General features: G+C 45.7%; 3 protein-coding genes across 5 annotated transcripts; all 3 read left to right on the top strand.

Moving 5' to 3' along the window:
* The first annotated feature begins 1,807 nt into the window (after nucleotides 1-1,807).
* On the top strand, nucleotides 1,808-8,361 carry LOC100493666. Of its 3 annotated transcripts, none has more exons than XM_002937971.5 (6): nucleotides 1,808-1,946; nucleotides 2,662-2,799; nucleotides 3,350-3,500; nucleotides 5,211-5,448; nucleotides 6,262-6,364; nucleotides 7,482-8,361. In XM_002937971.5, exons 3-6 carry the CDS (start codon nucleotides 3,352-3,354, stop codon nucleotides 7,733-7,735), a joined length of 744 nt encoding a protein of 247 aa, XP_002938017.3. In that variant the 5' UTR covers nucleotides 1,808-1,946; nucleotides 2,662-2,799; nucleotides 3,350-3,351; the 3' UTR covers nucleotides 7,736-8,361. The 3 variants fall into 3 exon arrangements, with proteins under 3 accessions (XP_002938017.3, XP_004915114.2, XP_004915115.2); XM_004915057.4 differs by having other exon boundaries at nucleotides 1,946-2,024; XM_004915058.4 differs by lacking the exon at nucleotides 1,808-1,946 and adding an exon at nucleotides 2,405-2,483.
* Nucleotides 8,362-26,293: 17,932 nt separating this feature from the next.
* On the top strand, nucleotides 26,294-27,685 carry LOC116411753. The gene is made up of 2 exons (XM_031904606.1): nucleotides 26,294-26,843; nucleotides 27,408-27,685. Exons 1-2 carry the CDS (start codon nucleotides 26,498-26,500, stop codon nucleotides 27,683-27,685), a joined length of 624 nt encoding a protein of 207 aa, XP_031760466.1. The 5' UTR covers nucleotides 26,294-26,497.
* sntb1 (syntrophin, beta 1 (dystrophin-associated protein A1, 59kDa, basic component 1)) lies at nucleotides 27,477-143,621 on the top strand. The gene is made up of 7 exons (XM_012965176.3): nucleotides 27,477-28,236; nucleotides 81,637-81,853; nucleotides 115,312-115,519; nucleotides 135,589-135,728; nucleotides 137,819-138,015; nucleotides 140,242-140,432; nucleotides 142,584-143,621. Exons 1-7 carry the CDS (start codon nucleotides 27,753-27,755, stop codon nucleotides 142,674-142,676), a joined length of 1,530 nt encoding a protein of 509 aa, XP_012820630.1. The 5' UTR covers nucleotides 27,477-27,752; the 3' UTR covers nucleotides 142,677-143,621.
* Nucleotides 143,622-144,179: the final 558 nt, after the last annotated feature.

The following is a 144,179-nucleotide window of genomic DNA, read 5'->3' as shown; positions in this document are numbered from 1 at the left end:
CAAGAATAAAATGTTAAACGGTACAGTAAATTATTTGCTATGTAAACAGTGTAATTTAGAAATAAAAAGTACCCCATAAAAATCATGACAGAATCCCTATAACAATTAGTCCAAACCAAATCTGAACCCTGTTTTGGATATGAAAATTAGCAAAGGCCTAAGCATGCAAAAACATTTGTACCTTCCATTGTCACATGGTAATGGATGTGGTCAACCCAGGCAAAAGGCTTCATCTGAATCCCAAACCGAATCTGGAATTTGGTGCGTCCCTTCTTAAAGGGGTTGCTCACCTTTACATGAACTTTAAGTATGATGGGGGAAAAAATGCTATTCTGAGACAATTTGCAATTGGTCTTCATTTGCAGTTTTTTAATTATTGAGGTTTTTTGTTCAGCAGCTCTCTAGCTTGAAATTTTATGGGCTATATGGTTGCAAGAGAGACAGGGACATGAATAGAGGAGGGCCTAAATAGAAAGATAAGTAATAAAAAGGCCATTCTGAAGGTGATCCACCCCTTTAATACTGATTCTCTACAAATTCACTTTACCTAAATTATCTTTTCCTTTTGCTTCTGTTTTATCATTTACTTTTTATTCACCTTCTCACCAGAGTTTTCCCTTTCTGCTTTATATCTATAAAGTGCTTGTACACTTCTTTTGGAACTCACCACACTCAGGGAGCACCAGGTCTATTTGCCAGCTGAGGTGGCAGAGATCACCCAAACCTCTTACCTACATTGCTATACCAGCTGAAGCTGAACCATCCACCAAAGGAGAAGGAAAGATGCCCCCAGTGATTATAATCGCTTTTCTGAGACCCCAGTGTGGTGCTCCTGTTGGCTGAAAACTTCATTGACCCAGGGTTGTACTTTAGGAGCGCCACACTGCCATCTTATTCTTCCCCCTGGATCCCCCTGGACAAAAAGCCAGTTTTTCACAGTACTTTGCTTATGCACCGGGCCCAGGGCCACAGTGGCCATACTGTGAATGGGTCGGGGGTACACCTGAATCTCAGTACTTGTATTGAAGCTGCGAGCACACAAGGGCATAGAGCAAGCATGGATGGAAATCAGCTGGTTTGTAGGACTGGGGGGGCAAATTATCCCTTACTTTCCCAGCACTTCACTTGGGGTCCTGTAGGGCCAGTTTGACTTGTATGGGACACAGGTAGGGTTGCCAACTTTTCTGAGAAAAAATACCAGCCTTCCTATATTTTTATAATTATTCCCTATTAATAACATTGGCATCAGGCATCATGTTAACCGACCAGACCTGTAAAATACCGGCCAGGTGACAACCCTAGACACAGATTTACACACAGCTTTGTCCATTATGGATCCAATTCCCCATGCTAAGGGTCACTATGACTTTTTCACTGTGATTCAGTAGATCACAGAGAGGACCAGTCTAATCACAATTTGTTCTTTTGGGGTTATGGGTAAGGTTAATGCACATGTAACCCAGGTCCAGGTTGCAGCAGATTACATACACTTCCCTTCACGTACACCTTTATATTCCTACGGGGTAGTTAATAACCACTGACCCACAAACCCCATGAAGCTTGAACAGACTAATTTCTCATTATAGTTTGTGTGAGAGAACGCAGCAGCAAACTGTTTTCCCCTGTATTTCTACCCATTAATGATTCACACACACAGAGAGCCAGGCTGCACTCCTGCCTACTGAAGCTCATCTGTGTAAATCAGCAGGCCCAGCCCCTCCCACTCCTTGTTACTCTGGTAACAAGAAGCCTGAGTCAGGTGGTCTGCCCCAGCCTTACATTAACTTGTGTCAGATTCTTCCAATTCCCACCCACTCTAGGCCCTCTACTATTGGCTGATATTGGCAAGCTAGTTCATTCTGATTGGACTATACCAGCCTCACAGAAAGTCAGTCAAGCTGGAAGAGCCGAAGTGATTGTGCCATGAGTGTTGCCCAGGGGAGAAGGTGAGTTCAGCATAGGATTCTGTGACACTTACAGGCAAGGACTGGGCAGGACTGGGCCACTGTCTCCCTAGTGACATGGTATGAGCAGACATCTCTGTGTGTAGTAACCAATTAGGAAGCAGCTTGGACAGGCTATGGTGAACAGGAGATATATTAAAGGGGATATCCACCCCAAAACAGCTTTATTGAGAATATGTAATTCTATGCAGCTTCCCGATAAACATTCATTACACATTTTCAGTGGCTGGAAAGTTATTGGTTAATGTAGTTGTTACGGAAACCCCAATCTGTTATCTGTACTCTTGGTTCTGACTCCTGAAACAGTGCAGCAGAAATCAGCTGCTTAACAGACCTGTGGGGAGAACTGACTTCTGCTACTTTGTTTCAGGAGTCAGGAACAGAGAATGGAAAACAGAAAACCTCAGTGCACAGCTGTATAGCTAATTAACAGTTAATTTGGATTCCTGCTGCAAGCTGCACTACTTTCCATGCAGCCCTGCTGAATGCTAAATCTGCTTCAACTTAGCCATGCAAAAAGTAGATATTATATGTGTTTGGTTTTAAAGAATACAGTTGGCACCCCCTTCTGATAAAATAACTGTTTTATTTCTTATAAGTTATGGGGTGGGTTAAATATAAAAAGAACATAACTTCATATAGTATAAAGTTAACCAGTAATAGTGTGTGTTTTGTTAATGGTATGGCTTTTTTTCAGGCAAAGGGAATCCCTGTGCAGCCTTGCATGATAGGTAACTGTGAGCACTGATGCAGTGACACGGACTAATAGAATGGGGATCTGCTGCCGTCCTTTTAACAGTAGGACAGATGTAACAATTGCCTCTCATCCTTTCCGGTGAGTAAAAATATGAATATGAACCACTATACTCCTACCTTCACCCTTCGGTGTGACTGTTTTGTTAGCAGAAGTCCATTATACAGGTGGTGTTAACTGTGCAATGGGAAGTTAATTACATACCTCAGCCCCCAGGGGAAGCTTCAGTCTCTCTCTTTGTCCTGCTAAGCTCCAGAAACAGCAAAAAACATAGATTTTTTGTTATTTAGGGTGAAGACACACTGAGCTACTAGTAGCAGCTACTTGTCACAGCTACAGAAACAGACAATGCTGATCATTAACTGTCACTGTGTGTGTTTTAGCAGAGGCAATTCTGAGGATTGTCTATGGCAGGGTATTTTCTGGCCATGACAGGTACTAAGCAGCTCTGTGTATCTTCACCCTAAAGCAACAAGCAGGGTATGTTGATTGCATTCATGTTGGACAAGGGGTCCACAAACAAAGAAATTGTGTGTTCATCTGGAGAAAGTCCCGCCAAGGTGAGATATCATTAGGGTATAATTTCCTTTGTAGAAAGCTGGAGTTTTCACACTTTTCTTTGTTCTTGCAGGAATGTCAAAGAGAGGAAGTGACACAACGCTACGATGCACTTTCCCCACCACCATAGGGCAACTCCTGAAGTGCTACAGCCCCCAGAAACCAGCCCAGAGTAGGAAGGCCAGTTGTAACAACCATGACACTGGGAAGAATCGCATACAAAGGTATCACAGATATTCCCTGCTGACCTTATTGTTATTTGTATCATCCTTTAGAGATATATATAGCATTGACTCTAAGGGCCCCCTTGGCCGGCAAACATGCCATGCACATACTCCTACCTTCCAGGCTCCATCTAGTATATGCGGTGTCCCTGGAAGCCCTCTGGGGAAGGTGAACCTACAACCCCCCCCCCCCTACTACCCCCCAGAACCTCTATACAGGTAACGGACCCCTTATCCGGAAACCCGTTATCCAGAAAGCTCCGAATTACGGGATGCCCGTCTCCCATAGACTCCATTTTAATCAAATAATTCAAAATTTTAAAACTGATTTCCTTTTTCTCTGTAGAAATAAAACAGAACCTTTTAAATGATCCCAACTAAGATATAATTAATCCTTATTGGATGCAAAACAATCCTATTGGGTTTAATTAATGTTTTATTGATTTTTTAGTAGACTTAAGGTACGGAGATCCAAATTACGGAAAGACCCCTTATCCGGAATACCCTTGGTCCCGAGCATTCTGGATAATGGGTCCCATACCTGTAGTAATAATGATATAGGTCTTTAGAATTGTTACAGGGGCTCCCCATCTTAGATTCTGTTAGAACTGTCACATGCTCTGAGCGGCTCTTGAGAAGCTAAAACAAAAGGGGTCGTTGCTAATTATTAAGCAGAAAATGAGTTTTGACATATAAACTGGTTCTACAGGTCTGATTACTAAATTCTGATGCTAATTGCACTGGTTTCAGATCTGCCATGCAATGTAAATCTGAATAGATTACTAATCTGCCCTATATTGTGACATTTATATTCTATATATACAGTATATTGTGACATTTATATTCGATATATACAGTATATTGTGACATTTATATTCTATATATACAGTATATTGTGACATTTATATTCTATATATACAGTATATTGTGACATTTATATTCTATATATACAGTATATTGTGACTGTTATATTCTATATATACAGTATAGTGTGACTGTTATATTCTATATATACAGTATAGTGTGACATTTATATTCTATATATACAGTATAGTGTGACATTTATATTCTATATATACAGTATAGTGTGACATTTATATTCTATATATACAGTATAGTGTGACTGTTATATTCTATATATACAGTATAGTGTGACTGTTATATTCTATATATACAGTATAGTGTGACTGTTATATTCTATATATACAGTATAGTGTGACTGTTATATTCTATATATACAGTATAGTGTGACTGTTATATTCTATATATACAGTATAGTGTGACATGTATATTCTATATATACAGTATATTGTGAGTGGGTCCCTAAGCTCAGGTAAGTGACAGCAGCACAGAGTATGGGCAGGGAATCAGCAGAAAAGAAGATGGGGGGGCTACTGGGGAATCTTTGGGGGCACAAATCTTCCCTGCTAAAAGGCTAGGGGTGCCTTGGGCTTGTACGGAACCTAATGTACTACCCTGCCATCTTTAGTTCTCCTTTAAGATCAGTCCCTGCCCCAGTGTAGGGTCCCTATAACATTGACACACACTAGGGCCAGGTTTATCAGGTCAGGAGCCAATTACCCTGCCTCTATGTTTTTGGAGTGTTGTAGAAAACCAATCAGGCACAGGAGAACATACAAGCTACTTGCAGCTGGATTTAAATCTATGATGATATCAGACTTATATTTCTGTAACATCTATATCTTACAGCAGCCCCATGACCCCCCATTGCCCTTCTGTATCAAGGCACTCAGAGCAGCGGCTGAGACCCCGCACTTGCACAGCGTGTCGAGCCTGCTTGAGTTTAGGCCAGAGAACCTCCATTCCTAGTGCTGCTACTAGCTCATCACTGCTACCACTGGATAGGCTCAGCCACTTGCCGTACTGTTCCAGCAAAGCCAAGAAGGGCCGACATACAGAGAAACGCAATGACAGAGCAATAGCGAAGGTAAGTGAGATCCACAACTGCTGCCTGGAATGAGCTGAAGCGGCAGTGGAGAGTATTCAGTTGTTTATAGTGAGTGGCACTTATTGTACTCCTGTGCATAGGCTTCTGTGCTCAGATTGAAAACTTTGGGAGACTTCAGTTTATGGAATAGTAATATTAATGGGTTTCTTGCTATGGTCAATAGGTTACATTTAAATTACCGGTAATTACATAGTAGCTGAAGTTGAGAAACATCAAGTTCACCCTTCTACCAACTCGACCTCCAGAGCTCCATAGTTGAAAGTGGCCCAGGGCCTGTGTCAGAACTGCCCCAATCCCCCTCGCTTCCCTTCCCCTGTATAACCCCAAACCCTGGCTACTCATGACTCTGCCCCTTCTCAGACATGCTCCCACCCCGCACGTCATCAGCCAGTAAGGGCCGGAAGAAAAGGTGGCAACCCTTATTTAATGTGAGGTCTCACTTGTGGCCTGTAAAGAGTCAGTACAACTTACATTTTTGCAACTGGCCAGTTGGACACCTGCCTCCGAACCTCTCCAAAGTCCTCTCTCTCCCTGCTAACCAGCTATTCTGAAGCGTAGCAGTCCCTGCCTGGCCCAGTGGCCCCAAAACATCACAACTCCACCCCTCTCTGCCCCAACATTATTAACCAACAAGGCCTGAAGAATAAGGTGGCAGCCCTATTCCCACCCTTAGTATTACACTCAATGGAGACAAGTGTTGGGGGGGAGGAAATTTACAAACAGATATACAAAATTGACAGGCTTATTGTGGAGAAAGGAAGTTTTTTGTGATTCTATACATTTTTATTTTAGTCTCCAGATTCTGGGAAACTGATATCTTGCAGCCTTCATAGAGATTTCCACATACAAGACTTTACAGGAAAATGCAATGCCAGTTTGTGCCCCAGGCGCCCAGGTATAATGCTGGTTACAGTATATCCATGCCTCATTGTATTAGATTGTTCTGATAACATAACATTATCTGTTTGCCCTGTTTGTAGGGGAATGAATTGTCCTTTATGAATAAAGTAACTGTAGCATGCTTTATGGTACTGCTGGAAGGGCACATCTGCCAATTTCTGCTGTGGGATAGCAGGTATAGTAGGGAGAGATGGTGCCTATAGTAGCAGTGGGGGGATAATAGCCTCTGGGAAGAGACTGGGGCTGTGGGATAGCAGGTATAGTAGGGAGAGATGGTGCCTATAGTAGCAGTGGGATAATAGTCTCTGGGAAGGGACTGGGGCTGTGGGATAGCAGGTATAGTAGGGAGAGATGGTGCCTATAGTAGCAGTGGGGGAATAATAGCTTCTGGGAAGGGACTGGGGCTGTGGGATAGCAGGTATAGTAGGGAGAGATGGTGCCTATTGTAGCAGTGGGATAATAGCCTCTGGGAAGGGACTGTGGCTGTGGGATAGCAGGTATAGTAGGGAGAGATGGTACCTATAGTAGCAGTGGGGGGATAATAGCCTCTGGGAAGGGACTGGGGCTGTGGGATAGCAGGTATAGTAGGGAGAGATGGTGCCTATAGTAGCAGTGGGGGGATAATAGCCTCTGGGAAGGGACTGTGGCTGTGGGATAGCAGGTATAGTAGGGAGAGATGGTGCCTATAGTAGCAGTGGGATAATAGCCTCTGGGAAGGGACTGGGGCTGTGGGATAGCAGGTATAGTAGGGAGAGATGGTACCTATAGTAGCAGTGGAGGGATAATAGCCTCTGGGAAGGGACTGTGGCTGTGGGATAGCAGGTATAGTAGGGAGAGATGGTGCCTATAGTAGCAGTGGGGGGATAATAGCCTCTGGGAAGGGACTAGGGAGAGATGGTGCCTATAGTAGCAGTGGGATAATAGCCTCTGGGAAGGGACTGTGGCTGTGGGATAGCAGGTATAGTAGGGAGAGATGGTGCCTATAGTAGCAGTGGGATAATAGACACTGGGTCCAGTTGTTCTTTGAATCATGTGAGTGCACCCCTAGCTGAAATGATTTCAATTGATATCGAATGTTAAACCTGAGGATTATTTTATTTATCTCCATTTAGGTTCCCTGGACTCACAAATACAAATCCTCCCAAGTCTCCCAGTAAAGAGGGGTAAGGATCTCCCAGTGAGGACCCAGTCAGACATCTGCCTGCCCCAAAGCTCACACTTCTCTGACACAGAGCTAAGGAAGTGGATCGTACATTTTGGAGGGGATGAGCAGGCAGCCTTTATGGCTAGAGGACTGCAGAGATTACACTTGGCGTATGAAGAAGGCAAAGCTGAAATAGGCAGACAAGCTAAACATAAAGGGTGACGTCTCATCATCATTTATTTATATAACGCCAGTAAGCAATGCATTGTGGGTCAAGAGCAAAAGTGAATCAGTGTCTTTTATATTAGTGATTTTACATTCTTTCATAATTTAGGCCTAAAATATCTATGAATGGACCAAGTTTTAATTATTATTAATGTGGAACGTGGACTTGACCTAATATATATTTAAGGGACCCGCTACAGTACACAGACCATATTTTTAAGGTGGGTCAGTTTCCCAGCCTTATTCACTAACTCAGGTACAGTCAGCCCGTAGCCCTTCGGATCTGACAGGGGCTGCTGGGAACTGTAATTCACAACATATAGCAATCATGATTCATAATAATTCATATTTATTATTCAGGAAAGTGATTTGTATTTTTGTGATGATTTTGTGTATTTAAATATAAATCTAAAACGTGCCATTTTCATGTGAGCGTAGAACTATTTGTGTCTGCTGGCCCTGGTTTCTATGAAGGCATTACTGGCTCAGCTTGCAGTTTCAGTTTTCCTTAAGCTGCCATTGTATCTGGTCAGATGAGCACTAGTCATAAACCCAGAATGGTGCAATTGATTGGAGTCTAATTAAAGATCACCTAAGTGGTGCACTTTACTTTGTTGCATATACTTACCTGTTACCATTCCTCTCATATATTTTTTGCTATTTAATCACATGCTGCAGACTGTACTCATTTCTGTGCAGCCAAGCAGAACATGTCTATATACATTGTTAATCATAATTTCTCAGAGTATGACTTTTACATGGGTTTAAAAGTCTGAGGGATGGGAACTATATCTATATGCCCTAATTCCAGTGGGCATGGGGTAAGAAAAGTGTGGGGGGGGGGGCAGAGAAGCTCAGAATTTTTTTTTTCCTATAACAGAAAAGGGCAGATACAGTAAATAATATGCTGTTGCACTACAACTAACAGAAACTACTTGTGAGCCTTCCACTATAATAGTATGATAGGAGCTGTAGTCGAACAATAGGCGGAGGGGCTGTATGCTGGACATTCCTGGATTATATGCTCAAAATTTCTAACAACTTTTACAAAATATAATATGTGACTTGTGCTTTTATCTGTATTTTGGGCCAAAGTGACCCATGTAATGCTTGGGGCCCAGTGTAAATATCCTCTCTCACATTGTCCTACTGTTTTGACGATTTGGGAAGCTGATGGGAATAGGGTCCCAGAGCTAAAGAGAAGCAAGGCAGAAAGAAAATCATAGGGATGGCAAGGAACAGAAAGGGCACATACAGACTGGAAACTCAGGGCAAGGCATTGGTTGCCTAATACTGTAGATATGAGATTTATACAGTTACTTTGTATTGCCACCTGAGGGCGCAAGTCTCTAACTAAAATGCACAGAAACCTGAGCAATGTGCTCTTAAACGTCAGGGCTAAAACTTAAAAGTCTAGAAAACTAGAAGGTTTTCAGTGAAATCAGTTGAAGTTCCGCAACTTTTTTTTTTTTTTTTTAACTTATTTACAAACCGTCAGATGTTTATTTTAGGAAATATTATCAATATTGTGCCACTTGATTTCTGTACTTTTACTATGAGTGCACTACTTTGCCTAAATGACTTTTTCATCCCTCCAACTTCACTGGAAAGTTTGAAACCAAATGAATAGGCAATAGCTTGTTTATATATATATATATATATATATATATATATATATATATATATCCAGCAGACACAAGGGCACCCACTCCGTTTAGAAGAAGGGATTTAAATATTCGGAAAAGATTTGTTACAGTGAGAGCTGTGAGCTTGTGGAATTCCCTCCCCGAATCAGTCGTACTGGCTGATACATTAGATAGGTACAAGAAGGGGTTGGGTGGGTATTTAGCAAGTGAGGGAATACAGGGGTATGGGAGATAGCTCTCAGTACAAGTGAGGGAATACAGGGGTATGGGAGATAGCTCTCGGTACAAGTGAGGGAATACAGGGGTAGGGGAGATAGCTCTCAGTACAAGTGAAGGAATACAGGGGTATGGGAGATAGCTCTCAGTACAAGTGAAGGAATACAGGGTTATGGGGGGATAGCTCTTAGTACAAGTGAGGGAATACAGGGGTAGGGGAGATAGCTCTCAGTACAAGTGAAGGAATACAGGGTTATGGGGGGATAGCTCTCAGTACAAGTGAGGGAATACAGGGGTAGGGGAGATAGCTCTCAGTACAAGTGAGGGAATACAGGGGTAGGGGAGATAGCTCTCAGTACAAGTGAGGGAATACAGGGGTAGGGGAGATAGCTCTCAGTACAAGTGAGGGAATACAGGGGTAGGGGGGATAGCTCTCAGTACAAGTGAAGGAATACAGGGTTATGGGAGATAGCTCTTAGTACAAGTTGATCCAGGGACTGGTCCGATTGCCATCTTGGAGTCAGGAAGGAATATGTTCCCCCTAAGCGGCAAATTGGAGAGGCTTCTTCTTCTGTTAGGCAGGTTTAAAATAGACATAAAAGTTTGAACTTCATGGATTTGTGTCTTTTTTTTAACCTAACTTACTATGTCACAAAGTAGCTACACTGATAGCCATCAAGTTCATCTATGCAGCGCGCTAGGGGCCTAAAACATCCCTTGGTGGGCCACATCTGCTCATTGAATAGTATTTGATGTAAATCATTAATTGTAGTTCCTACTTTAGACAGTAGGTGGCCAAGGTTGGATCTTGGATAGGTCTCTCCCCTAGAGGGAAAAGAGACGCTGTGTTGAAGCCACAGTAGAAATAGTTGTACTGTTGTCAAAGAAAACAACCCTTGTACCATTAGCTTTAGACAAGCCCAGCCCCATTCAGAATTCAGAGTTGCAATTTCCTTAGTAAATCCATGCTGGCCTGCACTGCCTGGGGGCACATTGTTCCATCCTACTGTATTTCCATAGGCATGCACTGATTTATTGCCTTGTCTTCTTACACTGGAGATTTCAGACTCTTCGGGGGATAATGTAATAAAAGTCACAATCTTTGCACTAGGCCTAGTATCCCATGGTAACCCATAGGATGTTTACATTCAATCTGTGGTGCTTGCTGATTGGTTGCTATGGGCCTGGTGCGAACTATGCAACTTTTATTACCTGACAGTTAATCGACACTTTGTAGGTGATTGACATGTTTTGTTTCAAATAATAGTGTGAATCTGTAAGTAGGTACAAATTCTTATAGTTTTCATTAATTACTTCCTAAAGTCTAAAGGAAGCACTGAGGGTAGCTGCGATGCATTTCATACAGGGGTGCCATATACATGTCCATACAGCTCATATTAATGGTTATAAAGGGATACTGGGAGTTTTAGTTTAGAGCAAATGCATGACCATGGGATTTAGAGCTTGGGTAGCTTGGTATAGTAGGGCAAGATGGTGACAGTAACACATTATATCAGTGCTGCCCACTGGTGGCTGAAATCTGTCAGAGATGTAGTTCAACATCAGCTGATGGTCATTTAATTCAGCTGTCTCAAGGTGTCTTTTGCCCTTGGTCCCACCTCAGCTGAAGATGGCCCTGGATCAGCCAATGACTGGTCTGATGACCCTGCTGGTTCGAGTATAAGGTCATTGCGCAGCTCAGACTGCATGGGAACCCACTTCCCTGAAGGGAACCATTTAACAGACCACTAGGTTGGTCAGTTAGATTAGTGCTACATGGAAATCTATATGCATGGCCAACCACTGACCTGCTCAGCTAGCACCTGAATACACTTTTGTGCATCCATCACTCTAAACTATAGTATGGTGTCAACAAATGGATAGGGATATGAGGTAGACATACAAGGGGCCCTACTGCAGCAAGAGCGCTGGAAGCCTTTAATTAAATATGAAATAACTCCCACACTGACCTTTTCTTGATGCTATTTTGCCCCAGTAGCTGATTTGACCTCCTGGAATGAAATGGGGATCCCAGTCAAACTTTCTGCCTTTGAGGGTTTCCTTTAATTTCTTTTGTGCCAACAGAATAGGGGCAAACTGAATGGTTATACAAGAACACTCACTTTTCCCTTATTATTGGCATGGCACAATTGACAGGGTGGTGGGTAGATAGATATGGGTAGATATTTATAATGGGCATGTTGACTCTGTTTTGCTGGTGTCATTGTGCGCTGCTGTTTCCATCTTGTTCTCTAACACCTTCCTACCCAAAAGGGGTCCCAATATTCAGACACAAGGGATTTTTTGCAACACCATAGAAAAGTGGTTTCCAAACTAAAACTTGGAGCAGTGGTGGTGGGGAGCTCAGATTGAAGGTCATTTAAAGTGGATTTTGGGGAAAATACCTATTTGCTCACCTACATACACCTGAAGACCTAGCTTGAAGCCACGTTAAGGTGGTGTTTGGGGAGAATGCCTATTTGGTCACCTAGATATACCTGAAGGCCAGTTAGGGTGGTATTTATAAAGAATGCCTATTTGGTCACCTAGATACACCTGAAGGCCTAGCTTCAAGGCAAGTTAAGGTGGTATTTAGGGAAAATGTCTATTTGGTCACCTAGATACACCTGAAGGCCTAGCTTTGAAGGCCAGTTAGTAGGGTGGTATTTGGGGAGAATGCCTATTTGGTCACCTAGATACACCTGAAGGCCTAGCTTGAAGGCCAGTTAGGGTGGTATTTGGGCAGAATGCCTATTTGGTCACCTAGATACACCCAGGGTCACTCCTGCTGTGATGCTAGGTGAGAACATTACCTTTAGGAGGCATGGAGCGGCCAGTTACCAGAGGTGGCAAAAATGGAGAGAGGGGACATCATCGGGGCTACCTCGGGCGGCAGCAGCCCAGAATCGCCACTGGATACACCTGAAGGCCTAGCTTGAAGGCCCCATTTAGGGTGGGATTTGGGGGGATGCCTGTTTGCTCCCCTAGATACATGGGAAGGCCCAGCTTTAAGGTTGGTTAGGGTGCGATTTGGGGTGATGTCCCAGATATTCTTGGAACAATGGCCGACACATCAATGTTTCCCTATCTCTGTAACCTTCTTATGACCAAAGGCTCAACCTCTGGAGGGAGGACTGGAGAAGCGCTGGCCTATAGAGTCCTGCCGATGCTCTCAGGCAAACAAAGCCACACACAGGCCTAAACCATAAAATAAGCAAACACGCCGATTGAATACAAGTTGTTGAAATAACTTCAAGCCTCTATGAAACAAGTATGTTTACTCGCTCGCTGCTCATTTCCAGCCCTTTCATTCCCTTTGTCACCCTTCCTTTCAGACGGCTTCCATTTCAGCAGGGAATTAGAGCTTATTTAGCGCTCGCACAATGAGCTGAGGAGTAGGAGGCAGAGGTATAAAACCCGGTGACAAAGTGAAATAGAAATTTTAACCGAGGTTCATCAATTTGCTCTGAGACGTAACCACACAATGAACTTTGCACAAACCCCTGGATCCAGGAGAAAATCATTATTTATTAAAGTCAATATTTTCCTACCTTGCCCTTTCCCTTTGGAATGCTAACAAGCACCTTGCATTGTGACTCCGGGGGGCTAGTGGTGTTGGTTGTGTCCAACATCTCATTTCCGATGGAATGCAAACCTGTCTGTGTATCCGCCCAAGGGTCTCGGCAGGGAATACAGATTTATCAACAGAAATTGTTACTTAGCCCCCAACATAACTGTCTGTAGCCTCCTGTAAGAACAACAAAAGGCTCATTAATGAACACAGCGCTGTGTGCAAAGTGTGATTTACAGGCACAAATCTACACCCACTCACCCCCGGTCTGGCCAGTCCTACGCTCTCTTACCCCCGGTCTGGCCTGTCCTACACTCACTCACCCCCGGTCTGGCCTGTCCTACACCCACTCACCCCCGGTCTGGCCAGTCCTACGCTCTCTTACCCCCGGTCTGGCCTGTCCTACACTCACTCACCCCCGGTCTGGCCTGTCCTACACTCACTCACCCCCGGTCTGGCCTGTCCTACACTCACTCACCCCAGGTCTGGCCTGTCCTACACTCACTCACCCCTGGTCTGGCCTGTCCTACACTCACTCACCCCCGGTCTGGCCAGTCCTACACTCACTCACCCCCGGTCTGGCCAGTCCTACGCTCTCTTACCCCCGGTCTGGCCAGTCCTACACTCACTCACCCCCAGTCTGGCCTGTCCTACACTCACTCACCCCCGGTCTGGCCTGTCCAGTCCTACACTCACTCACCCCTGGTCTGGCCTGTCCTACACTCACTCACCCCCGGTCTGGCCAGTCCTACACTCACCCCCGGTCTGGCCTGTCCTACATTCACTCACCCACCCCCGGTCTGGCCAGTCCTACACTCACTCACCCCCGGTCTGGCCAGTCCTACATTCACTCACCCCCTGTCTGGCCAGTCCTACACTCACTCACCCCCGGTCTGGCCTGTCCTACACTCACTCACCCCCGGTCTGGCCTGTCCTACACTCACTCACCCCTGGTCTGGCCAGTCCTACACTCACTCACCCCCGGTCTGGCCTGTCCTACACTCACCCCGGTCTGGCCAGTCCTACACTCACTCACCCCCGGTCTGGCCTGTCCTACACTCACTCCCGGTCTGGCCAGTCCTACACTCACTCACCCCCGGTCTGGCCTGTCCTACACTCACTCACCCCTGGTCTGGCCAGTCCTACACTCACTCACCCCCAGTCTGGCCTGTCCTACACTCACTCACCCCCGGTCTGGCCTGTCCAGTCCTACACTCACTCACCCCTGGTCTGGCCTGTCCTACACTCACTCACCCCCGGTCTGGCCAGTCCTACACTCACCCCCGGTCTGGCCTGTCCTACATTCACTCACCCACCCCCGGTCTGGCCAGTCCTACACTCACTCACCCCCGGTCTGGCCAGTCCTACATTCACTCACCCCCTGTCTGGCCAGTCCTACACTCAGTCACCCCAGTCTGGCCTGTCCTACACTCACTCACCCCCGGTCTGGCCTGTCCTACACTCACTCACCCCCGGTCTGGCCTGTCCTACACTCACTCACCCCCGGTCTGGCCAGTCCTACACTCACTCACCCCCGGTCTGGCCTGTCCAGTCCTACACTCACTCACCCCTGGTCTGGCCTGTCCTACACTCACTCACCCCCGGTCTGGCCAGTCCTACACTCACCCCCGGTCTGGCCTGTCCTACATTCACTCACCCACCCCCGGTCTGGCCAGTCCTACACTCACTCACCCCCGGTCTGGCCAGTCCTACATTCACTCACCCCCTGTCTGGCCAGTCCTACACTCACTCACCCCCGGTCTGGCCTGTCCTACACTCACTCACCCCCGGTCTGGCCTGTCCTACACTCACTCACCCCTGATCTGGCCAGTCCTACACTCACTCACCCCCGGTCTGGCCTGTCCTACACTCACCCCCGGTCTGGCCAGTCCTACACTCACTCACCCCCGGTCTGGCCTGTCCTACACTCACTCCCGGTCTGGCCAGTCCTACACTCACTCACCCCCGGTCTGGCCTGTCCTACACTCACTCACCCCTGGTCTGGCCAGTCCTACACTCACTCACCCCCAGTCTGGCCTGTCCTACACTCACTCACCCCCGGTCTGGCCTGTCCAGTCCTACACTCACTCACCCCTGGTCTGGCCTGTCCTACACTCACTCACCCCCGGTCTGGCCAGTCCTACACTCACCCCCGGTCTGGCCTGTCCTACATTCACTCACCCACCCCCGGTCTGGCCAGTCCTACACTCACTCACCCCCGGTCTGGCCAGTCCTACATTCACTCACCCCTTGTCTGGCCAGTCCTACACTCACTCACCCCCGGTCTGGCCTGTCCTACACTCACTCACCCCCGGTCTGGCCTGTCCTACACTCACTCACCCCCGGTCTGGCCTGTCCTACACTCACTCACCCCCGGTCTGGCCAGTCCTACACTCACTCACCCCCGGTCTGGCCTGTCCTACACTCACTCACCCCCGGTCTGGCCTGTCCTACACTCACTCACCCCCGGTCTGGCCAGTCCTACACTCACTCACCCCCGGTCTGGCCAGTCCTACACTCACTCACCCCCGGTCTGGCCTGTCCTACACTCACTCACCCCCGGTCTGGCCAGTCCTACACTTTTATCTGATTCATTAAGAATTTTACTGCTTCATTATACACATTTTACCTGCAACTTGCTTGCTTTCAAGGTTAAAACCCCCATATGGCTGCCCTTTTATTGGCCCATTGGGATCACCTGACTGTAGCTGGGAAGGGTGGGAGCTACAACATGGAGCGGCCACTGCTCCTGTATAAACTATAGCAAAAAGGGAAAGATGCACTTTGATCGGCTTGAATATATTGCAATATATGGACAAACATTATTACAGCGAAAAAGGGAATAATTTCTTAAAAACGGAATTATTTGATTAAAATGGAGTATAAAGGAGACAGCTTTCCCATAATTCAGAGCTTTCTGGATAACAGGTTTCCAGATAACAGATCCCATACCTGCAGCTTAATGCACAGAATGCCTTAATGTCCTGTATAGATTGACAATGGGTGAGTGCCAAGGCTCTCTTGTTTCTGTCCAAGCAAATGTGGGGTACATAATATTGCTGGTAAATTCAGTATTTGCTCTTATGGCTAGGGACCCGTGTTATTACTTACGCCCCTTGTGTCCTCCCTAGGCAGATGCGCATTTGATAGACCTCTGGATGAAATACCCAGCACCACGTTGCATTGTTATCCCATGGAACTATAATTAACACTTTGGCTGCGAGGGATTGAAACGTATTTCCTATAATTACACTGTACAGAGTACGAGGAGGCAATTAGTTTCAGGCCTATCTAGTTGCGCCACTTATTGCCGTATGAAATGTGCTGACGCGCAGAATTTATAATGGGATAACATTTAGTAATCCAGTTACAAGCACGGGATGAGACAGCGGCGTCGGGAGCTATTTAGAGCGCTTTAATAGGAATAGGATGCGTTACACTTATTTGGCATTTCAGGAAATACACATTTATATTCTTCTTTAATTAGGTTTCCTGAGATGCTCATAAAACGAAATGGGAAAGGGATGGGAGGTATCCGTGAGCGGCTGTGGGAGCAGCAGTGTTGGGATTAGTCATGGACAGGGTCGGACGGCGCCGGCGGGCAAAAAACCTGGTGGGTCTCGGCCCTTTGGGGCCCAACAGCCCCCGTCAACTGCAGACGCCAGCGCATCCCTCCCCCATTGTGGCTGCAAGGAGGAAGTGCATTACACTGTTGGGTGTTAAGTTTTGAACTCAGACCGAATCCTGGATTTGGTGCGTCCCTAGTTTGAAGTTGCAACCGGGGTTGGGTTGCCCCCGGGTGGCAGCCCTGGTGGGCCCCATACACCCCAGTCCGACCCCGGTCATGAATCTTGGGGAATGAGGGGTAGGGAGATGGCAAGACCCAGAGCAGAGGTTGTGCAGATAATTCCGTTTCTTCTTCCAGATGGTTTCTCCATATATCAACTATGCCTTAATGCTTTGTTGTCCCTTTGTAGTCGAGTGAGAGACAATGGCAGTCTGGGTAAGGCTGAAACTGCCAGAAATTACATCATAGTGAATACAGAGGGACAAGAATGAAGATATAGTTGCTGTTTCAACTGGAAATGGGATCCCTTAGGAAGAGTGGCCAAGGCCAAGGCATTGTGCCCACAAACTGCTCCACCCCAGCAGTGGTTTTGTATAGGGGGAAGATTTCCAAGACATATCATTAAATGCATATGACCACCATTACATTGGTTTTGGCTGGTCCCTTCCCTTGGCATCACTAGCCATGCTCCAAGATAAGGGGCCCAGAGATAGGTTTGCTGGGTACCAGCTGAAGTTAAATCCGACCATACACAGGTCACCAAACAAGTGGAGCTTGTCACAATGTTTGGCCCTCAGACCAACTCATTTATCATATGGGGCCCATGGGGAGTTACCATCACCCATGGACTAAATGCAGGCCCCCCAGCTCTGCCATCTAAAAGGCACTGATAAGGACCCAGGTGGGTGATTGCTTTGGCCCCATGGACTGGGTGTGTGAAGTTGAGTTGGCCAATACTGTTTACCTATGTAAGGGCATTTTATGATGGTGTCACTGCCATAGGGTGCTGTAAGGTTGGGTCAGCACAGCAGATATAGGAGGAAAGGTACAACAACCCTTAACAGTCCCTAAACATCCAATAAGACAAGTAAAACTTGGTCACATTCCCTCCTTGCTGGGGGCCTACCCCAGTGAACTGGAATTTCCCACACACTCTTATGGGAGGGGTCACCACTGGGAATGGAAATGTGTCTTTTTCCCATCGCATGTGAGACCGGAGAGGGGTTTTTATTTGGCTCAGTTTTTTTCCTTTCCCTCCTTTTGTGGTTTGTTCACTTTGTGCAGTCATGTGCTACTGATGGGCTTGACCTATATATTCTATGGACTGCCTGGGCATGTCTGGCTGGCACCACTGGGATCCAATGTTGGTTTTGGAGAGAGAAGGTGATTTACACTTGGATAGTTCTGTGCAGCCTTTATAAACAATGCTAAGCTCCCCGTCCCTTCATCAGCACTACCCTAGGCTCCTTCCCAGAGAGCTCCATTGCTTTCTTCCCTAGGCTCCTTCCCAGAGAGCTCCATTGCTTTCTCCCCTAGGCTCCTTCCCAGAGAGCTCCATTGCTTTCTTCCCTAGGCTCCTTCCCAGAGAGCTCCATTGCTTTCTTCCCTAGGATCCTTCCCAGAGAGCTCCATTGCTTTCTTCCCTAGGCTCCTTCCCAGAGAGCTCCATTGCTTTCTTCCCTAGGCTCCTTCCCAGAGAGCTCCATTGCTTTCTTCCCTAGGCTCCTTCCCAGAGAGCTCCATTGCTTTCTTCCCTAGGCTCCATTCCAGAGAACTCCATTGCTTTCTTCCCTAGGCTCCTTCCCAGAGAGCTACATTGCTTTCTTCCCTAGGCTCCTTCCCAGAGAGCTACATTGCTTTCTTCCCTAGGCTCCTTCCCAGAGAGCTCCATTGCTTTCTTCCCTAGGCTCCATCCCAGAGAACTCCATTGCTTTCTTCCCTAGGCTTCTTCCCAGAGAGCTCCATTGCTTTCTTCCCTAGGCTCCATCCCAGAGAACTCCATTGCTTTCTTCCCTAGGCTCCTTCCCAGAGAGCTCCATTGCTTTCTTCCCTAGGCTCCTTCCCAGAGAGCTCCATTGCTTTCTTCCCTAGGCTCCTTCCCAGAGAGCTCCATTGCTTTCTTCCCTAGGCTCCTTCCCAGAGAGCTCCATTGCTTTCTTCCCTAGGCTCCATCCCAGAGAGCTCCATTGCTTTCTTCCCTAGGCTCCTTCCCAGAGAGCTCCATTGCTTTCTTCCCTAAGCTCCATCCCAGAGAGCTCCATTGCCTTCTTCCCTAGGCTCCATCCCAGAGAGCTCCATTGCTTTCTTCCCTAGGCTCCTTCCCAGAGAGCTAAATTGCTTTCTCCCCTAGGCTCCTTCCCAGAGAGCTCCATTGCTTTCTTCCCTAGGCTCCTTCCCAGAGAGCTCCATTGCTTTCTTCCCTAGGCTCCATCCCAGAGAGCTCCATTGCTTTCTTCCCTAGGCTCCTTCCCAGAGAGCTCCATTGCTTTCTCCCCTAGGCTCCTTCCCAGAGAGCTCCATTGCTTTCTTCCCTAGGCTCCTTCCCAGAGAGCTCCATTGCTTTCTTCCCTAGGCTCCTTCCCAGAGAGCTCCATTGCTTTCTTCCCTAGGCTCCTTCCCAGAGAGCTCCATTGCTTTCTTCCCTAGGCTCCATCCCAGAGAGCTCCATTGCTTTCTTCCCTAGGCTCCTTCCCAGAGAGCTCCATTGCTTTCTTCCCTAGGCTCCTTCCCAGAGAGCTCCATTGCTTTCTTCCCTAGGCTCCTTCCCAGAGAGCTCCATTGCTTTCTTCCCTAGGCTCCATCCCAGAGAGCTCCATTGCTTTCTCCCCTAGGCTCCTTCCCAGAGAGCTCCATTGCTTTCTCCCCTAGGCTCCTTCCCAGAGAGCTTCATTGCTTTCTCCCCTAGGCTCCTTCCCAGAGAGCTCCATTGCTTTCTTCCCTAGGCTCCTTCCCAGAGAGCTCCATTGCTTTCTTCCCTAGGCTCCTTCCCAGAGAGCTCCATTGCTTCTTCCCTAGGCTCCTTCCCAGAGAGCTCCATTGCTTTCTTCCCTAGGCTCCATCCCAGAGAACTCCATTGCTTTCTTCCCTAGGCTCCTTCCCAGAGAGCTCCATTGCTTTCTTCCCTAGGCTCCATCCCAGAGAGCTCCATTGCTTTGTCCCCTAGGCTCCTTCCCAGAGAGCTCCATTGCTTTCTTCCCTAGGCTCCTTCCCAGAGAGCTCCATTGCTTTCTTCCCTAGGCTCCTTCCAGAGAGCTCCATTGCTTTCTTCCCTAGGCTCCTTCCCAGAGAGCTCCATTGCTTTCTTCCCTAGGCTCCATCCCAGAGAACTCCATTGCTTTCTTCCCTAGGCTCCTTCCCAGAGAGCTCCATTGCTTTCTTCCCTAGGCTCCATCCCAGAGAGCTCCATTGCTTTGTCCCCTAGGCTCCTTCCCAGAGAGCTCCATTGCTTTCTTCCCTAGGCTCCTTCCCAGAGAGCTCCATTGCTTTCTCCCCTAGGCTCCTTCCCAGAGAGCTCCATTGCTTTCTCCCCTAGGCTCCTTCCCAGAGAGCTTCATTGCTTTCTCCCCTAGGCTCCTTCCCAGAGAGCTCCATTGCTTTCTTCCCTAGGCTCCTTCCCAGAGAGCTCCATTGCTTTCTTCCCTAGGCTCCTTCCCAGAGAGCTCCATTGCTTTCTTCCCTAGGCTCCTTCCCAGAGAGCTCCATTGCTTTCTTCCCTAGGCTCCTTCCCAGAGAGCTCCATTGCTTTCTTCCCTAGGCTCCATCCCAGAGAGCTCCATTGCTTTCTTCCCTAGGCTCCTTCCCAGAGAGCTCCATTGCTTTCTTCCCTAGGCTCCTTCCCAGAGAGCTCCATTGCTTTCTTCCCTAGGCTCCTTCCCAGAGAGCTCCATTGCTTTCTTCCCTAGGCTCCATCCCAGAGAGCTCCATTGCTTTCTTCCCTAGGCTCCTTCCCAGAGAGCTCCATTGCTTTCTCCCCTAGGCTCCTTCCCAGAGAGCTCCATTGCTTTCTTCCCTAGGCTCCTTCCCAGAGAGCTCCATTGCTTTCTTCCCTAGGCTCCTTCCCAGAGAGCTCCATTGCTTTCTTCCCTAGGCTCCATCCCAGAGAGCTCCATTGCTTTGTCCCCTAGGCTCCTTCCCAGAGAGCTCCATTGCTTTCTTCCCTAGGCTCCTTCCCAGAGAGCTCCATTGCTTTCTCCCCTAGGCTCCTTCCCAGAGAGCTCCATTGCTTTCTCCCCTAGGCTCCTTCTCAGAGAGCTCCATTGCTTTCTTCCCTAGGCTCCTTCCCAGAGAGCTCCATTGCTTTCTCCCCTAGGCTCCTTCCCAGAGAGCTCCATTGCTTTCTTCCCTAGGCTCCTTCCCAGAGAGCTCCATTGCTTTCTTCCCTAGGCTCCTTCCCAGAGAGCTCCATTGCTTTCTTCCCTAGGCTCCATCCCAGAGAACTCCATTGCTTTCTTCCCTAGGCTTCTTCCCAGAGAGCTCCATTGCTTTCTTCCCTAGGCTCCTTCCCAGAGAGCTCCATTGCTTTGTCCCCTAGGCTCCTTCCCAGAGAGTTCCATTGCTTTCTTCCCTAGGCTCCTTCCCAGAGAGCTCCATTGCTTTCTCCCCTAGGCTCCTTCCCAGAGAGCTCCATTGCTTTCTTCCCTAGGCTCCTTCCCAGAGAGCTCCATTGCTTTCTTCCCTAGGCTCCTTCCCAGAGAGCTCCATTGCTTTCTTCCCTAGGCTCCTTCCCAGAGAGCTCCATTGCTTTCTTCCCTAGGCTCCTTCCCAGAGAGCTCCATTGCTTTCTTCCCTAGGCTCCTTCCCAGAGAGCTCCATTGCTTTCTTCCCTAGGCTCCTTCCCAGAGAGCTCCATTGCTTTCTTCCCTAGGCTCCATCCCAGAGAGCTCCATTGCTTTCTTCCCTAGGCTCCTTCCCAGAGAGCTCCATTGCTTTCTTCCCTAGGCTCCATCCCAGAGAGCTCCATTGCTTTCTTCCCTAGGCTCCATCCCAGAGAGCTCCATTGCTTTCTTCCCTAGGCTCCTTCCCAGAGAGCTCCGTTGCTTTCTTCCCTAGGCTCCTTCCCAGAGAGCTCCATTGCTTTCTTCCCTAGGCTCCTTCCCAGAGAGCTCCATTGCTTTCTTCCCTAGGCACCTTAGCTCTGCTCTCCAACCTTTAGGCACTACTTCAACCTTATAGGGGAACTCCAGCTTTGTAACCAAAATTTGTTAAAGAGCCCCACACAGCACAGAAACCCCTAATATCCCTATCCCTGTAATCTGTTCCTTCAAACAGTAGGAATAAATACCATTTTATATGCTGAAATCCAGCTGCAAAATAGTTCTTGTCTTTCTGCGTCATTTGAAATCCTGGCAGGGGAGGAGGGACTAAAACACTGATGTTACAGATTGTAACAACTACTCCACAGCTTACAGACAGCATGCAGGAACTACATAACCCACAATGCATTGCACTGGGATGTTCCTTTCCTTATTGACATCACGTGTGCAGCAGGGAATTGTGGGATTGGGAGGCAGGCTGAGGGACAGTTGACTACTGTTACATTTATTTGAGTCACAAAGTAGTCAGCCAATCAGCAGGGGAACAGGGGGCGGGGCTTAGGGAACTGTTCCAAACCAGATTATTACATTAAACATCATGAAAAGGCTGCATATTTGTAACTGATGTATATTGCAAAGTTGCTGGAAATTATGTTTACTTTTCAAAAAGCTTACGTTGTGTTTGGGTGGAGTTCCCTGCTAAGACATTACTTACCCCAGGGGATCATGGGTAACAGGGTGACAACCCTTGGGGGCAGCAGCAGCAAAATAACTTCAAACTCCCTCCTACAGATTATCAGGACCTCAGATTTGAATAAAAAAAAGCTTCCCACCCGCTGTATAAAAATGTTACACAAAAACCTACTAAAAGATTTGTGAAGGGATTGGGTGCGGCCTTAAAGAAGACATAAAAAGCAACAACAAAATGAGTTCAGAGCATCTAAGGGCGGTTGCACTGGTTTCCATTGGCTGTAGGAAGGGTCAGATAACTGGACTATCTATATAGAAGGATCTGGGCAACCTTTCTAAAATCACATGGATGGTCCTTGTGTCTTCTGAAATCCGGGCTGTCCGGGTCCAAACTGGACAGATGGCAACCCTAAGTAAGGTCCATACAGAATGTGAAGAATGTTACTGGCCTGCACAACCCAACTGAACACCTGTAGGATAAATCAGATCCCCAAATGTGAGCCAGGCCTTATCCCCAACATCAGTGCCCAACAGTTTATTTATGAATGGAAGCACATCCAACCAACAATGTTCTACCATTTAAACCTTTCCAGAAGAGTAGAGGCAGTTACAGCCAGGGTCGGACTGGGCCACTGGGGCACCGGGAAAAACCTGGTGGACCCTACCGGCCCAGACCCAATCCCAGCTGGGCAATGCCTTGAGCCGCTGTCTCCCTTCCCCACTAAAGGTAAATTTAAATTATGCATGCTCGGGGAAGGGGATAGGTGGTGGGGGCCCCTGCGGAGGGGTGTGAAGGCTGTGGTGGGGGCCCCTGAGGCAGTTGCCCCTGTGGGCCCTGCACCCCTTGTCCAACCCTGGTTACAGCAGCAAAGAGAGGAGCAATACATATGAATGCCTTTGGCCTGGGAATGGGATGCTGGACAGTAGAGATGTAGCGAACTGTTGGCCGGCGAACTAATTTGCGCAAACATCGGGTGTTCGCAAGTTCGGAAATTCGCAAACTTTTCGTGATGTTCGCAATTTGGGTTCGCCGCGTTTTTTTTCCGCTGCGTTTTTTCTCGGCCTAAAAACGCCGCACAAGCCACACATGGCATTTTTCAGCCTCGTACTGGTGTAAGCAAATCCCGTTTCCATGGTGCTAATAGTGCGAAATAGCAAAAAACGCCACGTATTTCCGCTAGGTCTGCCAGCTGCCTTTGCGGTTTTACGCAACGCTGTGTCAACAATGTATTTTTCAGAGAAATTTTTGCCCTTGATCCCCCTCCTGCATGCCACTGTCCAGGTCGTGGCACCCTTTAAACAACTTTAAAATCAGTTTTCTGGCCAGAAATGGCTTTTTGGCGTAAGTTCGCGAACGGGCGAAACTTTTTTTTTGAGGTTCGCTACATCCCTACTGGACAGGTGGCGGGATCCTGCTGGGTATACAGTGTATATAACCACACACAGGTAAATCCAACCAGCAGCTAAAAACCTGAACAAACACAAGGCCGCTCAGTGGATCAGTTGGAGGGAAGGAGTTTGGGGAGGAGGCATTGATGGGGCTGGGGAAATGTGACTCTCATGGTTCAGTTTAAAGGGATCTCCACTCAGAACTAGAAGTGCGCAGGGCATTGTGGGAACTGAAGTCTTGGTTGGAGCAGAGCTGAGAGCTGATTGTTTGTGCGGTCTGCTCAGCAGAAAACAGCAAGAACAGACAGCAACAGATTTCATTAAAATTTCATTAAATAAACTGTGTAATAAAATTTATGTCCAGTTTGAGTTGACACCCCCCTAGGGCCCAGTGTAGGGCCGAGTGTAGGGCCCAGTGTATTGCCCAGTGTAGGGCCGAGTGTATTGCCCAGTGTAGGGCCGAGTGTATTGCCCAGTGTATTGCCCAGTGTAGGGCCGAGTGTATTGCCTAATGTAGGGCCGAGTGTATTGCCCAGTGTAGGGCCGAGTGTATTGCCCAGTGTAGGGCCGAGTGTATTGCCCAGTGTATTGCCCAGTGTAGGGCCGAGTGTATTGCCTAGTGTAGGGCCGAGTGTATTGCCCAGTGTAGGGCCGAGAGTATTGCCCAGTGTAGGGCCGAGTGTATTGCCCAGTGTAGGGCCCAGTGTATTGCCCAATGTAGGGCCGAGTGTATTGCCCAGTGTAGGGCCCAGTGTAGGGCCGAGTGTATTGCCCAGTGTAGGGCCGAGTGTATTGCCCAGTGTAGGGCCGAGTGTATTGCCCAGTGTAGGGCCGAGTGTATTGCCCAATGTATTGCCCAGTGTAGGGCCAAGTGTATTGCCCAGTGTAGGGCCGAGTGTATTGCCCAGTGTAGGGCCGAGTGTATTGCCCAGTGTAGGGCCGAGTGTATTGCCCAGTGTAGGGCCGAGTGTATTGCCCAGTGTATTGCCCAGTGTAGGGCCGAGTGTATTGCCCAGTGTAGGGCCCAGTGTAGGGCCGAGTGTATTGCCCAGTGTAGGGCCCAGTGTATTGCCCAGTGTAGGGCCGAGTGTATTGCCCAGTGTATTTCCCAGTGTAGGGCCGAGTGTATTGCCCAGTGTAGGGCCCAGTGTAGGGCCCAGTGTAGGGCCCAGTGTATTGCCCAGTGTAGGGCCGAGTGTGGGGCCCAGTGTATTGCCCAGTGTAGGGCCGAGTGTATTGCCCAGTGTAGGGCCGAGTGTATTGCCCAGTGTAGGGCCGAGTGTAGGGCCCAGTGTAGGGCCGAGTGTGGGGCCCAGTGTAGGGCCGAGTGTATTGCCCAGTGTAGGGCCGAGTGTATTGCCCAGTGTAGGGCCGAGTGTATTGCCCAGTGTAGGGCCCAGTGTATTGCCCAGTGTATTGCCCAGTGTAGGGCCCAGTGTATTGCACAGTGTAGGGCCGAGTGTAGGGCCCAGTGTATTTCCCTGTGTAGGGCCGAGTGTGGGGCCCAGTGTAGGGCCCAGTGTAGGGCCCAGTGTATTTCCCTGTGTAGGGCCGAGTGTGGGGCCCAGTGTAGGGCCGAGTATGGGGCCCAGTGTAGGGCCCAGTGTATTTCCCTGTGTAGGGCCGAGTGTGGGGCCCAGTGTAGGGCCGAGTGTAGGGCCCAGTGTAGGGCCGAGTGTGGGGCCCAGTGTATTTCCCTGTGTAGGGCCGAGTGTGGGGCCCAGTGTAGGGCCGAGTATGGGGCCCAGTGTAGGGCCCAGTGTATTTCCCTGTGTAGGGCCGAGTGTGGGGCCCAGTGTAGGGCCGAGTGTAGGGCCCAGTGTAGGGCCCAGTGTATTGCCCAATGTAGGGCCCAGTGTATTGCCCAGTGTAGGGCCCAGTGTATTGCCCAGTGTAGGGCCCAGTGTAGGGCCGAGTGTAGGGCCCAGTGTATTTCCCTGTGTAGGGCCGAGTGTGGGGCCCAGTGTAGGGCCGAGTGTGGGGCCCAGTGTAGGGCCCAGTGTATTTCCCTGTGTAGGGCCGAGTGTGGGGCCCAGTGTAGGGCCGAGTATGGGGCCCAGTGTAGGGCCCAGTGTATTTCCCTGTGTAGGGCCGAGTGTGGGGCCCAGTGTAGGGCCGAGTGTGGGGCCCAGTGTAGGGCCGAGTGTGGGGCCCAGTGTAGGGCCGAGTGTGGGGCCCAGTGTAGGGCCGAGTGTGGGGCCCAGTGTAGGGCCGAGTGTGGGGCCCAGTGTAGGGCCCAGTGTAGGGCCACAGGCAGAGGGGCATATTCCCAGCGCTGTGCGGGTTACATCGGAATCCCAGACCCCTACAGCTGCAGTTCCCCGCAGCGCCGGCAGATGTCAGTGTGCGCTATGGCTAATCCGGCAGAGCCTCTAATGAGGAAGAGGGCAGAGTGCTGCCCGGGCTCCCGGTCCGTTCCAAGCAGTAAGAAGTTAGTGCCCTGCCTTCCCTGGCACAGCCCGGTGCCCACCCTCGGCTCCACACTGGCATGTGTGACTTGTTGGCCTCTGTTGGCTCAGCGCTCCCAGGCTTCCCCAAGTTTCGCTCCGCCCCGCAGGAATCGGCAGCAGAGAGATTAGTTGGCACCGGGACTGCCCGGAGAAGGTCCTGCCCGCACCCACTGGCTATGGGATCCAGAGCCCGGGCATGGCGGTAGCTGCAGCAGGAGCGCTCCGGAGCGGCTGGCTGGAAGTGCTGGTGCGGGGCCGCTGGCACAAAGTTCTGGGCAACTTGTATGAGAGCTCCCTGGTACTGAGCAGCCCGGAGCGGCCGGAGGATGCCCCCAGCTCTAACGGCATGACCAATGGCACCAACAGCAGCCCCCAGGGGGTCCGGACTGCCTTCACCGAACTGCCCGACACCGTGCCGGAGGCCATTGCCAACAAGAAGAGGGCAGTCAAGGTGGTCAAGCAGGAGCTGTGTAGGGCCGAGTGTATTGCCCAGTGTAGGGCCGAGTGTATTGCCCAGTGTAGGGCCCAGTGTATTGCCCAGTGTAGGGCCCAGTGTATTGCCCAGTGTATTGCCCAGTGTAGGGCCCAGTGTAGGGCCCAGTGTATTTCCCTGTGTAGGGCCGAGTGTGGGGCCCAGTGTAGGGCCGAGTGTGGGGCCCAGTGTATTTCCCTGTGTAGGGCCGAGTATGGGGCCCAGTGTAGGGCCCAGTGTATTTCCCTGTGTAGGGCCGAGTGTGGGGCCCAGTGTAGGGCCGAGTGTAGGGCCCAGTGTGGGGCCCAGTGTGGGGCCCAGTGTATTTCCCTGTGTAGGGCCGAGTGTGGGGCCCAGTGTAGGGCTGAGTATGGGGCCCAGTGTAGGGCCCAGTGTATTTCCCTGTGTAGGGCCGAGTGTGGGGCCCAGTGTAGGGCCGAGTGTAGGGCCGAGTGTAGGGCCCAGTGTATTTCCCTGTGTAGGGCCGAGTGTGGGGCCCAGTGTAGGGCCGAGTGTGGGGCCCAGTGTAGGGCCGAGTGTGGGGCCCAGTGTAGGGCCGAGTGTGGGGCCCAGTGTAGGGCCACAGGCAGAGGGGCATATTCCCAGCGCTGTGCGGGTTACATCGGAATCCCAGACCCCTACAGCTGCAGTTCCCCGCAGCGCCGGCAGATGTCAGTGTGCGCTATGGCTAATCCGGCAGAGCCTCTAATGAGGAAGAAGGCAGAGTGCTGCCTGGGCTCCCGGTCCGTTCCGAGCAGTAAGAAGTTAGTGCTCTGCCTTCCCTGGCACAGCCCGGTGCCCACCCTCGGCTCCACACTGGCATGTGTGACTTGTTGGCCTCTGTTGGCTCAGCGCTCCCAGGCTTCCCCAAGTTTCGCTCCGCCCCGCAGGAATCGGCAGCAGAGAGATTAGTTGGCACCGGGACTGCCCGGAGAAGGTCCTGCCCGCACCCACTGGCTATGGGATCCAGAGCCCGGGCATGGCGGTAGCTGCAGCAGGAGCGCTCCGGAGCGGCTGGCTGGAAGTGCTGGTGCGGGGCCGCTGGCACAAAGTTCTGGGCAACTTGTATGAGAGCTCCCTGGTACTGAGCAGCCCGGAGCGGCCGGAGGATGCCCCCAGCTCTAACAGCATGACCAATGGCACCAACAGCAGCCCCCAGGGGGTCCGGACTGCCTTCACCGAACTGCCCGACACCGTGCCGGAGGCCATTGCCAACAAGAAGAGGGCAGTCAAGGTGGTCAAACAGGAGCTGGGGGGGCTGGGCATCAGCATCAAGGGGGGAAAGGAAAACAAGATGCCCATTCTCATCAGCAAGATCTTCAAGGGGCTGGCAGCGGATCAGACCCAGTCCCTGTATGTGGGAGATGCCATCCTGACTGTCAACGGGCTGGATCTGAGGGATGCCACTCATGATGAGGCGGTGCAGGCACTAAAGAAGGCTGGCAGGGAGGTGATCCTGGAGGGTAAGTCTGGGCATTGGGCTATGTATGTGATATAGGCTGGTCACACAGGTGGCACTCACATTCACATTCTTCTACTTTCAGTCTTGTGTATGGCAGCAACCTTGTAGCACAAATATAGGGGTGTCCTACCCACAGGGTGTCTGTAATGTGCCACAGATTCACCAACACTGACTGTACAGCTAGCACAGCAACTTCTATACTTATAGTAGGGAAAATAGCCCCTGGGAAGGGACTGGGGCTGTGGGATAGCAGGTATAGTGGGGAGAGATGGTGCCTATAGTAGCAGTGGGATAATAGCCTCTGGGAAGGGACTGGGGCTGTGGGATAGCAGGTATAGTAGGGAGAGATGGTGCCTATAGTAGCAGTGGGGGGATAATAGCCTCTGGGAAGGGACTGGGGCTGTGGGATAGCAGGTATAGTAGGGAGAGATGGTGCCTAGAGTAGCAGTGGAGGGATAATAGCCTCTGGGAAGCGACTGGGGCTGTGGGATAGCAGGTATAGTAGGGAGAGATGGTGCCTATAGTTGCAGTGGGGGGATAGCCTCTGGGAAGGGACTGGGGCTGTGGGATAGCAGGTATAGTAGGGAGAGATGGTGCCTATAGTAGCAGTGGGGGGATAATAGCCTATGGGAAGGGACTGGGGCTGTGGGATAGCAGGTATAGTAGGGAGAGATGGTGCCTAGAGTAGCAGTGGAGGGATAATAGCCTCTGGGAAGCGACTGGGGCTGTGGGATAGCAGGTATAGTAGGGAGAGATGGTGCCTATAGTAGCAGTGGGGGGGATAATAGCCTCTGGGAAGGGACTGGGGCTGTGGGATAGCAGGTATAGTAGGGAAAGATGGTGCCTATAGTAGCAGTGGGATAATAGCCTCTGGGAAGGGACTGGGGCTGTGGGATAGCAGGTATAGTAGGGAGAGATGGTGCCTATAGTAGCAGTGGGGGGATAATAGCCTCTGGGAAGGGACTGGGGCTGTGGGATAGCAGGTATAGTAGGGAGAGATGGTGCCTATAGTAGCAGTGGGGGGATAATAGCCTCTGGGAAGGGAGTGGGGCTGTGGGATAGCAGGTATAGTAGGGAGGGATGGTGCCTATAGTAGCAGTGGGATAATAGCCTCTGGGAAGGGACTGGGGCTGTGGGATAGCAGGTATAGTAGGGAGAGATGGTGCCTATAGTAGCAGTGGGGGATAATAGCCTCTGGGAAGGGACTGGGGCTGTGGGATAGCAGGTATAGTAGGGAGAGATGGTGCCTAGAGTAGCAGTGGAGGGATAATAGCCTCTGGGAAGCGACTGGGGCTGTGGGATAGCAGGTATAGTAGGGGAGAGATGGTGCCTATAGTAGCAGTGGGGGGATAATAGCCTCTGGGAAGGGACTGGGGCTGTGGGATAGCAGGTATAGTAGGGAGAGATGGTGCCTATAGTAGCAGTGGGGGGGATAATAGCCTCTGGGAAGGGACTGGGGCTGTGGGATAGCAGGTATAGTAGGGAGAGATGGTGCCTATAGTAGCAGTGGGGGGATAATAGCCTCTGGGAAGGGACTGGGGCTGTGGGATAGCAGGTATAGTAGGGAGAGATGGTGCCTATAGTAGCAGTGGGATAATAGCCTCTGGGAAGGGACTGGGGCTGTGGGATAGCAGGTATAGTAGGGAGAGATGGTGCCTATAGTAGCAGTGGGGGGATAATAGTCTCTGGGAAGGGACTGGGGCTGTGGGATAGCAGGTATAGTAGGGAGAGATGGTGCCTATAGTAGCAGTGGGGGGATAATAGCCCCTGGGAAGGGACTGGGGCTGTGGGATAGCAGGTATAGTAGGGAGAGATGGTGCCTATAGTAGCAGTGGGGGGATAATAGTCTCTGGGAAGGGACTGGGGCTGTGGGATAGCAGGTATAGTAGGGAGAGATGGTGCCTATAGTAGCAGTGGGGGGATAATAGCCTCTGGGAAGGGACTGTGGCTGTGGGATAGCAGGTATAGTAGGGAGAGATGGTGCCTATAGTAGCAGTGGGATAATAGCCTCTGGGAAGGGACTGGGGCTGTGGGATAGCAGGTATAGTAGGGAGAGAATTTTATTAAAATATATTTAACAAATACAATAAAACAATAATTACATTTCAATCAAGCAAAAAACAAAAACCAAAAAAACATATAAATCAATATTACATCAAAAACAAAAAATACCTTCCTGCAAAGCATCTTATTTCTTACAGATCATTATAAAACACATATCAAGAGGCATCTTTATGTTTCTTTTTTTGAGAATTGTCCAAACATTTCCCAGCAGACCGTTTAACCTGTACCCGCACACCTGCCCCCTGACTCTCCATCACATCTTGCTCCCCCAAATCCCCTTCCTCCAGTGACTCCTTTTCTGCCCCCTGAGACTGAAAAGCCCCTTCCCTTTTGCTCTTCTTCCTGCTGGAGATGATATCAGATGAGAGACTTTTCCTTTTCTCCCTCTCCTCCTCCTCCTCCTCCTCCATTCTCTCCAACTCTACCTGTTCCTCTGCTAAATCCCCCCACGACTTCCCTCCTGGCAAAACAAACCTATTTTCAGTTGGGAGGGTAATTACACCCGGGCACTGAGCCTCCTTAGCTTTATTAGATTTGCTGCCCACCACTATCCAACCATCCCCTCCGCCTCCCTCCTCTTGGGCTGCCTGTGCCTTTGCCTGTTTGTTCTCCCCCTCTTTCCCTCTCACCTCTGTTGGGCGCCCCCTGTCTGTCTCTCTTGCCCCACCTGCCCTCTCCTCCCCCCTTCCCTCAGTCTGGGGCAAGTTCTCCCCTGGCATTGGGGTACTCATTACTTTTTCCAGATTGGGAAACCTTCCTAATGTTGGGGCAGGCCCTATAAGCATGGCCGGATTGCATACACAGGTTACACTTTATTGCCTTTACACACTCCTTGCTTGGGTGCCCAGTCTCCCCACACAAAGCACATTTCTGTATGTTGCACTTTACAGCATAATGTCTGTTGGACCCACATTTATAGCATAGCCTGGGCTGGCCCACATAGAAACAGACACCCCTTGCTTTCCCAATGAAAAAGGAATTTGGGAGATGTTTCTGAACATTCTGATCCACATGCAATTTCACTTGGACTTTATACCCCCCTACCCAGAATCCCTCCTCATCAAACACCGGCTCCAGGGGGGATAGGACAGTGCACTGGCGCCGGAGCCATATGAGGATGTCCTGCTCATGCACTGTCTCTTTCTTCATGATAATGGTGACCAGTTTGGTTTCGGGTTTGGACACAGGGATTACCCTAAACCCCTCCCACTCCTTGGCCTCCTTACTCAGATGGTACCGCCTCCAGAACTCCTCTAACCCTTGGGATAACTTATAGCTTAAATCAAACTCAGTGTCTGTGACACTCAGCAAGGCATAAACATCCTGTGGGGTAAAACCCAGCAACTGCTTAATGATGTTTCTGCCCACAAACCTGCGCCCCGGGAAATCCTCCCTCTCTTTCTCCCACTTAATTTTCACCACATTCTTCCTCTTATCAAACTCATCATCAAACTCCTCATCCTGCTCACGTGCAAAGAATCTCCTTCCCTCCCAAACACTGCCCCCCGCAGCCCCAGCAACACTCTCAGTCCCCCCATGCACATTGCTTTCCCCAGCAGAATAAACAACATTTTTTCCTTCCCCTCCCCCCTCACTCACACACATTGCATTACCTGCAATCACCTGCACCTCAGCTGCCCCAGCACTCACCCCACTCACGGCAGCTGCACACACACTATCAGTATGTGAAAGACCGTTACTATGCACAATGTTAGTAGCAACGCTACATTCAGTAAAAGTTTTTGAAACTTCAGTCTCTTTGAGCAGTTCAGCAACTTTTAGCAGTCTCTCAGCAGTCACATTGCCCTCCTTCATCTGCTCAAATCTCTGTTTGTTGTCATACAGCTCCTTCCATGGCTCTATAACAGCCAGAATGTCTTTAATGTTAATTTCAGTCTCTTCCAGCTCCTTATTGAGGAAAGCCAACTCCCTGATGTACAGAGTTCTCCTCTCTCCTCTCAGCAACTTCTGATTTTTTATCAGTCTGTCAATGTCTCTGTTTAAATTGTTTTGCTTCTCCTCCAAACACCGCAGCTCCTTCAAAGCATTAATTATTGTATCATACTGTATTACAGTCTCAGTACCTTTGTGCACTTCCCCAGCCTTCCCCAGGGGCCCGGCAGCCATTACCTGTTCACTCTCCAGGGCCACAAGGCTTCTATGCACCTCACAAGCAGCAGCCATTTCCTGGTCACTCCGAGCGCTTTCTGCAACTTTTAGGGCCACACAGCTTCCATGTTCCTCACAGGCAGCAGCCATCTCCTGGTTGGTCAGAGCACTTTCTGCAACTTCCAGGGCCACATGGCTTCCAAGCTCCTCACTGCCAGCAGCCATTTTGCAGTCATCAGACTCTCCTCTCACCTCCTGGTCTGCCTCTGTTGTAGCTCCGCAGCTCCCTGCAGTTACTCCAACACCGGCGTCCAGGTCCTCAGAGTCACTCTCCATGCCGCTTTGGGAACAGCTTTTGCTTTTCTTTTCCTTCCCTTTAAGAGAGCAGGAAACATTGCCTTCTGCAGTGCGCTCCACTGTCACCACAATGTTGGACCCAGTGGCCTTCTTGCTGCTTCTCAAACGGGTTTTCACTACCCGGCTAAACGGTTTAATCGCTTTCTTCCCCATTGAGTAGGGAAAAACAGCAAAAAACAAAGAAAAAATACCCACAAAAACTAACCCCCAACCCAGCCGGGCCTGGGAGAAAGTCACAACTCCACAGAGCACTCAGAGCACCTCCACTCAGTAGCAACAGCAATGAGCAAATGGCCTCTGGGAAGGGACTGGGGCTGTGGGATAGCAGGTATAGTAGGGAGAGATGGTGCCTATAGTAGCAGTGGGGGGATAATAGCCTCTGGGAAGGGACTGGGGCTGTGGGATAGCAGGTATAGTAGGGAGAGATGGTGCCTATAGTAGCAGTGGGGGGATAATAGCCTCTGGGAAGGGACTGGGGCTGTGGGATAGCAGGTATAGTAGGGAGAGATGGTGCCTATAGTAGCAGTGGGATAATAGCCTCTGGGAAGGGACTGGGGCTGTGGGATAGCAGGTATAGTAGGGAGAGATGGTGCCTATAGTAGCAGTGGGGGGATAATAGCCTCTGGGAAGGGACTGGGGCTGTGGGATAGCAGGTATAGTAGGGAGAGATGGTGCCTATAGTAGCAGATTCAGGTTGTTGTAGTGGTATCTAAATCAGCCGTTCCTGCACATGTGGGTGCTGTATAGATGTACAAGGCACTGAGTGACCAAGTCATTGAGGTAACAAATATTCCTGTTATGTAATAGACAAGACCAGGTTCCGGTGCAGAGCTGACTGTAGTTGCTATTACAGGGGTGTCAGTTTGGGTAGCAATTGCCTGATTTGGCAATCCAGGTAGTAGACTGAGTGATATTGTGTACCACAAGCCCAAACATCAGATCACATGGGGCATTTCTTGATTTGGGGAGATCATAGTTGGGCCCCATACGATGTCCAGTAATGTCGCCCGTGCATGGCCAAGTTCAGTTAAATAGAAAATTAATTTAGAGAGGCAACAGCAATACTCCTACCCCAGCCTTCCCCTGTCATTCTATATCCTATATCATTCTAGCTCCTTCCTATTGTGCCTATTATCCCCTGTGCCAGTGAGTGGTTTGCATTCCCCTCTCTCTGTAATGTCTCTCATCAATCACTGACATATAATAAGCACAAGCAGTTCCAGCAAGGGAATCCCATGCATTCACCAAGTAAACACACTTTGCTTACAGCACCCACGTAGGCAGTGGATTTTTTGATTCTTTGGTTCCACTATCATTTGAGGGGGTGGGTATGATATTACATTTTATACGTTGTGGTCTGGGAACCCCACACACACAGTCATATTTGTTGCTTGCACTTCTTGCGTGTTGGGGAAGAAATTAGAGAATATTGTTGATGTAATTTTACTTTCTGTTGCAAGTCGGGGAGGTGTGAATGATCAGCATTTAGTGCCAAGCTGTGCCCCTTTTGTATGAATATTGCCCTCTGCATTGCTACAGCCCTGTGCCCCCTCTCCAGTTCTATACAAGGTTGCAATGTTGTATTGTGGAACAGGGTTCGTTGTATAGTAAAACTGGGTTCCTGCTCTCTCCCAGAACTGGCTTGTCCCCCCATGCCCCTGTGTGTTTGTATAGTGTGTACCTGTAAGTCTGCAGGGGGGCAAATAAATCCAATTGGCACTGAGAATCAGGTTGTGGCTTGTGTGCTTGGAGTCAGAACTCACTGTGGTTGGCACATTACATATTTAGGTGTGTTATCTGGATCAGTCGTTCTCCCCAGCTAGTGATAATTGGTCCTGTTTATCCAGTAGCCTTGGGTCAGTACTGAAGTTATAAACCTATGGCTCAGGGTAAAACAACCAACCTATGGGCCCCTTATTAAGCTTACTTCAACAGTAGCCAGGGGGTGTTCAGTCAGGGGCTCTGTAGCAGAATGGCCTCCCTAGAGGCAAAAGTGAGATTCCTGAAGTCCTAGAGAGGGTGGGGCCTGTAGGGTAGTAGGCGTGGTTTGGCTGGGTTGTGGGCAGGGTTTGCACATAATGGTGTTGGATTAGGCCAGGGGTCCCCAACCTTTCTTACTCGTGAGCCACAGTCAAATGTAAAAAGACTTGGAGAGCAACACAAGCACCATAAATGTTCATGGAGGAGCCAAATAAGGGCTGTGATTGGCTATTAGGCAGCCTCTATGCACACTATCAGCTTACAGGGGCTTTATTTGGTAGGAAATCTTGTTTTTATTCAACCAAAACTTGCCCCCAAGTCAGGAATTTAAAAATAACTCCCTGGTTTGGGGGCACTGAGAGCAACATCCAAGGGGTTGGGGAGCAACATGTTGCCCCTGAGCCACTGGTTGGGGATCACTGAATTAGGGAGATCAGGGACGTGGTTGTGGCATGGGCAATTAGTTTTTCATGGGGACCCTATCCTACTTGGTGGCAGGTTGGCCTAAGTGAGCAGTGGATTAATAATTGGGGCTACCAGGGGGCCCCATGATTCCCAATGGCAACGGCAGGATGGTATCACCGATATATATGCGTTATTGTTACCGCCTTGTTTCTCTACTTATTTACTTATTCCATCTTTCCCTGCCATACAAACAGTAATGCCAACCTTCTACAGAGCGATTCCTGCCACATTAGACTGGCACTGGTTCTAGTCACGTCAGACAGTTGCGGCAGACATGGGGTTAATTACAATCTACCCCAATTAAACTGGTTTGCCCCAGATTCCTGTGTTTTCAGGTGATGCCACAGTAACTATAATTACACATAATTGTACATAATGGTGTGTTTATCATCGTGTTTTTTTCCCAAACTTTTATTATGTGTGAAAACCTGCACCATCTTTACTTATTTGTGGGAGCTAACATTCCCCTTGCTTATTCTCCATAGACATCCATATAACAGCGCCCCTGGTGGTTATGAATAGATGTATGAATGATAAGTGGCTCACCCTAGTAAAGCGATATGGCAGCTCCTTGTCCTGTTGATAAATACAGATATTTTGGGACCTAATGACCATGTTTGGAAGCAGTGTGACCTCTTGCACCACAGGGAGTAGCTTGGGTGGCTCGGTGCCACGGGTGGGTAGGGAAGGTTATGGGTGCAGACAAAACTATTTCAATGTATAAATTGGGAAGCAATGTAAATGTGTATAGAAGGTGGAGGAGGAGGAGTTTTCTCATAGCTTCTGTTAGGATGTTATTGGCTCAGTTTGCACTAAGCTGCCATTGTCTCTCACACTGACTGGCTTTGAGCTTCCTTTTCACTGATCACTGCCCTAGTATTGTGCCCAAACCCCTTAAGAAGAATCCAACGAACTGGGTCTAACGGGGCAGCCAGCATACAGTATGATGGGGAATAGTGGAATATGGAATTATAAAGGCATAGTGTTATCAGTTTGCTTATAGTCCATGCACAGATACCCGTAAATAAAAAGAATTGTAAGGCATCACCGCTATACTGAACAGATATTTCCCTGTATGAGCACAATTGTGCAGGAATGGCCCACGTTTGCCTGTACAGAGAGATACCATAAAACTATGGCAGCATAGGGATTCCCCTGTACTAAGCACAATTCAGCAGGAACAGCCCCCTAAGTTTGCTCATAGCCTGTACAGAGAGATACCCTAAACCTATGGCAGCATAGGGATTCCCCTGTACTAAGCACAATTCAGCAGGAACAGCCCCCTAAGTTTGCCCATAGCCTGTACAGAGAGATACCATACAACTATGGCAGCATAGGGATTCCCCTGTACTAAGCACAATTCAGCAGGAACAGCCCCCTAAGTTTGCTCATACCCATACAGAGAGATACCATACAAATATGGCAGCATAGGGATTCCCCTGTACTAAGCACAATTCAGCAGGAACAGCCCCCTAAGTTTGCTCATAGCCTGTACAGAGAGATAGCATAAAACTGTGGCAGCATAGGGATTCCCCTGTACTAAGCACAATTCAGCAGGAACAGCCCCCTAAGTTTGCTCATAGCCTGTACAGAGAGATAGCATAAAACTGTGGCAGCATAGGGATTCCCCTGTACTAAGCACAATTCAGCAGGAACAGCCCCCTAAGTTTGCTCATAGCCTGTACAGAGAGATACCATAAAATCATTTCAGCATACATACATAGTGTCATTTTAATCTGTTTTGTTCCTATAGGTTCCATACCTGTATAACATGCCTATAAAGGAATAGTAAGGCGAAAAAATTAAAGTGTTTTATGTAATTACAGTAAAATGAACTGTTAACCTGCACTGGTAGGGCAACTAGTTGTGTGTTTGCTTCAGAAACCCTACTATAGATATATAAATAAGCTGCTATGTAGCCATGGGGTAGCTACTCAAACTGAAATAGGAATAAATGACACAGTTTACATAGCAGATAACGGATATGCTCTGTAAAACATCATTGTATTCTACAGAGCTTATTTGCTAAGTAACCTGTGCCTTTTCTCCTTTTTTCCCAGCTTGAATGGTTGCCCAATGGCTACACAGCAGGGTATTTATACAAACTACAGTAGTTTTCTTGAATCAAACACACTTTTACCAGTGCAGCATAACTAACTCAAGGTGTATGCCATCTTATCTAGACATGCCATCTTATCTAGACATGACATCTTATCTAGACATGCCATCTTATCACGGTACAGCACCTTATCATGGTGTGTCATCTTATCAAGGTACAGCATCTAAACTTGTAATGTTTATTGGAAACTGAATGCAAATTCAGATAACTGCCTCCCAGGGTAGTAATAAGGGTTGAAGCTCCCTGCGCCCTGACACCTGGGTGCTTCACCCTGTCTGCCCCCTTCCAAATGCAGCTCTGTATTCATGCAGAGAATTCAGATGGAGCTCAAGGACCTGCACTTTTGGGGGCTCACCCAAGGTGTGGGGTGCAAAGTGTGGAGAACTGGTGTCTGTTTTTTGCACTTTGCACAGGGCTAATTGCACTTGGGCTGCATTCCCTCAGGGTGGGGGTGCTTACTGGGTGCTTACTGGTGAGTAAAAGAAAAATGCATTACCCAATTCAGTCATAGTTTACTGTCTTTTTTTTTACTCACTTTTTTCCACCCCTCCTCCACTAAACGAAACGTAATTGTTTCCAGGCAGAGGTTGGGTTTTACTTTCCCTTTAAACCTCACACTATTTACTCGTAGTGGTGTGTTGCCAGTGATAGTGGGATGGGATCCGGAGGAAGGCGCTGAGTTAATCTCAGGCGCGGAGGGGACATGTCACAGCAGAAATAGCGTACTGTGCGTGTCTGTACTTGTACAATGTGGTTCAGTCGCTGGCGTTAGAGGGGAATGAGAGGAATGGCATGTCAGCCATTCCCTGGGCGCTCTCAAAAGGGACTTTGTACTCACTCACAGATAATGACTCAACTGTCTTTTGTATGTCACGTCTGAGCCTGACATGTCACTGCTAAGCCAACGGGCTGGTCCCATAGAGAGAGAACTGGCAGAATTCCCCCAGCTTCTGGCTGCAGAGCGACTCTATGGCGGGACTCTCCTGTGCTGGATAAATACACTGTAAGCTAAGGATTTGCAAAGGGAATGCAATGAAGATCCGGCATATTCGTGATTCCTTGGCCCTTTTCTATGGCCCAGGGGTAATTAAAGGAGAAGTAAACTTCACAGGGAAGGCTACTCATCAGTGATTATGGGTCGACCCTAACCCAACCCGGAACCAACCCGATCTGCTGTGCCAGCGTCACTTTTGTACTGTGCCCAACCTGCCCATCTCCGATGTCACCGGAGGGGGCAGGGCCAGGGAGGCACAAGTGTGTAAATAAAAGAGGGATAGGAATGGGCCGGGGGGGGGGGGGGGGGGGGCAGGGGTGTTAAGCCTGCTACCAGTCTGTGACACAACGAAATAGGGTTTTTTTTGGCCTAAAACTGCCCTCAATACACTAGCGGCAATCAGAGCTGGGCTAAAACAGAGCCATGCCCAAGGCAAGTCCTAGCCATCTTCCGCCCCCCACCCTGCTCGCTCTGTTTATCTCTTTAGGCCATCTCCTATTCATCTTTCATTCAAACCACTGCCTGGTTGCTAGGGTAAATAGAACCTTAGCAACCCGTTTGCTCCTGAAATTCCTAGCTGGAGAGCTGCTTAAACACTACATAGTTCAAACATCATACAAAAATAAAGCCAGATTGCAAATTGTTTGAAATGTTAAAGGAAAACTATACCCCCAGAATCAATACTTAACCAATAGTGAGTTTATATCATATTAAGAAGCCTGTTAAAGAATCTCACCAAACTGGAATATATATCAGTAAATATTGCCCTTTTACATCCTTTCCCTTGAGCCGCCATTTAGTGATGGGCTGTGTGCTCCCTCAGAGATCAGCTGACAGGAAGTGATGCAGCTCTAACTAACAGGAAGTAGTGTGGGAGCAAAAGGCAGAACTCTGCCCATTCATTGGCTGATGGGGCCTAGCATGTATGTGTGCCTTGGCTTGTTTGTGTGCACTATGACTCCTATGAGCCCAGGGGGCGGCCCTTAGTACTTAAAATGGCAGTTTTCTACATACTAATAAAGAAGTATATTTTTATGAAAATGGCTTATTTAGATGAAGCAGGGTTTTACATATGAGCTGTTTTATGTCATATATTTATAAAGATCTACATTGCTTGGGTGTATAGTTTTCCTTTAAAGAAAAAAATTATTAAGCAGGTCATTTACTGGCAACTTTTAGAGCAAATTTTCTCACCACGAGGAGGCAAACAGAGCACTATGGGGCACATTTATCAAAGTACGACAGGTATTTGGTCATACTATGCGTATTTTCTGCGACTTTTTCGTACTTTGCGACAAAATTTGTGCGACAAAATCGTATTGTCGTGCCGAGTGTGAAAGTTTCGTATTCATTCAAGCTTCGGGGCCAGGTTGGAGCTGCAGAGTGCTATTGAGCCCTATGGGAGACTTTCCTTGGGTCGGGTTGGAGCTGCAGAGTGCCATTGAGCCCTATGGGAGACTTTCCTTGGGCCGGGTTGGAGCTGCAGAGTGCCATTGAGCCCTATGGGAGACTTTCCTTGGGCCGGGTTGGAGCTGCAGAGTGCCATTGAGCCCTATGGGAGACTTTCCTTGGGCCGGGTTGGAGCTGCAGAGTGCCATTGAGCCCTATGGGAGACTTTCCTTGGGCCGGGTTGGAGCTGCAGAGTGCCATTGAGCCCTATGGGAGACTTTCCTCGGGCCGGGTTGGAGCTGCAGAGTGCCATTGAGCCCTATGGGAGACTTTCCTTGGGCCTGGTTGGAGATGCAGAGTGCCATTGAGCCCTATGGGAGACTTTCCTTGGGCCGGGTTGGAGCTGCAGAGTGCCATTGAGCCCTATGGGAGACTTTCCTTGGGCCGGGTTGGAGCTGCAGAGTGCCATTGAGCCCTATGGGAGACTTTCCTTGGGCCGGGTTGGAGCTGCAGAGTGCCATTGAGCCCTATGGGAGACTTTCCTTGGGCCGGGTTGGAGCTGCAGAGTGCCATTGAGCCCTATGGGAGACTTTCCTTGGGCCGGGTTGGAGCTGCAGAGTGCCATTGAGCCCTATGGGAGACTTTCCTTGGGCCGGGTTGGAGCTGCAGAGTGCCATTGAGCCCTATGGGAGACTTTCCTTGGGCCGGGTTGGAGCTGCAGAGTGCCATTGAGCCCTATGGGAGACTTTCCTTGGGCCGGGTTGGAGATGCAGAGTGCCATTGAGCCCTATGGGAGACTATCCTTGGGCCGGGTTGGAGCTGCCGAGTGCCATTGAGCCCTATGGGAGACTTTCCTTGGGCCGGGTTGGAGCTGCAGAGTGCCATTGAGACCTATGGGAGACTTTCCTTGGGCCAGGTTGGAGCTGCAGAGTGCCATTGAGCCCTATGGGAGACTTTCCTTGGGCCGGGTTGGAGCTGCAGAGTGCCACTGAGCCCTATGGGAGACATTCCTTGGGCCGGGTTGGAGCTGCAGAGTGCCACTGAGCCCTATGGGAGACTTTCCTTGGGCCGGGTTGGAGCTGCAGAGTGCCATTGAGCCCTATGGGAGACTTTCCTTGGGCCGGGTTGGAGCTGCAGAGTGCCACTGAGCCCTATGGGAGACATTCCTTGGGCCGGGTTGGAGCTGCAGAGTGCCACTGACCCTATGGGAGACTTTCCTTGGGCCGGGTTGGAGCTGCAGAGTGCCATTGAGCCCTATGGGAGACTTTCCTTGGGCCGGGTTGGAGCTGCAGAGTGCCATTGAGCCCTATGGGAGACTTTCCTTGGGCCGGGTTGGAGCTGCAGAGTGCCATTGAGCCCTATGGGAGACTTTCCTTGGGCCGGGTTGGAGCTGCAGAGTGCCATTGAGCCCTATGGGAGACTTTCCTTGGGCCGGGTTGGAGCTGCAGAGTGCCATTGAGCCCTATGGGAGACTTTCCTTGGGCCAGGTTGGAGCTGCAGACTGCCATTGAGTCGGAAAATTTCATGACTTTCGGATCTCCAATACAATATTATCGTGACTATTCCGATTTTTTTGTAAGCATTTTCGTGATATTTGCGATCATCAGAAATTATTGTATCTAATCCGAATTTTTCCCATTTCGGGATTCGAACTCGTAATTTGATAAATGTGCCCCTAAGTGTTACCTGGCGCTGAACCCTAACCTGTTGCAAGTTTCTGTACCCGCCGGGGCACATCCTTGAGTCATTCTTTGCTCTCTTCATGTGATTCCAGAGGAGTACGGTGCCTTGTTTGCTGTAGAACCTGTAAGTGCCATGCCGCGGCTTGTGTTTACGCTACTCGCGCTTCCCCTTTACACGAGCATTCGGCAGCACTGTGCCATTTTCCCATGGCCTCGCCGGCAGGGAAGGATCCCTATTTTAGTTCCTGGGAAAGGAAAAATGCCTTTGTCGTCCCTATATAACAATCTAAAGATAGAAGAGTGCAATTAAACTGGGTGGAGGTGGATAATTGGGGCTTGTTGTGCAGCTCTTAACAACTGTACCGAATGGACTTCAACCTGTGTTTAACCACTGCCACATCATTACTGTTTGATACTTTCACCCGGAGTCTCCCCAACCTGCTCTGTGGGTTTATTTTTATAAGATGCTATTTAAATGGCTCAGCCGCTGCTGTATGCTGAAACACATTATACTCTCAGGATATAATTACCAAACCCTTTTTTATATAAATCAACAGAAATGTACACACTGGTTTTATTAGTACTGTGTTATGTTAACAGTAAAGACGATCAGAAGAGAGAAGAGGAAGAAGGGCTTGTTTATGAGGATTGTGCACGTAAAGGGGTTGTTTACTTTTGAGTTAACTTTTAGTATGAAGTAGAGAGTAATATTCTCAGACAATTTGCAATTGGTCTTTATTTTTTATTACTTGTAGTTTTTTTTAATATTTCAGTTTTTGTTCTGCACCTCCCCAGTTTGGAGTTTCAGCAGCAATCTGGTTGATAGGGTCCATATTACCTTAGCAACCAGGAAGTAGTTTGAATGAAAAACAGGAATATGTATAGGAGAGGGCCTGAAAAGAAAAATAATTATATTTTTAAACTGTAGCTTCACAGAGCAATGGTTTTCTGGCTGCTGGGGTCAGTGACCCCATTTGAAAGCTGCAAGGAGGCAAATAATTAAAAAAATATATAAAAAAAAAAATAACGATGACCAATTGAAAAGCTGCTTAGAATTGGTCATTCTATAACAAATGAAAAGATAACCACCCCTTTAACCATGTGTCCCATACCGTGTTAAATTCGGTAGGGCAACCCAGCGTCGGACTGGGCCGCCGGGGCACCGGGAAGCGTGTCAGGGAAGGGAGATTTGCAGCCCGGGGAGCTCTGGCAGGGATTGGGTCTAGGCTGTGAGGCCCCCCGGGTTATTTCCCAGTGCCCCGATGGCCCAGTCTGACCCTGCCTTTAGGCTTTTTTGCACCCAGTAGCACTGCATTCTGTACCTTGCTCCAGAGCACTGCAGAGATGTCAACCTCCCCAGATCTGAAATAAAGCTTAGTATTTTTTTACTTGGCCCCATTCCTCCGAGACCATGACCCCTGCTCTGCCCACACCAGGATATAACTATGGGTGACTCCTGAAAAATCTAGGGTTGACAGGTCTGGAACCCTTGCCTTGGAGCAATTTTTAAAGGGGAACTTTGCACCCCTCATTGCTCTAGCACTTGAGTGGACATGACCCCCCATCATTTTTGCTGTAGTACAGTAAATAGCTATAGTACTGTACCGAATGAATCCCAAACAGAACAGGATTGTGTGTGTGTGTGACACGTCAAGCCCTGTTATCTCGCTGGCTAGCAGCCAATGACTGGCCTTCTCTATGACTCTATGTCGGACTGTTCTGTGTTGCTCGCGTGCAACATTACGGCTCAAGGTTGTGTTATCACCTTCATTGGAACGTGCTGACTGATGGTATTTGCATTAGCACTGCTGGCTAGGGGCATGGAACACATATGGCACATGTACTCTCACATTCATGTACCACCTGTGTTTAGGGGGTGCAGCTGTATGGGTGCCACCTATTCTGGAGAGCAAAATACCAGCCTTGTGTATGTTGTATTTCATGCCTATTAATAACCATCAAGTACCATTATTCCCGGTATTGCCAGTAGATTACAGCTCAGGGGGGATCCCTAGCCTCTGGGTGCCTCATCATGTATGGCACATTCCTGACATGCACAAGAAGCACGCATGGAAACCCGGAACCTTTCCCAGTGTGCATGGTAGAAGAGAAAGAACTTGATTTATTGGCGCCATAAAGCAATTGCTTTTACAATGTCTGTGGCACAGGGGAATGAACGGTCGTTTGATGGCAGGTTCTATCTGTGTTTCTGTATGGAGTGTATACACCATTATTGCCGGTAGTTTTTATGAGGCCCCCCAGTGCAACAAAAAAATGGCAGATTGCTGCCTTTTTTTGCACTTTGCGTTGGGTATTGTAGTCTGGATTTACTCAGGAATACAGTGCTGCCGAACACAGGTGCACTTACCTGTGGCAATTCATTTAGTGCACAGTGCATGGTGCAAAGTGGAAAAACATGTTTAATTGCCCCAATTTTTTGGACTTTATACCCTGCCTTTCATGCTGCACTATGACCCTGCTATCTGGTTGCTAGGCCTTTTGACGCTGCTGTCTGGTTGCTAAGCTTTCTGTCTCTGTTATTTGGTTGCTAAGCTTTCTGTCTCTGATATTTGGTTGCTAGGTTTTCTGACCCTGACATCTGGTTGCTAGGTTTTCTGACCCAGCTGTCTGGTTGCTAGGCTTTCTGACCCTGCTGTCTGGTTGCTAGGCTTTCTGACCCTGCTGTCTGGTTGCTAGGCTCACTGGCTCATGCAAGGCCTTCTGACCCTGCTGTCTGGTTGTAGGCTTTCTGACCCTGCTGTCTGGTTGCTAGGCTTTCTGACCATGCTGTCTGGTTGCTAGGCTTTCTGATCCTACTGTCTGGTTGCTAGGCTTTCTGACCCTGTCTGGTTGCTAGTCTATGGGAGATGGCCTTTCCATAATTTGGAACTTTCTGGATAATGGGTTTCTGGGTTAGGGGTCCGATCTGGTTGTAGTACGTTTTAACAGGTGCTGCAAGGGTTAAGGGCAACCTACTGATAAAACAATTTGTAATAAATGAAAGAGAAGGGGTTCTCGCCATTTCCTTTAATCCAGATTAGAGCGGCGCATTCCCTAGAAGTGCAGACAGATCTTATCTGATCATCTAATTGTGCAGAGAGATTTCCCGGGCACGCTCACACCTGCGCACTCTGGCACAGAGCCTCATTCACCAGCACCGCTGAGTGGCCTTATGTTGTCAAACAGTGATTAGTAGTGAATAACTGGCACTTTTATAGTGCTCAAAAGGGCTTTTTGTTTAGCAGTTTTCCAGTTTGGAGTTTCAGCAGCTATCTAGTTGCTAGGGTCCAGTTTAACCTAGCAACCAGGCAGCGGTTTGAAAGGGACACAGGAATATGAGTAGAAAGATAAGTAATAAAAAGTAACAATTACAATAAAATTGGAGCCTCACAGAGCAATAGTTTTTGGCTGCCGGGTCAGTGACCCCCATTTGAAAGCTGTAAAGGGGCAGAAGAGGAAAGCAAATCATTCAAAAATGATAAAGAAATAAAGACCATTGGAGAAGTTGCTATAATGTAATAAAAGTTAACCCTGAAGGTGATCCACCCCTTGAACGAGCTGGCTTCTAGAGATGTAGCGAACTGTTCGCCGGCGAACTAATTCGCGCGAACATCGGGTGTTCGCGAGTTCGAGAACTTTTCGTGTATGTTCGCAATTTGGGTTCGCGTGGCGTTTTTCTGCTGCGTTTTTTCTCGGCCTAAAAACACCGCACAAGCCACACATGGCGTTTTTCAGCAAATCACGTTTCCATGGTGCTAATAGTGCGAAATAGCAAAAAACGACGCGTATTTCCGCTAGGTGTGCCAGCTGCCTTTGCGGTTTTTACGCAACGCTGTGTCAACAACGTATTTTTCAGAGAAATTTTTGCCCTTGATCCCCCTCCTGCATGCCACTGTCCAGGTCAGGGCACCCTTTAAACAACTTTAAAATCAGTTTTCTGGCCAGAAATGGCTTTTCTAGGTTTTAAAGTTCGCCTTCCCATTGAAGTCTATGGGGTACCCAAAGTTCGCGAATATTCGCACTTTTTGGCGTAAGTTCGCGAATGGGTTCGCAAACTTTTTTTTCGAGGTTCGCTACATGCCTACTGGCTTCTGCTACTTTGGTTCCGGAATGAGAACAGCATTGCAGAGAATAGCAGCAGCAGCCAGACAGATCCTGTGTTCCATAACAATTACATTTACAAACGACTGAAGGTTTTTAATGAATGTAGACTGGAAAGTTGCTTAGAATGCCACTTTCCCTCATTACACACACTGAGTAGGACAGGGCAGGGGCGCCTTGGTCTCCAGACTCCATAATGGGTGCGAATAGTGTCTGTTTGAGTTTTTATATAAGCTAACAAGTATAAATGCTAGCCATTTATTAAGCTGTCATTGGAATCTGCGGCTGCTGCTCTACCTGGATGAGTATTAGCATATTTGGGGGCAGCAGCAGAAAATGCCTGCTAAATAATGCAGAGGCACCCGCTGAGATCAGAGGATTTAGCCGCGCCAGCAAAACTCGCAATTCTGCCGGGAGAGAGCCGGAAAGTTTGGAAGCGACTAACATGGCAGCTCTTTGGCAAAGTAAGAAGTTACTTTAATATCAGCGCCATTCCTGATAAGCTGGACAGGACAGCAATGCTTCCTTTAGTTCTCCTATTGCAGTAGGGTGATGGGGGTTGTAGTTCTATAATAGAGTGGCTCAAGTGGCCCTTTGCTTGGATGCCCACATACTCTGTTAGGGCTGTCAGTAATTGTGGCAGGATCACAAGCAGACCAGACTGCATGGCCTTCAGCTGTTATTCAATGACATCTCCCAGTAGATGCTGGGAGTTAATGTTCATAATAATAATGTTAATGTTTCCATTTTACTGTACTGGGGCGATCTTGCCCTAATATACCTACAATCCACACTTTACTGCCTACAGCTACAGTATGTGAGAGTCCTGTTATCCCTAAAGACAAGTTGGGTCTCTGGGTTGTCTCAGAGAAGGGGGTCCATGATTAGCTTTGAGTGCCGGTAATTGCGACTAAGTACAGGGTAGGACTGGGAAACTGGGAAAAAATCTGGTGGGCCCCGGGGGCCAGGCCCGACCCTTGCCAGTGCTCCCCCGGCCGACCGTTCCTCCCCTGACACGTTAAACTTATGCATGCTCTGGGAAGGACGTCGGGTGGGGGACCCTGCGGGGGGGGGGTTAGGGAGGCTCAGTGGGTGCCCCTGCGGGGGGGGGTAAGGGAGGTTCAGCGGGGGGGTTATGGGGTGCGGGGGACTTGGCTGGTAAGGGCACCTGCAGGGCCCCTGGATTGGCAGCCCCAGTGGGCCCTGCACCCCCCAGTCTGACTCAGACTAAGTATGTGAAAGTATTAAAACTCATTCTTTGGCTGCTTTATTGGTGACCAAAAGGGGGGACGAGGGAACCAGCATTGGGGTATGGAAGAAGAGACAGGTCACATGATGGATTTTGGAACTAAACAGAACAGACAGCAAGAGAGACAGCAGACCCAGCAGTTGTCTGGGGGCCCTGAAGTTAAAGGGGTTGTTCACCTAAGTTACATTTCATTAACATTTATTTATAAAGCGCCAACATATTCCGCAGCGCTGTACAATAAGTGGGTTACATACATTGGGCATACAGAGTAACATATAAAGCAATCAGTAACCGATACAAGAGGTGAAAAGGGCCCTGCCCAAAACAGCTTACGATCTTAACTTTTATTATGATGTAGAGAGTAATATTCTGAGACAATTTGCAATTGGTCTTTATTATTTTACTTTTTCAGTTATTTTTTTATTCAGGATCTCTCCAGTTTAGAGTTTCAGCAGCTATTTGGTTGCTAGGGTCCAAGTTACCTTAGCAGCCAGGGAGTGGTTTGGATGAGAGACTAATATATGAATAGGAGAGGGACTGAATAGAAAATAAAGTTACAAAAAGTAATAATAACAATAAAACTGTAGCCTTACAGTTTAAAAACTGCAAAGAGTTTAAAGAAGGCAAATAAAAAACTATGACAAACAAATAATAAAGACCAATTGAAAAGTTGCTTAGAATTGGCCGTTCTTTAACATACTAAATGTTAACTTTTTTTTTTTTGTGGTGATTACTTATGGATTATTGTGTCCGTTCATGTCCTCTCGCATTCTCTGAGCCCCACATTTGTAACCCTCCGGGCTCAGAAACACAAATGTTTACAGACGGTGAGCAAATATATAATGTTTCCCTTGCGGCGGAATGGTTCCTGAGGCACAGCTGTGTGAGTCTATGGATTCTGTCATTCCACAAAAGGGAACACAATGACATCATGTAATAAATATGTCAGCGCAGCACCTGTCTCACGAGACACTGTTTACTCGCTGCTGCCCCAATATGTCCTGATGAAGGCTCCTTTTGAGCAAGGAATCTCGCTAGCGTCCTGTACGTAAGCGACTTGCCTCTCTCGGGTCAGTTTGCCTGCCCGGGGCGGAGACCAAAACACTATGAACCATAGATAAACACTAGGAAGGTGACAGTAAAGCCTTTATTTAAGCAAGTGTTTATTTTTGCATGGGTTAATGGGTTAGTTCACCTTTAAATGAACTTTTATGCTGTAGAATGTCCTGTTCTCAGTCACTTTCATTTGTTTGATATCATTTTTTAGCATATGTCAGTGGGGCAGGTTTAAAAATTGGGGCCTGCATTTACCATTGTTGCAATACAGTGGTTTGGCCCCAGGGCTCAGCAGTCGGATCAGCCTGATATCGCCCAGGTACCTATCACTGAAAAATTTCCCCCACCAGAGGTGCAGGTAATAGACCCCACACTCCAGTTGGGGGAAACAATAATACTTTCCACAATGGTTTTGCCCCGCTAGCGATATGCCCCCTGTACCTCCCCTTGTGGGCGGCCATGTTTGCAGATGTGCATAATGAGCAAATTTCCCAGCTTACTCATTATATAGGAGCAGTGAATGAGCCCCCCAAATTGTTGGGACGATAATTCAGAGCCCCCACACGGTTCAAAATTTGTTCAGTGTATTTATGGCCAGCTTAAGGGAATACTGTCATGGGAAAACCCATCAGTTAATCGAGCTTCTCCAGCAGAATCCTGCATTGTAATCTGTTTTGCACAAACACAAACAGATTTTTTTTATATTTACTTTTTAAATTTCACATGGGGCTAGACATATTCTTCATTTTCCATGGTGCCAGAGCCATGTGACCTGTGCTCGAATAAACTTCAGTCTCACTTTACTGCTGCAGCCGATCAGCAGAACAATGGGAAGGGAGCAAGATAGCAGCTCTCAGTAGGTATCAGAATAGCACTCAATAGTAAAGGTGGCCACAAACGTGGCGATTTTCGATCTTCAATCCGCCACTAACGTTCAGTGCTGAAACGGCAGATAAGGAGGTAGAAACAATAGGATTTCTACCTCCTTCTGCCGATTTAGCCCTGAAGGCAGATTTTGCTCAGGCGCCTTCTATGGCGCCCAATCAAAATCTTTTAACCTGACCGATCGGCGAGTCGACTGATATCAGCAGCCTTTTGCGATGTCTTGAAGTTGTCTTGAGAGGAAACTTTGGGCGACTTTGGGACATTGCAGCGGCACGTAGGCCATCCCCCTGGCGATTTACATTCTAGCCGGGGGGAAGGCATTGCGGGGAGATTAGTCGCCTGCGACAACAAACATATTTTGAGGGGCGACTAATCTCCCCATGTGCCACTGCCCTAAGGGTGAAGACACATTGAGCTCCTAGTAGCAGCTACTTTTTCATGGCTACTAAACTCCAGACAATCCCCTGCTATAGACTATACTGGGAATTGCCTCTGTTAAAACACAGGTAGAGACAGTTATCAGTAAATTATTATTATTAACATTTATTTATAAAGCGGCAACATATTCCACAGCACTGTACAATGTCCATACATTGGACATACACAGTAACATATAAAGCAAACAATAACCAATACAAAAGGTGAAGAGGGCCCTGCCCAAAAGAGCCTACAATCTACAAATGATCAGCATTGTCTGTTTCTGTAACCACAACTAGTAGCTCTGTGTGTCTTCACCCAAAAAGCCATGACAGAATCCCTCTGGCACACGGGGGGGATTAGTGGCCCGTGACAAATCTCCCTTGTCGCAGGTGACTAATCCCCCCGAAATGCCATCCCACCAGCGAGAATGTAAATTGCCGGTGGGATGGCATACGTGGCGGCGGGCAAAAAGGGAGATTTGTCACGGGCGACTATTCTCCACGTCTGTCATGGCCCTTAAGCTAATGTCCCACAGAGAGATTAGTAGTCGTGATTTTTAAAAAGCAAGTTCTCTCAACAAGCCTCTACACAGTGAAGAATGTAAATCGCCAGTACGTCAAACGACGATACTGCTTCAAATTGCTTATCCCTCCAAATTTCTATGAGACCCTTTTTCATCGATTTTACAAAGAAAGCCTTGTCATTCACAACTATTGGAATCGCTGCCATTTCCCCATTGCGCTGAATGTCATTTCTAATTGTGGGCGGGGAATATGGCACCTGGATTTGTGGGAAATAGAATCGCTCCGTTGTGGAAATCTCTAGTAATCGATTGTGAGCGACTTGTCGCTGGAACTCGCTTTTTAAAAATTGTCCCCGTGGGACATTAGCCATAAGGTCAGCTTTACTGAGCTAATCTAATAACAGATAAAGGGACGGCTGCATGTTGATCCAGTTTGTTGCATGATAATAGCTGCAGGGAGCTCAGCCAGGAGGCCCGGATTTGTTGTGAGGCCACAAAAGCCTGAGCCTAGGGTGGCATAAATTTAGGGGCGACAGGCCGCCCAGCCGCATGTACATTTGGCTCCCATACGAAGCACTGGGAAGAGGACACAAAGAAAATGTAAGTGCGCCCCGTCCCCAGTGCTCCGTATGTGAGCGAAAACAATGCATGCATGTGTGTGAATGGGGGGGGGAGGTTGAGAAGTAGGGTGGCCTATGGGCGCCCTGTAGTGAAATCCGGCACTAAAGTTTCCCATGTGTTCATCTCTACACCTGTGCCTGGGGATATGAGGAAAGGTGCAGTGCGGGGTTTGTGAGGTTTAAAGGAAGATAAGTGTGTTATTTGCTTTTCAATATTACACATACACAAGATTATACAGAGAGTGTTTAACCTTTAACATAATCATTACTAGTATTTCACAGGCCAGTGCTCTGGAGTTTGCACTTTCATTTGCAGTGCATTGTACTTTAAAGCTGCCCTGCCGCTGTGTCTGTATCATGATTTACTGTTTTTATATTATGGGCACATCATTATGGAACCAAAATTCTGCCGTCATTACAGAGTTCTAAGGGCCCTGACACACAAGGAGTTGCCCACGACAGGTCTCCTCTCCTGCAGTCGGGAAAACATATATGTCGCGTTGGCTTTCCAAACTCACCCAAAGTTTCCCTACGAGGCAACTTCTGGCAACTTTGGAATATGAAGCAACTGTGGCTCAGAAATTAGCACAGGTTTATTTTCCTTTTTATCCACGTGAGGTTTCTCTTCCTCAGCCTTAACCACTTCTGTCTTTATCTCAGTAACCACAATATAAATAAATCAAATGATTTAAAATATAAAATTGCACTGGATCAATACATTGCTCCTCATAACTCAATAATCCCCAACACTGGGTGATATTCAGCATATCCATTATCTGAAACCATGAACACATTTGTGCACAGACCTTATTGTAGCGCCATATTTGTATTATGAATATGGATATGCCGTGCTGTTAGTGATGCATCAACTCAAGACTGGGTCAGGATTCAGCTGAATCCCAGCGCTAAATGTTTCCAACATAAAGGCACAGGATAATGGAAGGCAATAAATGGCTGAAATGGGTTCAGAAGAATCAGGTGTATTTGCAAATGTTAAACCCGATTACTTCACGTGATCTGTTATTGGAATTCGCTTGTTCTGTTAAATACTATAACTGAGAAAATGAATTGTCTGTAAGATACAGGTGTATTCAGGTCATTATTGCATGTATATTCAATTAAAACATTTATATAAATAAGATTTAAAGCCAAAAACAGTTATATGTATGATATTGAGGAAATACTTACCTGGCATAGAAATAACAGTCTGCTGCTCTCTAAGAGATACCACAACAATGAAAAAGAAGAGTTTAATTTACTATACTGAGACTCATAAACAGTCAAATGGGTATAATAAGACACGTGCTAAAGTATTTACAGGGAGCATCATGGCCTTAAGGGCTTCAGGTGCAAGTGTTGCTGATTTTCCAAGCTAAAAGAAAAATATGTGTGAATTGTCTTTATTCTGATCATGGTTTAACCAATACTATAATAACTCTCTTTACATATTCATTATATAATATAAAATAAGGGAAATTAGGGAAACATAAAGGCCAAAGATGCTCTGTGCCCCCTACAGATGAATCCATACAATTATATCATGTTATGCTGTCTCTCTATATAGGCTATGGGGCAAATCAGGGCAGTGCCTCTGCCTTCCCTATGCCGACTCCCTGCCATTCCCATCCTGCCCCAATATATGTACATGTTACACTGGGAGGGAAAATACACTTTCCTTCATACAGAAACCCCTCACTTTTAACTTACATAAATCATTTTCATTCTTCTCCAGATCTTTTTCTTTTCTTTGTTTTTAATAATTTTCCTGTTAAAGGAAAGATAATAACAAACCCTCTACTGAGAATTCCTACTGTATGTAACATAGAAGGCACATGGATAACCACTGAGATACAGTATTTGTTTGATTCTATTCTATTTGATTCTATGAGATTCTATTGTATATATTAAGCTTATGTCTTTCATTTTCATTCAGCCTAGAAGTCTGTAAATGTATATTACACAGTATAATAACAGTAACTGATGGGATATATTTATATGCAGAGATATACATCTTTTGTTTCAGTTAAATATGGGATGGGTTTATATTGCTGTTAGGAACTCACCAGGCACAATAGAATAATAAAGCTGTTACAGCCTGGATGCCACATGTTGTGAGGCTGATTATCTTCCAATTGAATGTTTCTGTTTCAGCTGCAGAAAGAGTGAGAAAATATTAGTGAATAAAACCCCAATAAGTCAATTTGCCCAAAAGGAGGAGTCTGTAATATTATGGGGCAACATAACGCTGCCCCCCAGCCTGGGCTACAGCAACTCATACCTGACTTACCTGCGTCAAATGCGCTGGGCTCAGTCATCACATAATATACTGAAGTTTCAGATTCTAAATAAAAAAGGGAAATTAAAATCTCTCTTTAATACATTCCCATAAACCAACAACTGGAAAATCCAGCGCCATCACAAATCAGTTATATAAAAACTCTGTGTAAGATTTCTGATAGTAAAAGTAAAACAATTTAAATACAGTTACCTTTAGTTGGTGTTGTGATGCTCCAAATAATAAACACACAACAACAACAACAGTGAGACATGGTGCTTTACTTTGTGTTAATGATATATGAAAGGGATGTGTGCGGCTCTATATAACTGATGACATCACTAGGGGGCACATTTACTAACCCACGAATCCGAATTGGAAAAATTCCGATTGGAAAACGAACATTTTGCGACTTTTTCGTATTTTTTGCGATTTTTTTTTTGTCGCCTTTTCGGAAATTGTCGCAACTTTTTCGTAGCCATTACGACTTGCGCGAAAAAACGCGAGTTTTTCGAAGCCATTACGATTCGCTTGTATCTTGTCGCGACTTTTTCGTATTGAGCGCTCCTAAGCGGCGGGCGAAACTTTCAGACTTAGCATGATTTTGGAAGCCTGCACCTCCAACCTGGCCCAAGGAAAGTCTCCCATAGGACTCAATGGCACCCTGCAGCTCCAACCCGGCCCAAGGAAAGTCTCCCATAGGGCTCAATGGCACCCTGCAGCTCCAACCCGGCCCAAGGAAAGTCTCCCATAGGGCTCAATGGCACTCTGCAGCTCCAACCCGGCCCAAGGAAAGTCTCCCATAGGGCTCAATGGCACCCTGCAGCTCCAACCCGGCCCAAGGAAAGTCTCCCATAGGGCTCAATGGCACTCTGCAGCTCCAACCCGGCCCAAGGAAAGTCTCCCATAGGGCTCAATGGCACTCTGCAGCTCCAACCCGGCCCAAGGAAAGTCTCCCATAGGGCTCAATGGCACTCTGCAGCTCCAACCCGGCCCAAGGAAAGTCTCCCATAGGGCTCAATGGCACTCTGCAGCTCCAACCCGGCCCAAGGAAAGTCTCCCATAGGGCTCAATGGCACTCTGCAGCTCCAACCCGGCCCAAGGAAAGTCTCCCATAGGGCTCAATGGCACTCTGCAGCTCCAACCCGGCCCAAGGAAAGTCTCCCATAGGGCTCAATGGCACTCTGCAGCTCCAACCCGGCCCAAGGAAAGTCTCCCATAGGGCTCAATGGCACTCTGCAGCTCCAACCCGGCCCAAGGAAAGTCTCCCATAGGGCTCAATGGCACTCTGCAGCTCCAACCCGGCCCAAGGAAAGTCTCCCATAGGGCTCAATGGCACTCTGCAGCTCCAACCCGGCCCAAGGAAAGTCTCCCATAGGGCTCAATGGCACTCTGCAGCTCCAACCCGGCCCAAGGAAAGTCTCCCATAGGGCTCAATGGCACCCTGCAGCTCCAACCCGGCCCAAGGAAAGTCTCCCATAGGGCTCAATGGCACTCTGCAGCTCCAACCCGGCCCAAGGAAAGTCTCCCATAGGGCTCAATGGCACTCTGCAGCTCCAACCCGGCCCAAGGAAAGTCTCCCATAGGGCTCAATGGCACTCTGCAGCTCCAACCCGGCCCAAGGAAAGTCTCCCATAGGGCTCAATGGCACTCTGCAGCTCCAACCCGGCCCAAGGAAAGTCTCCCATAGGGCTCAATGGCACTCTGCAGCTCCAACCCGGCCCAAGGAAAGTCTCCCATAGGGCTCAATGGCACTCTGCAGCTCCAACCCGGCCCAAGGAAAGTCTCCCATAGGGCTCAATGGCACTCTGCAGCTCCAACCCGGCCCAAGGAAAGTCTCCCATAGGGCTCAATGGCACTCTGCAGCTCCAACCCGGCCCAAGGAAGTCCATAGGCATGGCTCTGCCTCCACCCGCCAGGAATCTCCCAGGGCTCAATGGCACTCTGCAGCTCCAACCCGGCCCAAGGAAAGTCTCCCATAGGGCTCAATGGCACTCTGCAGCTCCAAGCCGGCCCAAGGAAAGTCTCCCATAGGGCTCAATGGCACTCTGCAGCTCCAAGCCGGCCCAAGGAAAGTCTCCCATAGGGCTCAATGGCACTCTGCAGCTCCAACCCGGCCCAAGGAAAGTCTCCCATAGGGCTCAATGGCACTCTGCAGCTCCAACCCGGCCCAAGGAAAGTCTCCCATAGGGCTCAATGGCACCCTGCAGCTCCAACCCGGCCCAAGGAAAGTCTCCCATAGGGCTCAATGGCACTCTGCAGCTCCAACCTGGCCCAAGGAAAGTCTCCCATAGGGCTCAATGGCACCCTGCAGCTCCAACCTGGCCCAAGGAAAGCCTCCCATAGGGCTCAATGGCACTCTGCAGCTCCAACCCGGCCCAAGGAAAGTCTCCCATAGGGCTCAATGGCACTCTGCAGCTCCAACCTGGCCCAAGGAAAGTCTCCCATAGGGCTCAATGGCACTCTGCAGCTCCAACCTGGCCCAAGGAAAGTCTCCCATAGGACTCAATGGCACTCTGCAGCTCCAACCTGGCCCAAGGAAAGTCTCCCATAGGACTCAATGGCACCCTGCAGCTCCAACCCGGCCCAAGGAAAGTCTCCCATAGGGCTCAATGGCACTCTGCAGCTCCAACCCGGCCCAAGGAAAGTCTCCCATAGGGCTCAATGGCACTCTGCAGCTCCAACCCGGCCCAAGGAAAGCCTCCCATAGGGCTCAATGGCACTCTGCAGCTCCAACCCGGCCCAAGGAAAGTCTCCCATAGGACTCAATGGCACTCTGCAGCTCCAACCCGGCCCAAGGAAAGTCTCCCATAGGGCTCAATGGCACTCTGCAGCTCCAACCCGGCCCAAGGAAAGTCTCCCATAGGGCGCAAATTTTAACGCTACGAAAAAATCGCAACATTTTGCGCAACTTTCGGAATGGCTACGAAAAAGGCGCGACTTTTCGCGCAAGTTTTAACGCTACGAAAAAATCGCCAGATTTTGCGCAACTTTCGGAATGGCTACGAAAAAGGCGCGACAATTTTCCGAAAAATCTTAAAATATCGATCATTACGAAAAAAAACGCAATCGGACGCATTCGGCCCGTTCGTGGGTTAGTAAATGTGCCCCTAGGTGTTATGACATCATTATTGTGACATCCCAAATAAAAAGATGTATGGGAGATGGCCTCCAGAATATTCTGGATATTGGGTTTCCAGATACGAGGTCCTACACTTGTAATAACTTTAAAATAAACATATTAATATAACTAAACCCTCACAATCAGTCTGCATTTGGTTGACAGGGTCAGAGACCCTGAATAACCGAACAGCATTCTCATACGCAGGCTGGAAATAGGAAAGCTAATAATATACTATATAAACACAGAATAATAAATCATGACCACCAGTTGTTAATGTAATTCTCATAGGCCTATCTATAATATATTAAACGTTAATTTAAAAGTGATGTTCCCCTTTCAACAGTCAGTAATACCATGCAGCACATATCTGCTTACAGAAAATCTCTGTGACATTTATGATGCTAGCAATTAAAATCATTAAAGTGCTCTTTATCAGCGTCGGGGTGGGAAATTCTGTTTCTGTGCTTAGAAGTAGTTCTATCACAGATTTCTTGGGCAGTGGAGACCCACCTATGGGATCTTTGCCTTGGGCCCACTGATACCTTAAGGCCCTGGTCTTGTGCAACATCCCACCTAAGCTCAGTTCTTCAGCCCTAATTACTGCTACTCTCTCTAACCTAAAATTCATTATTCCGCTCTCACTTTGACATGTCGCTTTGTACTCAGCCCACTCTCGTATTTATAAATGCCATTCCTGTGATGCTTGCTATCCTGTTTCTCCTGCCTGATCATGCTGTTACTCACCGGTACCTGTTATGGAAGGTTCTACAAAAACAGAAAAATAAAAGAAAAGATGTTTGAGGGCAATTTAATCCCTCACCTGGCACTACACCCTCTCCCTATGCTCATGAACCTGCAATAAAAAGTCATATATTTCATATTTCTCCTTTTGTCTCCGAGGTTCCTTTAAAGTTCTGTGTCTCATTCTTTATTAATGAGAATGTGAGCTTTACTGTACAGTACACAGTACACATTTGTGCCATAGTGTGTACAGTGGTTTTATTAATAATAATAATAATCTGCTCCCTAGTGGATAATTAGTGCAGACTTGTGACTTGGTTTCCACCATGCCAGTATGGCACCCATGTAGCTTGTACTACTAGGCAAGGCCAGGGCCAGTATTACACATTTACCAGCAATGTACTTACAGGTATAGGACCTGTTATCCAAAATGCTTGGGACCCGGGACTTTCTGGATAAGGGATCTTTCCGTAATTTGGATCTCCGTGCCTTATGTCTACTAAAAAATTATTTAAACATCATTTAAACCCAATAGGATTGTTTGCCACAATAAGGATTAATTATATCTTAGTTGGGATCAAATACAAGGTACTGTTTTATTATTACAGAGAAAAGGGAATCATTTAACCATTAAATAAACCCAATAGGACTGTTCTGCCCCCAATAAGGGGTAATTATATCTTAGTTGGGATCAAGTACAGGTACTGTTTTATTATTACAGAGAAAAGGGAATCATTTAACCATTAAATAAACCCAATAGGGCTGTTCTGCCCCTAATAAGGGGTAATTATATCTTAGTTGGGATCAAGTACAGGTACTGTTTTATTATTACAGAGAAAAGGGAATCATTTAACCATGAAATAAACCCAATAGGGCTGTTCTGCCCCTAATAAGGGGTAATTATATCTTAGTTGGGATCAAGTACAGGTACTGTTTTATTATTACAGAGAAAAGGGAATCATTTAACCATTAAATAAACCCAATAGGGCTGTTCTGCCCCAATAAGGGGTAATTATATCTTAGTTGGGATCAAGTACAGGTACTGTTTTATTATTACAGAGAAAAAGGAAATCATTTTTAAAAATTAGAATTATGTTCTTATAATGGAGTCTATGGGAGATGGGCTTTCCATAATTTGGAACTTTCTGGATAACGGGTTTCCGAATAAGAGATCCCATACCTGTACCAGTAATTTGTAAAATGCTCTTGTTCTATCTCCAATTCACCCCATTCCCTGCTCCTAGTTTACACTCTACCCTTTTACTCATTCTATCCTACCCACCAAAGCTTAGTTGATCTTAGGGATAGCCAGAGCTGTCAACCTCTAGTGAAGCAAATCTGGGGGATCCTACCGAAATGTTTTCCTGGTACCTGGAAGTGACGTTATGTGCATACGCACGCTTCAGGAAGTGACATCACACGCATGGGCAAATGCCCAGTTGTAGCCGAAAAATCGCTACCACAATGAGCAAATGCTTTGGATGCTGTCACTGATTGCTTAATGTGAATACATGCGTAAAATTTGATGTGAACTTCCGGGATAGCCAAAAAATCAAGAAGGCAAAATTGGGTAACCCCTAAAAAAAGGGGGGTTGACAGCTCTGGATGCCACCTGGCCAGTATTTTACCTGCCCAGCTAGTTAAACGCCCACCAAGGCTAGGGACAATATTACAAATTAACTAATATAGTTGCCAGTAAATATCCCTAATTTTAGCTTCTGGCCTGCCCACCTAAGCCCTCGACTCACCCTAATCTTACCTTTTTCCCTTCCCCAATTTCCCCTGAATCCGCTCTCTAGCTGCCTGATGACATAGCTCTGCCCCTGTGATGTCACTCACCCCCGCATCAGCACACCCCCATTTATGTCATACCCCGCTTCCTTTCGTCACTGCCAACAGCCAGCGAGAGAAACAAATTGATCTGTCGCTTTATTTCCTACCCTAACCCCTGAGAATAAAATTGCAGCCACACAGAGCAATTGTTATTTCACTGCTGGGGTCAGCGACCCCCATTTGAAATCTAAGAATAACCTATATACCACCATATCCCCCAACACCACATATACTCCCATATCTCCCAATACCTCATATATATGTACACTGTATATATAAAAAGTTACCTTGGAGTGTAAGTGAGGAAAGGAGTTAAGAGAAATAATGTCCGAACAACTGAGGAGCCTTTGTGAGAGACTAAAGATGATAAATTGCGACAGGTTCTGTTAAGGCAAATATGTATCTATGGCTCACCGTGCAATTAAAGCAAATGAAAACAAAGAACCGGGGCATTTTCATTAATGTTTCTTTAGCGCAGCACCAGTTTTTAAGGAAAGAAGATTAATCATTCAATCTCGTTTGTCGACACGCATAAACAACATCTATTCATTAGGGCAAAGAAAGGAAAAAGTTCTTTATATAAAGTAATTTTGATAACGCCTCCCAGGCATGCGCAATAGAAGGAGCAGTTTTGGGCAGGTATCGGGCAGGTCAGCGCCTAAATCAGGGTTGCCACCTGTCCGGGTTTGACACGATTTTTGGTAGTTCTGTCCAGATCAATTCTACCTGCCCTATTTTTCCAGTTTGGAAAACTGAGCAGGATTCTCTAAGATTAATGCAGTGATTGGCCAATCGCTGATTGCTGCATCATAGCCCTGCCCCCGTGATGGCGCAACCCACCCCCGCGAGGTCACGCCCCGCCTCCCTGCCCGGAGTTCCCCAGCAGTTTCCTAGCCTTAATATGCTGATTTTCCTATTGGGATTGTAAGCATGAATGCTGGGTACTGATGTACAAATGGAAAAAGTTCCTGATCTGACATATTCTTCAGCTCTTTACAGAGATTTGACATCCCTCGCCTTCTGTCTGCGTTACTGCAGGATCCTGAGCACTGTCAGAGTGATTAGAAAGCTAAGCAAGACAAAGGAAACAACTCCATTCCAGTATTAAATACATCATTTAATTCAACTAAAACATAGAAAACAGGTTAGATATGCTTGACCTCATGTTTTGGGCTGCTGCAGATTGGAACTGGGCTACCGGAGCCCATCACCTAGCCACTGCTGTGCCCCAGTCCCGCTCCATCTCCAGCCTCTGAAGCTCCTTACTTCCCTGGTAAAAACTGGAGAAGGATCTGTGTTCCACTTAATTTTAACAGTGAAGTAAGTAGCACAGCAGAGCAAGGAGTGGTGGTAGCTGGGGGTGGCTGGCTTCCAATCAGGTGGCAGGACCCAACAGGGTTCGGGGCCCACTGGATTTTTCCTGATATCCCTGTGGGCCAGTCCATCCCTGGGCTTCTGTATCAGAGCCCCCTCAGCCCTTTAGCAGGGAAGATCTGTACCTCTAAAGATACCCCAGTAGCCCCCCCATCTTGTTTTCTGCTGATTCCCTGCTCATACTCTGTGCTGCTGACTTACCTGAGCTTAGGAACCCACTCAAAATACTGTATATAATATATTAGTTTCATATTATTTTTTCGCAGATTAGTAATAAATTCAGATTCACATTACATGGCAGCATAAAAAAGTCTTTCTGCATCAGAATTCATTTATAATCAGCCCTTCAGCATCAGTGTCTTTAAATGTTCTAACATTTCTGCTTAAGCTTTGATGATTTGCCATGATCCCTAGAGCATGCCCAGCGCACACTGAGCATGTGCAGTGTCACTGACACACAAAAGATGGCCTGAGAAGATGCAAGATAGGGAGCTGCTGGGTGCAGCTTTGATGTCCTGGGTCAGACTGATTACTATTATAGGGATGCTGAACCTCTGGCATGTCATTACATAGGCTTAAGTTCTCCTTTAAAGTGTTGTTAAAGTGTTCTGCTTCCCAAATGTGACTTTCACAGCCATATATAAATAGGTGCCAATGAGTGGGTGTAACAACATGCTGTTTTCTTCAGAGGACATGAAATGTCGCACACTTGCATATAATTCCTGTACTACTTTGAAGTTGTTAGTAATCAGTTTGTGCTCTGAATGATCTATAAAACTCTTCATCTATGGGGCTGAGATTGGTTCAGCTCAGCGGTTGCCTGCAGATAGGCAGGGACCCAAAAACACATCAAAAAAGGTAAACAACTCAGGATTTCTTTTCATTTTTAAATGTGAAATATTCTACTTCATAGAACACATTAAGGGGCTAGGGGGACGGGGCATGTACGTGTTTAAACTGAAACTGTCGGCCGCAACCAGTTTGTTGGTTTCAAAAGAACATTAAACACCTTGGGGCTTATTTGTTATGGGGCTATGACATAAATAAACTGTATAGCTGGGCTTTCTTAAAGGGACCCAGTTGTCGAGTCATTGTTGAAAAGTTTAGATTTCATTTCCATTTGTTATAATAATTTAATTCGCTGCTGTGCCAATTTGCACAGGCAAATATTGTGCACTTTGGACAGATGTCCGATCTGCCAATCCCTAGGGGTGTCACTGAGCCCCAGCATTGGGAAAGGGTAGGCAGTATATACTAGTAATGTCAACCTGCCCCTGACTCTAACCAACTGCTTCTGATCCCCCACCTGAGCTGAGCCACGGTATTTATAGACTCTGATCTCTGATGCCACCAAAGGTGCGGGGCGAATCTCTAAATATTGACATCTGGAGGCAGAAGTTGGACATAGTAAGGTTGTGTCAGGGGTGGGTAGATGCTAATATTCTTCCCAAACCCACGCACTAATGTTTGAATGCTGCACCAAACCTACTAGCCCTGCACGTCACTAGTTTATACCACTTTTTACAACATGAATAAATTGGGCTTGTGCTGAACATACTTTTCGGCTGCTATTTTTATTGACAGAAATCTAATGAGGGTTTTTTGTTGTTGTTGTTTCTGGCATTAAACATGAGATTGAAACAAAAAAATCAAAAATATATATGGGGATGCTCTAGAAAATGCAATATTTAAAAGTCAGGTAAAAAATATATATATATATTTATAGTACGAATTTTCGCCAATTAAAAGCACGATTGGAAAAAATTCAGACTAACCACGATAATTTCTGAAGTGCATTAATTGCGCGAAAATTTGTGTCGTGATCGTACGAAAATATCGCGATGCGTTCCAAAAAATGTTTGTATCCGAACGATCGTAAACAGCACGAAAACCTTTCTGAACCTTCAATGCGTGATTTTGGAAGCCTTCCATAGGGCTCAATGGCACTCCAACCTGCCCAAAAGAAAGTCACCATACCGAAGTTTGAATGAATTCCGAAGCTTTCATAGTCGTTTCGACAAATTGACGCAAAGCACGAAAAAGGTGCGTAATTTAACGAAAATATCGTGGAAATTAAGCAAAGTTCTAAAAGTTAGAAAAAATATTTCTCATTCGTACTCATTCGGACTTTAATGAATGGGCCTCATACGGTCCTAAAAGTTTAAAAGTCCCAAAAGCTTGTAGTATAAAACTTCCAGCAGAATTGTATCAAAGTCCCAAATGATTAGTAGCCACAGGCGCTGCAGCTTCAAAGCCGAGTCAGACCCAATCTAAAAAGAAAAACAGAGGGAAGGGTGCGTTCTCTGGTGTAGTAAAGTAAAATGTTGCACTTACAATTTTCAGCATATTAGACACGCTCATCAAACATGTCACTGCGTCGCTCAGCCTAACGCGTTTCATCCGGGAAGGGACAAAGTTTCAAGCTTGCATCTTGCAGAAGTTGGGCATAATAAGGTTGTGTAAGGGGGGGCAGATGCTAAAATTCACCCCGAACCCACCCACTAATGTTTGGATGCCGCACCAAACCTACCCAACCTGCGGGTCCCGCACGTCACTAGTTTATATCCCTTTTTCAACATGAATAAATTGGGCTGGTGCTAAACATACTTTTCGGCTGCTATTATTATTGAAAGAAATCTGTTGGAGGTTTTCTTTCTTGTTTCTGGCATTAAACATGAAGCTGTAGCATTTCCTGGTTCTGTCGAGTCAATGTTTGGATGTGCTCAGTCTCAGTAAAGGTGGCCCTTATAGGAGAAAGAAAGGTTTAATAGCTAGGGGGTGCCAAATGTTAGGCATCCCCTGCCCCACGTGATTGTAATCACTTTCCTGATACCCTAGGCCGCTGCTCCTTTTAGCAAAAAACAGCGCTGACCCTTCTCCTTTAATACCCAATATAAATATTGTGAACTTGATAATCCAGAAAGTTTGTTCCCTCTTGGGGTAACATATCGCTCCTTTGTCCTGTTTTCAACTTCTATAAAAGGGATTGAGAGGTTTTCATAAGATTTAAGCCAATCTCACAGCGAGGGGCCCTTGTGCAGCTCTACTATTTGATTTGTGAGTTTGGATTTTACCCTTACCCTGTCTTGTTGCAGAGGCTTCGCAGTGTTACCTATCAGAATAGGTCATTTTTTGGGGGACAGGATTGCAGCACCTTCTGTGATTTCAAAGCACTTTTATCTATTGAGAGAAAAAAAGAGGCGGAATGCTTTCCGTGCGAGGCTTTATCTGCATGTCAGACGTCAGCCACAGCACACAGCGTTACCTGCGCCACTTGCAGATTCTGTTGCACAGAAAAATATAGCAGTGAATGCTGAGAGCACAATAAACTACTGTGTCTGGGCATCTTCTGCCAAAAGGTTGTTGTGTTTGAAGTCTCAGATCAGGTTTTATCTGACCCACAGGGGCATAGGAAAAATAAAGCAGCCTTATGCTCCCAGGCAGGCTTATCGGCTACAATATCCATAAAGGCAAAATATTTATAGTGGGTGGGGTGGAGATATGTTGCCCTTTAAACCTATAACTGTAGATTTTATCGAATGGGTCTAATGGAAATATTAAAGAGCCAGTAACACCCAGTGAAACAAATTAGCCATAAAAAACGTTATATATAAGCCAAATCCAACAGACACGAGTGGTGGTGCCCTATGGGACCCAACATTGAGCCCCTTAGGACCCAGGAGGAATACTAAAAGTTTATGTAGGGATACATTATAATGTACCCCCTCCCCTCTCCCCAACCACACCAAAAAAACCTGGCAGGACAGCCCACTGCCCTGTACCAGTAGCAATTATATTTACAGATAACTTTTAACTGGTAATGTGCAATAAATGTGTAAAGTTATAAAGTTGTTAAGAATTGTATTTTCCTCAGTGAGGCATAACATTATATTTGGTTTTAGTTTCCCTTTAACTTAGTTTCTCACATTGGCCAGTATGAGAGGGGAACATTTTTTACTCCTGTTCATTTCCCTGGGATCATTCCCCATCACGACGTTGGCGTGGTGTCAATATCAGTGAAATCAATCAGCAGCAGGGTTTCCTTCTCTTCTTATTCTGAGCATATTTTCCACCAAAGAAAACTGAACACGTTAAAGCAAATATTTCAATATTTGTGCATTTTTTTACTTGAACTGACACGTCACCCTTATGCTTACTGTGCTCTGAAGTCGTAGTTTTTGGCAGCGTGGTCGGACAGACGTGGGCTAGAACATTTCCCAAGTATTGCACTGAATTTATATATCAGACATTGGGGTATATTTATCAAAGGGTGCAAACAAAACTGGAGAGAGCTTGCTAAAGGGAAAATTCACATTTCTATTCATTTGTATAGGATTTTTAGGGTACTTCATTCTTCAATGAACCAGAAACTAGCAATATTGGGCAGAGATGGGAGTGTGGTTGGATAATGGAACATGCCAGGTTGGCATTTGGCTGGTTCAGGCATCGTGCAATGGTGCAGTCTGATTGGCTGCTAACCACACATAATAATTTCAATTTGTGCATTTTTTAGTATGTGTATGGTGGCCCAACAGTCCCAAACAATATCCATGCACGTGTTCATATCAGTCTTTTCCATGGTTGGGCAGGTTTTAACATTTAATTTGTCTATGTGCTATATCTGCCTTTACTTTCTGCTGTCAGTATATATGAGCAGAACAATAGAAACACTGGGGGGTTATTTATAAAGTTCGCGCAGTACATATTTTTTTTGCAAATAGTTGTCTGCGCACTAAACGCTTACATTGTGCACTACTGTGTCCCTCTTTCATTTATGTTTGCACCTAAAATGCACCAGTCTTGTCTGACTATAAATATAAACATGGACAGGGCAAATATGTCCACTGTGAGAATAATTCTGCGCTACGTGAATTTTATAAATGATTCCCAGCGAGTCCTGCCCGGTTTTCCTAATTTGGAAAACAGGGCAGGCAGTTCCAGGCCAAAACTGGACAGGTGACAACCCTATCTGAGCCTGAGTGGTGAACAATGCAGGGACTAGAAGGTGTGAACAATACAGGGCATTAAAGGTGTGAACAACACAGGGGATTACAGGTCTTAACAATACAGGGGATTACAGACAGAATCTGAGGTGTGAACCATGCAGGGGCCAGTTAATCTCAGTACTGATACAATTTAAAGCTTACACAAAGGTAAGCAGCCACAGCAGCCAGACAGGTAGGGGCCACACAAGGGGGGCAGTGGGCCGCCAGTTAGACAACACTGATCTAAAAGCATTGCTATTTAATACATGAAAAGCTGCCACTTTCCCATTCAGGCAAATGTAGTGTCCTGTTACTGTAGATAACGTATCCATCAGCTCTTCCAGTAGCCACACAGCGCAGCACAGAGTATTCAGAAGGAGCCCACGTATCGCAAGAAGAGCATTTGCAAAGCAGGAACTGCAGGAATTCTGCTGATTCCTGGTAATGCACTGAAATCAATCCTGCCCGGCCCCTGCGTCCCGCTGGCTTCTTGTGTCTTACACTTTATACATTTTGCATTTGTCAGCAGGGGTCTCTGCAGAAAGATGTGACTGATCTGCATGTTCCAACCGTGCCGTACGGCGTGCACCGTCAGGAAGTAACGATGGCCTTGTTTGTGATGTATTGGCTGAATAGCAGGGCCGGGGCACAGGGGGATCTTATAAACAGTTACCGGGGGCTACAAATTTTTATCTCTGCAGCAGATGCCTGTTATAGTCATTCTGCTTGTGTTTATTTCTGTTCCGTCCGTGCTGATGGATTTAACAGCTAAAAAAAGCTTGTCGGCTAGATAGAACAGAGCCCCGGCTATAAGGCCAGATGTAAGACTCGTGTGCCAAGTTTTAAGGGGAAGTGAAGCCTCCTTCATAATGTCCCACTACAAGTGTGGTTATCCTTACCAAAACACAAGGTTCTGCATGTATTTGACGTTATTCGTGAAAGGTACAGGTATGGGATCCGTTATTCGGAAACCCGTTATCAAGAAAGCTCCGAATTACGGAATTTTAAAACTGATATCCTTTTTCTCTGTAGTAATAAAACAGTAAAGGGTCCCAACTAATACACAATTAATCCTTATTGGAGGCAAAACAATTCTATTGGGTTTAATTAATGTTTTATTGATTTTTTTAGTGGACTTAAAGGAACAGTAACACTAAAAAATAAAAATGTTTTAAAATAATTAAAATATAATGTGCTGTTGCCCTGCACTGGTAAAAGTTGTGTGTTTGCTTCAGAAAGACTACTGTTGTTAACAGAAATAGCTGTTGTGTTGCCATGGGGGCAGCCATTTAAATTGAAAAAAGGAGAAAAGGCACAGGTTACATAAGAAGATAACAGATAACTGTGTAGAATACAATGGGAATCTATGCTACTTATCTGTTATCTGCTTAGTAACCTGTGCCTTTTCTCCTTTTTTCAATTTAAATGGCTGCCCCCATGGCTACACAGCTGGGTATTTATATAAACTGTAGTAGTGTTTATGAAGCAAACACACAACTTTTACCAGTGCAGGGCAATAGTACATTATATATTAATTATTTTTATACACTTTCATTTTTTGGTGTTACTGTTCCTTTAAGGTATGGAGGTCCAAATTACGTAAAGACCCCTTATCCGGAATACCCTTGATCCTGAGCATTCTGGATAATGGGTCCTATACCTGTACTAGTATCCAAACTCCTTGCGCTTCCACATCAGTGTCTCCTCAGCGTCTCTCAAAGCAGCAGCCCCAATGCCGCCCCACCTCACCCATTCCATGCTTACCTCTTCATCATCAGAGCGGGTCCAGGGGGGCCGCACTGCTAGTGCAGAGAACACTGTTGCATAGAAATTTGACATTTTGCTACAAAGAAAGTGATAAGCAAATTACTTTCAGTAGTTTATATTTATATAAATAAATACCCATTTGTAATTAAAGTGCAAAGGAAACCTATGTTACAATGTCCAAGGAACTTTAGATGTTTGCAGGGCATGGGTACAGTGTTCTTTATTAGCAAAAGAAAATTAAATAGACTAGGAGACAAAAATACACCCATCATTAATTGTTAGGGACAAAGCAATAGCACAACAGCAAAGGCAAGGTCACCAAGCCCCAAAGTTAAAAACTCAAAAAAGTATTTGTGGTCAAAGTTCCTGAATGTATTTTTGAGTTTTGTAATGAATAATAATAGGACCACAGACATATGTATGTGCTTACAAGGTAAGGGCCAGCTGGCCGGGCACACTGGGGCACAGCTGCTAACGCACAGCACACACCGCCACTCACGCACACTCCCAACCTCCATCCATAAAGCTGCTCGCACACACGTAGGGCACCGCAGAGGATTATGGGTTTGGACCCTACAGCTAATTTGTATTAAAACCTTTCCTGAAATCCCAGAGCTAAGCCTCATTTTTTATTTCTGCAGCAAATGAAACATTTATGAGTGCACCTAAATGTAGCACCTATAAAAGGTATTGGGTGACTTTCAATTATTACTCAATGACAGGCTAATAATAATAAATAAGTTCCTAGGCAGCATATGTTATGGTTATAGTACTCAAAAGTGTTATTTGGCTGTATATTGGCAACCCCTGATCCTCATAACCCACCCACAGAACTGTGGCAGTACCGCCCCTACTGTACTTAGGTAGGGGCGGTACTGCCACATCCACCATTAGGTAGATGAAGGGGTTACCCCTTAGGATGCCATTCGCTTAGCACTTGTGCCTATGGATAGTACAATGCAAAGTGCCTTGTACTGTTTGTGCCTTTGTCGGCCCTCAGATCAGCAGAATGGCCTTGTAGTTAACTATTTCTAGTAGGGACTGGTTTTTTTCCAGTTTGAGAAAGTCAGGCAGTCATGGAAGACACAATAGATGTGCCATTAGCTTAAGGCAGGTGGTTCCAGCTTATTCAAGGCTTTAATGTGGGGGGGGCACCCACATAGAGCAGTGTATTATGGATACTGACAATTGGCCATGGATACTGACTGACTGGGAGAAGTGTGTGTGCATATATACACATATATATATATATATATATATATATATATGAAAAACAAGTGCAATAAGTGACAATATGTTAACCAGAGAGGCATTTAAATGTGTAAAGAGGTAGGTGCACCTGGGCAGGTACTATCACTTACCAGGATACAGCTCAGAAGGATATGCTAGTGAATGCATGAGACGTGGCACTTTAACATGCAGAAAAACAATGAGTCTCCTGAAAACGAGTTTCCTGTGTAATCGTGGCATATTTATTTTTCTCTCCTGGCTTTGTTACTTCATGCCAGTTCTCTTCATTGCATAATTGGTTGGCTGCAAGAAGAATATGCCTTTTGTCTTGCTTGGCATTCACTGTGTGCCAAACGGGGCCATATCTCCTGTCTCTGTGACCTGCTATTGAGGCTCGGATAATCACAGAACGTTTACTTTTCAGGCTTGAGGAATCCTGCCTCGTCGTGTCTCTTCTGTGCCAATAGGTTTTCATACAATTGCTTTACCTACTTCAGAGTCACGTCCGCTTCTTTAGCATACTCCAGTGGCCACGGGATTCGAGCAGTAACTGCCTGAAACAAAAACCATGAAGAGCTTGATGTACGGCCCCAGTGTGATGGGAAAATAAACTCCATTATCTCTTGTTTCTAATACCCACACTTTGCCCACCAATCCCCTCCAAACTAGCATGAGCTAACATTACACAGAATCCTGTGTATCATTAATATGGTTTGAGATCAGCCCCTGCTTTATTATAATATTTAGCCACCAACACAACCTGTCCTTGTCATTCATATGAGCAATCATTGCAGTGGGAATGCATAACAAAAACCATATCAAATTAACTGTGTGTCACCATTAAAAGACACACTTAAGTTAACTTTTAAAATAAATACTGGCACACAACCTTGGCATAAACCCATATACAATTATAAATTGTCAAAAGATTTACAAATGTACTCAATGCAGGACATAAAATACATAAAAACATAATAGCGCAAACAGCAGAAATTTAAAGCAAGAAACTAGTGTAGTGGGTTAGTGTGAGGAGAGCTCCTTCTAGTGCTTTGGTATCCTAGCAAAAAAAGGTGGGAAAATGTCCTCACACACTGTATAAGTCTGTTAGAAGCCCTGCCCTTTGCCCTGTGTTTCAGTAAGGCTTCAGGCCTAGCTGTCCCAATCTTTTGGCTTGCCTGGTCCCGCTCTATTATCCTGGGCACTGGCAATATTTTTATACAGAACTACATTGTTCGGGGGTATAGTTTACCCTTTAATTATTTAGCTGCCATAATGGAAAACGTGTCACGGCTTCCATGTGAAGTCGGTTAAGGGGCCCCGTAATAAGCAAGGCACGAGTGAGGGCACGGAGCCATGATAAGGTTAGGAAAGGGCCCGGGGAAAGTGTTTGGTGCGAGGCATTATAGGGGATGTAGTCCGGAAGGTGATTGGAGGAGAGAATGAAGGAGCAAGACAAATGGGGAGGAGCGCGGAGGAGAGCAGCCATTTTGTTTGCAGCAGCTCTCAACCTCCCTCCCTTAGCTTTGGGAGAAAGAAAAGTGGGTCATAGGGTGCAGGGGAAAAAGAGGGACATAGTCGCAGCCGGGGGGTGGCCAGAACTAAGAGGAGCCGGGCGGAAGGTTAGGTCTGAGGATAGGGATTACAGCCACAGGTCGGAGGGAAATGGGGCTGTGGTAGATAGAGAAAGGGGTTCTAACCTCAGGGAACTGTTTACGGGGGGGGGGGCAGATACAGCTGCCACAAAGCAGCCTTCAGCGGCTTAATATTATTATTGTTATTATGTTACCAAGAGACTAAGTTATATTATTTAATGATATGATTGTTAAACAAATTTGATACTGTTGCAAATAAACGGACTGCGGCCTTTTTCTTCCAAAAAGGTTGTCGTGTGAGTGTCTTGGTGGGAACAAAGGAGGTAGGAATAAAGGTAGGGGGGTTGGCAGAGAGGGCCACAGAATTGACGCTGCCCTTATTATGTACCAGACAAATGAAGCTATTGCTGGCTGTAAATAAAAAGGTGCTGATAAAAAGCCAGATGGAATTCTGTATTTCAGTTTCACTGTGATGTAAGAACTTGTTATAGGCTTTATCTGTGACTAGCTTCTATGGAAATTGGCTAGTTAGGTCACATGAACCACACACAGGCCTTGTCACAGTTGAGAGAGCAGTAGGCGCATGTGTGCCATTACTCGCCAGAACTTTGGGAACAAAGTAGCAAATTTTATTTTTATTATTAACTCTGCCGCTCAATCAAGGCCAGTATCAGTGTGCCTCCCCACCCCAGTATCTGAATCCCCAAGCCCCCTGCATATGATTGAAGTTGTCTTTTGCTCTGCGCAAGTTAGTAACATTGGTTCTGTCGTTGACAAGGAAGTTACAGAATGGTAGAAATGTACTAGCTTCTATATTTCTGCATGCTATTACACAGGTATGGGACCTGTTATCCAGAATGCTCGGGACCTGGGGTTTTCTGGATAAGGGATCTTTCTGTAATTTGGATCTCCATACCTTAAATCTTCTATATATTAATTTAAATATGAATTAAACCCAATAGGATTGTTTTGCCCCAATAGGGATTAACCATATCTTAGTTGGGATCAAGTACAGGTACTGTTTTATTATTACAGAGAAAAAAAGGGAATCATTTAAACATTAAATAAACCCAATAGGGCTGTTCTGCCCCCAATAAAGGGTAATTATATCTTAGCTGGGATCTAGTACAGGTACTGTTTTATTATTACAGAGAAAAGGGAATCATTTAACCATTAAATAAACCCAATAGGGCTGTTCTGCCCCCAATAAGGGGTAATTATATCTTAGCTGGGATCAAGTACAGATACTGTTTTATTATTACAGAGAAAAGGGAATCATTTAAACATGAAATAAACCCAATAGGGCTGTTCTGCCCCCAATAAGGGGTAATTATATCTTAGCTGGGATCAAGTACAGATACTGTTTTATTATTACAGAGAAAAGGGAATCATTTAAACATGAAATAAACCCAATAGGACTGTTCTGCCCCCAATAAGGGGTAATTATATCTTAGCTGGGATCAAGTACAGATACTGTTTTATTATTACAGAGAAAAGGGAATCATTTAAACATGAAATAAACCCAATAGGACTGTTCTGCCCCAATAGGGATTCATTATATCTTAGTTGGGATCAAGTACAGGTACTGTTTTATTATTACAGAGAAAAGGGAATCATTTAACCATTAAATAAACCCAATAGGGCAGTTCTGCCCCAATAAGGGGTAATTATATCTTAGTTGGGATCAAGTACAGGTACTGTTTTATTATTACAGAGAAAAGGGAATCATTTAAACATGAAATAAACCCAATAGGACTGTTCTGCCCCAATAGGGATTCATTATATCTTAGTTGGGATCAAGTACAGGTACTGTTTTATTATTACAGAGAAAAGGGAATCATTTAACCATGAAATAAACCCAATAGGGCTGTTCTGCCCCCAATAAGGGGTAATTATATCTTAGTTGGGATCAAGTACAAGGTACTGTTTTATTATTACAGAGAAAATGGAAATCATTTTTAAAAATTAGAATTATTTGATTAAGATGGAGTCTATGGGAGATGGTCTTTCCTTAATTCTGAGTTTTCTGGATAACGGGTTTCTAAATAACGGATCCCATACCTGTATTCAATTGGAATGTTTCACAATTCTTGGTTCCAGAGAAGCTGTGGACACTGGAACTAACAAAGGTTAATAAATGACACTATGGGTGCTGGTTCTGTTATACTTATGGTCTCATTAATTCTCATGTTCAAAATCTGAAAGGCCATTTGAAAATAGAGAGCAATGACCACATGGTGGCACCTTGATGTCCTCACTGCCCCCGTGCACGAGATTTACAGAGACTGCACTGGAGTTTGCTACATGAGCCGGGAAATGAGTGTGTGTACATAACTGTGTGGGCGACATATGAAGGGGATGATAGAAGCGCTCAGTCTTGTTTACCACAGTAAAAGTGAAAGCCTGACAACTTTACTGCATTGTGCTAAAAGCTTGATTAAAGTACAGTATTTTACAGGCTGCCACGCAGAATTTTAGTCAGGAGGGGAATCAGACTATTGTCTGTGTATTTACCAGATACAGATGCTCTGTCTATCAAAGCCTGTGTGGCGGAAGGCCATGGATGGATGTCCCATTTAACCCCCTAAGAACCAAGGAGGAGTAATGAGACAGATGTTACATGTAACATTTCTCTAGTCTTTTTTTCCATAAATAACTAAGCAGTGACAGCCATGACTATGTGAGGTGCAGAGACCCATACGTGTCAGGAAAAACTTAACCCATACCCGACCCTAACCTGCAAAACCTTAACTGGCACCCAACCCTAAGCTGCAAAATATTGCTATTGTAGGACCCGCACCCAACCTGTACCTGCATCTTCACTCTGTACTTTACTATTGTTTGCGCCTCTGGTTCCAAGACAGAGAATCTACAGGAGCAACCAGCATGAACCTGCAATTGTTTTCTAAATTTTAACTCAAACCAACCTATGGGTCCCATTGGTTTTGGGTGAACTCACACATCACTATTTTACAACCAGGGCCATATTTATATTATAGGCACCCATGGGCGAAAATTGCCCCCCCCCCCAGCCCACCACTAGACTCTTGAGGCTAAAACCAGTAGTGAAGCTAAATTAACCCTCTCTTCCACAGTCAGTGCATATGCACATTTAGAACACATGCCATGAATAGCAAGGAGAGGGGGCAGTCAGAGATCTGGTGCCTAGGGCAGTACTGGACCAAAAACATCTCCAACTGATAGCAAGGACACAAATTACTGCTTAAACAGTTAAAACCAGCTGTAACAGCACCAATATTTCAAACTAACCCTACCAAATAAACAGTGAACTTACACATAACAAGGCAGGGAAAGATATTTTAACTCCAATGTGCCCACAGAAAAAAGAAAAAGAATGGAGTAGTCTTAATTTTCTTCTCTGAAAATCTACAAAGGCTGCAACCTGCCTTACCTGGCTTAATATCTCCCCATAAACCCAACCCCTTGGGACAAGCCACCTCCACTTCTGGTCAATTCCTGGTCCCAGTTCCCCCCTTAGGCCCATTGGTGTCCATAAAGAGTTTCCGCCATTGCACTGAATAAAAAGTAAATCAAATAAATTTAAGCTGATACAGTGTATGCTAGACAACCTAGAACTTTACATGGGGTAGAATTGATTTGACACATACACTTTGCACACAAATTGACACATAAGCCCTTCAGCACATTGCATCTGTATGGAAACCATGCTATAGTCTCTGTGTACTAATAACCCTGTTCTGTGTACTAACAACTCTTACAGAGTTTTAGAGACTTCCATAGAGACTGCAATCAGGCAGTATATTTGGTGCAGAAGAGGCTTCATTCTGTGTATGTACATAGTGGGTGGGTTTTTCTGCAGAGGGGTCTGCCAGCATCCACACCGATGCAGCCAGAAAGGTTATAAAAATTGATTTGTAATTATGTTTGCCTACTAATTCCAGCTTGCATGATAGTTTGAATCTGCATGAACTGATACGAATGGTAGCATACCCCTAGAGAGTGATGGTTTCTTCCCAGGAAATGTATTATTCATCATAGAAAAGGAACTATTGTTCTCCTGTAATGAGGCTGTCATTTATAATCTTGGAGACGCAGACATCTGTAGTGCTTATATCCAACTATATTCCAGTTACCCTTAATCACTATGAAAATTAGGATAATAAAGTGTCTGTGCCCCTTGATACTCACTGCACTGCTGGCCCTGACTGTTGAAACAGTGGAACAGAAGAAGGAAATGGAGTCTTAACTGGAAGGGAACTGACCTGCTGTATGGTTTTACGAGTCAGAGCCGGAAAAGCAGCAAAATGTAGATAAAGGCATTTTCAAGCATTATCAATAAAAAAAATTGTTGAATGTTTAACTGTCATTAACTATTTGTACTGAAACCCTAAGTGCAGGGGCATGATTACACAGAAAGCAGACCCTGCAGTTGCAGGAGTGCCCATGATTGTAGCAGGCCCAATGAGCAATTTCAATATATCTTAGTACAGGTATAGGATCCCTTATCCGGAAACCTGTTATCCAGAAAGTTCCGAATTGTGGATGGTCATCTCCCATAGACTCCATTTTAAAGAAATGATTTTAATTTTTAGAAATGATTTCCTTTTTCACTGTAGTATTAAAACAGTACCTTGATCCAAACTAAGATATAATTAATCCTTATTGGGGGCAGAACAATCCTATTGGGTTTATTTCATGTTTAAATGATTTTTTAGTAAACTTAAAGCGTGGAGATCCAAACTACAAAAAGATCCCTTATCCGGAAGACCCCAGGTCCCGAGCATTCTGAATAATAGATCCCATAACTGTAGAACAAAGTCAACTTACAGATATTTCGGGGCACTAAATTGAATTTGGAGCCCTGTAATGTGTTGTTTGGTCACTGCCTTAGTGCCAAGAACAGGTTTTTACTTTTGCATTATGCACCTCTACTAATAGAAAGAATGTCTACTACTTCACTAACAATGTCCCCAAAAACCTTGTTAGCACCAGGCAGCTGTTCCACTTCAGGCTGGCGATTTTCCCAGGCTGTGCGGGAGAGCGGGCAGCACCCAGAACACACTCTAGGATGTCAGCCAATCACCATCTGGTGGGCAGGCAGCCACCAGCTCGTAGGACCTGACAGGGAAGTCCCATTAGGACACACCCACTGCTCATTTGTAACACAAACATGGACCCCAGATGACCTATGGGGAACTACAATAAAGCTGTCACTTATAGAAGTAATTGTCTTTTTTAGCCAATATTTAAATTGGACATTGTATGTTATTTTCTAATTACCTTTATAATGAGGGTAATTAAAAAAAAAAAAAAAAAGCCGTAAACCCCTATCAAAACGTCTAAAGAGAATTCACTAAACAATTATCTGAAAAAGTCTTTTACACCTAATTTCTTTTTTCAAATTTTTATGGAGAATTTTCTTTTTTTACCCTTTAACCAGAACTTCCCCTTTAAAATGATGCATCGCATGTTGATTCAGTGCCTTCTTTTTTTTTTGCAAAGCAAAGGGTGTGACATAAAACACACAGCTAATGGGTTAAGCGTGTTCCCATGAGATGTTCCGCAGATGGCATGGCCCGCGGCCCGATGCTCTCTAGCTGCTGCTAAGTACATTGCAGCCCCCAATGCCCCCCGACACACAGCAGCTGGAAAGTTTTATTTAGCAGCCGCAGAAACTGCTCTCATGCTAAAAATAACAAGTTTACAATAGGCCTCAGTATCATTAACAGATGTGCACAGAACTTTTTTTTTATGCTGCGTAATTGTTATCCCCCCCCCCCCCACCCTTGCCTTTCATTTCCTGAAGAGCTATAGGGAGAGTATGTTAGTGTTTTTCTGAATACTTTTGTCATCAGGGCCTTGGGGGTTAAGGGTTGAACATTTAGGGGGTTAAAAGATGGTAGAAACGGATGCCAGACTGTAGAATGCCTGTAAGCAGTGCATTGGAATAACAGACCTTGAGTTGGGCATCCTTGGTCAAGCCTGGGGCAACTCAGGGGATCTATTTTTGTATAACTCTTATTTCATGTATTCATTCAGCTATTTTGTAAGGCTTCCTTTGTGCTTGGAATGATGTTTTTTTCCATTGCTATGGCTTAGTTACTCTAGCAACCAAGGAGCAGATAGGAAGCCAGAATGGAAAATCAGCAGTAGAGGGACTGAACAGAAATATAAGAAATAAAATATAAACAAAATATAAAAATAACAATCTCCCTACAATATAAAGCTCGCAGTCAACCTGTTTTATGGTTTCTGAGGTCAGTGGCCCCAGACATGCTGAAGATGCGGAACAGGAAATCTCATTCAAAAACGAGCCCTTATATATACATTTTGTTTCTTCCCTTTTGTGCATGCTTATAGAGGTATAAAGATAGGCAGTTAGTTATTCCCTAGATTCCCTGCAGGTATTCCTGGCTCAGCTTGCAGTTTCAGGCTTGCCCTTCTGCCATTGTCTTTAATGTTTGAGAGACCTCCTCTTATGTAATAACCCTCTAATAAGAAGGAGGCCTGGCCTAGAAACCTGGCCTAAGGGATTGGTCTAATGTCACTGAGGTATGGCCAGCCAATTAGGGCCATAATTAACAACTCCTTATATTTGCACTTAGCCTATACAGAGACCATAAAACTGTGCCGGCATTGTTATACCCCTGTACTAAGCACAGTTCTGCAGGGAAATCCGAGGGAACGATGTTTCTTTAAAGACTTGACAATTCCATTGGCGCAATAATGCATTATTGTCCATCCCTACCCCACTGGCTCATGGAGCGCACACAGAGAGAAGATGAACAAATAAACATAGTGTACTTGGGGCCGCGCCAGGAGAAACACTGGGCTCAGAATAGCAATTTCATATTTCACGGTTGGCAAAAAAGTGGAGTACATAGGAGGGAGCCTAATGAAATGCAATGCAGGCATCACAATGTTTGTCATGTGAGGGAACTTAGTTCATCAATAAAAGTTGACTTGTTTTACAGTAAAGTACCCAAATGTGGATGGAAGAAATGTAAGCAACAAATACAATTGACCCAGATCTTGGTAGTTTTACCCTTTTTGGTTCAAGGGTTGGCTGCCACTGAACAACTGGGTAGGTGGGGTAATGATGTAAAGAATAGCAACACATGAATCAGCCCAAAAGCAGAGGCTCCAGTAGATTTTGGCCAACTAGTTGCCCCCAGGGGCAGACCCACTAGTCACATTGCGCGGCTTACTTACATCATAATGATATTAGAGATGCAGAAGTGCAGCTTATATTGTGATCCCCATAATTAGCATGAGTTATGGTTAGTTTTGCCACTAGTGATGTGGGGGTTGATCCAAAACTTGGGGGACCTGTGGGTGGGGTGGGCTTGGGTTGAAACTTGGAGGACCATTGTGGATTCAGGTTGGGCGCAGGTCAGACTGTGGAAGTACACTCTTCCTCTGCTACTGAAGTTTTGTTGTCTTGGAACCAGAAGCCCACCCAGAAGTAGTGCATGGAGCAGTAAAATATGAGGTGGTGTGATGACTTAAAAGCAGAGGAACTAGGGTTGCCACCTGTCTGGTTTTAACAGGGTTGTCAGGGTCAAAAACTGGGCAGGATTCTCGAAGACTGACGTGGTGATTGGCCCTGGAAGCAGGGATTAGGGACCAAATGTCAACCCTAGTTATGGTAGATGGCATGGTGTCTGCACGCCTTTAGTGATGTTGCACTGTAGTGCCAGAGGGGCTGCTGTAAGATACCATAGACACCAGGCCCGGATTTGTGGCGAGGCCACAAAGGCCCCGACCTAGGATGGTACAAGTTTAGGTGTTGTCATACAGAGCAATGGGACCTCTCCCCACTGCTCTGTATGGGAGTTTAAATGTTTGCCAATGTACGCTCGTAACTGTGCGCGCTGATAGACACTCACTATTTATTGGGCTTGTAGGGGGCTGTTTGGGCCTCTGTGTACTTGGAATGTCAAGGCCTATTTTGAATCCCAGTCCAGAAATGCAGATGGGCCTGTCCCTATTTGAGAAAACCTACTCTCATAACCACAGCTAAGCAGATATGGATCAGCGCCAGCAGTAATAACACTTTATCCTCGCTTTCCAATAAAGTAAGTTCATTTTAGCCTTTTCAAATCCTAGTTTGGCTTTTTAAATATGAGCATTAAGTAAACTAATCTTTATTAAAACCAAGAGGAGTTTTATAAAGAGAAGCCGTACTGCCGTGCTCCCGGTGCCAAAAACCTCTGTTTTTCTATGCTTGGATTCATTTATTAAACAGAGAAACACAAAGGAGAAATTGCTTAAAGCATATTTTACTGGACTGGCTATAAAATGAGATTATAAACTGCAGGAGGGAGCTGTCAGCTCCAATATGAACTTGGCTTAATTATTGTGCTCTAGGACAATTAGGCAAAGCACTGAAAACTTTATAAATAATGAAAATCTATTTTCCTTTATCAAACATTTCATATTGTTTTCTGCACTGCTGGGTCTGATTCCTGAGAAAATGTGGCAGAAGCCAGTGAATTAACAGACCTGGAGGGGAACTGAAGTCTGCTACACTCTTTCAAGAGTCAGAACCGAGAGTGCTGAGAACAGAAGGGAGTAAAGAAATAACCTGAACACCATTGAAACCCTTTAATTCGTATATATTGGAATATTTCTTAATAAAATATTTGCATTTATTGTGCAAAAATAGAAATTGGGCAAAGAGCACCTTCCCTTTAGAGAACACAGACAGGGTTTGAAGCCAGTCTTACTATAGTAGCACCACGGGACATTTCAAATATCATGCAGTATTTTTAATCAAGCGCAATGTGAAAGCTAATCCCCCCTCACAGAGAATCAAAGAGACTTAAAGGGCAACACTTTCAAGTTCTTTTCATTTATCCAGAAGGTCGAATGCCATGTAAAGTTTAAGGCAGGGCTCGGTTTACAGCTTGGGATCTGCAATTATGTTGGGTTAAAATGCTGCCCTTATTGTGGTTTATTTCTACTGCCCCGTGCCCATTTCTTGCAAAGAAACTATTTAACCCCCAGGCCTATTTTATTGCATCTTACTTATATTAAAGGGGACCTGTCACCCTAAGCAATAATAACAAATTATTTTCTGTTTTGTTTGCCAAGCAAAATAAACTTGACTTACACTATATAAATAATATAAATCTTGTTTCCTTCAGTCTTGGCATTACACAATTACAGCAAGCAGGTAGGCGTCATTTTGTGGGCACTGCTTTGTATCACCCCAAAATCTTGTTTATGTGCCAGAATGGGGGGACCTGATGCCCATGACCATGCACTGGCTGCAGAATTAGATGGTGAGGAGGGAGGGAAAGTGAGTGCTGAATGGAAAGTGAAAATAATTTTCAGTGCCGCCCCTATGTCTTGTAAGCTCTTTTGGGCAGGGCTCTCTTCACCTCTTGTATCGGTTACTGATTGCTTTATATGTTACTCTGTATGTCCAATGTATGAAACCCACTTATTGTACAGCGCTGCGGAATATGTTGGCGCTTAATAAATAAATGTTAATGTAAAAATGTAATGTAATATGTCTAAGGCATAGTGGTGGGGCAGGCAATATATGATTGACAGCTGGGATTTTTAAATGCCATTATAATGGGTATGGATGTGTTAAATAAAAAGTATTTTGGGTTTTATTATACAGCTTTTGATGTCTGGGTGACAGTTCCCCTTAAAGAGGGCTAATTATATAAGGGAGCATACGCCAAATGTAGGGCAAAGTGCACAGAAACAAGTGCAAACTGCCATGCTTTTTGTACATTTGCACCTTCACTTTTCAGAATTGCCACAGGTCTTTGGATTCCAAAATGAAGACAGGCATCTGCCCCATGAATACAGTGTTACCTGCATTTAGCAGCACTGCATTCATGAGGGGCTGGCAGTGGGAGGCACATATGTGTTCCACCTCTTCCCCCCTACCCTACTCCAGTGGGTGCATTGCAGGAAAGAGCCCTGTTCTATGTGTGCCCTGTGGCAGCTGTAGGTACAGAGCTGTGTTGTGCCCCCTATCTGGCATTAGGTGTAGAATGCAGATACTGTATGCGTTAGCCACAAGTCCTATGAGAATGAGCACTAAGGGGCATGATTTTGCACTCCTTTGTGCTCCTATGTTTGTGGCAGGGACTTAAAGTAAATTGTCCCTATAGTGTTAAAGCTGCAAATTTTCCAACATCTTTAACAAAAATGTAGTGCAACTGGTTTCCATCAATGTTTCCTTATATTTATTTTTCTTGGGCAGAAAGGTGGGTGGGTTGGAATAATCTGTCCTCGAAATTTGTGGGCATGTATGAGCACATGGCTTACAGCAGTGTATCAGTGTCTCGAGGATCCAGATGAATTTTAAAGGAAAACTATACCCTAAAAATGAATACTCAACCAACAGATTTTATATTATATTTTTATTTTATATTATTAACAGTTTATGTTATGTTACGTGTCCTATTAAAGAATCTCACCAAACTGGAATATATATATCAGTAAATATTGCCCTTTTACATCCTTTCCCTTGAGCCGCCATTTAGTGATGGGCTGTGTGCTCCCTCAGAGATCAGCTGACAGGAAGTAATGCAGCTCTGAGTGTAACAGGAAGTAGTGTGGGAGTAAAAGGCAGAACTCTGCCCATTCATTGGCTGATGTGGCCTAGCATGTATGTGTGCCTTGGTTCCAGGGCCGCTGCTGGCCAAATGGGTGCCCTAAGCAGAAATTTACTTTTGTGCCCCCTCCCCCAAATATTGCGTAAAAAAAAAAAAGTAAAAATAAAATTGGCCAAATAGGCAGCCGTAACAAAGGTGAGGGTGCGCGGCGCGCGTCATCACGTGTGCTTAGCCTACTCTGCGTTCGCCGTAAAATGCAATGTATACGTTTATATTTTTGTTTATTTGTATATGTATATTATTAATATTAATTTATTATTATAATATATAAAAACGTTTTTTTTGAGCAGCTGGGATGGTGCCCCCCTGGGAGTTGGTGCCCTACGCAGACTGCGTACTTTGCATATAGGGAGCGGCGGCAGGGTCGGACAGGGCCGCCAGGACACCGGGAAAAATCCCAGTGGGCCCCGGCTCTAGTGGGCCCCGGGCCGACCCTTGCCGGCGGGGGTTAGGGGACGCACCTGGCTGGGGGCACCTGCAGGGCCCCTGGAACAGGAGTCCCGGTGGGCCCTTCACCCCCCAGTCCGACCCTGAGCGGCGTTACTGCTTGGTTCATATGTATGATCCCAGGGGGCGGCCCTTAGTACTTAAAATGACAATTTTCTATTTAAGATTACCCAATGACACATACATATATATATATTTATGAAAATGGTTTATTTAGATGAAGCAGGGTTTTACATATGAGCTTGTTTATGCAATATATGTTGCTTTTTACCTACATTTATTGGAGGTATAGTTTTCCTTTAGAGGTAAGCTTCACAATGCACAAATTGGTTAGAAATATATAATGTACCTAGCTCTCATTGTTATTTTCTGCTGTAAAAAGAGGGGGCCTTATGGGACTTATGGGCCTTAGGCCATAAGGGTGGATGTGATAACTGTATAAATGCACTCAAAATTGCATCCACCCAAATAAGATTCAGAGAGGCCATTGCATCAATACACATCCCACCATATTTGTTCCTTGCACCTAAATGCCAGTTGCTTTGTTTGATAAAGTGCAAGGAAGCCTTCATAATTAACGCAAGATGTTACTTACCAGGGCAAGCAACAACTCATATGCAATTTACCAAAGCAAAAGAAATGGGCCCTTTCATCAGTCTGCTTTCCAGAGACCACGTCCCTAGATGGTACATTGCCCAGAAGCTGATATGAAGGGGAATATTATAGGAAATACACCAAGGGGCATAGCAACCAATCGACAATTAGAATTTAACGGTCACCTACAAGTTAGAAAACAATAGCAAAGATCTGCTTGGTTGCTATGGGCAACCTCACCGGTGAAGCTGGCTTACACATTATAATAAATATGCCATTAATGTATAGTGGATTCCCCCCATGCTGAATACTGTTACAGGAACTTCCTTTAATTAAATCTGCATGCCGGTGTCACTCTGTCATTATTTTTAGTCTTTTGCTGCTGTCTTACCCTTAATTCCCGCACTTCGTTTGATCATATTGTAGCAGTTCTCTTTTATTAAATCAAGAATTTATAATGTAGATGAAAAGACTCCTTTGAAGTCGTTCACCCCAGGAAAAAAAAAAAAAAGAAAGAAAAAACAAGCCCTGACGTACAGAGCCACCTATTTCCCTGTAAATGTAAATGTAGAATGTTATTCTCCATAAATTGAAGAATTAAAAGTGAAAACAGTAGGTTGGTACAGTATGAGAGTCTATTGGGGGGCGGTTGCAGGTTAGGAAGGAACAGATGGGGTAGGAAGAGAGAAGAAGATCACGTTTTGGGGGTGAAACTCACAGCAGTAATGGGTGTCATGTCCAGTATGTGACTATAGCAGATATAGATATAGGTTCTCATCAGTTGTTTGATTTATTTTGCAGTGAAATACATGAGAGAAGCAACGCCCTACGTGAAGAAAGGATCCCCCGTTTCGGAAATAGGGTGGGAGACGCCTCCTCCAGAATCCCCGCGATTAGGGAACACATCCGTATGTCCGCCCTCGCCCGTTGCTCTTTCCATCCATGGAGACAGGAAGAGCATCCCTCTGAAGATGTGCTACGTGACCAGGAGCATGACAGTGCCTGATCCAGAGAACAGGTGACGTTCTGCACTTTAATGTTTAACTTAGCACCCTTAGGGCAAATCTCCGTTGTCGCGGGCGGCTAATCTCCCCGCAAATCCATCCCACTGGCTACAATGTAAATCGCCGGTGGGATGGCATACACGGCGCCGCAATTTGCCAAATTCGCCGAAGTTGCCTTGAGAGGAACTTTGGTGACTTCGGCAAATCGCGGCGCCGCGATTAATCTCCCCGTGTGTCACGGCCCTTAATAGAGAAGGAAAGTTACAGTCACTGCCATCCAAGCCATCAGCTCTACAGCATGTAGATTTTAAAGGAGAAGGAAAGGTAAAAATCTAAGTAGTTGCTCTGAGGATTGCAGTTCCAGTATGAGTGCTCCATCTTGCAACTTCTTTTCAGCAGTGCCTGAGAACTGTAGTCTTTCCAGAGTTACAATGCGAAAATGCTGCATTTTATATATATATGAACTGTACTGTACCAGCCTAGAGGTTTAGCAGCCCTATAGCGGTAATAGCCCAGACCAAAACTATCAATGTCACCTGTTTTGGTTCTTGTTAGTCCATCTTTTGTGTGTCAGTGGCACTGCACATGCTCAGTGTGCTCTGAAAATGAGGTTCATCTCTCATAGACACTAATGCTGCAGGACTGATTATTAATTCTTATAATGCATTGGTCTCTGAACTGCCATGAACTATTAATCATCTTTCTATCATGATTTTTATATTCTATATATACATTATATTGTGAGTTGATCCCCAAGCTCAGGTAAGTGCCAGCAGCACAGAGTATGTGCTGTGAATCAGGAGAAAAGATGGGAGGTTACTGGGGTAATGCAGGAGAATGAAGGGAGGCAAAAGCATGGTCTTTGGTGCTTACTGACTTTGGACTTTGGCGGGGGCCGTGCTGAACCACCTCACGGCAGCTACACAAAAGTGAATTTTATATTGTATATATACTCTATGATGCACTCCCTCACTTTTCCCCGCTGTGAGTTACAGGTTAAACTCAATTTCGCTAAACATACTTGCGTTGAAATGCCCTCCTTGCTCTTCTGTATAGTTGCTCTTGGTGCCGGTCCTTCCTTCCTTCCATTTTGAATCAAATGCTGTTGCTATTGATGCAGAGGAACCCTAAAGGGTTTGCCACCTCCTGACCAAGGCGTAGCTCCAGGGTTCCCACTGTGGCCAGCATCAGTTTGCAATACGCAGGCGGAGGAAAGCAGACAATCCGCAATGTGTGCCCCTGCCATAAGTGTGGCAACTATGGCTTTGGATCAATAACTCATCAGAGACCCCTCCCTACCTACAAACTACACAAACCTGTACCTTATATAATGGAAAGTGTGGGGTAATGTGATCTTTGTGGTGCAAGTGTTAGCAGTTTTATTGCTTTTAAGAAGACTTTTTATTTTTGCTCTGTCAGATTCCTTTTTTTTTTTTTACTACATACAGATGCGCAGCTTCTATTGTTTTCAGCTGTGGAAAGGGGCAATTTACAGAAAATTATAGAATGGTGACCAGGGTTTCCATGACAATCTGTGATTATCACAAGTGTGATGTTATGTGCAGTCAGTGCGACTCCGTTTGCTGTTGTTACATAACAGTCACAGTCAGGAGGAACAGCACCTTAAACTGTAATGACATATATTTCAGCAATTTCTGGGTAAGCAAGCCATTTACTGGAGAAAGCCTGTGTTATTTATGTGCAAGGTGCAGCTGAGCTGAGGGCATGATCAGGGCCATATTTATACATAGACACCCCAGGGCCCATGTCTAGGGTGGCAGCATATATATATATAGGGTGCCTATATGATAGATTCATTTTTTAAAAAAATAAATAAAAACTCTCCCCAGCCCACTTAGCTCACATACAATGACGTTTCTTCGTGTCCAGTCCCCATTGCTCCGTATGGCACATAAAAATAGGTGCGGTCGCATTAAAAGGGGCGCGGTCCTGTAAAAAAAGGTATAGCCGTGTGCGTTGCACACATCAAAAATACACATGCCACCACATGCCGTTTACTAAATATTTCTCCGTTTCACTAGTTTTTCCATAGTTTTCCATGAGAATTTTCCAGCGAAGCAAAACAGATTCACCCATCACTACTCCAGATCTCTCGCAATCCCCTCCTGAACCCCACTGCTTATGAACCCCCTGAACATGTCTATTTGCTGCAGAGTTGTAGAGTAGTGCAGTGGGTGTTAGGTGCCATTTTCAGGTCGTCTTCTCTGCAATTTTCCGACATCAGTGTGCACAGTTTAAACTCATCCAGACAGAGGCACCACTGGGCCCCCCAACGAAAAAAAATTCTGAGGGGCTCAGCTTACACCCACTGTTACCCAGCACGCTGTCCGCCCCCTGCCTACCTGTTTCCCCATGATTACCCTCTGTCATTGTCCTCCACTCCCTATCTGCATGAAAGCTAGTGGCTAGGGAGGGATTATTTAACTTATTAACTATAAGGGAAGCTTCTTCTATAGTTACACCACTGGATCCGGACTTAGCAGAAACAAGGAGCCGAAGCAGTGCGAAATGGCAGCTACCACCCTTGCTGTGCTACTGTGCTTTTCACAACATGGCATAATTCATAACGTATTCTCAGAAGAAATTTGTTTACGCAGTTTCTAATGGCTAACATTAACAAAATATTTTTGGGATCAAAGACATTTCAGCCAGATTTGATGTAAAATAAAAAGAGACATTGGCTTACCAGGCTGCAAGGCCCTTCCCAGTTGGTTCCAACAGACCAGTTGGATGCATTTTATGGCTGATGGAGTAACCCAGGAGGCAAATTTTACCTCTGCACCTACTTGGCTCCATTTCACTGTAAGTACCGCATAACATAATTTATATAAATACCATTCAAAGCATGAAGCTGTTATACTTGTCCCTTTGCTGAAGCACAGGCTGATTGGGAACCTCGCCGTGACATTGGCAGTGGTGGAAATTGCTTGGGCCTTCCTATCTAAATACCAGGCCGGTCTTTGCTTTTGTGGAGCACCTGCTGCTTTGTCCTGATTACAGCTCCATAGACAGAGATCCATTAATGCAGCACAACACTTTTCTTTGGCACAGACCAACCGGGCCGCTTTCATGTTCTGCCTTTTATAAAGTGAATGATCTCGCTAGGTTTTTTTTTTTTTGTCAATGTCATTTTTCTCCATTTCTTTTCATTTGAAAACTCATCTGTATTGTTCTCCTGCCATAGTGTATCCCGTCACAGTTTAATAGGCACCCTGCGTTATCCATTGGAATATCCCTTACCAAATATTAATATCAGGTTCTGCCTTGAAACCCTGAGCCGGCACATCTCTATTATTCTACTTAATATTACCCTGGGTGAAAATAATCCCATCGGAATGATTTATGTCTTTGTGAGCACAAAAGGAAAACCAAATGATAAGATAACAAGGTACAAATAATATTTACTTTATTTCTCTTAGCCACCTGGGTTCCAAGGAGTTCAACTATGGCACTTATTGGAGCCCAACCAATTAAGGGATTGTGACAACTAGAGGAATTCCTGTATTATCCTTAGTAGTATCCGACTACATTACTTCTGCGTTAATACCGGCCTTTGGTATGGGGGACAGGCAGTAACATCAGTTTGGGTGGGTAAATGGGCGAGACAGAGGCGTACATCTACTTAAAAGGGGAGTGATCACCATGTAGAGGATCAGCGAAGGGAGGGATCTATAGGAATAGTTGTTGGCCTTACAAATTTACAGTCAAATATTTTGCTGGTAATTTTGTAATACCGGCACCGGCCCTAGCTGGCAATTTGCCGGCTAGGTGGACAAAATACTGGCTTGGTAGCAACCCTAAAAGGAATCCATAATTCCCTTTTTCAAATGTAAGAAGTTGTTTTTTTGAGATACCATAAATTATGAACAAACAATTGCTGCATTAAAGCCACATCTTGTCCAAGTTGGTTCAGCGAGGGCCAATTTATTTAAAATTCCAAATCAGAGATTTGCCATGAACTCACACACGCAAATAATCACAGCAAAGAAAATTCACAAGAATTTCCTAGATAAATTGTGGTAAAAATAAATAAAAACAACTTTTTGACTTTTTGATATTTAACTGCGATTGTGAAAAATAAGAAATGAGAATTTCTTACAGCTAAAATCTGTTGAAATGCCATAAATTTATTAGGAAGTGTATTGTCACTATTCAAGCAAGTTGTAATAAGAGTTTTTTTTACTACAGGTATCAGACACCTTATCCGGAAACCCATTATCCAGAAAGTTCAGAAATTACAGAAATGCCATCTCCCATAGACTCCATTTAAATCAAATAATTCACATTTTTAAAAATGATTTCCTTTTTCTCTGTAATAATAAAACAGTACCTGTACTTGATCCCAACTAAGATATAATTACCCCTTATTGGGGGCAGAACAGTCCTATTGGGTTTATTTAATGGTTAAATGATTCCCTTTTCTCTGTAATAATAAAACAGTACCTGTACTTGATCCCAACTAAGATATAATTACCCCTTATTGGGGGCAGAACAGCCCTATTGGTTTTATTTAATTGTTAAATGATTCCCTTTTCTCTGTAATAATAAAACAGTACCTGTACTTGATCCCAACTAAGATATAATTACCCCTTATTGGGGGCAGAACAGCCCTATTGGGTTTATTTAATGGTTAAATGATTCCCTTTTCTCTGTAATAATAAAACAGTACCTGTACTTGATCCCAACTAAGATATAATTACCCCTTATTGGGGGCAGAACAGTCCTATTGGGTTTATTTAATGGTTAAATGATTCCCTTTTCTCTGTAATAATAAAACAGTACCTGTACTTGATCCCAACTAAGATATAATTACCCTTATTGGGGGCAGAACAGCCCTATTGGGTTTATTTAATGGTTAAATGATTCCCTTTTCTCTGTAATAATAAAACAGTACCTGTACTTGATCCCAACTAAGATATAATTACCCCTTATTGGGGGCAGAACAGCCCTATTGGGTTTATTTAATGGTTAAATGATTCCCTTTTCTCTGTAATAATAAAACAGTACCTGTACTTGATCCCAACTAAGATATAATTACCCCTTATTGGGGGCAGAACAGCCCTATTGGGTTTATTTAATGGTTAAATGATTCCCTTTTCTCTGTAATAATAAAACAGTACCTGTACTTGATCCCAACTAAGATATAATTACCCCTTATTGGGGGCAGAACAGCCCTATTGGGTTTATTTAATGGTTAAATGATTCCCTTTTCTCTGTAATAATAAAACAGTACCTGTACTTGATCCCAACTAAGATATAATTACCCCTTATTGGGGCAGAACAGCCCTATTGGGTTTATTTCATGGTTAAATGATTCCCTTTTCTCTGTAATAATAAAACAGTACCTGTACTTGATCCCAACTAAGATATAATTAATCCCTGTTGGAGGCAAAACAATTCTGTTGGGTTTAATTATTGTTTAAATAATGTTTTTAGCAGACTTTAGGAATCAGATCCGAATTACGGAAAAAACCCTTATCCGGAAAACCCCAGGTCCTGAGCATTCTGGATAATGGGTCCCATACCTGTAGTGTATTTATTTCATGATTGTTCTTTTTCCTGCAATCATTGCAGTCATTTTCTACATTAGAAAGAGAGAACTTGCAAGGTACCCTGTTACTTGTGCCGTTTCTCTGGAAGGAATTTGTATTTTTTCCCCGTGCTCATGCAGATTTCCTCTGGGTCCATCAGTTTACTCCCAAAATCAAAAAACAAATACAGGCAGGGTATATAGGCTCCTGATTAAATTACATTTTAGTAAAACTTTCTGTATTAGTGAATATTTCAAGGGCAAGGAAGGAGGAATTAGTATGTATTTTCAGGATGAGGTAGGCAGTTTAACTAAGCACAAATGGCCTGAAAGACTAATGTTCTTGAGAAACGTAAAGCAAAGGCCACTGAGCTCGGCCTCCTACATTATTCTTATCTGTCCCTATGGGATTCTCAGTATTCCGCCTCCTGAACTGGGCTGCAGAACCCTGCAAAGCACTGAACCCAACCAATTAGATTGATTCCATCAGGTCAGACAGGTGACAACAGCTGACCAACAATGTATTTCCACTCTCCCACCCCTGTGAATTCATTCACTTTCCCTGGTAATCCATTACTGTATTCCAGCAAGGGTTGCACAAATAATTGCACCCAATTTATAGTTTTGCCCTACTTCTGAACTGAGATTCAAAAAAAAAGAAAAAAGAAATCAATTTATTCAGGGCAGGCAGAAAGCCTCCTTGCTCATCGATGTGAAACTGACGTTTGTGCTTCTGAGAAAAGTCTCTCTTTCTTATTTAGAATTTGACTTCAGATAAAGGCCAAGCAATCAGCGCAATGTGGTTCTTTTGTTATTGCATTACCTCTTGTCCAAGTATTTAGCACTTTATGGTTATCATCAAGTGTTATTAACAAAGATGTACAATAGAAGTACCACATACAAGGGGCATAGGGGACCCTGTTTATTAGAACAGCATAGCGATAGTGAATGGAAAGCAATCCTGGGTAACCAGTGGAATTTCCATCACTGCTGCGAATATCTGCATTCAGAACATGACTTGTCACTTAAAGGAAAACTAAAGCTAAAGAAAACTAAAGAAACCCCCAATAAATATATTCAAAAGCTAACAAACTCACAAACAAACCCCTGCCAGATTCAGAATATGCCACACATAGGCAGCATAGGGAAGGCAGAGTATGGCACACACAGGCAGCATAGGGCAGGCACAGTATGGCACACACAGGCAGCATAGGGCAGGCAGAATATGGCACACACAGGCAGGGTAGCGCAGGCAGAGTATGGCACACAGAGGCAGCATAGGGCAGGCAGAATATGACACACACAGGCAGCATAGGGCAGGCAGAGTATGGCACACACAGGCAGCATAGGGCAGGCAGAGTATGACACACACAGGCAGCATAGGGCAGGCAGATTATGGCACACACAGGCAGCATAGGGCAGGCAGAGTATGGCACACACAGGCAGGGTAGGGCAGGCAGAGTATGGCACACACAGGCAGCATAGGGCAGGTAGATTATGGCACACACAGGCAGCATAGGGCAGGCAGAGTATGGCACACACAGGCAGGGTAGGGCAGGCAGAGTATGGCACATACAGGCAGCATAGGGCAGGCAGAGTATGACACACACAGGCAGCATAGGGCAGGCAGAGTATGGCACACACAGGCAGGTTAGAGCAGGGCAGTCAGAGTAAGAAAGAGACAGAGAAAGCTATCATGACTACACAAGTAACTGATCATGACCACGCCAACAGTTTATACTGTATTACATACAGTGACACAATGCCAACACTCTCCTACAGTCTGTCTGAGGTGTGAGCAGGGGAACAATGTGGGCGCTTACAGTCTGAGGTCTCACAGGTATGAACAATACCATTTAAAGCTTACACAAAGGTAAGCAGTCACAGCAGCCAGACAGGTGGGGGGCCATAAAGAAAGGGGCCCGCAGCCCGCCACTTGGATAGCACTGGCCTTAATCATTGCTGTTATAAGGCTACTGAACCCCCTGGCTGGTACAGTAAGTTTATTATATAAAATGCAGCATTTCTACCCATGTTCATTTTAAGGATTTCGTTCTCCTTTAAGTGATATTGAGCTAAAATGACGCCACTGGCAGGCCTTTGTGTACCCGCAATTATAATGGGAGAAAATTAAAGCAAATCAATCTTTTCCAGGGCTATGCCCATTCACTCTGTCTTCAAGCAGCTTATGATTCCCAGCAGTTCAAATGTTATCCCAGTTACTAAATGGTGCTTTTTTTATGTTTTTTATTATTTCTTGAGCTAAAAGGGCATTCAGGGAAATCAAAGCTACTCCATGTTTGTTCCTTGTGGGGTCGATAATTACATCACAAGAGCACAGATAAGCAGGAGTCCATTAAGATGGTGGTAATCTAATTACTGAGAGATAGGAAAAATCATACATTTGTGTGATTAAAACAAAAAGAAAGTATGTTCATTACAAGCCCTATTCATTGCACTCAACAAGAGCGTATATTTCCCCTTTAATTTACTCCGTCTGGGAAATACTTTTCACCGCACATTTTTGCATGGGTTTCAAGTTCTACGATGAAGAGTAGGCACCATGTAGGTTATAGCAGAGAATGCCTAGTTGTAACCTAGCAACAGTTTCATCATTTGTCATAATACATTCTAGATGAAAGAAAAGCTGTATTAGATATAAAGAGAGCAATAGGACACCCCATTTATTAGTATAAAATGATGCTGAATTACAAAAGGCACCCCAGTTATTATCTCACCAGTTGTCCAATCTAAGGTGCTCCAATAAAAAATGCTTATCAAATGAAATTTCCTGCCTGGTCATACACCTGATCTGCCCAATCACATCCCATTATGGCCCCAAACACAGAATGGCATTGTGTAGGGAACATTGACTACTGTTCTACTCTGTGGGCTAAAATTCATGTCCTTCAAAGACAAAAACCGGAAATATAGCATGTAATTTAGCAAAACATTGGACTGGGCTGGCAAGAAACTAGGAAAAACCCTGTGGGCCCCGCTGCCCAGGCCTACTCCCTGCTAGGTAAGGTTGCCACCTGGCCGGTATTTTACTGGCCTAGCTGGTAAAACACCTGCCAAGGCCAGGGTCGGTATTGCAAATGTAGCTGCCCTGCCCTTGATCTGCCCCAATCCACCCCAAACTTACATTTTTTTTCTTCACCAAACTTACGTTATTTCTTCCCAAACACTCTACATATCTTCCCACCATTTGGGTCGTAGCCCTGACCCTTGTGTGTCATAGTTTTGCCCCTTTTATGTCACTGCCCCGCCCAATTTTGTTCCTGTCCCCCACAGGCTGGTGAAAGATTTTTATAAGGTGCCAGGATCTTTGGATGATCCACCCTCACCCCAATTGTGGCTGCAACTAGGAAGTAAAAGGTACCTAGTCGGGGGGGGAGGTGTTGGCTGGCAATGGGGGAGTTTGCAAATGGGGTGGAAGTCCTTAATGTGGCAGCTCCAGTGGGCCCTGGACACCCTTGTTTGACACTAAAAATTAGGGTTGCACCGAATCCAGGATTCGGTTCAGTATTCGGCCAAGATTCTGCCTTTTTCGTCAGGATTCGGCCAAATCCACGGTCCTGGCCGAACCAAATCCGAATCCAAAAGATCCTGTGACTTTTTGTCACATAAACACGAAAGTTGAATTTTTTTCAGCGCGCGTTTAACCCTTCCAAAACCCAAAAAGCATATACTAATTAGGATTCGGTTCAGTATTTGGCCAAATCCTTTACAAATGATTCAGGGGTTCGGCAGAATCCCCGAACAAGTGCATTCGGTACTAAAAACAGAAGTTTCTTTGCCTTTAAATTAGTGCATGCGCATGCAAATACACTGGAATTCTGGGGAAAACACTGAATTGTGGGTAAAAATACATGGCAACTTACATCCGAATATTGCACAAATAAGGATAAATATCTCAGGTAAGGAGAAGCCGGTTGCCTCTAGAGTTTTTTTCACATGACATACACATTAAATTGGGTCTATTATGGTAATTTTACATGCATTCATTTTGGGGTTTTTTTTAGCAAGCAGCACAAAAAGCAATGACCTGTGTGCAACTGGCAGTGATTTTAATAAAAACGGAATTGGCCTGGTAGCGGGACGAGAATATTTTAGCAATGTTAATGCAGCTCACGTGGCTTGCCTCTCAGGAGCCGGCCGACGGGTACGCTGGCATTATTAAGTAGGTCAAGGTAATTATCAGTGCGGCAGTGTTTACCTCTGCTTAATAATAAAAGTGTCATATGCCAGTGGTGGAATTTAATATCAGTCCCAAAAAAGGTAACGCACGCAGTAACAGATGGCAAGAGAGCCTGTTATTAATGCCAGGGCAGCCAGCGACGTTCCTTTTACTAGGTACAGTTTGGGCGTTTTCCTTCTATTGCTCTGCCTGAGCTACAATGGGCAGTGATAGGGGGAACACGCTTTGCCCGCTCTTAAGATCCCCATACACTGGCATCGCCAAGCAAGCGGATCTTCTCCCGATATCCCCCACCTACGGGCCCTGGGGCCAAACGATCGAATTATAATGACGGGTATAGGTAAAGTCGGTCCGGGGACCGCATCAACGAGCCGATGCGGTCCCCGATCCGACTAGAATTTCTAACCTGCCCGATCAAGATCTGGCCAATTTCAGATTTTGGACTGATTCGGCAGCTAATCGGCCCGTGTATGGGGACCTTAAGTATAACACAGAGACCCCTACAGAGACTATGTAAATGTCTGTAAATTACAATTTATTCTTTACTTGCAGTTTAGCACAAGCTGATTGATTTTTCCTACTACTAAAAAGGGCACAAAGAATCATTTTTAGCGGCCAGGCTGGTAAAATACCGGCTAGGTGGCAACCCTGCCACTGGGAGGGACAGAATTGCTGGTCAGAAGGATAATGGTTTCCATATTATTATTATTATTATTATTATTATTAACATTTATTTATAAAGCGCCAGCATATTCCGCAGCGCTGTACATAATTCCTGCATATATGCAGACACATCCCAATTTTAACATTAAGCACCAATATGTAAGAAAATTTGCTTCTGTTTTGGTAAACAGCAACAGGTTGCAACACATCTTTTTCCCCTCACCTTCAGTGCATGGCGTTTTCAAAATAAACCCTACATTTTCCAACTATGTGTAACCCCTATTTGTATATGAATTGGGCACATCTCCCCAAACCACACCATTTGTACTGCATATATCCCCTCTGTTCCCTAGCACCATCACATTGTCCTAAAAAAAAGTCCTGCTCTGCTTTGGATTGTGCCTTGTAACGGTTAAACTGAGCACAGGAGAGGAGGTTAGAAGAAAAAAAACATGTTTCTTCAGCAGAGTGCACAGCTAGAGCAGGGTTTTTATGAAAACCACCAGTGCCGTCTCGTCATTGGCTGCTAGACTGGAGGGCGTGTTTAGTAATCTGAGTTGAGAAGACCTGGGCATGCCTAGTAGCCAACAGCCAAAGCAAATTCCTAAGGGAGGGGGCCAAGTGGGTTAGAGGAGGAGAGGAGATGCTGCAAGGCAGGTATTTAGTTCACTGATTAAATGTTTTTGTGGAGGGTTTACATGTCCTTTAAGGGCAAAATCTCCTAGAATGTAAATTGCCGTTGGGATGGCATACGAGGCGCAGAAATCGGCGAAGTTTCCTCTCAAGGCAACTTCGGCAAATCGACGCGCCGCATTTGCCATCCCACCGGCAATTTACATTCTAGCCTCTGGGATGGCATTTCGGGGAGATTTGTTGCGCGGCGACTAATCTCCCCGTCTGCCACGGCCCTAAAGGAGATGAAAAATGTAATCCCTGGGGGCTGCCAAAATGTTTGTAGATTGTAGTAGAGCAGAAAAGCTGGCTGGCCGGTGCAGTTTTTAGTGAACACAATCACTAGGTATCAGGTAAGCCATTAAACTTACTGGGGGGTGGGGTGCCTAACATTTTGGTAACCCCCAATTTGATTTAATTTAACCTTTTATTCTCATTTAACATTTAATTCACTTGCCATAAATCAGTTGTGGCTATTGATGGAAACCCAGTAAGGGAACCTTGTAATTACCGTCATCTCCAGGCTGATGATAATTACAGGGTTCCCTTGTGTCATTGGCTGCAATTGCACCTAAGTCATCAGAGGAGATTGCAGGGGTGCATTGAATTCAGGGGCGATTCGGCCCCTATGCTACCCTAGTGGATGTTGCGCCCCTTGCCTGAGGCCAATTTCTCGCCTCTCCTCAATACAGCAACCCCCCCCCTGATTCAATTGATGCCTGCCCCCCCCCCCCCCCAATATTGCCTCCATTTTCAATACGTATCATGACCAAAAAATAAAAAAGCACGTCTGCTCTTTTCTGTTCTGTCCTCTGCCATGCAGCGTCGGACATCTGGAAAATAGACCCCTGAGATCCGCCGACACACTGCGCTACAGATGATACAAACTCTTTCAAGTTGCCTTCCAGTCGAAGTGGCCTTTATTCATTCTGTTCTACTCTGTAGTTCTGTAGTAAGGATCGTGACACCGCACTGTCATAACAATCTCTTGATGAGCGTTTGCAGGATCCGTTAAATAAAAAAAATGCAAAATCAGCCTGCTGGTATTTATGGCCATTGTTCCCTATCCCCAGGCAATAAAAACAGACTTCTAATAACAAACGGTTGGAGCGGAACAGTGGGACATTGGCTTCTTTAGTTTCACAATAATAAAACTCCATGTATTGTGCAAAATTAAAAATGGAGCTCGCTCTGGTGTCCTTCTGAGCCCGTATCATTTTAGTCAGAGGGGGTAAGGGTGTCCCGCAGATTTTTAACTGACCATTTAAATTAACTTGTAAAAATGTAAAACTTCTGGGAAAACATAATGGCAAACGTGTATTTATTTACCGTTCAATAAATCTTGCGGTCCAGGGAGGTGTAGAAACGGGTTTTGATATAAGATTAGCTTCAGATGTTTCATAGAAATAATTTAAATTGATAAAAAAAAATCTAAATTCTCTGCATTAATTTAATTGCAAATTTAAATGGGGGGGGGGGAAAAAAGTGCATAAATGTATGGGGGTATAGTGGCTATCATATGTGCTTCTTTGAACAGGGTGTAAATCTGACTGGGGTAAAACAAATTCCACATTTAGCCAAATCCTAGCACTGGGGCCCCCAACCTTTCTTACTCATGAGCCACAGTCAAATGTAAAAAGACTTGGAGAGCAACACAAGCACCATAAAAGTTCATGGAGGTGCCAAATAAGGGCTGTGATTGGCTATTAGGCAGCCTCTATGCACCCTATCAGCTTACAGGGGGCTTTATTTGGTAGGAAATCTTGTTTTTATTCAACCAAAACTTGCCCCCAAGTCAGGAATTCAAAAATAACTCCCTGGTTTGGGGGCACTGAGAGCAACACCCAAGGGGTTGGGGAGCAACATGTTGTCCCTGAGCCACTGGTTGGGGATCACTGTCCTAGCACAGTGAAATAGCTGGATTGTGCCAAATCCGTGGTGGCTTATTTATCAAAAATTATGTCATTTTTGTATTTTTTCCTACCTAGAACTTTTGCCTTGGACAGCTCCTATTGATTTCTTCATAACCTTGCAAGCTTTTAGATGTCAGAGTTTTATATTTGCGTTTATCACATGTTTTTTTTTCTTCTTAAATATTGAAATGCGTCCAAACGGTTAAACAGCCGAATCCAACAATTCGCCAGCCGAGATAACATAGAAACGTGCACAGATAATGTAGAAGTCAATGGCAGATGTCTATTAGCCCTCACCACTGATGGGGGAAGCAATTTCATGATGACAGATGCCTTTTAAAGGAGAAGGAAAGGCTAATAAAGAGTTAATCCCAAGCTGCAGGCATACCTTCAGTTCTCTCAATAGTGCCCTTAAGTCTCCCCATATTTCTCCCATTCAGATGATCAGAAGCCAAACAGGAAGAAAAAACACTGAGCTGTGTAAAGAAAGTTCCCATAATGCCTCACTCCTGCACAGACACCCAGACCAAGTGAACATGCTCAGTTAGTAAGACTGGGGGGCCGAGTCATTAAAACATGAGTTCAAATCCTGAACGGGAAGAATTCAGATTGGATACGATAATTTCTGAAGATTGCAAATATCAAGAATATGCTTACAAAAAAAATTGTATTAGTCACGATAATATCCGAAAGTCGTGATATTTTCATACCGAACGATTGTAAACAGCGGCAGAACCTTTCCGAATTTTTCACACAAGCGTATGAAAAAGGTGCGCAAGAGCGAAAAAAAACGGCGAAAATACACTCGGAGCGTTTGTGTCTTAATAAACCTCCCCCTATGAGTCAGCTTCCTGCTGATTGGCTCAGATCCACATTCCTAAGGGGGGGGAGTGAGTTCTTAGCATTCTTGAGGGAGGGGGAGCAGCAGAGAGCTGCGTGTCTCTGGCACAGGAATTACAGACACAAGAAATCTTTTTTCAGAGAAGTCAGTGCAGTGTTTCTGTGAGTGCTTATGGCTGTATTTACACAGACCTTTCTGATAAAGCTTACTGAGTTTTTACCTTTCCTTCTCCTTTAAGTGGAGGTACTTTTATTCAGGAAACTATCTGTTTACTACAAAATCAACAAACCACGTGACTCTTTATTTTTCGATGTGGGCTCTTGTATATTATTGGAGTAACTACAACAAGTGGTTCTTAAAACAACTGATAAACCCTTTACTTACAGAAAGTAGCACAACCTCCAGGAGGATGGTATACAGCACAAATATTCAGCAGTTACATACACAGACCGCAGCCAGTGCTCTACCCAATAATCAAACAGTGGATTTTGTAAACGTTGTCACTTGTTCAAACCCAAGTATCAGGACTACAGTGAGCTACAGTAGTCCCAAAGTCTGTACACTTGAATTCCTACTCTGTGGGTGGTACAGGCAGGACTCTAATCCATCTAATTCACCTCAGCGGAGCCTCAGGCTGCTCAGTAGCTTATATGAACCTCTCTCACTCCTGGAGTGACAGTTACGGAATTATCCTTACATAAGCTTCCCCTACTGCACCTACCTCCACCCAAGCCATAACCTGTACCTGTCATAATTCTAAAATGCTCCCGCCCCAGGGGCCCTGCAGGTTTCCCGCCGCCACCCCCCCCCCCCGCAGGGGCCCCCATAACCCCCCTCGCAGGGCCCCCCACCCGACGTCCTCCCCCGAGCGTGTAAATTTGGGACATTATTGAGTTAGAGAGGGTCCAGAGAAGGGCAACTAAGCTGGTAAAGGGTATGGAGTTATGGGGAAAGGCTGGCCCAGTTGGGTCTGTTTACACTGGAGAAGAGGCGCTTAAGAGGTGACATGATAACTATGTATAAATATATAAAGGGATCATATAATAACCTCTCTAATGTTTTATTTACCAGTAGGTCCTTCCAATGGGCACGAGGGCACCCACTCCGTTTAGAAGAAGGGAAGTTCCATTTAAATAATCGGAAAGGGTTTGTTACTGTGAGAGCTGTGAAGTTTTGGAATTCCCTCCCCGAATCAGTTGTGCTGGCTGATACATTATATAGCTTTAAGAAGGGGCTGGATGGATTCTTAGCAAGTGAGGGAATACAGGGTTATGGGAGATAGCTCTCAGTACAAGTGAGGGAATACAGGGTTATGGGAGATAGCTCTCAGTACAAGTGAGGGAATACAGGGGTAGGGGAGATAGCTCTCAGTACAAGTGAGGGAATACAGGGGTAGGGGGGATAGCTCTCAGTACAAGTGAGGGAATACAGGGGTAGGGGGGATAGCTCTCAGTACAAGTGAGGGAATACAGGGGTAGGGGAGATAGCTCTCAGTACAAGTGAGGGAATACAGGGGTAGGGGAGATAGCTCTCAGTACAAGTGAGGGAATACAGGGGTAGGGGAGATAGCTCTCAGTACAAGTGAGGGAATACAGGGTTATGGGAGATAGCTCTCAGTACAAGTGAGGGAATACAGGGGTAGGGGGGATAGCTCTCAGTACAAGTGAGGGAATACAGGGGTAGGGGGGATAGCTCTCAGTACAAGTGAGGGAATACAGGGGTAGGGGAGATAGCTCTCAGTACAAGTGAGGGAATACAGGGGTAGGGGGGATAGCTCTCAGTACAAGTGAGGGAATACAGGGTTATGGGAGATAGCTCTCAGTACAAGTGAGGGAATACAGGGGTAGGGGAGATAGCTCTCAGTACAAGTGAGGGAATACAGGGGTAGGGGAGATAGCTCTCAGTACAAGTGAGGGAATACAGGGTTATGGGAGATAGCTCTCAGTACAAGTGAGGGAATACAGGGGTAGGGGGGATAGCGCTCAGTACAAGTGAGGGAATACAGGGGTAGGGGGGATAGCTCTCAGTACAAGTGAGGGAATACAGGGGTATGGGAGATAGCTCTCAGTACAAGTGAGGGAATACAGGGGTAGGGGAGATAGCTCTCAGTACAAGTGAGGGAATACAGGGGTATGGGAGATAGCTCTCAGTACAAGTGAGGGAATACAGGGGTAGGGGAGATAGCTCTCAGTACAAGTGAGGGAATACAGGGGTAGGGGAGATAGCTCTCAGTACAAGTGAGGGAATACAGGGTTATGGGAGATAGCTCTCAGTACAAGTGAGGGAATACAGGGGTATGGGAGATAGCTCTCAGTACAAGTGAGGGAATACAGGGGTATGGGAGATAGCTCTCAGTACAAGTGAGGGAATACAGGGGTAGGGGGATAGCGCTCAGTACAAGTGAGGGAATACAGGGGTAGGGGGGATAGCTCTCAGTACAAGTGAGGGAATACAGGGGTATGGGAGATAGCTCTCAGTACAAGTGAGGGAATACAGGGGTAGGGGGGGATAGCTCTCAGTACAAGTGAGGGAATACAGGGGTAGGGGAGATAGCTCTCAGTACAAGTGAGGGAATACAGGGGTATGGGAGATAGCTCTCAGTACAAGTGAGTGAATACAGGGTTATTGGAGATAGCTCTCAGTACAAGTGAGTGAATACAGGGGTATGGGAGATAGCTCTCAGTACAAGTGAGGGAATACAGGGGTAAGGGGGATAGCTCTCAGTACAAGTGAGTGAATACAGGGGTATGGGAGATAGCTCTCAGTACAAGTGAGGGAATACAGGGGTATGGGAGATAGCTCTCAGTACAAGTGAGGGAATACAGGGGTAGGGGGGATAGCTCTCAGTACAAGTGAGGGAATACAGGGGTATGGGAGATAGCTCTCAGTACAAGTGAGGGAATACAGGGGTTGGGGGATAGCTCTCAGTACAAGTGAGGGAATACAGGGGTAGGGGAGATAGCTCTCAGTACAAGTGAGGGAATACAGGGGTAGGGGAGATAGCTCTCAGTACAAGTGAGGGAATACAGGGGTAGGGGGGATAGCTCTCAGTACAAGTGAGGGAATACAGGGGTAGGGGGGATAGCTCTCAGTACAAGTGAGGGAATACAGGGGTATGGGAGATAGCTCTTAGTACAAGTGAGGGAATACAGGGGTAGGGGAGATAGCTCTCAGTACAAGTGAGGGAATACAGGGGTAGGGGAGATAGCTCTCAGTACAAGTGAGGGAATACAGGGGTAGGGGAGATAGCTCTCAGTACAAGTGAGGGAATACAGGGGTAGGGGAGATAGCTCTCAGTACAAGTGAGGGAATACAGGGGTAGGGGAGATAGCTCTCAGTACAAGTGAGGGAATACAGGGGTAGGGGAGATAGCTCTCAGTACAAGTGAGGGAATACAGGGGTAGGGGAGATAGCTCTCAGTACAAGTGAGGGAATACAGGGGTAGGGGAGATAGCTCTCAGTACAAGTGAGGGAATACAGGGGTAGGGGAGATAGCTCTCAGTACAAGTGAGGGAATACAGGGGTAGGGGAGATAGCTCTCAGTACAAGTGAGGGATACAGGGGTAGGGGGGATAGCTCTCAGTACAAGTGAGGGAATACAGGGGTAGGGGGGATAGCTCTCAGTACAAGTGAGGGAATACAGGGGTAGGGGGGATCTCTCAGTACAAGTGAGGGAATACAGGGGTATGGGGAGATAGCTCTCAGTACAAGTGAGGGAATACAGGGGTAGGGGGGATAGCTCTCAGTACACATGAGGGAATACAGGGGTAGGGGAGATAACTCTCAGTACAAGTGAGGGAATACAGGGTTATGGGAGATAGCTCTCAGTACAAGTGAGGGAATACAGGGGTAGGGGAGATAGCTCTCAGTACAAGTGAGGGAATACAGGGGTAGGGGAGATAGCTCTCAGTACAAGTGAGGGAATACAGGGGTAGGGGGGATAGCTCTCAGTACAAGTGAGGGAATACAGGGGTAGGGGGGATAGCTCTTAGTACAAGTGAGGGAATACAGGGGTAGGGGAGATAGCTCTAAGTACAAGTGAGGGAATACAGGGGTATAGGAGATAGCTCTCAGTACAAGTGAGGGAATACAGGGGTAGGGGGGATAGCTCTCAGTACAAGTGAGGGAATACAGGGGTAGGGGGGATAGCTCTCAGTACAAGTGAGGGAATACAGGGTTATGGGAGATAGCTCTCAGTACAAGTGAGGGAATACAGGGGTAGGGGAGATAGCTCTCAGTACAAGTGAGGGAATACAGGGGTAGGGGAGATAGCTCTCAGTACAAGTGAGGGAATACAGGGTTATGGGAGATAGCTCTCAGTACAAGTGAGGGAATACAGGGGTAGGGGGGATAGCTCTCAGTACAAGTGAGGGAATACAGGGGTAGGGGGGATAGCTCTCAGTACAAGTGAGGGAATACAGGGGTAGGGGAGATAGCTCTCAGTACAAGTGAGGGAATACAGGGGTAGGGGGGATAGCTCTCAGTACAAGTGAGGGAATACAGGGTTATGGGAGATAGCTCTCAGTACAAGTGAGGGAATACAGGGGTAGGGGAGATAGCTCTCAGTACAAGTGAGGGAATACAGGGGTAGGGGAGATAGCTCTCAGTACAAGTGAGGGAATACAGGGTTATGGGAGATAGCTCTCAGTACAAGTGAGGGAATACAGGGGTAGGGGGGATAGCGCTCAGTACAAGTGAGGGAATACAGGGGTAGGGGGGATAGCTCTCAGTACAAGTGAGGGAATACAGGGGTATGGGAGATAGCTCTCAGTACAAGTGAGGGAATACAGGGGTAGGGGAGATAGCTCTCAGTACAAGTGAGGGAATACAGGGGTATGGGAGATAGCTCTCAGTACAAGTGAGGGAATACAGGGGTAGGGGAGATAGCTCTCAGTACAAGTGAGGGAATACAGGGGTAGGGGAGATAGCTCTCAGTACAAGTGAGGGAATACAGGGTTATGGGAGATAGCTCTCAGTACAAGTGAGGGAATACAGGGGTATGGGAGATAGCTCTCAGTACAAGTGAGGGAATACAGGGTATGGGAGATAGCTCTCAGTACAAGTGAGGGAATACAGGGGTAGGGGGATAGCGCTCAGTACAAGTGAGGGAATACAGGGGTAGGGGGGATAGCTCTCAGTACAAGTGAGGGAATACAGGGGTATGGGAGATAGCTCTCAGTACAAGTGAGGGAATACAGGGGTAGGGGGGGATAGCTCTCAGTACAAGTGAGGGAATACAGGGGTAGGGGAGATAGCTCTCAGTACAAGTGAGGGAATACAGGGGTATGGGAGATAGCTCTCAGTACAAGTGAGTGAATACAGGGTTATTGGAGATAGCTCTCAGTACAAGTGAGTGAATACAGGGGTATGGGAGATAGCTCTCAGTACAAGTGAGGGAATACAGGGGTAGGGGGGATAGCTCTCAGTACAAGTGAGTGAATACAGGGGTATGGGAGATAGCTCTCAGTACAAGTGAGGGAATACAGGGGTATGGGAGATAGCTCTCAGTACAAGTGAGGGAATACAGGGGTAGGGGGGATAGCTCTCAGTACAAGTGAGGGAATACAGGGGTATGGGAGATAGCTCTCAGTACAAGTGAGGGAATACAGGGGTTGGGGGATAGCTCTCAGTACAAGTGAGGGAATACAGGGGTAGGGGAGATAGCTCTCAGTACAAGTGAGGGAATACAGGGGTAGGGGAGATAGCTCTCAGTACAAGTGAGGGAATACAGGGGTAGGGGGGATAGCTCTCAGTACAAGTGAGGGAATACAGGGGTAGGGGGGATAGCTCTCAGTACAAGTGAGGGAATACAGGGGTATGGGAGATAGCTCTTAGTACAAGTGAGGGAATACAGGGGTAGGGGGAGATAGCTCTCAGTACAAGTGAGGGAATACAGGGGTAGGGGAGATAGCTCTCAGTACAAGTGAGGGAATACAGGGGTAGGGGAGATAGCTCTCAGTACAAGTGAGGGAATACAGGGGTAGGGGAGATAGCTCTCAGTACAAGTGAGGGAATACAGGGGTAGGGGAGATAGCTCTCAGTACAAGTGAGGGAATACAGGGGTAGGGGAGATAGCTCTCAGTACAAGTGAGGGAATACAGGGGTAGGGGAGATAGCTCTCAGTACAAGTGAGGGAATACAGGGGTAGGGGAGATAGCTCTCAGTACAAGTGAGGGAATACAGGGGTAGGGGAGATAGCTCTCAGTACAAGTGAGGGAATACAGGGGTAGGGGAGATAGCTCTCAGTACAAGTGAGGGATACAGGGGTAGGGGGGATAGCTCTCAGTACAAGTGAGGGAATACAGGGGTAGGGGGGATAGCTCTCAGTACAAGTGAGGGAATACAGGGGTAGGGGGGATCTCTCAGTACAAGTGAGGGAATACAGGGGTATGGGGAGATAGCTCTCAGTACAAGTGAGGGAATACAGGGGTAGGGGGGATAGCTCTCAGTACAAGTGAGGGAATACAGGGGTAGGGGGGATAGCTCTCAGTACAAGTGAGGGAATACAGGGGTAGGGGGGATAGCTCTTAGTACAAGTGAGGGAATACAGGGGTAGGGGAGATAGCTCTAAGTACAAGTGAGGGAATACAGGGGTATAGGAGATAGCTCTCAGTACAAGTGAGGGAATACAGGGGTAGGGGAGATAGCTCTCAGTACAAGTGAGGGAATACAGGGGTAGGGGAGATAGCTCTCAGTACAAGTGAGGGAATACAGGGGTATGGGAGATAGCTCTCAGTACAAGTGAGGGAATACAGGGGTAGGGGAGATAGCTCTCAGTACAAGTGAGGGAATACAGGGGTAGGGGAGATAGCTCTCAGTACAAGTGAGGGAATACAGGGGTAGGGGAGATAGCTCTCAGTACAAGTGAGGGAATACAGGGGTATGGGGGATAGCTCTCAGTACAAGTGAGGGAATACAGGGGTAGGGGGGATAGCTCTCAGTACAAGTGAGGGAATACAGGGGTAGGGGAGATAGCTCTCAGTACAAGTGAGGGAATACAGGGGTATAGGAGATAGCTCTCAGTACAAGTGAGGGAATACAGGGGTAGGGGAGATAGCTCTCAGTACAAGTGAGGGAATACAGGGGTAGGGGAGATAGCTCTCAGTACAAGTGAGGGAATACAGGGGTAGGGGAGATAGCTCTCAGTACAAGTGAGGGAATACAGGGGTAGGGGGGATAGCTCTTAGTACAAGTGAGGGAATACAGGGGTATGGGAGATAGCTCTCAGTACAAGTGAGGGAATACAGGGGTAGGGGAGATAGCTCTCAGTACAAGTGAGGGAATACAGGGGTAGGGGAGATAGCTCTCAGTACACGTGAGGGAATACAGGGGTATGGGGGATAGCTCTCAGTACAAGTGAGGGAATACAGGGTTATGGGAGATAGCTCTCAGTACAAGTGAGGGAATACAGGGGTAGGGGAGATAGCTCTCAGTACAAGTGAGGGAATACAGGGTTATGGGAGATAGCTCTCAGTACAAGTGAGGGAATACAGGGGTAGGGGAGATAGCTCTCAGTACAAGTGAGGGAATACAGGGGTATGGGGGATAGCTCTCAGTACAAGTGAGGGAATACAGGGTTATGGGAGAAAGCTCTCAGTACAAGTGAGGAAATACAGGGGTAGGGGAGATAGCTCTCAGTACAAGTGAGGGAATACAGGGGTAGGGGGGATAGCTCTCAGTACAAGTGAGGAAATACAGGGTTATGGGGGATAGCTCTCAGTACAAGTGAGGGAATACAGGGGTAGGGGGGGATAGCTCTCAGTACAAGTGAGGGAATACAGGGTTATGGGAGAAAGCTCTCAGTACAAGTGAGGAAATACAGGGGTAGGGGGAGATAGCTCTCAGTACAAGTGAGGGAATACAGGGGTATGGGAGATAGCTCTCAGTACAAGTGAGGGAATACAGGGGGTAGGGGGGATAGCTCTCAGTACAAGTGAGGGAATACAGGGGTAGGGGAGATAGCTCTCAGTACAAGTGAGGGAATACAGGGGTAGGGGAGATAGCTCTCAGTACAAGTGAGGGAATACAGGGGTAGGGGAGATAGCTCTCAGTACAAGTGAGGGAATACAGGGGTAGGGGGGATAGCTCTCAGTACAAGTGAGGGAATACAGGGTATGGGAGATAGCTCTCAGTACAAGTGAGGGAATACAGGGGTAGGGGAGATAGCTCTCAGTACAAGTGAGGGAATACAGGGGTAGGGGAGATAGCTCTCAGTACACGTGAGGGAATACAGGGGTATGGGGGATAGCTCTCAGTACAAGTGAGGGAATACAGGGTTATGGGAGATAGCTCTCAGTACAAGTGAGGGAATACAGGGGTAGGGGAGATAGCTCTCAGTACAAGTGAGGGAATACAGGGTTATGGGAGATAGCTCTCAGTACAAGTGAGGGAATACAGGGGTAGGGGAGATAGCTCTCAGTACAAGTGAGGGAATACAGGGGTATGGGGGATAGCTCTCAGTACAAGTGAGGGAATACAGGGTTATGGGAGAAAGCTCTCAGTACAAGTGAGGAAATACAGGGGTAGGGGAGATAGCTCTCAGTACAAGTGAGGGAATACAGGGTAGGGGGGATAGCTCTCAGTACAAGTGAGGAAATACAGGGTTATGGGGGGATAGCTCTCAGTACAAGTGAGGGAATACAGGGGTAGGGGGGGATAGCTCTCAGTACAAGTGAGGGAATACAGGGTTATGGGAGAAAGCTCTCAGTACAAGTGAGGAAATACAGGGGTAGGGGAGATAGCTCTCAGTACAAGTGAGGGAATACAGGGGTATGGGAGATAGCTCTCAGTACAAGTGAGGGAATACAGGGGTAGGGGGATAGCTCTCAGTACAAGTGAGGGAATACAGGGGTAGGGGGGATAGCTCTCAGTACAAGTGAGGGAATACAGGGGTATGGGGGATAGCTCTCAGTACAAGTGAGGGAAATACAGGGGTATGGGGGATAGCTCTCAGTACAAGTGAGGGAATACAGGGGTAGGGGGGATAGCTCTCAGTACAAGTGAGGGAATACAGGGGTATGGGGGATAGCTCTCAGTACAAGTGAGGGAATACAGGGGTATGGGGGATAGCTCTCAGTACAAGTGAGGGAATACAGGGGTAGGGGGATTGCTCTCAGTACAAGTGAGGGAATACAGGGATAGGGGGGATAGCTCTCAGTACAAGTGAGGGAATACAGGGGTATGGGGGATAACTCTCAGTACAAGTGAGGGAATACAGGGGTATGGGGGATAGCTCTCAGTACAAGTGAGGGAATACAGGGGTATAGGAGATAGCTCTCAGTACAAGTGAGGGAATACAGGGGTAGGGGAGATAGCTCTCAGTACAAGTGAGGGAATACAGGGGTAGGGGGATAGCTCTCAGTACAAGTGAGGGAATACAGGGGTAGGGGAGATAGCTCTCAGTACAAGTGAGGGAATACAGGGGTAGGGGAGATAGCTCTCAGTACAAGTGAGGGAATACAGGGGTAGGGGAGATAGCTCTCAGTACAAGTGAGGGAATACAGGGTTATGGGAGATAGCTCTCAGTACAAGTGAGGGAATACAGGGGTAGGGGAGATAGCTCTCAGTACAAGTGAGGGAATACAGGGGTATGGGGGATAGCTCTCAGTACAAGTGAGGGAATACAGGGTTATGGGAGATAGCTCTCAGTACAAGTGAGGGAATACAGGGGTAGGGGAGATAGCTCTCAGTACAAGTGAGGGAATACAGGGTTATGGGAGAAAGCTCTCAGTACAAGTGAGGAAATACAGGGGTAGGGGAGATAGCTCTCAGTACAAGTGAGGGAATACAGGGGTAGGGGAGATAGCTCTCAGTACAAGTGAGGGAATACAGGGGTATGGGGATAGCTCTCAGTACAAGTGAGGGAATACAGGGGTAGGGGGGATAGCTCTCAGTACAAGTGAGGGAATACAGGGTTATGGGAGATAGCTCTCAGTACAAGTGAGGGAATACAGGGGTAGGGGAGATAGCTCTCAGTACAAGTGAGGGAATACAGGGGTAGGGGAGATAGCTCTCAGTACAAGTGAGGGAATACAGGGGTAGGGGAGATAGCTCTCAGTACAAGTGAGGGAATACAGGGGTAGGGGAGATAGCTCTCAGTACAAGTGAGGGAATACAGGGGTAGGGGAGATAGCTCTCAGTACAAGTGAGGGATACAGGGGTAGGGGGGATAGCTCTCAGTACAAGTGAGGGAATACAGGGGTAGGGGGGATAGCTCTCAGTACAAGTGAGGGAATACAGGGGTAGGGGGGATCTCTCAGTACAAGTGAGGGAATACAGGGGTATGGGGAGATAGCTCTCAGTACAAGTGAGGGAATACAGGGGTAGGGGGGATAGCTCTCAGTACACATGAGGGAATACAGGGGTAGGGGAGATAGCTCTCAGTACAAGTGAGGGAATACAGGGTTATGGGAGATAGCTCTCAGTACAAGTGAGGGAATACAGGGGTAGGGGAGATAGCTCTCAGTACAAGTGAGGGAATACAGGGGTAGGGGAGATAGCTCTCAGTACAAGTGAGGGAATACAGGGGTAGGGGGGATAGCTCTCAGTACAAGTGAGGGAATACAGGGGTAGGGGGGATAGCTCTTAGTACAAGTGAGGGAATACAGGGGTAGGGGAGATAGCTCTAAGTACAAGTGAGGGAATACAGGGGTATAGGAGATAGCTCTCAGTACAAGTGAGGGAATACAGGGGTAGGGGAGATAGCTCTCAGTACAAGTGAGGGAATACAGGGGTAGGGGAGATAGCTCTCAGTACAAGTGAGGGAATACAGGGGTATGGGAGATAGCTCTCAGTACAAGTGAGGGAATACAGGGGTAGGGGAGATAGCTCTCAGTACAAGTGAGGGAATACAGGGGTAGGGGAGATAGCTCTCAGTACAAGTGAGGGAATACAGGGGTAGGGGAGATAGCTCTCAGTACAAGTGAGGGAATACAGGGGTATGGGGGATAGCTCTCAGTACAAGTGAGGGAATACAGGGGTAGGGGGGATAGCTCTCAGTACAAGTGAGGGAATACAGGGGTAGGGGAGATAGCTCTCAGTACAAGTGAGGGAATACAGGGGTATAGGAGATAGCTCTCAGTACAAGTGAGGGAATACAGGGGTAGGGGAGATAGCTCTCAGTACAAGTGAGGGAATACAGGGGTAGGGGAGATAGCTCTCAGTACAAGTGAGGGAATACAGGGGTAGGGGAGATAGCTCTCAGTACAAGTGAGGGAATACAGGGGTAGGGGGGATAGCTCTCAGTACAAGTGAGGGAATACAGGGGTATGGGAGATAGCTCTCAGTACAAGTGAGGGAATACAGGGGTAGGGGAGATAGCTCTCAGTACAAGTGAGGGAATACAGGGGTAGGGGAGATAGCTCTCAGTACACGTGAGGGAATACAGGGGTATGGGGGATAGCTCTCAGTACAAGTGAGGGAATACAGGGTTATGGGAGATAGCTCTCAGTACAAGTGAGGGAATACAGGGGTAGGGGAGATAGCTCTCAGTACAAGTGAGGGAATACAGGGTTATGGGAGATAGCTCTCAGTACAAGTGAGGGAATACAGGGGTAGGGGAGATAGCTCTCAGTACAAGTGAGGGAATACAGGGGTATGGGGGATAGCTCTCAGTACAAGTGAGGGAATACAGGGTTATGGGAGAAAGCTCTCAGTACAAGTGAGGAAATACAGGGGTAGGGGAGATAGCTCTCAGTACAAGTGAGGGAATACAGGGGTAGGGGGGATAGCTCTCAGTACAAGTGAGGAAATACAGGGTTATGGGGGATAGCTCTCAGTACAAGTGAGGAATACAGGGGTAGGGGGGGATAGCTCTCAGTACAAGTGAGGGAATACAGGGTTATGGGAGAAAGCTCTCAGTACAAGTGAGGAAATACAGGGGTAGGGGAGATAGCTCTCAGTACAAGTGAGGGAATACAGGGGTATGGGAGATAGCTCTCAGTACAAGTGAGGGAATACAGGGGTAGGGGGGATAGCTCTCAGTACAAGTGAGGGAATACAGGGGTAGGGGGATAGCTCTCAGTACAAGTGAGGGAATACAGGGTATGGGGATAGCTCTCAGTACAAGTGAGGAATACAGGGTATGGGGGATAGCTCTCAGTACAAGTGAGGAATACAGGGGTAGGGGGATAGCTCTCAGTACAAGTGAGGGAATACAGGGGTATGGGGGATAGCTCTCAGTACAAGTGAGGGAATACAGGGGTATGGGGGATAGCTCTCAGTACAAGTGAGGGAATACAGGGGTAGGGGGATTGCTCTCAGTACAAGTGAGGGAATACAGGGATAGGGGGGATAGCTCTCAGTACAAGTGAGGGAATACAGGGGTATGGGGGATAGCTCTCAGTACAAGTGAGGGAATACAGGGGTATGGGGGATAGCTCTCAGTACAAGTGAGGGAATACAGGGGTATAGGAGATAGCTCTCAGTACAAGTGAGGGAATACAGGGGTAGGGGAGATAGCTCTCAGTACAAGTGAGGGAATACAGGGGTAGGGGGATAGCTCTCAGTACAAGTGAGGGAATACAGGGGTAGGGGAGATAGCTCTCAGTACAAGTGAGGAATACAGGGGTAGGGAGATAGCTCTCAGTACAAGTGAGGGAATAGGGGAGATAGCTCTCAGTACAAGTGAGGGAATACAGGGGTAGGGGAGATAGCTCTCAGTACAAGTGAGGGAATACAGGGTTATGGGAGATAGCTCTCAGTACAAGTGAGGGAATACAGGGGTAGGGGAGATAGCTCTCAGTACAAGTGAGGGAATACAGGGGTATGGGGGATAGCTCTCAGTACAAGTGAGGGAATACAGGGTTATGGGAGATAGCTCTCAGTACAAGTGAGGGAATACAGGGGTAGGGGAGATAGCTCTCAGTACAAGTGAGGGAATACAGGGTTATGGGAGAAAGCTCTCAGTACAAGTGAGGAAATACAGGGGTAGGGGAGATAGCTCTCAGTACAAGTGAGGGAATACAGGGGTAGGGGAGATAGCTCTCAGTACAAGTGAGGGAATACAGGGGTAGGGGGGATAGCTCTCAGTACAAGTGAGGGAATACAGGGTTATGGGAGATAGCTCTCAGTACAAGTGAGGGAATACAGGGTTATGGGAGATAGCTCTCAGTACAAGTGAGGGAATACAGGGTAGGGGAGATAGCTCTCAGTACAAGTGAGGAAATACAGGGGTAGGGGAGATAGCTCTCAGTACAAGTGAGGGAATACAGGGGTAGGGGAGATAGCTCTCAGTACAAGTGAGGGAATACAGGGGTAGGGGGGATAGCTCTCAGTACAAGTGAGGGAATACAGGGTTATGGGAGATAGCTCTCAGTACAAGTGAGGGAATACAGGGGTAGGGGAGATAGCTCTCAGTACAAGTGAGGGAATACAGGGGTAGGGGGGATAGCTCTCAGTACAAGTGAGGGAATACAGGGTTATGGGAGATAGCTCTCAGTACAAGTGAGGGAATACAGGGGTATGGGAGATAGCTCTCAGTACAAGTGAGGGAATACAGGGGTAGGGGAGATAGCTCTCAGTACAAGTGAGGGAATACAGGGGTATGGGAGATAGCTCTCAGTACAAGTGAGGGAATACAGGGGTATGGGAGATAGCTCTCAGTACAAGTGAGGGAATACAGGGGTAGGGGAGAAAGCTCTCAGTACAAGTGAGGGAATACAGGGGTAGGGGGGATAGCTCTCAGTACAAGTGAGGGAATACAGGGGTATGGGAGATAGCTCTCAGTACAAGTGAGGGAATACAGGGTTATGGGAGATAGCTCTTAGTACAAGTTGATCCAGGGACTGGTCCGATTGCCATCTTGGAGTCAGGAAGGAATTTTTTCCCCTCTGCGGCAAATTAGAGAGGCTTCAGATGGGGTTTTTTGCCTTCCTCTGGATCAACTAGCAGTTAGGCAGGTTATATATAGGCATTATGGTTGCACGTGATGGACGTGTGTCTTTTTTCAACCTAACTTACTATGTTACTATGTTACCAATATCTACAGTACCCACCTTCCTAGAAGATGGAATCCCAAAAATAGGTAGATTACATATTGTCTTCCCCTTTTACAGAACAGAACAGTGAAATGCTGTTAAGGGCTCTCAGATCAACTCTTTTTCCATCTCCCCCAAAAGTTTGCTAAAGATGTGAATGAACCAGTCCGTAATACATCGACACTGTACAACTTGGTTGCATTGTCCAAACTCTCCCTTCCGCGAAGCATTAGATCTTTCTTTTCAGAAATTAAGCAGAGGCAGCAGAATTCCAGCCTTGATGAAACGCTCTCTTGTGTTCGGCTTTGGCGATTGCTCTAATTCTGGGAAATCAAAGGCAATTAAAGTGCAGTTTAATATGTATTTTGCAACTGTCCAAAAAAAGCCAAAGATGATTTGCAAGAATCCCCGAGTCCTCTCCATCTTTAGTAATGTTTAAGTGTGAGTCAAATGGAAGATGATATATTAGCTGCTAAAGATTAATGGGAATTTTCCTGCATTCCAGCTATATTACTGAGTAATGTTTTCGGCACGTTTTCTGAAATAAATATAACCGAACCATTGCAGCCTTATGATAGAAAGGCCCGTGCATATATTTGCATTGCTTTTCTTGTTTGTTTTTGTCATCAGAATGTACCTAGAAGCACAATAAGACTGAGCTGTACAGAATTATTAGCGCAATAAAAGTGTAGAGCCGCTGTTATTTCATTCTGAAATATTCATTTTTACATGCATTATAATATGTGACAACTGTATATCAACAACCTGTATCTTCTCCAAACACTCCTTTCCCTCATTGTAAGACCTTTTCATTTTAGTGCTATAACCAATGCCCAGGCTGCTTTATTATTTATTAAAAATTATCGCACGCTTTTTTGCGGTAAAAAAGACGCGATAATTTGCGCGCGATTCACCATAGTATTATCGCGTGCGATAAATCGCCATTTTCGCATGCGATATTTCTCGTGCTAGTTTTACCGCATGCGTTAATTTCCGCGCTGAAAAGAATACGATCGCATGATTCACTATAACTTTTGCGCGCTAAATATCGCATTCGGCTATGCGCAAATTAACTCCTACTACAGGCAGGCGATAATTATAGAAAAGTACAGTAAATGAGTTTTTTGCAATAAAATATGGACTTACAGTGTTATTTATTCAAGTCTGTGTTTCCCCCAGAGTGACGCAGCCGCCAGTTTGCAGCGAAATGTTCATTTTTAATACAGTAAAGTATTGGCGTGTATGGCTAACATGGCGTGCGTTCATTTGCGCGAGTATTTATATTTGGCTACAAGTGATGAAATGTTTCGTCAGGCATGGATTCGCAGCGAATTTTTGGACGTGCGTTGAATTTTTTCGCGGCGGATATTTTCATGCGTTTCGCAAAACAATCCGCCAATGGCAAAATGCATGAAAAAATTCGCACAACGCACATCCAAAAATTTATACAAGCGTCAAAAAATAATAGTCACAGCAAGAATTTTTTTGCCCGCACAACATTTTTGCCGTTTCGTGGATCTTTCGAAAGATTTGCTAATTTTTCACTAAAGAAACCAGAACACATTTGCTCATCACTAGTGGCTACTATTTATATACATCTACTATTTATATGATACCATTTATATGCGGCTAATATTTATATACACCATTTATATGTGGCGACAATTTTTATACACTATTTCTATGCTACCATTCATATGCGGCGACTATTCGCGTGCGTAATTTAGCGCATGTACCGGCAAATACCGCATTAAAATAGTCTTCGCGAGTTAAATAACACATGCAATATCGCGCGTAAAAAAGCGCAAGTATGCTTATAGTGAATCGTGCGAAAAATCGCCAAAATTAAGACGCGGTAAAATTTATAGCGCACGCTAAAAATAGCGCACATTTTATCGCACTTTAGTGAATCAGGCCCATAATGTGCTGTTGCCCTGCACTGGTAAAAGTTGTGTGTTTGCTACAGAAACCCTAAAATTTGTGTGTGCATTTTTTTAAAAAACTATGTGCTTAGGTTAGAATAAATACAAAATTTAGCTTTTTCAGACAAAATCCTTTGGGCCTTTCACAATTTGTTGGGTGCACTTGCCTTCAGCATCTGGAACACAGTTTTGAGAAATGTGCAAATTGGTTTTCTAGGAAGGAATGTTGCATTGGGGGTAAAAATAAAACTGTGTGCTCCTTAGACAAATAAGGGCTGATTCACTAAAGTGCGTTAAAACGTGCACTATTTATAGCATGCGTTAAAAATGTTATCGCGTCTAAATTTTCGCGACTTAACGCACGATTCACTATAAGCATACTTGCGCTAATTTACGCGCGATACTGCATGCGGCCTATTATTATGTGCGCTAATTAACGCCTATTATTATGTGCATATAAATATACCGCATATAAATAGTAGCATATAAATAGTAGCATATAAATATTTATATGCGGCTACTATTTATATGCGGCTACTATTTATATGTGGCAAACTGGCGGCTGCATCACTCTGGGGCCAACACAGACTTGAATAAATCCCACTGCAAAGTCCATATTGTGTTGCCAAAAGCTCATGAACTGTACTTTTCTATAATTACCGCCTGCCCCAAGTAGGTGTTAATTGTCGCATAGACTAATACGATATTTAGCGCATCTAAGTGTTTGTGAATCATACGTTAGTGTTATTTTGGTGCGCTAATTAACGCATGCATTAAAATTAACGCATGTGTTTGCGTGCAAATTAACGCACGCGGCATCACGTCTATTTTAACGCAAAAAAGCATGCGATAATTAACGCACTGAATCAACCCTATAGAGTCTATGGTTGCTATGGTAATGCAGTACCAGTTGTGATGCAGCACCACAGTTACCACACATAAGGGTTGATTCACTAAAGGTCGATAAGCGTTATCGCACGCTTTTTTGCGTTAAAATTGATGCGAAAAAAACGCGTGATTTGCTAAAGTATTATCGCATGCGTTAAGTCGCATATCGCATGCGTTAATTTACGCGTTACCGCATTGCGTTAATTCTCAAGCAGAAATAATACTAACGCATGATTCACAAACACTTAGGCGCGCTAAATATCGCATTAGTCTGTGCGAAAATTAACCCCTACTTGGGGCAGTCGGTAATTATAGAAAAGTACAGTTCATGAGCTTTTGGCAACACAATATGGACTTTGCAGTGGGATTTATTCAGTCTGTGTTGGCCCCAGAGTGATGCAGCCGCCAGTTTGCAGGGAAATGGGCATTTTCATAAAAGTAGTTTTACGAAAGTAATGCCGTGTATGGTGTGCGTTTTTTCGCACTCGGCGACTATTTGTGCGAGATGCGTTCATTAGTGCAGGTTGCATCAAATAACGCACGAAAATAGTCTTCGCGACTAAAATAACGCAAACAGCATTGCGTCTAAATTAACACAAGTATCCTTTTAGTGAATCGCGCGTTAAGACCCGAAAAATTAGATGCAAGCTATAAATAGCGCACAAAATATCGACCTTTAGTGAATCAACCCTATTGTGATTGTGAATCAACCCTTATTGATTGCTCATCACTATTATTTACATCACTTATGGTTACGGTTTCGACGCATGCTTGATAAATAGCGGTTGCCCAAAATATTGCTGTGAGCTCCAGTGTGGGGCAATCATTTCTGATTGTTGGAATCTGACTTTCTTATAAGACCATTATATATATATATATATCTGCTCAAACAGTACATAGGATTTAGCAAGTCATTTACTATAATCTGCCTGGTCATTCTCACTGTGCAGTAACGAGCCCTAAATCCGTTTGTGTTCCTTGTTGCCAGGCAACCGTCCTCATATGCTCTGCGTTATACCTGGGAGTGAAAGAAACAATCACTCTTTGCTAATGGGGTTTCAAAGTGGGAGAAAAGTCGGCAATAAACAGAATGTACAGTGAGTCTTTTATACCTTGGCTTAGTGGCAATGAGCGAGAAAATGAGATACAGTTTATCACGAGTCCTGGCGTCCTCGCTGTTTGGCGCCTCTCTTAGAAATTACCCCTTGGAAATAAACCAGAACTCCCAATGTTTTTGCATTGCATATTAGCTCTGGGTTTTGGGGTGCTACCACCAATCAGCAGTTCATTTGTATTGGTGCAAGTAGAGCCCTATGGGCCCCCCACCTAACTTCATATGCCTGTGGCAAGGCCCGGACTGGCAATCTGTGGGTTCTAGCAAATGCCAGAGGGGCTGCTGTAAGATGCCATAGACACTCACAATTTATTGGGCTGGGGGGGCTGTTTGGGTCACTGTGTACTTGGAATGCCAGGACCCAGGCCCAGACTGGCAATCTGTGGGTTTGGGCAAATGCCAGAGGGGCTACTGTAAGATGCCATAGACAGTCACTATTTATTGGGCTGGGGGGGCTGTTTGTGCCTCTGGGTACTTGGAATGCCAGGACCCAGGCCCAGACTGGCAATCTGTGGGTTCTGGCAAATGCCAGAGGGGCTGCTGTAAGATGCCATAGGCAGTCACTATTTATTGGGCTGGGGGGCTGTTTGGGTCTCTGTGTACTTGGAATGACAGGGCCCAGGCCCAGACTGGCAATCTGTGGGTTCTGGCCAATGCCAGAGGGGCTGCTGTAAGATTCCATAGACACTCACTATTTATTGGGCTGGGGGGGCTGTTTGTGCCTCTGGGTACTGGGAATGCCAGGGGGGCTGTAAGGTGCCATAGACACTCACTATTTATTGGGCTGGGGGGCTGTTTGGGTCTCTTTGTACTTGGAATGCCAGGACCCAGGCCCAGACTGGCAATCTCTGGGTTCTGGCCAATGCCAGAGGGGCTACTGTAAGATGCCATAGGCAGTCACTATTTATTGGGCTGGGGGGGCTGTTTGGGCCTCTGTGTGCTTGGAATGCCAGGGTCTGTTTTGAAGCCTAGTGCTGACCTTCCAGTGGCAGATTTGCATAAGAGCAATCCGGGTAGTTGCCTGGACCCTTAATTCCAAGGGAAGGAATGAAGTAGATCTGGGGTGGATTGGGGGTTGGTGATTGGGCAGATAATGGGTGGCATCAGGGTACAGCCAAAGACTAAAGAAATAATTAATTTGCCCCTGCCCCAAACATGACTTCCCGCCACACACTGCCGCCTGCTCTTCCAGTAGTTATGCCACTGTCAACATGTGGATCATTCTTCTACAAACTAGTGTGAATTCACAAACAAATCATTAGGGTTGAGGAGACTGCCTCATACACATACAAATAAACAGAATTCTGGGAATGAATTCCAAACAAGCTCTTAGAAAATCCCATTTACATGGGTTTATCTATAGACTAAAGCTCACCCACTGGGTTTTTAAAGGAGAAGGAAAGGTAACAACTAAGTAAGCTTTATCAGAAAGGTCTATGTAAATACAGCCATAAGCATTCACAGAAACGCTGCACTGAGTCCTCTGTCAAAAGATTTGTTATCTTTGTTTTCCTGTGCCAGAAACACGCAGCTCTCTCCCCTCTCCTGCTCCCTCTCCCTCAAGAATGCTAAGAACTCCCTCCCCCCCTTAGGAATGTGGATCTGAGCCAATCAGCAGGAAGCTTCCTCATAGTGTTACTAACGGAGCATGTACAGGGGTCTTGGTCTTGGTGCAGGAGCAAGGATCCGATGTGGGGGAGGATTACTCATTTTTTCTATTTGTATTTGCAGAAATCTGGAGTTGCATTCACCTGACGCAAAGCACACGGTTGTCCTCCGAAGTTCTGACCCAGTCACCGCGCAGGCCTGGTTTAATGCTATACACTCAGCTGCCTCCGATCTGGTCAGCAGGGTGATAACGGAAGTTAAAGAACAATTAGGGAAAACCGGGATCTCGGGAAGCACGGATATTGGACATTTGGGCTGGCTGGCGGAAAAGGCAAGTAACAGCACTCAGTGCCTAACTGTGCATTTATGTTATAGAGCTGTGGCCAGTGTTAAAGAGACAGAATCTACGTCACTGTCAAGTTACGCTGACAAATTACGTTTTTCAGAAGGAAACAGATCTGATGTTTCTCTGCTCTGGAAAGAGATCATGAACCTAATCCAATTTCTTTCCTGAGCAGAGCAACATCAGAAGAGTTCTCTGTTTACCTTCTGAAATATCCCTCTGACTGCACAGATGGAAAAACTAACCAATGAGTGGTGCTTTAGTTACAAGGTTCATAAGACAAGCAGTTAATTAAAACTTAAAGTGCTTAGAAAAGCACCCTGAGCTTTTTGCTTTTAGTAGGTTTACTTATCAGTAGTGATAGACCCTGGGATACTGCAATGGGCACAACTGTGCCAGGCCAAAAGGTACTTGCACCCAAGGCAAGGCTCTTGCCCTGGTTCCCACTCTCCCCCTCCCTACCACCTACCCACCTGCCGCAGCAACTTCTCTTCCAGCAGTTGGAGCCCCCTTCCCACTGCTGCCCCTGCTGCGGGCTACTTCCACTCACTTTACAGAAATTAATGTATGACGCATTAGTAGCAGACGGGAGCAGCTGTATCGTTATTTTTCTTCAAATTGTGCCTCCCTATCTGCAGCACACGAGGCAGCTGCCTACTCTGCATACCCCAAGCTCTGGCCCTGGGGTATAAATGATACCCCTATAAAATAATCTGTTAATCACAAGAGCAGCAAGTCTTTAGGCCAGTACCACTGGCATTATAAATTAAGGGGGGTCACTTTATCCACTTAATGTATCCCAATAAAGGTTATCTCTTATCAGCTTAGGAGTATATATTGGGCTAAAATGCACATTTATCAAATCATACAGTAGTCCTATCAACCTGGCCAGTAGATATCTGGCTAATTTTCAGACAGATATTGGTTGCAAGTGCCCTTTACATGGGCTAATAAGCTGACAACTCAGTCTGGAGGGGGCAATTTATCAGCATTTATTGGGCCATGTATGGGCAACTTTACTGTGAGGCTGTTTTTATTGCTTTTATTTTGCAATACTTACCTTTCCATTCTGGATCTTTATGAGTGTGAGTGACGTCTCCAGTGCTAAGGATTCCCCTCACCCCCGCCCCGCTCAGCCACTGGATTTACAAGGCACATCTTTGGCGGTGGTTGTTTTTTTTTTTTTAATTATGGTGCATTTTTCTCCTAACAGGAGTGGTCTATTTCATTGGGGGGGGGGTTGCCCAATATTTTGGCACCCCCCCCCCCAGTGAAATAGACTTTACCCCCGCATATGTAAAAAAAAGGCACTAAGATTACCCAGTAGCAGTAACCTATAGCAACCAATACGATGTATGCTTTTAAACAAGTGACTAGCAAATTCTGCTGATTGGTTGCTATGGGTTACTACACCTGGGCAAACTTTTATTATATTATATTATTATTTATTATTAGTGGTGCTTGCGAACCAAAGCATCACTACTATTATCTCACAGGCTTATTCTTCTTCTTCTTCTTCCGTACAAAGTTCGGTACGTAACTAGTCCCGCACCGTTTGTCGTAGACCCATGAGTGAGGTGTCAAATCATGCGGCTTATTCGGGAATGGGGTGCTATGACTTTTTGAAGAGATTTGCAACCTGTGTCAGAAGATACCCCGCACAAGGGTATAAGTTTTACCCCCGGGGCAAGAGAGGTCCCCAGATTTGCCCCATTGACTTATAATGGGGATTTTGGCAAATAACTAGTTTGTCGTAGACCCATGAATGAGGTTTCAAACTGTGTGGCTTATTCGGGAATGGGGTGCTATGACTTTTCTGAGGGGTGGGCGGTTAATTGCCTCAGCAGGGGGCAATTATCCGCCCATAGACTTAACATTGAGACCAACTTTGACTGAGTCCCGCACCGTTTGTCGTAGACCCATGAATGAGGTGTCAAACCATGCGGCTTATTCGGGAATGGGGTGCTATAACTTTTCTGAGGGGTGGGCGGTTAATTGCCCCAGCAGGGGGCAATTACCCGCCCATAGACTTAACATTGAGAGCAACTTTGACTCCCGCACCATTTGTCGTAGACGCATGAATGAGTTGTCAAACCGTGCGGTTTATTCGGGAATGGGGTGCTATGACTTTTGTGAGGGGTGGGATGTTAATTGCCCCAGCAGGGGGCAATTAACCACCGTTTGTCATAGACAAATGAATGAGGTGTCAAACCGTGCGGCTTATTCGGGAATGGGGTGCAATGACTTTTCTATGGGGGTGGGAGGATAATTGCCCAAGCAGGGGGCAATTAACAAAACTGAAGGAAACATTGTAATATTGGGGCACGAGTTTTGCCACGGCAAGCACCACTCACATTTTCTTCAGGAAATGTACCTTTCTAGTATTATATTTATTATATTCTGCATTAGAAAAAAAAATTACATTTTAAAAAATAGTGTAAATGTTAAACCATCCCCTAAATATTCTATTTAAGGTTTATTTGTCCTTTAATGAAATACCGGATTAGAATATATGTTGAGGCTGTAGGGTTCTGAGCGCACATTGCCAGGGATGGATCCGTCTCCTTCGCTCGCAGACTAAACACTCGCAGGATGTTTTCTCAGAGGAGGAAACACACTTCTGTCTGTTTAGGGGCCAAAAGCGCTTTGTGGCATCGGGGCATTCGTTACATCCCTTTATTTTCTTAATCGTATCATGTTCAAAGGCACAAACCAGAAATAGAAAGAAAATAATACATTTGTCCTCATTATTTACAGTTTTTTTTTTTTTGATTTCCCATAAAAGCAAATTATGCTGAGTAAATATTTGCTTTGAAGAGGAATCTTTTGGTAACGCAGATATTGTGGCCGATCCAGGGCTGAAGATTCAGGGGTTTTTTTTATTATTATTTTGGGAAAGAAACTTGTGTTTACAGCCGCTCTGTAGAGTTTATTTATATGTGATTGCACAAGCAGTGTAACCCTAATATCCCAGTAATACAGATATTCAAAGGCCTAATGGCAATAAACGCTGTGTTTATAAATAGTGAGTACATTAATGTAAATGGAACAGTTGACTTTAAACTCTCAGCAGCTGGAGATGGAAGTCATTTTAGCAACTGGGTTGCTATGGACATTGACCTCCAGCAACCAAAAAGTTGATCTATTATGCAGCTATATTTTTAATGTTATGCTGTTTTCTTGCTTGTCTTTCTATTCAGGCTGTTGAGAATTCCTCCTAATGTAAACAGTTGCCTGGTTGTCTGGTTGTAAGCGTGATGGTCCACAACAAGTTTCGGACTGGGGAGTCCAGGGCTGCCACCCCAGGGCCCCCCACCCCAGTCACAAACTCCTCTGCAAGCTACCAGCTGTAACAGCCCCCTGCGCGCATGTTGCATTCATTTACTTGCGGACACCACACTCCCGCACAGCACGTTCCATACATTTGTGGCTGGGGGGAATGCCCAGGTTTCTTGCCTGGGTTGACGGGGCCCTCTGGGTTTTTTTCCAGTGTCCCCCTGGGAAAACCTTGCCCACAGGGAGATTAGTCGCATGCAGTTAAATCTCCCTGTGGGTCATAAGCCTTAGGGTCATTAAAGTACTGTAAACCAATATACATTACAGGTATGGGACCCGTTATCCAGAATGCTCAGGACTGGGGCTTTCTGGATGAGGGGGCTTTCTGTAATTTGGATCTCCATAACCTAAGCAAGTATGCTTATAGTGAATCGTGCGAAAAGTTGCGAAAATTAAGACGCTATAAATAGCGCACGTTTTATCGCACTTTAGTGAATCGGGCCCATTGTGTCTTATGATGTCATGTTTATGGATAAAACTTTAATTTGCCTGTTGACTGGAATGACTGGAATAATTTCAGTATCATTGGGCGCAGGGATGTCCACACAGAGGCCTGTTGTGACCATCCAAGAAATTTGTAAATTTGTAAGGGCCCCAGCCTGCTCCAGAGTGGCACTTTGTTGTCACTGATCTAATAATGTACTGGGTAACTGTCCCAGTATATAAAAAATGGATGTTGGCCTCCAGAATCATTAATATCCTATTCCCATAGCACCCATTCCTCTCTTATGTAGGGCTTGGGGGTATGGTAATCCTGGGGTACTACAGCATGTACATTTAACCAATTGTGGTCCAGGACTTGGCCAAACCCATAGGTATTGCTGGGCTGGGGGTGGGAGAAGATTAGAAGAATAGAAAATAAAATCAGTGTTTCTATATGCCTTCAGCTATAAATAGATGCCTCTTCTCTGTAACATTTACTTTCAGCTTATATTATGTGAACGATTGATATTATTAATTGCTTGACATTTATATTCTCTTTCTTTTGGCATTGATCTCTGTGTAAAAAGCAGTAAGTCATGTTTTATAGCACTAATCTCACTTTTTATCTAGCTGTTTATATAAATACCCCTTCAGTTGGCTCGCTGGCTTATTAAACTACACTGCTGCTATTAAGGAAGCGATAACACAGTTTGGACAATTTACATTTTAGAGCAAATGTTTACTCCAGCTGGGATTGTGGAAAGTAATTACCCTGACAGCACTGTCATTTTACAGATATTGCTCTAGTAAGTGTAGCAGGGTAGGACGGCGATAGTAGGGCAAGATGGTGACAGTAGGGCAAGATAATGAAAGTACAATAATGGTGTAACTACCATGCAGCAGAACCCACAACCGCAGGGGGACCAGACTGCTGGTCAGGGCTTTCCAACAAATACCCCAGCGCAGGATGTGAGCCACTGGGGGATAGTTTTGGCATCTTCGTTGCCTATGGACACCATATTGTATGTGTATGACATTATCCTTTTCATTTCATATGGAACACAAAAATGTAAAATGTCATCTAATATACCCACTACATGGAAAGAGTAGGCAGCGCTGGTTGATCCTAGACTTCCTTCCCAGAATTCCTTCTGGTGCACGCTATACTAATAGTTTATTTTAAAATAAACTTTCCTATACATGGGCACTTGTACAGCTTATGGCACACATACACAAATACAGGATAATTTATGTTTTGGGTTCCCCAAGAAAACCTTTTCTATAAATATATATCATCATTGGAAGCTTAAATTTTACAACCTCCATTCTCCGACACTGAAAATCACCACCATATTAAATGAACAAAGGGAACAGTAAATAAGATAAAAACGGCAATTAATATAAAGTGATTTTGCTGACTGATTAGTTGTGCGGCACAGTGAGGAGAGGTAAAACAATGCAGATTAGGCTGCCTGGATAGATGTGAGCTCAGAGGGGAACTCGCTCTTTTGTTATTTGTGGGAAAGTTTCTGTTTTGCTCAGTAATTAAATAGGCTCAGGATTAATTATCCCTTTGTCGTTTGTCAGCGTTTTACTTTTTTCCCAGAAAATTATTTCTTGTTACAGCAGCCAGAATATAAGAGTTTCATTTGTGGTTCTGGGAGTATCTGAGCAGGGCCAAAAGTCCATTGAGAAGGACAAGTGCTGTGGAACATGGGGCAGTCCATTTAGGCTTAGCATGGGCAGAGGTGGCATTTGTGTTGGGTCCCCCTACATCTGAAGGAGTAGATAATTCCTCCCTGACTCTAGAACGGTAGATGCTCTTCTAGAACAGACTTGGTAAATGTGAAAGGCCTGAAATAGTTAGTAACCTTAATGTTATCTACACAATGTATCTTTATTGAATGGAATACAGTATATTCTCCTGCTACAGATATAATTGGGGCTGTAGAGCACTAGCTAATGAGACACTGCTTCCCTTGCAATTCTTTGCTCTAACTATAAGGATGAATATCATTTCAGTGTAAATAGTGCAGATAGGGAGGCAGATAGTTTAGTACATGGGCTAAACTGCATAGTCAGGGTCAATCCTGTACACACTGCCCTGCATTGGCCTCAAACTAATTCTGTTCCACTTAATATCAGGCCAATTGTCTTCACCCTTCTATAGAGTTGTCTTCTCTTGCCCATTTTAGGAGTGTGTGCCAACATTTCCTGGAAATGATTCAGGGCAAAGTTTAGAACATGGCACCTGTTCAGGGTCCCCAAACTTGGACAGGGCCCCTTTGGGCCTAACACCTGAGTTTTTCAGTGTTTGTATTAGAGATTCCTTTGCAGCTGTCAAACTCCTAACCTCACTGTCAGGAAGTTGTAAGAGTTGCAGTTAAACAATAGCAGGAGGTTCCCCAGTCTATCATTCCTAGTCTGAAATTATGCACATTCCCTTATAACTGGGGAAGGTTGGCAACTCTCTGTCTTTACCTGGAACTGGATTGATAGGCAAGTATGCCTGCCTTATGCTGGGGGGGGGGGGGGTCACACAATGCAGCTCAATGGCAAGAATTCTAATGTAATCCTTTCATTGCTACAGAAACCCTACTATAGTTTATATAAATACCCCGCTGTGTAACCCTGGGGGCAGCCATTCCTGCACTGGTAGAGCTGGGGTGTTTGCTACAGAAACCCTACTATAGTTTATATAAATACCCTGCTGTGTAGCCCCGGGGGCAGCCGTTCCTGCACTGGTACAGCTGGGGTGTTTGCTACAGAAACCCTACTATAGTTTATATAAATACCCCGCTGTGTAGCCCCGGGGGCAGCCATTCCTGCACTGGTACAGCTGGGGTGTTTGCTACAGAAACCCTACTATAGTTTATATAAATACCCCGCTGTGTAGCCCCGGGGGCAGCCATTCCTGCACTGGTACAGCTGGGGTGTTTGCTACAGAAACCCTACTATAGTTTATATAAATACCCCGCTGTGTAGCCCCGGGGGCAGCCATTCCTGCACTGGTTCAGCTGGGGTGTTTGCTACAGAAACCCTACTATAGTTTATATAAATACCCCCGCTGTGTAGCCCCGGGGGCAGCCATTCCTGCACTGGTACAGCTGGGGTGTTTGCTACAGAAACCCTACTATAGTTTATATAAATACCCCGCTGTGTAGCCCCGGGGGCAGCCATTCCTGCACTGGTACAGCTGGGGTGTTTGCTACAGAAACCCTACTATAGTTTATATAAATACCCCCCTGTGTAGCCCCGGGGGCAGCCATTCCTGCACTGGTACAGCTGGGGTGTTTGCTACAGAAACCCTACTATAGTTTATATAAATACCCCGCTGTGTAGCCCCGGGGGCAGCCATTCCTGCACTGGTACAGCTGGGGTGTTTGCTACAGAAACCCTACTATAGTTTATATAAATACCCCGCTGTGTAGCCCCGGGGGCAGCCATTCCTGCACTGGCACAGCTGGGGTGTTTGCTACAGAAACCCTACTATAGTTTATATAAATACCCCGCTGTGTAGCCCCGGGGGCAGCCATTCCTGCACTGGTACAACTGGGGTGTTTGCTACAGAAACCCTACTATAGTTTATATAAATACCCCGCTGTGTAGCCCCGGGGCAGCCATTCCTGCACAGGTACAGCTGGGGTGTTTGCTACAGAAACCCTACTATAGTTTATATAAATACCCCGCTGTGTAGCCCCGGGGGCAGCCATTCCTGCACTGGTACAGCTGGGGTGTTTGCTACAGAAACCCTACTATAGTTTATATAAATACCCCGCTGTGTAGCCCCGGGGGCAGCCATTCCTGCACTGGTACAGCTGGGGTGTTTGCTACAGAAACCCTACTATAGTTTATATAAATACCCCGCTGTGTAGCCCCGGGGGCAGCCATTCCTGCACTGGTTCAGCTGGGGTGTTTGCTACAGAAACCCTACTATAGTTTATATAAATACCCCGCTGTGTAGCCCCGGGGGCAGCCATTCCTGCACTGGTACAGCTGGGGTGTTTGCTACAGAAACCCTACTATAGTTTATATAAATACCCCGCTGTGTAGCCCCGGGGGCAGCCATTCCTGCACTGGTACAGCTGGGGTGTTTGCTACAGAAACCCTACTATAGTTTATATAAATACCCCCCTGTGTAGCCCCGGGGGCAGCCATTCCTGCACTGGTACAGCTGGGGTGTTTGCTACAGAAACCCTACTATAGTTTATATAAATACCCCGCTGTGTAGCCCCGGGGGCAGCCATTCCTGCACTGGTACAGCTGGGGTGTTTGCTACAGAAACCCTACTATAGTTTATATAAATACCCCGCTGTGTAGCCCCGGGGGCAGCCATTCCTGCACTGGCACAGCTGGGGTGTTTGCTACAGAAACCCTACTATAGTTTATATAAATACCCCGCTGTGTAGCCCCGGGGGCAGCCATTCCTGCACTGGTACAACTGGGGTGTTTGCTACAGAAACCCTACTATAGTTTATATAAATACCCCGCTGTGTAGCCCCGGGGCAGCCATTCCTGCACAGGTACAGCTGGGGTGTTTGCTACAGAAACCCTACTATAGTTTATATAAATACCCCGCTGTGTAGCCCCGGGGGCAGCCATTCCTGCACTGGTACAGCTGGGGTGTTTGCTACAGAAACCCTACTATAGTTTATATAAATACCCCGCTGTGTAGCCCCGGGGGCAGCCATTCCTGCACTGGTACAGCTGGGGTGTTTGCTACAGAAACCCTACTATAGTTTATATAAATACCCCGCTGTGTAGCCCCGGGGGCAGCCATTCCTGCGCTGGTACAGCTGGGGTGTTTGCTACAGAAACCCTACTATAGTTTATATAAATACCCCGCTGTGTAGCCCCGGGGGCAGCCATTCCTGCACTGGTACAGCTGGGGTGTTTGCTACAGAAACCCTACTACAGTTTATATAAATACCCCGCAGTGTAGCCCCGGGGGCAGCCATTCCTGCACTGGTACAGCTGGGGTGTTTGCTACAGTCATCAATATTTGTCAATGACTTAAGCAATTAGAGAGTGCCACGCAATGGTGAGGCTGCCCAGTGCATAGGGGGTAGTACTGGGCTGCACATCTGGATGTCATCTGCAGGGGCCCCCTCCATCTGAGGGAAATCATTTTTATTAAATGTTGGTAAATTTTGAGTTTTCCAGTAAAGTGGCAATTTGGTATGCAGTCATATATCCAACTGTTGTCTACTGTGTGCCAGCAAAAAAGCAAAAACCTTCCATATCTGCTTTGGGATTGCTATTGTGCCAAACTCCCAACTCTCCCTTTATAAGCAGGTCAGTCCTCATTTTTATTGTGTTTTATACGTATAAAAATGACTTTTACAGCAGCTTTTCAATCTCTTTCGATCAGTCCTGATTTTTTAACAGCTGTAGACCAGTAGAGCCCAGACAGGACCCTAGGGTGCTCCTGGCACCTGTTCCATACACTGTTCCATACACGTGTAGAAAGGGAGAACAGTGAATATATAGAGAATGGAAGACAGTTCATGGCCTGCTTATTTCTAAGCACAATATATGGGCTAATTACAGTCACATCCTTATTATTGGGTAACGAGGAAACCAGAGTTTGGAATACCTCCCTGTGGAAGCTTTAGAAGTTTTTTGCTTTTGGTCTTTACCATAAACACAGTAGAAAATCCTAGTTTTCACCTTAAATGGCCCTTAACGCTTAAAGTGCACTTATCCAGCTGCTCTAAATGTGTTTATATTTTTGACATTTTTCACACACAGTAATTCATAAGCAAACCCTAACACAGGAAGCCATTTGCACATTCGACACAGGGATTTATTTAGAATACGCAGGAACAAAGATGACATTGAAACAAGGAGCGACCTGCCAGTTAGTCTATTTTACCTCTTAAATATAAAGGACAACTTGTTTTTAACTGTGGCTAAATAATGGGGAGTCAGCTATATTTTGTCTTGCTACCTGCTGCCATGGGCGTCCGCAGAAAATTTTCCAAGGGGGGGCAAGTAAGCTAGCATCATCCTGCAACAGATAAATATATATATATATTTTATTTTTTTTTGCAGGATGATACTAGGGGAGGCTAAAGATGGCCCATACACAGACTGACCTACAGCTAATGTGACACTTAGTGGATTCACTGCTGACGTAAAAATTTAACCTCCCAACTACCTCTTGCCGTTCCCACTGACTCCCAGGGATACTGTACAAAAGTGCGGGTGGGGGTGCTTTTTTTTTTTACCCTAAAATGTTTAGTATTAGTAGTAAAAGTATTCATACGCGCACTTCTGTTAGGGGATCTGCAAACATTTGTGTTTGTGATCAGTTAGCTTAAAGGGGTAGTTCGCATTCGAATTCACTTTTATTTTTAATGGTTTTTCAGTTATTTAGCTTTTTGTTCAGCAGCTCTCCATTTGGTATTTCAGCAGCTATCTGGTTGCTAGGGTCTTATTTACCCTAGCAACCAGGTAGTGATTTAAACTAGAGATGGGAATATGAATAGTTAAGGGGCCTACTTGGAAAAATAAGTAATACAAAATTATAATAATAATAAAATTGTAGCCTCACAGAGCAATATTTTTGGCCCCCATTTGAAATCTGTATAGAGGCAGAAGAGAAAGGCAAATTATTCAAAAAAATTAATTAGGAAGACCAATTGCAAAGTTGCTAGGAATAGGCCATTTTATAACATACTAAAGGTTAACTTAAAAGTGAACCACCCCTTTAGATGTGTTTATGTTAGTTTTATAGCAAGAAAGGCAGTGGGTACTGACTCCCCATTATATACAGTGAGACGCAGTCCGTATTTACAAACCCAGCACATTATATACAGTGAGAAGCAGTGGGTACTGAGGGCAGATATTCAGGCCCTGGCACTATAACACTGGCACTGATACACAACATTGGCCCCACTGTAACTTACTAGAAATGAACAAAACAATGACAAAAAAAAAAAAAAATAGTAAGTGCAAAAAACAACAACACATATATAAACACACAATGAGCTTTTTCAGAGGGAAAGAGTTAACTTACCCTCCATCTGTTAGGGTAGGGGATAGATTATAAATTATTATAGATGTCAGGTCAGGCAAAAAACAATTTAATGTCAGCTAGTGATTCTTTAGAACTGTATAGTACCTGGGTATAGTGCCTGGGTATAGTACCTGGGTATAGTGCCTGTGTATAGTGCCTGTGTATAGTGCCTGTGTATAGTACCTGGGTATAGTGCCTGGGTATAGTGCCTGTGTATAGTGCCTGTGTATAGTGCCTGGGTATAGTGCCTGTGTATAGTGCCTGTGTATAGTGCCTGGGTATAGTACCTGGGTATAGTACCTGGGTATAGTGCCTGGGTATAGTGCCTGGGTATAGTGCCTGTGTATAGTACCTGTGTATAGTGCCTGGGTATAGTGCCTGTGTATAGTGCCTGTGTATAGTGCCTGTGTATAGTACCTGGGTATAGTGCCTGGGTATAGTGCCTGGGTATAGTGCCTGGGTATAGTACCTGGGTATAGTGCCTGGGTATAGTGCCTGGGTATAGTGCCTGGGTATAGTGCCTGGGTATAGTACCTGGGTATAGTGCCTGTGTATAGTGCCTGGGTATAGTACCTGTGTATAGTGCCTGGGTATAGTGCCTGTGTATAGTGCCTGGGTATAGTGCCTGTGTATAGTACCTGGGTATAGTGCCTGGGTATAGTGCCTGTGTATAGTACCTGTGTATAGTGCCTGGGTATAGTACCTGGGTATAGTGCCTGTGTATAGTGCCTGGGTATAGTACCTGGGTATAGTGCCTGGGTATAGTGCCTGGGTATAGTACCTGGGTATAGTGCCTGGGTATAGTGCCTGTGTATAGTACCTGGGTATAGTGCCTGGGTATAGTACCTGGGTATAGTGCCTGGGTATAGTGCCTGGGTATAGTACCTGTGTATAGTGCCTGGGTATAGTACCTGTGTATAGTGCCTGTGTATAGTACCTGGGTATAGTGCCTGGGTATAGTGCCTGTGTATAGTACCTGGGTATAGTGCCTGGGTATAGTACCTGTGTATAGTACCTGGGTATAGTGCCTGGGTATAGTACCTGTGTATAGTACCTGGGTATAGTGCCTGGGTATAGTGCCTGGGTATAGTGCCTGTGTATAGTACCTGGGTATAGTGCCTGGGTATAGCGCCTGGGTATAGCGCCTGGGTATAGCACCTGGGTATAGTACCTGGGTATAGTACCTGGGTATAGTGCCTGGGTATAGTGCCTGTGTATAGTACCTGGGTATAGTGCCTGGGTATAGTGCCTGTGTATAGTGCCTGGGTATAGTGCCTGGGTATAGCGCCTGGGTATAGCGCCTGGGTATAGCACCTGGGTATAGTACCTGTGTATAGTGCCTGGGTATAGTGCCTGTGTATAGTACCTGTGTATAGTACCTGGGTATAGTGCCTGTGTATAGTGCCTGGGTATAGTGCCTGTGTATAGTACCTGTGTATAGTGCCTGTGTATAGTACCTGTGTATAGTACCTGGGTATAGTGCCTGTGTATAGTACCTGGGTATAGTGCCTGTGTATAGTACCTGTGTATAGTACCTGGGTATAGTGCCTGTGTATAGTACCTGGGTATAGTGCCTGTGTATAGTACCTGGGTATAGTACCTGGGTATAGTGCCTGTGTATAGTACCTGGGTATAGTGCCTGGGTATAGTGCCTGTGTATAGTACCTGTGTATAGTACCTGGGTATAGTACCTGTGTATAGTGCCTGTGTATAGTACCTGGGTATAGTGCCTGGGTATAGTGCCTGGGTATAGTGCCTGTGTATAGTACCTGTGTATAGTGCCTGTGTATAGTGCCTGTGTATAGTACCTGGGTATAGTGCCTGTGTATAGTACCTGTGTATAGTACCTGGGTATAGTGCCTGTGTATAGTACCTGGGTATAGTGCCTGTGTATAGTACCTGGGTATAGTACCTGGGTATAGTGCCTGTGTATAGTACCTGGGTATAGTGCCTGTGTATAGTGCCTGTGTATAGTGCCTGTGTATAGTGCCTGTGTATAGTACCTGTGTATAGTACCTGTGTATAGTACCTGTGTATAGTACCTGGGTATAGTGCCTGTGTATAGTACCTGTGTATAGTACCTGTGTATAGTACCTGGGTATAGTACCTGTGGGATGAAAACTGCAGCAAAAGTTGAGAGTTGGTTCTTAGGTAAAGTTACAGGGGCAGATTCTTCTTTTCAGTCTTTATTTCTGTTTCCAGTTTGCAAAATCTCCCGATCCCTGTGTGCATGTGTGCTCTGATTGGTCAATTTTACTGTCTGTCAAGGAAGCTGTGCTCTGATTGGAGAATCCACAAGAAGAAAGATCCAATCGGAGCACAGCAAAAACGGGCTTGAGGGGACTGCAGAAACGGAGTAAGGTTTTTGTTTTTTTGCTACTTTTCCAGGGGGGGGCAAGTGCCCCCTCTTGCCCCCTTCTGTGGACGCCCATGCCTGCTGCTGCTACTGGCATATCCACCCTACAGAGTATAAGATTTTAGTCTTTGGCAGTATCATTTGGATTGTATACAAGATATTCCTGATTTTGATGGTCATTCTAATGGAGCAGCTCTGATAGCAATAACTTGGATCATGAGGCTTGAGGTTAGTTCAGTCTTCTCGTAGATCTGTGCTGCTACCTCTAGAAACAATATCCATATTACAAGAGTTTCAGTTGTGATCGATGGGCTACCATACCTATACTGCAGACTGTATCAAACAGACCAGTATGGCCAGCTTTAGGCCTCAAGCCAGTTCTGGGGGGCTACCATTGTAATGTAGTTGGACTGCATATATGGGCCAAGCCATGGGAATTTTCCACAGCCAATCAATGACTGGAAAGATAACAGTTAAGAATAGCAATCAGTTTGGGCTGATAGGAAGTCAGTTTAGTCAGGAGATGTCAATATTTTGGGGCGTAAGGACACATCCCTTCCCCTTGAAACTGGGTGAAACAGAAAACAATGAGGGGATTAACTTCTCCTTGAAGCTGGGTGAAATAGAAAACATTGAGGGGGTTAACTTCTCCTTGAAACTGGGTGAAACAGAAAACAATGAGGGGATTAACTTCTCCTTGAAGCTGGGTGAAATAGAAAACAATGAGGGGATTAACTTCTCCTTGAAACTGGGTGAAACAGAAAACAATGAGGGGATTAACTTCTCCTTGAAACTGGGTGAAACAGAAAACAATGAGGGGATTAACTTCTCCTTGAAGCTGGGTGAAATAGAAAACAATGAGGGGGTTAACTTCTCCTTGAAACTGGGTGAAATAGAAAACAATGAGGGGGTTAACTTCTCCTTGAAACTGGGTGAAATAGAAAACAATGAGGGGGTTAACTTCTCCTTGAAACTGGGTGAAATAGAAAACAATGAGGGGGTTAACTTCTCCTTGAAACTGGGTGAAATAGAAAACAATGAGGGGGTTAACTTCTCCTTGAAACTGGGTGAAATAGAAAACAATGAGGGGGTTAACTTCTCCTTGAAACTGGGTGAAACAGAAAACAATGAGGGGATTAACTTCTCCTTGAAACTGGGTGAAACAGAAAACAATGAGGGGGTTAACTTCTCCTTGAAGCTGGGTGAAATAGAAAACAATGAGGGTGTTAACTTCTCCTTGAAACTGGGTGAAATAGAAAACAATGAGGGGGTTAACTTCTCCTTGAAACTGGGTGAAATAGAAAACAATGAGGGGGTTAACTTCTCCTTGAAACTGGGTGAAACAGAAAACAATGAGGGGATTAACTTCTCCTTGAAACTGGGTGAAACAGAAAACAATGAGGGGATTAACTTCTCCTTGAAACTGGGTGAAACAGAAAACAATGAGGGGGTTAACTTCTCCTTGAAACTGGGTGAAATAGAAAACAATGAGGGGGTTAACTTCTCCTTGAAACTGGGTGAAACAGAAAACAATGAGGGGATTAACTTCTCCTTGAAACTGGGTGAAACAGAAAACAATGAGGGGATTAACTTCTCCTTGAAGCTGGGTGAAATAGAAAACAATGAGGGGGTTAACTTCTCCTTGAAACTGGGTGAAATAGAAAACAATGAGGGGGTTAACTTCTCCTTGAAACTGGGTGAAATAGAAAACAATGAGGGGGTTAACTTCCCCTTGAAGCTGGGTGAAATAGAAAACAATGAGGGGATTAACTTCTCCTTGAAACTGGGTGAAATAGAAAACAATGAGGGGGTTAACTTCTCCTTGAAACTGGGTGAAATAGAAAACAATGAGGGGATTAACTTCTCCTTAAAAATGTATCAATGGCTGTCACTGACTATTCTATCCCTCTACTATTTAAACCTCCATAGGACTCAATGGTACTCAACAGTTATTTTCTAAAAACTCCAATTTTTCGAGAAACAATATCAGAAAAATCGAGTACTGGCAAAAACCTATTCGTATATCTAGAAGTAAAAAAAAAATTGACTTTTTCTTAAAATTGCTTAGTAAATGTGGCACTTAGTGTTTGCTCAGACTTTTTTGAAGGTAAGGAGTGGCTTGACATTCATCCAAAAATGATGATTAGGAATTAGGAGCAGGGTCGGACTGGGCCCCGGCGGCCCAGACCTAACCCTTGTGGCGCTCCCCCTGCCCGACCGCTCCTCCCCTGACGCGTTAAATTTACGTGCTCGGGGTAGGACGTTGGGTGGGGGGCCCTGCGAGGGGGGTTAGGGGGGGCCCTGTGGGGGGGTTAGGGGATACGGCCGGTGGTGGCCCCTGGGACGGGAGCCCCGATGGGCCCTTCACCCCCCAGTCTGACCCTGATTAGGAGCAGCCCTACTTGCAACTGAATCCTCTTTGTAATGATTTAAGAAGTCGATACTTTCCCTTAAAACTAAGAATTGTAGGTTTCCATCCTTCCCCGCCAGATGCTCGCCAGCTTTCCAAAGGAAACACCTGTTACCCATTCCGCATGTGGAAAAGCCATCTGTATGTGCCCTGGCCCCGGGAATACTCTGTATTCTGTCATATCATCTGCTTTAATGGAAGCCCATTCTTTCTCACTTGGGATTGCGGCCTGTGAATAGCAATGGGTCCATGTTTATTTCCATAAAGATCTCTGGTTAAGAGGCTTCTCCTCGTTGCTAGGGGACCTCCGATGTTTAGGAAACATGAGATGCAGCCAGAGGGGCTTTTTCTTCTTGAAAGCCAGATTGGAATATGGTATAAATAATGGGTAAAGCAGAACATTTATGGATCCAGCCGGCAGCTACAGCCTGCCATTACTGCTGTTTATCTGCTGCTCTGCTGTTTGTGCTGAATGCGGCCCAAGCGGTTACAGTTTATTGGTGTTTCCCCGTGGCCCCTGGAGTAAAAGGGATATTGCTGTCAGCTTTAAGGCTTAAAGAGACAGCAGCAGTGGATAACAGCAGAATGTGTGTTCTACACACGCTTTAACAGTTGTGATATTATAGAAATAATCGTTCATCATATTTTGCAGCTTGTTGCACTAAACTTTAGCAAAGGGTGGGCTCAGTGTGTCCCTATACATACTAAGGGGTATACTTATTAACACTGGAGCAAACATCACCAGTGATCGGGGTCAGACTGGTGACACTGGGAAAAAACCCAGTGGGCCCCAGCGGCCCAGACCCGATGCCTGTTGCTGCTCCCCTGGCCGCCAGTGTCCTCCCCTGATGCGTTTCACTTATGCGCGCTCAGGGGAGGACGTTGGAAGGGGGTCCCTGCGGGGGGTTAGGGGAGAGCAGCGAGGGATGCGGCCTGTACCAACCAATCAGCAATTAGATCAGAATGCTAGCTACAAGTTAGAAAACAAAAGCAACGGGGACGTGGCCAGTGGGGGAACCTTGGGGGGTGCAGGGCCCCTAGGGCGGTAGCCCTTGTGGGCCCTGCACACCCCAGTCCGACCCTGCCGGCAATGTTGCCCATACCAACCAATCAGCAATTAGTTCTGAACTGTCATCTACAAGTTAGAAAACAAAAGCAACGGGGATGCAGCCGGTGGGGGCACCTTGGGGGGTGCGGGGGGGGCTCTGCGGCAATATTGTTTGACCATGCCCACTTTTTAGCCACACCCCTAAATACCACACCCATTTTACCAAAAACATACCCTAGATGTGTCAAATACTACAGAATATCTATAATGAGCATAGTAACCCCAGACATGCCAATATAATCCCTAAGTAAAACGGACAATGGGCATATTAACCCTAGATGTGCCGGTATAATTACTGTGAATAATTAGAGTATTAACCAGTGAAATGCATGGCCATCTTTGATTTGAACAGGATAGTCAACATAGACAGGGTGCGGAGGGTAATTCCGGCGGTGGCAAGGGGAGAAGGGAGGTAGGAAAAAAATTAAATAAAAAATAACATTGTGGCACAGTGGTCACTGGGCAGATGCCCCTTTTACCCCTTTATTAATGCAGCCCTGAACAGTAATAGGAAGAAGTGTGGGAGTACAAGACACAACTCTGTCCTTTCATTGGCTGATAAAACCCAGCATGTATGCGTTCCCTTGGTCTGTGCCATATACTAGCCAGAGGGACTGACTCTAGTACTCACTCTAGTACTTAAAATAACAGTTTTTCTATATGGGATAATCCAATGGCACCTACAGGTATGGGATCCGTTATCCGTAACCCGTTATGCAGAAAGTTCCAAATTATGGAAAGGCCATCTCCCGTAGACTCCATTATATGCAAATAATTCTAATTTTTGAAAATTATCTCCTTTTTCTTTGTAATAATAAAACAGTACCTGTACTTGATCCCAACCAAGATATAATTACCCCTTATTGGGGCAGAACAGCCCTATTGGGTTTATTTCATGGTTAAATGATTCCCTTTTCTCTGTAATAATAAAACAGTACCTGTACTTGATCCCAACTAAGATATAATTACCCCTTATTGGGGCAGAACAGCCCTATTGGGTTTATTTCATGGTTAAATGATTCCCTTTTCTCTGTAATAATAAAACAGTACCTGTACTTGATCCCAACTAAGATATAATTACCCCTTATTGGGGGCAGAACAGCCCTATTGGGTTTATTTAATGGTTAAATGATTCCCTTTTCTCTGTAATAATAAAACAGTACCTGTACTTGATCCCAACTAAGATATAATTACCCCTTATTGGGGGCAGAACAGCCCTATTGGGTTTATTTCATGGTTAAATGATTCCCTTTTCTCTGTAATAATAAAACAGTACCTGTACTTGATCCCAACTAAGATATAATTACCCCTTATTGGGGGCAGAACAGCCCTATTGGGTTTATTTAATGGTTAAATGATTCCCTTTTCTCTGTAATAATAAAACAGTACCTGTACTTGATCCCAACTAAGATATAATTACCCCTTATTGCAGGCAAAACAATCCTATTGGGTTTATTTAATATTTAAATGATTTTTTAGGAAACTTAAGGTATGGAGATCTAAATTACGGAAAGATCCCTTATCCGGAAAACCCCAGGTCCCGAGCATTCTGGATAACAGGTTGCATACCTGTACTACAACGTATATTTTTCATGAAACAGCTAAAAAAACTGTTATTTTTTTTGTTTTTTTTTTAAACATCTGGGCTGTATAATGTGATTTTTTAAAATATATTTAGTGGTATAGTTTCCCTTTAGCAGATAATTATATATAGAAGCCGTATTATTTTGATGACAGAATCCCTGTCGGATTAGGTGGCTAAAGAAACTGCTGAACTCAACTGAGAAAATTGGTTTCCTAAATGAGTAATGAAGTTGGGGCTCATCGCACAAACATTAGTCGCCTATTAGATGCGCGGCGTGTAAGCGTCCATCTGTCGCTGAGCTGGATGGGAAGAGGTGCCGCCGAGACAGGCCGAGACCTCTCATTTATTCAGTTTTGACACTCGTCTCTTCACTCATTTCCTTGCTGTGTGGGAGATTTGGGCTGTTTCTCTTTGTGGTTATTCGCAGTGGAAATTACCGGTGTGACTGGAGGCTGAGACCTGAGCTACATTTCATACGGCAATCAGGATGTGCTGGGAGCTGGGGCTCGGCCCCAGAGCCACATTCACATTCAGCTGGAAAGAAACAGCAGAAAAAAGAAAATAATTCAAAAACTTTAAAAAACATTTTGCTAAGATTAGGCCATTTTACTAAATACCAAAAATTAACCTGAAGGTTTGCTTTCTATATTATAAATGCAGTAGACTGAATAAACCTAAAGCAGAAGCCAGGGTCGGACTGGGGGGTGCAGGGCCCCTACCGGCTGCGTCCCCTAACCCCCCCGCCACAGGGGCCCCCACCCGACGTCCTCCCCTTAGTGTGTGTGAGTTTGACGTGTCAGGGGTGGAAAGGTCGGGCAGGATGAGCGCCGGCAAGGGAAAAATCCCGGTGGGCCCCGGCTCTAGTGGCCCACCGGGGCCCACTAGAGCTGGGACCCACTAGAGCTGGGACCCACCGGGAATTTTCCCGGTGTCGATCCTGGCAGAAGCAAATGTTTGTACTGTTAATAAATGACACTAAAGGGGTTGTTTATCTTTGATGCAGAGAGTGCTGTTCTAAGACAATTTGCAGTTGGTCATCATTTCTTATTGTGTGTGGGTTTTGGAATTTCAGCAGCTATCTGGTTGCTCGGGTACAACCATAGAAACCAGGCAGTGGCTTGCAAGAGAGACTTAGAATATGAATAGACGAGGGCCTGAAAAGAAAAGAAATAAATTGTAGTCTCGCAGATCAATCGTTTTTTTTTGGCTGCCGGGGTCAGTGACCCCCACCATTTGAAAGCTGGAAAAAGTAAGAAGGTCATATACAAGTGTACAATTTATTTGTATTATGAATGAAAGTAAATGTTTAGCAGTATCTGTGTTGGGCCAGGCTTAGGGAAGTTCTACATGGGGAAAACCAAGGTGACCAAAAGCTCCTTCCCTTTACCGAGTGGGAAATGAGAATATTTCCAGACAATAAACCATAGGGTAGTGTATAGTTACAATGAGTTTCTATATGAAACATAATGGCAGACTATCAAATAGGGGGGATTCAGCACAAACATCCTATAACACGCAATGGGTCTGACAGATAGGATGCAATGGTGGTGCCCTTTCTGTGCCTACAGCAGTGATCCCCAACCAGTGGCAAAGGGGCAACATGTTGCTCACCAACCCCTTGGATGTTGCTCCCAGGGGCCTCAAAGCAGGGGCTTATTTTTGAATCTATGGCTTGGAGGCAAGTTGGCAACACTTGAAACCTGTTTTGTGTCCATGCCGACATTTTTAGCTCTTCGGTTCCAGTTGCAGCTCCATGTGCTTGGCCTGTTCTGATCGGTTCTGTTATCTCCCACTAATGGGCCCTGTGCTTTGCTCTAGGTACTTGGAGAGAATGAGAAGCACTGGAAAGCGGTCCTGATGGTCCTGACAGAGAAGGATCTGCTCATGTATGATTCCATGCCTCGCATGAAGGACGCCTGGCTCAATCCAGTACATGCCTACCCACTTATAGCCACAAGGTACTTCCATCTCTCATTTCTCTCTCATCTCACTAGTAGGTTGGAAAGCCAGTGCACTTTGACTATCTTTAAATGTTGCACTAATATTTAGCCTATGGTCCAGTTGGTTGGATAGTGGGTCTTGGCAAATATTTGTTCAAGAGGAACTCCACCCAAACACAACTTAAGCTTGTTGAAAAGTAAACATAATTTTAAGAAACTTTGCAATATACATCAATTAATAAATATGCAACATTGTCATGATGTTTAATGTAATAATATGGTTTGGAACAGTTCCCTAAGCCCCCTGTTCCCCTGCTGATCTGGCTGACTACTTTGTGATTTAAAAAAAAAATGTGACATGAGTGATGTCAACAAGGAAAGGAACATCACAGTGCAATGCATTGTGGGTTATGTAGTTCCTGCATATCGGCCCTTTAGACCGATTCTGCAGCTTTTCCGCCTATGTATGGGCACAAACGACGGCCTGCCCAACCAATATCTGCCCAGAAATCGGGCAGATCTCCATCAGGCAGGTTTGATTTTTCAGTCAGATTGGGGAACACATTGGCTCGTTGATGCGGTCCCCAAACTGACTGCGCCTATACCCACCATTCTGATTCGATTTTTGGCCCCAGGGCTGGATTTCAGCATATAAAATGGTATTTATTCAAACTTTTTGAAGGAACAGATTACATTAGGGGTCACTGAGTTGTGTGGGGGCTCTTTAACAAATTTTGGTTTGGAAGCCAGAGATGACTTTTAATTGAGGGTTAAAAATGGGGGTACCATCTGCCATCAACTCACCTCCTTATTTTTCCAATCTTTTGTACTGTAGATCTCATGTACTCAGGCTCTGCCACATGTCTCAGAATGACAGCTGTGACAGCTGCTTATTTTTCCTTTCATTGTGAAAACCAGCAGTCACACATGGGAGACATCTCTATGTGCCTTTAGGGTAATGGTCCAACTGCGTCAGCTGAGCAACGGTGTAGCTGTCACTTTAGTGCCCAAATTTGAGTTTAATAGAGCATTTTTCAGCTATTTGCAATATTTTTCTATTTAATCTCAATCTTAGCTTGGCTATTTTTTCTCTTGCTTCCCAGTAGAACTAGAGGCGATTCCTACACTAGGTTTCATCTGCGTATTTGTGTCTATGGAACTAAAATAAGAAGGACAATAATAAAGCACAAATGAGTGCAAGTGTGGGAGAATACTGGGCCAGCTTTACCCATCGATAACTTTTAAATCAGGCCACTCTGGGGACATGGCTAGGAACATTATAATAAAATATTCATTGCTTTCAGAATCAATAACTGATCCATATAATGTCCCTTTTCATTCTGTAATGTCCATTAACTAGGTTAGTGTTACTGGGATTAGAGAGATGATGATCAGAAGTGTTTTTATTCATTATTTATTGTTCTCCAAATTAATCAATGATCCAGTTAATGTCCCAGTCCTTTCTAATAATTATTAAAGGGACAGTGGCACCAAATAATGGAAATATCCTACTTGCCCTTAAATATAATATTCACCTTACCTGCATACTTTCTAGCAGTTCCAGCCTTGTCTCAGTATGCCATTGTTTCTATGGCAGGCTAACTACAAGATCCTTTTTCGCTAAATACTAGAGACCAGAAGAGGGTCTGGCCTTGCAGCCAATGGAGAATAGCATTGCATTGTGGGAGATTCAGCCAAACAGGGCATCAATGGGACAGTAAGACATATCAGCATAGTTATTCCCCTATAATAAGTACAATTCTGATGGTATAGTGGTCATTAAGGGGCTATTCAAAGTAACTGTAGCAAGGTAATAAATAAGTTCCATTGTTTTCTATGGGGCATGCCACACAGACTATGATTTGAACTGAAAACTTACCCTATGGGTTGCAATCGTCGTTACATAGGGTTTAAAAAAGTCCATCAAGTTCCACCCTTCCAAGTAAACCCAGCACACACAAACCTATTAGCTACATTTCTTATGTGAAATTGGCATTAAGGATAATGTAGGACTGTATGGGATGTTTTCTGCAGCTATGTGTCTACTATTGCTGTCTTTACTACAACACTATTACAGCTGTACTACCTTAAATGTTCCTTCTTTTCAGGCTGGTCCATTCCGGCCCTGGGAAAATATCTTCCCTTCCTGGCACAGAGTTCTCATTTGCTACCCGGACAGGGTCGAAGCAAGGGATTGAGACCCATTTCTTTAGAGCCGAGACCAACAGGGATCTCTCCCTCTGGACCAGGTCTATTGTACAGGGCTGCCACCACTCTGCCGAGCTTGTGAAAGAGATATCAACTCGTAAGTACCACCTTGGCACAACTCCACTCCCTGCTTGAATGAATTAAGCACATTCTAAGTGTGTTCTGATATAACCAGAATAGAAAGTGCTTGTTCTTGCAGGATATTTACCAAATTTAAATGATGCAAAGTCTAAATGATCCAAAGTGTAAAGCCAGAGTCTTGCACAGATCACAATTAGCGTGTAGCATTGCTGCCATGCAGTGCTGGGGTCCTGAGTTTGGCACCAGGGTTGGACTGAGCCGGTGGGGCACCAGGAGAAAACCCAACACTAAAATGTCTTGCCAAGCCAGGACCAATCCCTTTCTCCCACCCTGCTGGCCAGGGTCTGCAGGCCTCAACACACCGCTTACATGCCAACATGGGAGGAGAGAGGAGGTACATGGTGAGGCACAGGTTGGCCGACCATTCCTCCCCTGACGCGTTCAACCTCACGTCAGGTGGGGGACCCTGCAGGGCATTAGGGAGGCTCAAAAGGGAGCACCTGCTTTGAGGGTTAGGGGGTGTGGGGGACGCGGCCGGCGGGGGCACCTGCCCCGGTGGGCCCTGCACCCCTAGTACGACCCTGCTGAGGCAGGAATTTGCAACACAGGGCTGCTGCCTCCCTCCCTGCTGGCTAAGATCTGTGGTCTGGCCCCCCCCCCCCCGCTAGCTGAGATCTTCAGGCCCGGGAGGAGAGAGGAGGTATGTGGTGGGGAGAAATTGCAAAAGGGTAGTTCACACAGTTGGGGGAGTTTGTGAAGGGGGTAATAGTGGTGGGCCCTTAGGTGACAGCCCCGGTGGGCCCTGGAAACCACTGTTTGGAACTATCTGCTATAATGTTTGTGTGTCTGCATGCAGGGCTGCTCAAGGGGCCAGTGGGCTCAGGGCAAAGCTGTGAGAGACAGGCCCCCTCACCAGCCCCACAAAAATTTGTAATAGGGCTTACCTTGAGTAGAAGAACATGAATATAATGGACAAGAGAAGGAAATAGACTGTGCTTACTGAAGTAGGCATAAGGTTACAGTACCCCAGCCTAGAAAAATTGCAATCACTGATACCAGATTTTTATTACAAAGACCCCATAGTGGCATTTGTTCTATTAGGATGTTAAAGCAAACAAATATTCTACAATAGTTGTGTCCTAACTGATTAATATGGGGCGTCTGTGTTTTGTGGGAGATGCGTCAGACAGACGTTATAGAAGCTGGCAGGTGTGAATATGGGACCCCAGTCCAAGTGGGCCCTGGGCAAATGCCTCATTTATTAAAACAACCCTGTCTGCAAGGGTTTCTCCCAGGTAGCCTATATTCCTTCCATGCTCCAAAAACATACAGGAAAGTTAAATGTAATGGGGCCCATAGATTGTAGGCTCTACTAGGGCAGGGACTGATGTGAATAATGTATAATCTCTGTAAAGTGCTAAGTAAATGTGTCAGTGTTCTTTAAATTGAATTGAATACAGGTAAAAGCGCAGGAATGATTATGAAACTAGGAAAAGTGCCTATATATACTTTAGCAGTGTTTTAAACACTATGTATAGCTAGGCACAAGGCAGCAAGGCACAAAAAGCCTCTGTTTTCCCAGAATTTCAGTGCAACAGAACACAATATAGTGTACTATGATTTACTAATGTGGGATTGGGGTTACTTACTATACATTAATCAGTGTTTCATCAAAGATTGACTGTGTGTAGGCACAACAGGCAAAGGGAACTCTGAAATAGCAGCTCCTTAAGGCAGGCATTCATTCCAGGATTCCGCTTCGTTTAAAGGTGCACATTTTAACCCCATTTTAGCGCTTTGCACTTGTGTTTGTAAATGAGCATTAAAGTTTGATACACATACATGGTGCCATCCAGTGGTGAAGGTTTTGTATTGCAGTGTTTCATTATGGTTAGGAGACAACCATATCAGGGCACAGTTTTCAGCTTGCCCCATGGCAGAAAAGGCACGGGGAATATTTAGAAAGACTTAAAGTTAGTGTTACCCCAAGAAATAGAGCACCGTTTGGCGTCAAAGTGATCAGATATTGATAAACACTTTAAAAAAATGCTGACTTGAATGAAGATATCAGCAGATTAAAAGGCTAAGGAAATGGCAATTCTGCACCACCTTTCTAAATATCACGTCATTCTACATTCAGTGACAGCTTTCTCATTGGGCGAGGCCCCCCTGCCAACCTATAAGAGATTCATTCTGTCACATGGGCTTATTCATTGGCTTTTATGATTTCTGTTCCTTTCAGCTTGCACTTACAAGAATAATGAGTGTCGCTTGGTTATAAACTATGACCATGGATTCTTACTGACCTCCGAAGCCTTGGATGGTACCTATTCCCGACCCCTGCTACAGTTTCCCTATGAAAAACTGAAAATGTCATCTGACGATGGAGTTAAAATGCTCTATTTAGACTTTGGGGGCAAAGATGGAGAATTAGTAAGTACTGCGTTCCTTATATAATAATATCCTTGGCCTATCAGATAGTTTCCCTTCTGACCTCAAACCTGTTCTAAGTCTATACCCACAGTGTGGTTGACCTTCAAAGCAAATCCCACTATTTAGAGCCTTTGTGCATTTGCCACTAGGGCAATGGATGCCCCATGCACCTTGTAGCAGATTGAGCCAAATATGTGTACCCCTGTTGTTACGCTTTTGCAGGGGTGCATGTTGACAGTTCTAGAAGCTTTAAGCCAGGGATCCCCAACCTTTTTTACTGGTGAGCCACACAAGCATGGAAAAAGTTCTTTGGGGATGCAAATAAGGGCTGTGATTTGGTAGCCCCTTTTTGTAGCTTACAGGAGACTCTGCTTGGAGTAAAACTGTCTCTGTGCTTCCAAAACTTACCTCCAAGGCAGAAAATTAAAAATGGCACCTACTCTGAGGCCACTGGGAGCAACTTCAAAGGGGGTGGGGAGCAACATGTTGCCCCCAGGCCACTGGTGCTCAAAGCTCCCAAATTCACCCCGTGTGCCTTTGCCCTAATCATATACATTTCCCCTTGACTATGTGTACAAACAGAATTATCTGCCTTTCAAGTTCCCTTCAAGCATCTACCAAACAAGCTTATCTTGGGCAAACAGAAGTCAGGTCAAACCATTGAATGTCTAACAACTTCCTGTGCTTGGGAAACACTCACCCAGACTTCCTGAGCTCTCACACTTTTGGAAATAAACTAGAGCAAACACAGATAAACCCACAGATACATTACGTAGGTCTGTACATGACTTATCTCAGTTGCATCTAATGCAGAACGAGGCACGCTGATTATATGTATACAACATGTAACCCGCCCTGTGGGTTTCTTTCTATATATTTATAATTCTATAGTCTTATATTTTTTCTAGATTATAAATTTAATAAACATCAGAAAGCAGCAGGGATTTTGAATGGGGACGAAAGACAAAGAACAGAGGCTTAAGGCGGCCATATACAGGTGGAAGTGATATGCGGGTTGACCTGCAACCCATAGGAACCTGTGGTTTTACCTTTAGGTCAGGCAAATTAGGGTTGAAATTTGGGAAACCATCCTGGGTTTGGGTGTGGGTCAGACTGGTGAATTACACTCTTCCTATGCTCCTGAAGTTTCCCAGTTGCACCCAAAGTGCGCACAGAAGTAGTGTACAAAGTGGAAAGATGCAGGTAGGGGTTGGGTGTGGGTCATACCAGGGTCGGAGTGGGGGGTGCAGGGCCCACCGGGACTGCCGCCCCAGGGACCCTGCAGGTGCCCCTGCTGCACCCCCCCCTTGCTGACCCCCCCTGCAGAGGCCGCGGCAAGGCTCGGGTCTGAGCCGTCGGGGCCCACAAGGGCCAGGGTCCACTGGTTTTTTTCCTGGTGTCCCAGTCCTACAATGGCAACATTTTGTCCATTATGGTTGGGTGCGGGTTGAGTTTTTCCTGACCCGTGAATTACTAACAGGCAGATTTAAGCAGCTGATTCGACCCCTTTAGACTGTTTCTGCAGCTTATCTGTCCGCCTATTGGGCCCCCTAACAGCCTACCCAACAGATTTGATTTTCCCCTCAGATAGAGGCACTGATGCAGTCCTCATTCTGACAGCTTGTATTCGCACAGTTGTAACATGATCGTTTTGCTCAAGCAGATCTTATAGTGTATGGCCAGCTTTAAGCTGGCCATACACGTGGCGATCTGACGATGTTTTCGCACGAAACATCGTCAGATCCGCCACACACAGTCAGGGCTGAAACAGCAGATAAGGAGGTAGAAACAATAGGATTTCTACCTCCTTCTGCCGATTCAGCCCTGACGGCAGATTTTGGTCAGGCGCCTTCTATGGCGCCCGATCAAAATTTTCTAACCTGGCCGATCGGCGAGTCAACTGATATCAGCAGCCTCCTGCGATATCGGTCGACTCGCCAACATGCCATACACACACCGAATATCGTATGAATATCGGTGCGTGTATGGCCAGCTTAACACACAACCAATAGGCTTATAAAGAACTTTTGGTGCCATCTGTTTTTCCTCATGTAATCAGTGCCTGCCCATTGGAGGGATTTGTCCTGGTATATTTACCTGGGTTTTGTTGCATATAAGCATATATCTAAATTATATTATTTTTTTTCACAGCAACTGGATCTCCATTGTTGCCCAAAGCCGATAGTCTTCATCATCCACTCGTTCCTGTCCGCTAAGATCACAAGGCTTGGCTTGGTGGCCTGAGAATAAAGGAGCCGTGGGTGAAGAGACGGGCGCTTGGATCTACCAGACATCTGTAAAGATACAGTAATCCATAGATAGGATCTGCAGGCTGAAAAGTATTGGATCGGAGTTTGGTGCGGGGGATTCAGTTTCGACCAATCAGGAAGCTCAAAGGGGAGAACTACCAGATGCAAAAAAAATAAAACAAGGGCAATGCATTGTGTGTTGCTCTAAAGCACTTTATATATAGAAGCACAGGATGTGCATATTTTATAATAATCTGTTTCTGCCTTCATACATCAACTGCCAAATTCTCTGCTCAGTCCCTTAACCCCTTTATACCCATTTGGTTTCTGGCAAATTGTATTCAGGTTACGCACTGTGTTGACTTAGTTTATGAGTACGGTGGGCAGATCCGGCCAAATGATAATCCTTAGAGGGACATTAGATTCTCTTTGCAGAAGGATCACATTCTCTGGCAAAGGACTTAAAGGCACATTGTAGCCAAAAGTAATATGTTCCTTTATATTAATATTTTATAACATTTGCGTAAAGGAACGTAAGATAAAGAGGTTGTATCATCTCATACTATCATTGGCTCCCAACCTGCCGGGTCCTCTAGGGAGTGGGACCTGCCAACTAAGTAAATGTGACCAGAGTCTGACTGGGGTACCCAGGGCCCACCAGATACATGACTCAAGGGTCCACCACCCAGCCATAGCAGCTCCCCACACCCTTCCTTACCCCTAAACACACCTCTGATCTGCCGAAACCCCACCCACTCCAAGGCGTAGCTGCACCCTAATCTAGACTACTGTGGCTTCCCAAGGTAGTTACTAAGAGGGGGCCCCCTGACATCACTCCCCTCTGTCCCCACATGGTTTTTGGTAAACAATGAGAACTTTTCAATAATTATTAAGGTGCAATTGGACGCTTAGCTCTAGTCATTAATACCTCCATGCTCTGAGCGTGTCTTCCAGCCATTAGCAGAGAGACCCCGTGGAACTTCATCTGTATCTGTACGATGTTTGGAGACAACACTGGGCCTTTCCACTACTATCTCCTTATTCTCTGCCTGTTTTTGTTATGTTGTTATTTGCAGTCCAATAACCCTTGGCACTGAAATAATCTTAGGAATGTTTTAATAAAATAAATACACTTAGATCAACTGCCAGCTCTCCAGTTGCTGCTAAGCTGAGTCCCAGCATCTCCAAGAGCCCGTGCTGGTTGCTGTAGTTGAGCTACAACCAGAGAAGCACAGGTTTGCACATATCAGGGCCAGTGAATGGCAACACTCAGTTATACTCTTTCTGTTTCGCTGCTTATTGCCAACACTGAGATGTCTGTATGACAAGTATGGGAAGTGGTTCTGTCCTTTTGCGCAGGGCTAAGTGGGGTTGTATCACCTTTTATATAAAAAAAATATAAATTTTTAAGCCCAAGATGGTTTAATCAAGGGGTAAGAGAAAAATATTGATGGTTTTCTCATTACATTGAACCAGGCGCTTTGTTTCTCAGCCCCTA

This window comes from Xenopus tropicalis, chromosome 6 (genome assembly GCF_000004195.4).
Source record: "Xenopus tropicalis strain Nigerian chromosome 6, UCB_Xtro_10.0, whole genome shotgun sequence".
In the NCBI taxonomy this organism is placed as follows: domain Eukaryota; kingdom Metazoa; phylum Chordata; class Amphibia; order Anura; family Pipidae; genus Xenopus; species Xenopus tropicalis.
This window is presented reverse-complemented; position numbering and strand designations above follow the sequence as displayed.

Excerpts from the sequence above, each read along its gene's own strand:
- LOC100493666 (XM_002937971.5), top strand. The coding sequence starts at position 3,352 with ATGTCAAAGAGAGGAAGTGACACAACGCTACGATGCACTTTCCCCACC. Across the intron at positions 3,501-5,210 it reads GGGAAGAATCGCATACAAAG|CAGCCCCATGACCCCCCATT; the intron begins GTATCACAGATA and ends TATATCTTACAG. Across the intron at positions 5,449-6,261 it reads ATGACAGAGCAATAGCGAAG|TCTCCAGATTCTGGGAAACT; the intron begins GTAAGTGAGATC and ends TTTTTATTTTAG.
- LOC116411753 (XM_031904606.1), top strand. The coding sequence starts at position 26,498 with ATGGCGGTAGCTGCAGCAGGAGCGCTCCGGAGCGGCTGGCTGGAAGTG. Across the intron at positions 26,844-27,407 it reads GGCCCAGTGTATTGCCCAGT|ACCCCTACAGCTGCAGTTCC; the intron begins GTAGGGCCCAGT and ends TCGGAATCCCAG.
- sntb1 (XM_012965176.3), top strand. The coding sequence starts at position 27,753 with ATGGCGGTAGCTGCAGCAGGAGCGCTCCGGAGCGGCTGGCTGGAAGTG. Across the intron at positions 81,854-115,311 it reads GTGCCTGATCCAGAGAACAG|AAATCTGGAGTTGCATTCAC; the intron begins GTGACGTTCTGC and ends TTGTATTTGCAG. Across the intron at positions 115,520-135,588 it reads TGGGCTGGCTGGCGGAAAAG|GTACTTGGAGAGAATGAGAA; the intron begins GCAAGTAACAGC and ends GCTTTGCTCTAG.